Source organism: Talpa europaea (assembly GCF_964194135.1).
Source record: "Talpa europaea genome assembly, chromosome: 4".
Classification (NCBI taxonomy): Eukaryota; Metazoa; Chordata; class Mammalia; order Eulipotyphla; family Talpidae; genus Talpa; species Talpa europaea.
Window position 1 is genome coordinate 96,506,754 of NC_140070.1, and position 144,179 is coordinate 96,650,932.

Genomic DNA, 144,179 nt, shown 5'->3' on the forward strand with positions numbered 1-144,179 from the left:
GTACAGTAGCAATTGCAAAAAAGGGTCCATATTCCTTTCCATACTAAGATACAATGTGATAAGAAACATTTCTGTGCAGGGGATAGGGTTTCTTCGAATCTTATCACAACACTGTGGCGGGAAAATCAGGAAATGGGTTCACCTTTCAGCAGTCACCACAGTAAACTTCATTGAGTAAACACACGTCCAGACATCTGGTCTGTGCACATGTGTGTGTTAACAGCTAGCCATTCAGCCAACAGGTAACAGAAAGACAGCAGATAGCAAAATACGTCAATAAGGTGCTCAAAGAAAAAGTGGCGCCCACTCCTCGAGTGGATTGCCACATTAAGGTGCTTCAAAAAAGTGTTTTTTTTTTTTTCTTTTCAGTTTTTATTTCGAACGTTGAGAGAGTACTGATTTGCACATGGTAGTTCTGAGCCAGGCCAAGGGTTTTGAGATCTCTGACATCTTCCATTGAAAAGGGCTTTCACTGTAGTTGTGTTCATTTTGTTGTGGGTCACTTGAGTTTAAGAATTTGTGTTTAATAGCCAAAACGGAAATCAAATCAACATGACTAAAAGAAATAACAGATGAAATGGTATATAGAACATTACTGCATTCCCATTGGATCAAGATGGTTTCGCCCATTTTTCCTCTTTCACTAACACTGTTCCTTTTTTTCTCTGTTACAATCCATTCCTTGTGAACATACAGAAATGACCAAAGTCACTGCGAGCGGCTGTTTTTATTTTTTGTGATCTGTTGCAAGAGTCCAACCTTGTTTCCTCTGCTGCTGTTTGTGTAGCATCTGGATTTGTAATGAGCATCTGGATTTGTAATGAGCATCTGGATTTGTAATGAGATTCTGATTTTATGTGCATGTGTGTATATATGCACATATACACACCTATACATGTATAATATATACACTATATATGCATATATATGGGAAGTGTGTATACATTTATACATAATATAGTGTATATTGTTTCAACTGGAGATAAACTGAACTGGGTTCAGACACTAGCACATGTTTATCTTTCCCCTGCTCCCCCTGTACATTTTAAACAGTCTGGAGCTTTTATTTATTTTTTTAAAGTGCATTTTCAATGCAGAATAACTGTAATCCACTGATTTATTGGAAAACATTTTTGATGAGAAAAATCTGACGGTTCTCAGCCCCAGGCAAGAGAAAACTGGGTTTGGTCATGCCAAGGGCTGACGTGGCAGTGCCAGGCTTGTGCCTGAATGATTACTGGGCATTCTGGACTCCGGGCACCTTAGCAGCAGCAGCAGCAGCACCTTTACGAGAAGGCGGAGATAGAAGAGGAAAGGAAGGAAAGCTCAGATGAGAAAGAATGAGTTGGCGGTGTGTTGACAGGTCGGAATTGTGAACTTTGTATTGATTTGTGCAGTTCCTGCTTGGCTTCAGCTAAAGGATGGCATCTAGTCCCCTCCCCACCAACTGACACGACTTCCCCACAGCCCCCCTGGCGCTCAGGCATTTTCCATGCTCCCCACTCTGGAGGCTGACGTTGTGTCAGTTCCCTGTGGGTATGTGAGTGCCAGCATCTAGTAGGAATAAGGCACCAGAGAAATCAAAATGTTACAAAAAGATGCAAAACCCCATTTCAAAGAGCCTCTCCCATTGCTCCATTAAAATATTGCATGTGATACCATTCATTTGTGTTACTGAAAGTGTGTCGAATACAGTCTCTGAAAGAAACTCGAGGCCCTTCAGCACCAGAGATCTTTAGGAATGCACCTTTTGTCTAAACACACCCCCACCCCCCACCCCCCACGCCCACCCCACGCCACACGCAAAAGCACCAAATCAGGAGAACAAGGCTGCTTGCCATTGCTCACCTCATTTTTAAAATAAAATTCAAAGAGGTTTATGAAATAGAATTTTCAGGAATTGTTTTAAAATCAAATGGGTTTAGGCTGTCACATATCTAGTTATTTGATGCTCTAGATGTCCAAAGAGCATTATGGAGGGATCGAAAGGTTTGGGTTTAATGTTTAGGGGGAATGTGCTAAACAAAAATTACTTCTCAAATCATGCTCAAGTCCTCCATTAGCACTTCAACTTCCCACACCCTTGCCTTTTACAATTTTTAATATTGTGAAAAGGAAGAAGTCCACCTAACTATAAAAGGAAAAAATGAAGGCACATGATTTTCTTCGGTCCCATGATCCTTAAGAAAAATGGTATTTGCAACGTGTGTGTGTGTGTGTGTGTGTGTTCTCATGCAAGAGCACACACAGGAAATGGGAGTCCAAGGGCCTTTGGGGGCTGGAGTCCAAGGGAAGGTAGGAAAAGAGAAGAAGAGAGAATGTTGAGACAGAGAGAAGAAAGGAAAAAGGAAGAAATGGAGGCCTCTCTTCAGCTTTCTGTCATTGACAGTCTCAAGATTTGGCTGCTTTAGGGTCCAGAATGGAATTCATTTGTCGTGGTCTACAAAGTGCCCCAGTTAAATATCTCCAGTTAATCATGTTACAGCTTTTGGTGTTTCCCTTTTCCCTTCCCTCCAGCCAAATGATTTTTAAAAAAATATCACAGTTTTTAAAAATTATTTTTTCAATGTTGAAAAAATATGGAAAAGCTATTGAACAGCCGTCGGGGACTCTGCCTCTCCATCTTCACAGTGAGCGGATGGATGGACAATCCACAGAACCAAAGATGAGGCAGGCAGGATCCTCGTGCTCGATGTGCCTTGCCCCGGCTTCCCCGGGGCTGGGGGCCTCCATCACACCCACAGCCATTTCCTTCACCTGGATGCCTTCTGCTGCCCCTTCTGTCGACTGTGGGCTGCTGAGAAGGGCAAATGGTTCCAAGAGCATGGTACAGGACGGTCTTAGAAGCTGAGGGCCAGAGGTGCTGGATCAGAGGCTCTCTCCTCAGGCATCCTGGCCACGGGACGGGAAAGCGTGGTTGCCCATGGAGAGGCTGAAGTCCCACTCACATTTTACTTCATGAGACCTCGACTCTCAGGCTCACCACCTTTATGCCTCTCTCTGCGTTAGAGCTGGCCCCCAATCCTTAAGAAGGCACTGATCCAGACAGAGAGGCGGAACCGGCCGGCTGTGTCATACACATAAAAGGGCTACGAACAGTGGGGTTTCAGAAACAAATTTAACTTTGGTTTTCTGACTTTTTCAAACCATAAAAATTAAAGCAGGGCTTCAGTGGCTTCAATCATCTGACAGCTGTTAAATTTTTCTCATTTGGCAAGGCTAAGGCGGGGGGGAAGAGAAAAGGAGTTGCCCATAATTGGTCGAAGACACAGGGTGGTAAAATGCTTCCACACTTAAACTCACAGTCCAGTGTTTTTGACATTTCATAAATAGCTTTTTTTTCTCTAAAAAAAGAATAAAACAAGAACAATCCCTTTACTTACTCATCTGAAACAAAATAAACAGCAGTGGGTACAAACTTCTTCTTGTAACAATTACAAAAAACAACAATATAATCCCAACTTTTAACACGCATCTTGAATCAGTTATTTTTTTTTTTTTACCTCAAAACTGCAGCATATCCTTAAGGGCAAACTTTTCGATTAGTTTTTTTCTTTTTTTTTTTTTAAATAATGTCTTCACCAAAAAAACAGTCTTGTACCAATAAAATGCATTCAAAAATAGAAAATATTACACAACAAAAATATGTATCCTTCCTTTCCAAAAAAGATTCTTCACAAAAAAATGTAGAAAAAATTCCAACGATTTTCCCCCTCTCCTAAACATTAATTTTCAGTCTAGGGCACAATTATTTATTGATTTAAATGTCTATTTTTGCATAAAACATGGAAGATGCAAAACAATTAACTGTATTAGGATTGTGAAGTTACATCCACTCCCCACCCCTACTCTAAAACAAAACAAAACCAGAAAAACCCAGCAAACATTACATAAATGTTAGAGCCAGTTGGCTGGGAAAAATGTCTGTCCTTCCTTTCACTATGCATTTGTATGGGTTAACTGGCTCTGTTGGTATCTGGGAATGCTGAAGAAGGGCCATCAGGCTGGAGTCAAGAGGCTCTTTAGCAACAGCCAATGTTCTAGTGAGTCATTTACAGTCTCCCATGATGTGCACCATCTGCTGCGAATCCTCTTGGAGCAGAGAAGCCCATGAATGAGGCAGTCCCCTGGCAGAAGACTGACCTGCATCCACGTGTGCAAGATAACTACCCCTCTACACAAGCCACCTTCTCAGGCACAGCATGTTACTGTTTTTGTTTCTTTCTATTCTCAAAATGGAGCACAAACATAGGATAAAAGATATTGGGGAGCACTAGTGGTCTGAAGACAGCTGGGGTTGCTTCCGCCAGAGTCTCCTCTCCCACATTCAACCTGTTGGGGCAGTAACTGGATCTATGACAAGGTCTCAGTCTCAAATGAACGCCCAATTCTCCCCATTTCCATTGAACCCAGATTTCTTTTCTATTTTTAGCATGGTAGCTTCAACTATGTATTTTTCTTATTTGGTGGTATTTCTCTTTCATGTGGATGTTGTTTGTTCAGTAAAAGACTTCCCCCTCCCCCCCACTGCTTATTTGGTTGCTGGTTTTTTCTCTGTGGTTTTTGTTTTGTTTTGTTTCTGATTTTTTAAACAGTGAAATGTGTCCAATTTTATTTCCAGTGCATTAAACAAATTTTAAATTAAACGAAGAAATAAAACTCCCCCCATCCTTCTAAAGGAAATGACTGATAAAAGTACAAATAATAAAATCAGGCATTGCCCACAATAGCATGATGTGCAACCTCAATTACATCAAAGAAAAACAGACAGACAAACAAGAATTATAGAACATAAGCATGAAGGAGCCAAGATTATATACTCCCAACTATCCTAGGATCAGCAAGCACTGGTTAAAAAATAGGTAAGGCTACTCTTAGATATCTAACTCAACATAGTTAACCACTGCTCTTCTGTCTTTTCCTTCAACTTTTAATATTTTACTCACTAGTTCTTTATATCTTTAAAATGAACAAATTTGTTTTTATATTTTTGGTCTACAGTAGAATTACATATTAATAATAAAATAAAAAAGATATTTCATTAACAGGTTGGAACTGCATCCATGTGGGGAAAACAGAAAAAAAAAAGCACTCAGATAGACATAGCAAATGGACTCTATTCTTATAAAAATAACCACAAATATAATAGAAATTATAATGAGGGCAGCAGATTCAACTGAAAACAGGTGTAGAAATGTATTTTGGATAATACAAACTCCTGACAAGCTATGCCCTAGAATTGCAGTCTCCAAATCTTTCCCATTATTTCCACCTTTCCATAGGATCTCTTAAAATTCAAATGAAAATGGAAGCAGAATGAAAATAGAGTGACAGGTGGTTCAGTCAGCCAAAGTTTCCAAGTTATCTCAGTTGACCAGTCAAGACCAGGTGAGTCACTGATGATATCTGCTTTGAATTTTGGAGGCATTCCCAGCCCACTGATAAAGAGAGAAACCAAGGAACCAAATAATTCTTCTGGCAACATATATTAAGTGAGATGAAATACAATTCTGATAAGAGAGGACATGCTGGTGAGGAAGGAAAGGGATGAGAAACAGGCAAACTTTGGGCACCAAGTGTGTGTTTGTCTCTCTCTCTCTCTCTCCTGCCCCCCAACACACTGATTTCCCTACAGGCCTCAGTGTCTTTCAGGGACAAATGTGTATGTTCACTCTCTATGTGGTGCTTATTGGTGTTCCTAATGACTAGGTGACTCAGAGGATCCCAGCCCCTCCATGCCCCACCCATGCCCTTCATGAAAGAGAACAGCGGTGCAAAGTGGTAATGACAGAGGCCCTTTGCATTAACCACCCCACCTGTGGTTAATTCACTCTGATGGTTCATTGTGGAAAAAAAAATGAAGGAAAAGAATTGGTAAGAGTTGAGCTTGGTAACCAACACGTATGAAGTTTTTTCCCCAGACCAAAAAAAGAAGAAAAAAGAAATGGCATCAGTCAGAAAATACTGCTTTTGGTTTCTTTTAACTCCGAACCATCCTTGGTTTTTCTCTCATTCAGTTGCTCCAGTTTACTAAAGCAGAGTTTCTGAATTTAGTGCAAATATCATCAAATCACAGCATTCCAGGAGCAAGATCCTATCCTGTCATCCTAAGTGAATACCATCCCTTCAAACATTCTCAGAGACTGGGGGGCAATGGTCCAGAAAAACAATCAAACAAATTATTAATCTACTACTTGCTACACAAGAAAGGCACTATCACAACAGATCAGCCTCAAGCATTTTCCTTGCCATGGGCATGGATATTTGAATCACTCCAGCAACAATAACGAGTGGCTTTTTCAATACTTGAACTCATTGGCCAGTTATGTGACTCCTCCATGGGCCACTGCTGTTGACTCTGGTCATGCAAAGCACTGATCTACTCTGCTACCCCATGTTTCACCAGTGATCCTTGTTTGGTTCTCAATGATTTTGCTCACTCTCTTCCATGGAAGTTTCTTTCTCTCCATCAGTCTCCAGGTCAGGACTAGTATACAGTGTCAAGTACTACTTTTTTTTCACTCCTATTTTTTAAGCCTCAGACCAAATCCTCTCATAAAGACAGTTCAGTAACTGCTCTGATAACAATTTTCCTGTAAATATCAATGTGAACAGAATGAAAACCAAAGTGTCATCCCTTGACCACTAAAGCATATTCCTTAAGTGTGTTCTATTACTTCTGTCTGGAAAAAAGAGGTTGGGCTCTGGAGATTAAAATCTTTGGTGACAAAACTAAAGTGGGTATACAAGATACAAGGAAGAATTTTTTCCCAAAGCCTCAAGAGAAATATCCTAGGACAATTATGTGAATATATTTAAAAGGGTCAATTTATTTCTATAACTTTGGTTCAAGCAGTCAATATCCTTTTGGTATTTACCCAATACATATCTCTAAGTACCTGTTAAGACCTCTGAATTTAGAGATTCTTATTTAAAATGGAGATCATGCTTTGAGTGCTTAAGGGATTGTTTATGTTAGTTCTAAAAACTCTAAATGGAGTTTTTCTGACTAGCAAGGTAGCTAGCTAGCTTCCTTAACAATATTGTAAGTTGGAATTGTAGACCTGGATGGATGCTAAGGAGGAGAGAGGAAGAGATAGGTGTCAATGCTGTAATCTTAGGAAAGAGGACTCAGCTGAGCGCTTTCTGCATTGATGCCCATGTGATAGCTCAGAGAAATTCAACATTATCCATTTCTGTGGGTTGTGACCCTTCCTTCCTAAACCAGAATCTTTATAGCTGTCACCTTGGATTTTGAAAGAGTCCTTTAGCATCTTCACTCTTGTGTTATGTTATTATTCCCCACACAATCTATTGCTTTTTCTGTGGTACAAGATTCTTTTATTAAGTTACTAAAGAGCTGTCAAAGTCTAATTACTTCTAAGGTTAAAAATGGCAATAAAAATAAATCCAATAAAGAAAAATTGAAAAAACCTACAACTTCAAAACTAAACTTTTAGGCACTGTTAAGGTCTTCTGCTTAAAAAAGGATAGTCTATGATGGAGCAGCTAGTCAGTAGCTGATCTGATCAATCCAACTCTTCTTCCAGCTTCAAAGTTGGCCCAACTTGTTTCAAAATAAACCTTTCATGTCACTGGTTTTCAGTGTTTATTGCACTGTTCCCTTACTGTCATCTTAAAGGATTTTACCACATGCCTGGCCTGGCCTTCCTCTTTGGTTAGCCTGATCTAGGTTTCACGCTCAGGCTGAAAGTATACCTCCAATATGTACAAGGCTATGTTTTCTTGAAAGGAGGCCATGCCACCGCCCTCTGCCACACTTGGGATGTGCATCAGCATGAGGCTTTGTGGTCTAGGCCAAGGCCAAGACATCCATGCCATACGGGTTGGTTCTCTCACCATCATAACTCTTACTGAAAACTTATTTGGAGATAGCATTGGTCAAACTTCTCCTTGAATGTCTTCAATTTACTATACTAACCCAGCTTCTTTGTAATAAGAAAAGAGATTCTATCACCATGGCAGTTTCTAGGCCATATCAAGAGTTGGCAGATTCCACAAATTCTTGCCAACCCTGCTAAGACCAAGTACGATGGACATAACCCTCCATTGTTGTGATGCCACTAGTTTCATAGCTTTTCTTTTCCTCCTGTTTCTCCAACACTCTCTCCCGGCACAAGTAAATACATTTCAGTAGTGCAATGCAGTGCAGTCATATTTAGTGCAAAAAAAAAAAAAAAAAAAAAAAGCCCAAAAAAAAAAAAAAAAAAAAGCCCTAAAACAGACACAAGCTCAACCCTAAACAGCTCTGACTAAAGGTTACCAGTGCCACAAAAGCGGGAAATTCAGTCTTTACCTCACACTTCTGTGAGTCATCTCCTTTGTTGCCCCTGTTTGTTTCAGCTCAAAAGAGAGAAACAACTAGCATGCACCTATGTATTATTTTGTAAAACATTAAGCCAATAGGCAGAAAATAAAGGGAAGTAGTTGAGTTGAAACCAGGGGTGGTATTTAGAAGAGGAAAAATAGTAATTTAATGCAAAGGTCAGTAGTGGTTTTTATTTAATGGTTTTCATCATGTCAAATGGCTCCGATGCTAAAGGGTAAGGGTACAGAAAAAGATAAAGCTTTCCTGTGTCCCAAAACACGGTCCTAAATTTAACAGTGCTGGGCTCTTATTTTTGAATAGTGCAATCAACTATTCCTTGAGGGCTGTGGGTAGCAGCCATCTTACCTAAAATAAATAGGGACACTAGGAACACTCACTTTTTTACATTGAATCCTTCTCCCTCACTTCATTCCTCTCCTATCCCCTTTTTTTGTCCTGACTATACATAAATACAGATCTACATACACAGACATAGAAATTCTCAAGGCCCCTCTCAGAATAATAGATTGAAAATTGGTATAAATAGCTCAATGACACACACACAGAATGTACAATTATTAAATATAAAAGTAAATTATTATCCCAAAATTAATAGTCTGCATTGTACCTCTTTTGTGTTATTCTGTAAGGAAAAAAAAAACCTTTCATAGTAGGATATCTTATGGAGCTTAATTCTTGCTTATGATTAATCTAGAACTGGTTTGGGACATGACAGTATTAAGTGATTCTGGAGAAATGCTGTGCATTTGATAATCCTCAAGAATCTGTCTCTTCAGCTTGTAAGGTTTTCCACTCCCCAAATGTAAATCTACTTTTCTGCCCATATTCACACATGCATGCTAAAGTCTCGGAGAATTAGTATGCAGTTGACAAGAGATTACAGAAAGGCATTGGGTATATGGGTCAAAATACTTAATTACTTTCAAACATAAACTTATCACAGATTTTTCTGAACTATCACCCTCTGCTTGCCATGATAAGGATTACAGAGAGATTGCTTTCATTTGCAGTGAAAACCACAATCTTTTGAATGATACACAAGACAATTTTAATTAGATATAAGAAAATTGCTCTTAATTTATATATCTCAACAGCTTCCCTCAGGAAAAGTGAGGTTCAATTCAATGGGACTGAGGAAGGAGTTGGACTGCTGAAAATGCCTTCGAGAATTTTCTCCTACAAATCTATTGCTGGTTCCAAATCAAGTTTGATCTAGTAGAGCAGAAGAGTAGCAAGACTTGTTTTTTTCCAAGAACCCCCTGAGGGTGAACATACACAAAGCACTTTAGACTATGGCTAAACCTTGTATCAAATTTGAACCATTATTTGATTTTCAATTATCTCTATGCATATGCTCTGGGAACAGAATGGGTATAGGAACAGACAAGGGTTTCCACCATTTCCTTACCCATGTAACAGTGTTAAGAGAAGTCATAAACCACAAAGCAGTGAGATTATTTTACCAATTTTTAGGATTATAAGAGTGAGAGATGGGCAAGAATGGTCAAGGGCGAGGGGTGTTAACTTTCTCTGGTAACCCTGAGGACTGGCTTTAGGAATCCAGAACTGTATCAAATTCAGTCCCATCACATTGTCCTGTTCTCTCTCTTTGCTTTTCCTCTGTTCACTTAATTAAAATTGTAATTATTTTAAAGATTGAGCTACGAATGCAAATTATAGCACAAAAGATAGGTTATAAAAAAGGTTGTCAGGCTATCTGTAAATTGAGTTGGAAACAGTATGCTTTCAAATGAAGCACTACAATTTCCTTTTTTAAAAAGTTTCTAATTTGGATTTTCCTTCTTTTGTGGTGGTGGGGTTATGCATGGATGAAGTACTGACAAATACTGTGTCAATCTCTGTGACTGTCACCTCGGGTGCCAGGTGGGAGAGAAGAGAAGCAATGGAGAAGTAGGTATTTCTCTATTTAAGACCTCATGAACATATGCAGTTTTGAAATGAAGGATCGAAAAGAATTCTGAACAGTTATACGAATCTATAGATCAATTGACTCTGGCATTTTAGTAGCATCCTTTCTTTTTCCAGTCTGGATATTCTGCTAGATATGAATAAGAAACACCCAAAGATGATTTTAATTAAATTAACTCATTCCCAGCAGCCTTATTCTAAGAATTTGAAGAGGGAAGGATTTGTAGTGTAAAATGAGTAACTTTCAGCTACAATCAACTTCCTTTCTTTGTCCCAGACCTGTTAGATTAGGTAAATAGTTTCTTTCTTAAGTAATAGTTTGTATTTTAACTATTTTACCTTCAAGGTGCAGAGAAAATTTCTCTTCTCAAAGCTCTCATGTACTACTAGAAAAGGAAGATATGATTTCCCTGGCAAAAGAATTCCTTAAAGGTAGAATGGAAAGGCTTTTATCCAAAGAGGGAAATGACCATGGTAAAGGCAGGCAGTTATTTGTGGCTATGGCCACAGACAGTTTCAAACTGAAAAGTCAAAATCATTTACCATTTTGAGAAAAGAGATAAAAGGAAACGAACAAATCAACAAACATTACTAAAATACACATTCCTCCAGTTTCAGGTTTCTAAAAAGTAATAATTATGCATAAATCAAGGTTTACAGATAGCAAACAACTGTTTTAATGTGTAAAAGTATGATCCCCTTGCTTTACTATGTTAGTTTCACTTTCTTTGAAGGAATTGCAACTGTGCACACTTGTCCTAAAGTCCAGTGCAGAAAATAAACTGGTTTGCTACCAGCCTCAATCTCAGAACATTTCCTAAACTATACTTGCAAATCCTAAAACTACGTATTTGTAAAATGGGATGCAGATTTTCTGAAATGCATTGTAGTGGTAGTGGGGTAGGGGTGATGGTGGTGGTGGGGGTGGGGAGGAAGCAAGCTTTTTGTGAGGAAAAGAAGAAATTAAATCCCTTCGTATCCCCCCAAATATATTCTATAATCTTCCTGACCATTATTTTACTGCATTATATACTGTTAGGGCTATTGGTGCACCTGACAGATGTCAGTTTGGAAAAGCAGGAGCCTCATAAGCAATAAGAAATTCACACCCTAGAATCTAGAATATTAAACAGGATTTAGACATTAATCTAAACTAATTCAGCAGTTGTGGTAAGAAATCCTGGGTCTTGGCATTACAGCTCTTCCTGTAGAACTAGAAGGAACAATGTCAAGAAGGCATCTTGGAAAAGTCCTGTGATTAACTGGACCAAATGGGGCCTACCGGAGCCAGATCCTCACCTACTCCACATTACACATTAATAATAGCATTTAGGATTTAAAAGTCTTTTATTCTTTCAGAAGCCAATGTCCGAGAAGAGTACTTTAGATGAAAGTACTTAAAAAAAAAAAAAAAGATAAAGGGATTCAGAACATAAAGGAAGAGAAGTAGATGGGATAGACTAGCACTTGCCAGCTGAAGATCATAGTCCTAAGCAACATAAATACTAGTTTTCAGAAATGACAGTTTCCTACCAGATGCATGACTCAAGGAAGGCCTTTGCACCTTCTCTGTATTTCATTACACTCTATGGTGAGAGCTGATGTTGTCAACTGGTTTGATGAGATAAAAGCAACATGAAGACCCGAGGCAAATTAAGAATACATTTCTGATATTAAATGTTGAATCTGTTTGTCAATGAGTAAAACAAGAAATGAAAGCATACCTCTGTGCATCCCAAACCAGGCAGCAATCTAAATGTCACAGCACTAGCTTTCAAAAGGACCAAGAGGCAATGTGGTATCTTGGCAAAAGTGTTGGGACTGGAGTCAGAAATGACTGTGTTACAGAATTGTGAAGATCATTTAAAGGGACAGATAGTGAATTGCGTCAGTCCTTTGAACAATGCTCCAGGGACCAGACATTTATAACTCACTGGAATGAGATCTAACAGGTAACCAAATTATATGGTGAATATTTAGATACCTGGGAGGGTATCACATGGTTTTTCAAGTATCTATATAGCCCTATTATTATTTATTTAAACATATAGTATGTTGAGGTTGAAAAAATTATCTGGTTGCAAAATAGATACTTTAGAAACGTTATGAACCTTTTCCTCCCTTACTAAATCACTGCTTAAAGTTCTAAACCAGTCAACAATTACTGGTTTTTTGAAAAGGTAACACATGAAAAAAATCTTGCTAATTGTTTCCGATAATGTGTTTGAGTGGAAGTAGCTTTATTTGTTTTAGAAGATTTCACTAAGACTTTATAAGTTATCAAAATTATTTTGAAATGTTACCCTTTTCAGATTTCTATAAATCTACTATTTGGTAAACATGTCATTTGGCTGAACATTAACAGAAGTCTACATTGATGATTTTTTTCCTCCTTCAGAAAAAGTCTACTCATTATCAGGAATTTGAACACGTTGGTATTTAAAGGAAAAAAATAACAGAAAATATTTTTCTCTTTATCTTTGGCCAAATATGAAGATAAAAAGAATTAATGACCTCAGCTAGTATAGCTGACATTTAAAACTATGACTCAGGTCCTCCCACTCGCAAAAGAATATTGATAACTTTTAAAAACTGAAGGTACAGTAAAGACATACTTCATGCTGCCTACGAGTCTCAAGTCTCTGAACTCATTCACATCAATGCTCTTTACATAAAGCTTTAAGAAGGACATTCAGAATGGGGTAGGGGAAGAATGGAAACATATACTCAGCCACAATTGTTAGTCTGGGGGTGTTGATAAGAAAGAGGTACTTTAGTGTAAAAGGGAAATACGAAATAAAGAAAAAGTGTCAGGAAAAGGAAAGAGGAAAAAAATGAATTTGACACAATTTGGATATCATATGATCATTGGGAAAGGAAGAACCTCACTATCTCTTGATTTACAATTATGTTTTGTTGAGAATGTTGGAGTAACAGATTAATAATCTTGCTAGCAGACTCAACATTAGCCTCTTTAAAGTAGACTGGGGTAGGTAGCTCCTCAATGAGTACCAGGCTTCACAAGTTGTGGGCAGTGAGAGGAGCTTGGATTAGGGAAGAGGACCTACTGGAGGGGTACAGCAAAATGGGATGAAATTTGGGGGAGAAAACTATTAGGAAAGAAGGAAGGAAGGAATTGGTGCTATCCAAACTCAGAAGTCTTAATAATGGTCCGGTGTGGGAAGAGCTTTAACGCTGATATATTATAAACAGCTGTTTTCATTTTATCCTGAATGTTGAACTTAGGGAATGAGATTGGTTTTAGGCACCAGTCTTATCCAAGTGTGGGGTTTTCCAGGCATTGGATTGAATAAGTGAGGGGAGTTGAAGAAGCTCTTTGTCTGAAAATCATATTTAAAAATATTTCTGGTTAGGAAGACAGATGCCTGATTTCTGAAGTTTCCGTGATGGCCAGGTTGAAGAAGAAAGGCACCACATCGCCACCTCAACAGACAAACAGAGATATGGAGTGCCAGATATCCAAGAAATCGCCATGGGTTCTACAGACTGAAAAATGAGATATATACTACTGAGTTCTATTTCCATCAGCCTCTGTCATGAAAAAGTTCCTCAAGCTCTGATTTTATTAAAAAAAATTTTTCCTAGAGAAATGAACACTATATTGCCAAGTCACCTCCAGGGAAACATTGAAGACTAGTTAAAATAATTGTAAGCATATTGAAAACAGAAAGTAGTCAGTAAAGAAGCAGTATTAAAATAAATGTTTGAAAAGACAGTTGGGAAAATTAGGCATTTCATTTGTCTTAAAGCTTCCCAGATGAGCGGCCCTTTGAAACCAAGCCTATAATTGTTGGTCAGATCATGTGGAGGTTAAGCAGCCCCTTGGTCATATTTTTAAAATCAATACAGACAGTGACAGTCCAAGAGGGGAAATCACAGATACATTCATATGCACTTCTTTTGTTCTTCAGTTGTTAAGCGGGTCAGTTTAACAAGATCACTTTGAATATGAACCTCTTTGTATTGGCCACACCAAAAAAAAAATGTTTTCTTAAAACAAAGTTTTCACTTTCCTACATTTGCTAAGTCTGAGCTTAAAAACAAATTCTAAAATCCTGTAACGACAATACTGAAGCTGATAATATAAAAAGCAAACTAGAGCAGTAATGATTAATATGAAATGCACCAGATTAACTGCAGCAGGTTGGTGATGGGTGATAAATGCAAAGAAATAATATTTCAATCAACTCATGATAATAGGCAGATTCAAAAGTTAAAATGAATATAATGTAATATATATGTCAATATAGAGTTGTTATATATAATGTGTATGTTCTAGGTTTCAGAAATACTGCACTGTAGTGTATTGTACTTAAGTAAGCATACCTAAATTGTAACTCATATTCTTCCACAAAGTCACTAGAACTGTTAATTAAAAAAAAAAACAAACTCATTTTTTTTCCAGTAAAAAGAAATACCTACGGTTACAGTCACAGACTTCTTTTGGATATAGAAAGACAATATAAATTTTAAAAATAATAACAATGAAAAAAATTGCAACTATAAGTAGCTTTACTTAGTGGGGGAGGGGACAGGTCACCAAAATAGAAGAGGAAAGAAAATGTCCTCTGAGTTCTGTAAGTTAGCAGAAACAATCTACATGTCATAAAAAATAATAAACCATCTAGTAAAAGGAGGACATGAAAGTGAGAAAACTGAATCAGGCTGTTTCTAGGCCACCCTTCAGAGTCAGCTACAAGAGCAGGGTCCATTTGTTCAGATATTACAGTAGAGTGGCATTCTACTTTGATGCTTGAGATGGGCAAGAGCCATCGATTCTTAGAGATTATCAAAAACTATTCCCCCGAGAGTCTATTGGTTTGCTAGACATGGTAAACAACCCACTCCTGGAAAGACTTCGGCAAAGGCCACACTGGTTTCAGGAGATACAGTTTGTGAATTGTGATGATGTCCTACAGATGCAGGCAGAATTAGGAAGCTTTAGCTTGGGAGTAAAACTTAGATGAGTGGGTGAGTGTTTGTGTGCACACACTGGGTTGCATAGCAGAAAGGAACAGAGGGAGGCCTTTAAGCTATGGGATGGCTCATGCCTATGTGTGTCTGGGTCTTGCCTGTCCGGCCTCACTGCCTCCTCCTCCCCAGGAGACCTGATGAGGTGCCCCACACTGCTGCTCCCTCTTGTCTGCTTGCCAATCGAGTACTTCTGTTCTACCTTCTCCTGGAGGAAAACAGCCTGTCACTGTGGGTTTGCTGTGGATCCAACAAACTGCCTTTGTTTCTCCCAACTCCAAAACGCTAGAAAAAGCAACCGAGTGGGCAGGTGACTGCTTCCTGGGAAGGGAGCCACAAGTCTTGAGCACAATGGTGGGAAGAGGCAACAGTATCTATGCACCAGACCTATGCCTGTGTGGGCTTCCTTTGAGATACACACACTCCCCAGACCACAAGTAGACATGCAAATACACACGTGCACGCACGTGCGTGCACGCACACACACACGCACACACACACATCAGTAAATCCAATAGAAAAGTGCAGAGCTTGTTAAGTGCACTCTACTCCAAGAAAATTCAAGTTTCTCACGAAAGGGTATATACAAATGACTGATAGTTGGGCTCCTTCAGATGTCCCCAAAGTCTCATCATAGATAGTGGATGGCACTGATGCACCCGACTAAGGCAACAGAGCAGAAGCAGATATGAGACCTTTCACTAGGAATTCCAGAATCTTTTTGTCCCTGGGGAGTATGAATGTGGACACTTTTGTACAGAGAGCACCTCACTGCGTGTGTACATACATAATGTATACTCGTTTCCAGACATTTCGGATAGCAGCTGTGATATACTAGTTGGGTTAAGTCCCTTTCATTACTAGAATCTATATATAAATTGAAATGATTTTGCTGGGCAAGAACAAACTTCTGCTACAAGAGTAGTAGAAACAGGTGTCTCCTGTGGGGTTAATTTTTTTTTTTCTATCTTGGGTGTATCAGAATCTCATTGAGACATTTTGAACCAACGAAAACTCTGAATTGAGAGTTAATAGGGACTTTTCATACCCTACTTAGGTATCTCAAAAGTCAGGACTCCCATGATGGTGGCTAGATTTTCCCCTATCATCTGCAGATTATACTCTTTCACTGAGGACTTGAGAGTGGTGACTTTGTATTTAAGCCAAGAACCACCAGATAAAAACCAGATGCTCTCTAAAACTGAGGGAAAAAAGTTTAGAGATATACACTGCACAGGGCAAGATAGCTTTGCATTGAGATTGCTCTCCCTGTTAAAATGTTTAAGCAACTATGAGCATGTCTGATGGGTTTCAGTATTTGGCTAAATGATTATTTTACACCCAGCCCAGACCCATGCCTCTGAAGTAGGAAATAGAACTCCCTGAAAGCAGTCCTTCGGGCATTGAGCTGTCCCCCAAAGTGACTGTTCCCAAAGTCCTCTGTCATGAACAGGGCTCATTTTTGTGACAACACAGCCATCAAAAAAACAAGAAATGTTCACTTTTTCCACACTCTCCCAATGGCATGATCTTCTATCCTCTTTCCTGGGCTTTCTAATTTAAGGCAAGAATTCTTTATTATAAGTGGCTTCTTATGAAAATACCTTAACTGAGGTCACTTCACATTAGATATTTCAATCTGAAGGTTTTCAGTTTATGAAGCAACAGGTGGGTCTGACACCACAGGAATCCAGGTGTTTCAGTCAGTGGTGTGGAAATCCTGTGCTTGTTTCAATCCAAGGTATTTCCACACTTCACTCAGTGAAACATACAGTTCTGTGAAAGAACCCATGCTATGCGGCCCTCATCCTCTACGTCTTCACCCTAAAAGGAGCTGAAGAAAACCCTAGTGTTTATGCCATCTTCTGTGACTGCTGATGTACACCACCGACTGCACTGGATTCCGTGTTCAAGGAGAAAAAAAAAAAAAATTCAGAGACTAAGTCTTTGGGGTAGTTTAGTCAGGCTGGTCACTTTCAAACCTAGTGCTTTGGGTTAGTAATGTCCACATTCTGTGTTTACATGAACACTGAGTCACCAGTTTCTCTTCTTGTGGAGGTTTAAGCGATATTAGAAATGGCAACGCTACACTGAGAGCCCCTGGGAAAAGGAAAATATTGTCTCTCTACAGCCAGGGCTCTTCTGTGGCCCCTTTCTGCCTCTGTATGCAGCCTCAGCACCAGGGGAGAGATTGCTTTTGAAAATTTGCCCCATATAATTTATTTTGTGGGCATCTAAGAGAACAGCCCTTTCTTCACAAAAACACAGTAAAGAGAAAGAGGCTGCTGCAGTCCCAATTGGAAAGTTATGTCTAGCCTCAGAAAGCCCTGGTAGCTGGGTCAGCTCAAGTACTCTCTTCCCGTATGGCAGATGGAGAGGCATTGGGTTGCTTTGTTTTTTCTATGGAATTAGGGAGTCTATTGAAATTCTAGTGCATCCTTCCTTTTGTTTGTCACCAAGTCACATGGTTCTGTCTTTAATGTCCTATTTTTCTTTTTTTTTTTAAATTTCTTTTTCTGGGGGACAAAATTGGCCATTTCAATAAAGTTCTTTTTCAGTTGGTAAAGAGGTTTCTCAGAGCCAGAAATCACTCAAAAGCAGGTCTGTTGACCCTACTCATGGAAAAGCCCAGAGATTTCTCTAAGGACCTTTTGCCAAACTTTCTAATTCTGCGATTGGATTTTTTGGTTTCGAGTTGTTGGGTGCTGAATGTATTTTGCAATCCTTTTGCTTTCTTCCCCAGGGCTTCCATTACCCTGGTCTTCAACTCATTACTAAATTAAAGAATTCTTTCAGAAGATTTCTTTTAAGAGTCAGGTCACAACAGAAAGGGCAGCCTCCCATTCTCCTCAATCCCCAGGGCGTCTCAGGTTGTGTCTGCTCTTAGCTTCTTATCTTGGCTTTGCTTCCCTTTTGCTTTAGCAGTGCACAGGCTCAAGCAGAGCCTGCCCCTCATTGGTGACTTGATACCTTTCCTGTGGAATCACATAACCCCTGCTCCCAGCCCTGACTTGTGAATTGACATCTGTAACAATGGGGGAGGTTCCAGAATGGGCTATCTGGTGTGACTGTGCAGACCTTCCTCACTGTCCCTCTCCTAAGGATGAGTATGGGGAATGTTATGGAAGAGCCACAACTAGGAAGCAGTATGAACCTTTCTTGTATTCTTTTGGGGAGCTGAGGGACTTTATAAGGGGCACCTCATTTCTAAATTCTGTGTTGAGGGAAATCACTGATTTGGGGCATGAGCTGGGCGCACACTGATGGTATGTCTGCCCGATGCAAGTACACGTACGTGGAGGCAAACACTTCCGGAGGGAACTTCTCTTTTCCTACCAGAAAGCACTTCTAACTAACTGTTCCTGGGTTGGAAAGGATTTTCTGGACCCCTGTGAAATAATGAGATGATTCGAAAGGAAACGTTTAATCTTTTCAAGCAGAGCAAATCCAAGTCTTTCTTTCTTAGGCCAGGAGATACAGTGATCGCCACACTGCCTAGGAAGAAGGAAAGGCCTGCGGTCAGAGCATGGTAGGAAATCGCCTGCCACACGTACTCAGGGCACAGATTCAGAGCACTAGGAGTTTGGGGAGGGAGAAGTCTATAAACTGTTATTAGTAAGTCGTTAATGTTTATAACTCAAGTAAAACATACAGAAAAAAATTTTTGATTCAGGAACTTTCATTTTAGTCTGACTTGCTTCTCAATCTTTCCCTAAATGCAGCTTCTTAGTAGATCCTGTGGTCCAATTTCTTCCCTTTTTAGGGTGATATTTTACACATTTGGAGTTTCTGGGGTACAAATATTGGCAAGGAATTGTCCACTATGCTGAGACCGTACCAATGTTTTTAAGTTATAGGAAATTTTATTTTTCATAAACTGTATCTAAATATCTTGAGATAAATAGTCTGTTGGCTTTTTTCCTTTCCCTTGCTCAGCAAAACCACTTGCTCAATTGCTCAAAAAAGCTCCAATATGCTTTCCCCTACCAGTTCTTTCTCCCTGTACTCATTCTAAGTGGTCTTAAAGCTGAACATTTGCTTCCATTTTATCTATTTTTTCTCCTGATTTCTGTGTTTTACTAAATTTTTTTCAGCAGTCATAGCATTCTAGCATGAAGTTCGAATGTAAGAGAATTGTTGATTTTCAGATTAAAAAATAAAAGGATCCATGCTCATCCTCGACTCTTGAAGCAAAATGTTACTTCACTTCCTACAATGTTGGAGACTATTTAATTTGAAAGTAAGGATCTATGATTTAGAAGCATCTCTAGCCTTTTGAAATAGGTACAGGTCGGTTCATTTTCTAAAATATAAATCATTCTGGTAGGCAGATCTTTCAGAGGCCCCCAATGAGTAACTTCATTGCTCCCCAAATTGGATCTTTCACTCCAATCTAGCTTCCGCTCCCCAGAGCACAATCACTTTAGGTTATGAGATGTTTAAAATGAATAGACATACAGAAAGAAATAGTCTACTGCTATGCAAACCTGGATAGTCCATGTTGTCAAAATGATTATTATCACCCCACCAAGAATTCTTCGGGGATCCTCCAACATTTTACAAAAAAAAAAAAAGATACTTCCTCTAAAGGAACAGGATGTATTAGGATTTTAAGCCCAAATGGAACTGTGCCCCTAGATGTTTTATAACAAAAGGTGGATTTTAATCAAATTGCTTAGCTTTTTTTTTTAATGTGACAAATCAGCATTAAGGCAAATGGGTGTCCCACAGATCTGAGAAGCAGATAGCTAAATATGACCATAATGGCACCCAAGATAAACTTTTCTAAAGATATTGTAAGTTTTGTCTACTTTGCTAGGGTTTGAATAAAGACATTATTTTAAATCAGCTACTAACAAATGAGTTAAAATATTTCTAAGTAGGTTTTGGCCTTCTTCTGTTTGTAATATATGCCGAGTTATTTCATGTCATTTTCCTCTACATTAAAAAAGCTTTTTAAATGTCAATTTTTCATTTACAATTCTTGGGCTGGATGACTTGTTTTTCAAAGTATCAAAACAACTCCATGACATGGTTAATTAACTAATGCTCCCTCTATTGGTAGTCCGTGGATAGAATAGTCTTACAACATAACTATTTTAAAAGTTAAAATTAGCAAGAGAAAAATGTACTTTTTTCTTATTTACAAGGCTGTTTCCCACTAACTTTTAAAACAGGTCAATTTGGGGCAAGCAGTTCTTGGCAGGATTCATCTTAGAAATCATGATGGGTGATACTCAATTGTCAGTTAACCATCCAAGTCTACATTAAAATGTCTAGCAAAATATTTACTGAATTGAGGACTACAGGAGCAAATCAACCTTCCATATACTCCATTTACACTAACCCTACTAAACATCACCAAGAATTTATGGAAAAGATCCAAGTCAACCAAATGTCTAAAAATCTATGAGTAAAATCAATTCAGTCATTACAGAGTTACTTCCATTGGAAGATTTCTCTTCGTTTGCTGCACAGTATTTGTAAATAAGCTGTTGATAGGAAAATTAAATTAAAATGCAAAGCCATATGGAAACTAAAATGCTCTCTTCTCTTTAAAAAAAACTGTAGTTTGGTATTTCTGCTTTGTTTAAAGATTTACTGTTAAGAGTGTTCAAACATGCTCAGTAATGAAACCACCTTTGAGGTTTTCATTGGGTTTAAGAATTCCTGTATTTGAGTTGGAATCCGTTAAGGACACTGACTTCAATGGAAAGATCGCTATATCGATACTTTGAACAGGACCAAGGAGAGAAATCCCAACTAGGAAGAGAGAGTGGCATCTAGGATGATACATAGACTTGGTGACCTTTTGAGTGGTGGATGTCAGCATTTGGGGAATTTCTGTTACTTTCTTTATAACCTTTCCAAAAAATCAAGAGTTAGTAAGTCATCTAACAGACAATCATCTTATATTTAGCCTTTTCAACCATGGGGGGAAATAGTCAGAAGGAGATATTTGAAAGAAAGAAAGTAATTTTGGCATCAAGGAATCCTGATCTGCACTGGGCTTCTCACCGCATGCTCTCTGTAGTTGTGAAGGGTGAGGAGGCCTGGCAGGGTTTTGTGAATGCCTCCTCCCAGTGACCACAAAAGGAAAGAACCCATTTGTCAAGACCTCCAGAGACTAGTGTTTCATCAAAGAAAAAAAAAGTAAAGTCAAGAGAAATTCTAGAATCATAATATCTCAATGAACTTTTAGAGTAGTAACAAATCTGTTTCTGAAAGATAAAATCCCTCCCATGAAAAAGAATAGAATTCTAGATGGATCAGTTGGGGGGAAAAAATTCAGTGGAGCAACTTAAGCTGGCTAAAAAAGTCAAAGAAACTACACGTCAAAATACAAAGCAGCAGTTCAAATTACAGCAGGGATGGGCTGGCCACAGAGGCCCTCATCAACCCAGGCAATACTTAAAATTAAAATAATAAAAATTAAAAAAAATTAAAAAAAATATGAAGAAAATATCCTTCCTCTCTTTCAAATATAACTTTAATTGCCTTTTATTCTTTCTATCTGGAAGCAGTATCGCTAACCTTAACAGTCTTGACTTACCAAAAAATATATATATGTGTGTGAAATAAAATAAAAGAGAAGGGATTGGTGGCAGTGTATGCAAAACCAAAATGAAAAAAAAATTACTTTTAACAATCTCATTTTTTTTGTTTTTTTTTTACACAAATACTGTTGTAAATATATTAAAAAAATCAGCATTCTATCTGGTAAACGTCACTTTTGCCCCTCTATAAAATTTTGAATTAAAAAAGCCTCAAGAACTTTTTATTATTCCCCCCCCACCCTCCATTTCTTTCTTTTTCTCTTCCACAAGAATATATCCTGACACTTTTTTTTTGTTTTTTTTTTTGCAAAGATTGTTGGAAATAATCCTTCTCTTGTACCTAGAAACATAGGTGCAAACATCTGATATCTTTGTTTTATCTGCATTCCTGCCTTTCATGAAAGTCCCTCTTGATTGTGCTGAGGCTGTGGCTCAGCGAAGACACTGAATAAATACGATAGCCACTGTTGCTTGATGCTTGTCCAAGTCTTCCTGGCTTCTGCTGAAAGGGGGGATATGAAGGAGGTGGGCCGGGGTGTGTGGACCCAAGCAGAATCTGGGGGAGAAGCGTGCCATTCAACTTTCCCACACCACCGAACCCACTGCCCCTTCCCACGCCCACAGCCCTTTTTATGAAATCGGACAACGTGGTAGGTGGAAAACAGCAGGGCCTTTCCTCTGGGTTTTCAACCAGAAGTGATATTCCACAGTTTTAACTGGTTACTGTGAAGTCCAAGCGGCCAGAATTGTGAAAATGTCCACTGAAACACTGCAAGCGGTGTACTTAAAGACAGTAGGCCTTTTAGATTTTGTTATATATTTTTGTAGTGCTCTTCACAAGTGAAAAAAAATTTTTTTTTTTTTTACTTTTTTTAAAAGATTTTTTTGTAAAGAAGGGTTGTATTTAGAGGCCAGTAGCTAGAGATCCAACCAGTGGACCTCTTGAAGCACTACCAGGCCTTAAGGCCACCATCCGAGGGAGGCTGGGAAAACTACTATTCACCCAAGCCTCCGGAAATGTAATGTACCAGCAGGCAAAAAACAGTTCTTCATGTAGTACAAAATGAAACGAAACAAAAACAAAAACAAAGTAAAAACGAAACCAAAACAACTCTTAAATTCTAGTGCCATAGCTTTTTTGTTTGTTTCTTTTTTTGTTGTTGTTTTGCTTTGTTCATAAGAAAGAGAGAAAGATACTACTTATCCGTCAGACACATGCATCCTCATGTGGTCGTTGAACTGCTCGATTTGGTCAAACTTTGCTGGACAGACGGAGCAGACATAAGTGGTCCCCTCCGTGCAGGCCACCACACCTGGGGGGCCAGCTCGGGCACCTGGGGGTGTGCCCGAGGGAGGGGTCCCGTTGCTGGCACTGTGCAGGGCCACGTGTCGCTCCAGGAGGGTCTTGTGGGAGAACTTCTTTTTGCAGATGTAGCACTCATAGGACTTCTCCCCCCGGTGGAGGCGCATGTGCACGTTGAGAGAGCTCTTCTGGGTGAAGCGCTTGTTGCAGATACTACACTGGTATGCCCTCACTCCTGTGTGGGTCACCATGTGCTTGATAAGGTAATCCTTTAAGGAGAAGGAGCGCCAACAGATGCTGCATTGGTGGGGCTTCTCACCTGTCGATGTGGGAAGAGACAGCAAGCAGGACAGAGCGAGACACAGCGAGGGAGGGAGAATGAGAGACAGAAAAACAAGACAACAAAAAACAAAAACAAAAAAAATTAAAAAAAAATAAAATCTGATTTGTTAATGGGTCACCCTTGATTGGAAAGATCCAGTCCTTCCTTGCCTCTCATGTTCTGAGAAAACTTCCTTTAAGGTGAAACCAACGGTCTAGAGTTTTCCATTTCCCTATGCCAGAAAATGGCTCTCTTGGAAAGCTACACGATAATCCCCACAAAGTCTTCAAAGATTATTCTGTGGAGAAAAGGGGGTCATGTTTCAGTGTCATCTTTAGGGATTTAACTGTATGTTTTCCATTAATATTATCAAATGAATATGAGAAATAAGAGAGTGGAAAGCTGGCTGGAGACATGGGGTTCTCTAGATCTAGTCTCTGGAACTAAAAACATTGGTCTTAAAGCTTGGTTTTTTGGGCACAATTTCCATTTCCAGGATTCTGTTAGCAAATGCACTCACTTAATTACAGGTCTGGAAAATATTGGTCAACATTGGAATAACTCATTCTGAAGAACCCATCTATTTTCGATAAGAATCTTCCTAAAATGTAACTGAGAGTCACTTGGCTAGTCTGCCTTGTCTGCGCTGAGCTGGAGCCTTGGCAGGTGTGGAGGTTGCAGGTGGTGGACAACACAATCTCAGAGTCAAACGGTCCCGTTCAATCCAAGCACCAACACACAGCACACCACTCTGACAGCTCTCCAAATGCCTCTTAGGCACACACTCCAACTTACCTCATTGTACTGGTGTTGACATAAAATACATATGAAATCACTTTGCAGACCACCAAGAGTGGTATGGGAATGCTTGCATGGTATTATTACAAGACTATCCTCCCCTCCCCACCCCCCTCAACCATTAAATGGTTCCATATGCTTTTTTGAATGTTAAAATAGTTTTCTCTTTCTTTGCTCTCAGTCTGTTGGCTGAAATCCTTCTTTTTCCTCAGTTTACTGCTTTGCTTTGGTGTTGACTTAAGACACCAAATGAAAAAGCTTGTTAAAAACAGGTAAGTCAGAATAGTGTCACTGAATGACATTTTATTTACTCTTCTTTAAGAAGTGTCCATGCGTCTGGATATTTCTTTGGATAAGAGACTTGTTTTTGTTGGTGTTCTTTGTCCTCAGCTGTGCTACTGACAGGTGAGTTGAACTGCATTAAGGAGTTTCCATCTTTCCCAGCTCAGGGCCGTTACCCTACATAGGCACTGACCTCCCAAAAGTCCTTTAGTGGGTTCTCCCCTACCTTGGTCTATAGCCCAAACCCTTGAAACTCTCTAGGGTAACATTTCAACACTGGACTATGTGTCAGTGTAGGAAATCTGTTTTTTAAAATTTGAGTTTACTTCCATTTAAAACACGTGACTTGACCATGTTTCCAGTTTTTTCCATTTTTTCCATTATGATGTGTCATGGTAATAATGGCCGTATACTGAGTGTTTGCTAAATGCCAGGCTCAATGTTAATGCTTTATGTTCACGATCTGTTTTATCAAACTTTGCCTCATCAGATTTTGCACTGTGTTTGCAAACATGAAGGATATATTTTGAAGGATATAATCATAAGAAATGGCTGGTTCATTAAGGAATTACTCCATAAATTTCTGAGTCAATGTCATTGATCTTTGAACTTTATTTTTTTTTAGTTATTAAAAACATTTTGACTTAGCTCCCTCTTTACCACTAAATGAAGAGTTCAGTCTGTGTGTGGTGTTTACATATGTACATTTTCTGCAATGAGAGATTCCCTAAGAGAGACAGCCACGTATGTCATTTTTAGTTGGAACATTTCTGTCAGCTATAAATATGCTTGGAACTCAAGATGGTATTTGACATCCCAGTGCTTTCAGTACACTTTCCAGAGCCCATGAGCTGATGTCCCACCTTCACTTTAGTGGGTATTTGGTTGCTAGGAAGTTGTAACTTTGTCTATGTTAAAAGTGCTCTTGTTCGAAAGTTTAACCTTCTTATTTTTCCTCTAGGCAAGGTCACTGATGAAGGACTTCTACTTTCACATGCTTTTAATCTGACTAAAAATTGATTCTTCACAGTTGTCATCTTATCCTCCGAAGCATTATATATGTATGTTGTTTGTATGACCATAATATTAGTTGACTCATTAATTACGCATGTGACCCTGGGTTTTCTAAGTGTTTTCATTTCGCTGGGTTTATTTCCTCTTCTCTAAGTGAGGAGTGGGGCCAAGCACTCACCATGGTCATTTGCAGACCTAGTGGCCTTCTGCCCTCCTGGCCCACAACGCCCTCTCCCCCCAGGACTCTAGTCCAGGCCTCCTCAGTGCATGACCGGAGGGTAACCTGCTTAAATCACTCAAGGCATCAGCAGTCCCACATTTTAAATAGGACAAAGGATCCTGCTCCTTCTCTGCCACAGAAATATGGTATGAGAGTTAATGAGCAAAAATGTTTGCAAAGCACTTGGGAATGCCTCAAAGGAAAGTACTCTGTCTAATAATTAAGGGGCCATGTTGGTGGAGCACAGGCAGTTCAGGAATTGTCTTATGAAATCGGGTGCATTTTCAGATTAGTCAGGTGTCCACAATTTTCATTTCTATATGTATGGATTTGAAACAATATCATTCAGTAGAAAAGTTAGTATTTTTCCTCTTCATTATTTTCCTGCATATTACGTAGTGATTCCAAAATGACTTTCAAAATTATGCATGAAATGGATGTGGTCTGCTGATTGCTGTTATCAATGTGGAGAAATGAAAAGAGCAGATGAGTGGTAGGCTTTCCAGGAGAGTCTGGCCAGAAATGGCAAATCCTATTTATTAGAAAGAGATACAAAGTACATAGAAGGCTCTGGAATCAGAGCATGCGGGCAAGCCCCCTTCACTTTAAAAATGACCCATTATAGGGTCTTATGGAGATGCAGGAATCAGATGTAAATTCTATTGTCTTGGCTGAGCGACTTAGGCATGCCACTTAACCTCTCTAAAGCCTCAGTTTCCTTATCTGTAATTTGAGAATAACACAGTAAGTACTTGTCTTGAAAATTAAAGAGGTAAAACACGGACCACAAAACACAGGATCCCTTTAAGAAACATTAAACCGTTCCCGTCAGCATAAAGGAAGTGACAGTGAAACCAAATGAGAAAAGATTTGCAAGTCATGGATTAAGGATAAAACTGGTTCTGATAATCAATAAAGCAAAGACTGATACTGCAGCTATGTACTTCAGAGTTGAGTATAGTCTACCCTCAGTTACACGTGCTAATTTAAACTAATGATTTTGTGACTAGGATGCCTACAATTAGCTTAGACAGAGGAGTTCTTAGAAAAGCAGCAACTGAGCCCTGGAGGCCCAGAAACCAGACAGTGAGTGGAGAAATGGAGGGGAGGAAGGTCCTTTACAGTTCCAGTGGGAGGAGGAGTGGAACGTGCATATGCTCGTCTCTATTTTTTTGCTGCCTAATCTTAAAAAGTCGCTTTTCCACTCCTTTTCAAGAACCAGCAGTAATGTTCACTCTACGGTGACTGCTAAGTAAAAAATGGAGAGGAAGAAAGATACTGTTAGGTTATTAGCTACAGAGGGTTCTGCACACAGTGTGAGTGAAAGATACTTCAGTGCATCATGACACCCCAATGTGGTTAGTGATGTCTATATTGGGGGCTTAGCAATACCTTATTTATTCTGTGGATTCTTTCTCATTCTACCCAAGCTATTTCTGGGCTAAGAAAGGACAGTGAATGCTGTTCTCAGGGCATACTTGAGAAGCACTGTTCCTACTTAGCCCTCCTATATTCTCAGATTTTCCATATTCTGTTCCAGCACATCAGGAAAGTACAGTGAGGGGTCAGAAAGCTAACACCAGGTGCTTGGTGAGAAGGTAGGTAGCAGGCAGGAAGAAGGAGAGCAGGAAGTAAGCATAGGGCGGGGGGAGTGGCTACTGCCAGGAAAGCGGAAGTGGGTCTTAGAATTCAGGTTCTCTGAATGGAGAAACAGACTGAGACCGAAAAGGGAAAAGGTTCAGTAACAGCAATGCTCACAGGGGCTCATTAGAGCTTTACTGGCCTCAGAGCTTGCCGTCTTCCAGAGCAGTCTAGCTCAAAGAGGCCTACACACCTGACACCTGGTGAGTATGACTGCTCGCCAGCCCCCCTCTCCAGTTCCTGGGATGTGAGTGACCCTGCTGCCAGTTTGCTCTGTGAGGCTCTCTAGTGGATGCACAGCCTACTGGGGATGCAATGAATTCACAAAGTATCTGTAGCTTCAGTAAAATATTTTGGCGTGAAGATGAATCTGAGGATCATAGAGAACTTCCTTCATATTATTTGACTTTCTTACAACTTTATGTGTGTGGTAGAAACACCCCCAGAATAGGTGGAACAACGTACTGAAGGTCATCCAACAAGTCAGTAGTGACAGAGCATGTTGCCAGCCCACCAGATTATCTCCTTTTTTGCTTTATGATTATTCTGTGTAATGTATGATGCTTACACATTACACATGTTCATACATTACACATGTTCATACACATTACATACATGTTCCTGAAAGGCTCTGCTACTTTTATTATAATAAGATATTACAACACATTACATACATGTTCCTGAAAGGCTCTGCTACTTTTACAACATTTGTGTTTAAGGGCATTTAACATTCATTATATAATCTGATTTTTAGAGCAATCATGTAAGATCTGTATCTTATGTGACAAAATATCAAGAACCTGATTGATTTTAGTATTTCACCTAATCTCATTCAGAAAGTGCTACAGCCTGGCTTTCTTACTTCAAACCTAGTATTTGTTTGTTACTCCACAGCCAAAGCTTTACATGAGAATTATCACATTATCATGATCTCACTGTTATTACTCAACTTATGACAGTTATGTCACTATTCTTGCTGTATCTATTTATATCAAATCCATAGCTGAAAAATCTGGACTGCTCAAAGTAACAAACAAAATTAGCATATGTGCAGAGGATAAAGAGTCACCAACAAAGGGTTGTTGATAACCTGAAAAAGGACCAAACATCTACCACTTTTTGGTGAAGAAAACAGAAGCGGGAATGCAGATAAAGTCAATTCCCTGGCAAATATCAAAAGAAAAAGGAAAAAAGGAAAAGAAATTTGTCTTGCTGAGAAAATATTGCATTTACAGGTAAGTCCCTTGAATTAAATTCTCCTGGAAAGCATGTCCCCCATTTTGGAACATTCATTCCCTTACTCAACAAATATTTGTTAAGCAACTACATATACTAGTCTCTATTCCTCTATAAATTTTAAAACAAAAAGTCCAGAGTTAGGATCTAAAAAGCACTGCCTGGATAGCATGGCCAGATAAAAATACACACATCCAGATAAATCTAAATTTCAAATAAATAATAAATAATATTTTAGTATAAGTATGGCATAAATATTACATGGAACATACTTGGACTAAAAATATACTTGTTTATCCAAATTTCAAATATAACTGGGCATCCTGTATTTCTGTTTTCTAAATATGGCAACCCTAAATCTGGTAGTCTCTAAATAAGCCTAATGCCATCCTGCATCCTGGTCAATCTTACTATTAAGTGTGCTATTTTGTTATACAGAGCAAGGTAAGAACAAATAGAGCATGGTACCTGAAACAAGCCCATATTACTGCAGAAAGTATTTAATATATAAATATGCAAAGTATTTTGCATTAGCTCAGTGGAACTATACGTCACACAATAAATAGCTCTGGGGAAACAGACTATCTTTTTTAGAAGTGATTAGACATCCTTATGGCAGGACTGAATTCAATCTTTGGTCAAATATTTATTATATATAAGATATTACACTGGATATATTGAAGTACAAATCAACCTGTCTTGTCTGCCTATCTATCTACCTACCGACTTACCTACCTATCTGATTGTTTCTTCTTTTACAGAGTTCACATTTTAACACCCATATAATGATAATACAAGCCAAGTGCTGTCAAGTGCCAGAAAGAGTACATTCGTCATGGTACCTTTGCAGTCTAGGAGACTTAGTTTACTCTCAAGGGTGAGGGGTGAACTTCCCATGTCTTATATTGCCTCCAAAATAAAACTTACTCACTGTGAAGTCAACCCATTATCCTTAATTCTGATTTACTTTTCTCAGATACAAAGATTCTCACTGGGGAAATATTAGAGAGCAATTTTATGTAGAGAAGCAATCTGGTGTTGTCCTCCGAATCACTCAGTCCCTCTAGGGAAATGATTTCCAACTTAGTGTAAGTCAGGACCTGTTGAATCACCAGCTTTTGATTCAGGTCTGAGATAGGTCTGAAAGTTTGCATGTTGCTGGTACTGGGAATCACACTTTGACCACCACTGCTCTTAGCTTATTTTTGAATTTTCTCTATTGCTTGCCTTTCACATTCACATTGACACCAAAGCTTATCCTTCTTTGTTCCCTTTCTCCTTCATCCCATTTCCTTTTGTTTTTTCTCTTGAGAGTGGGCACAGAAGAGTCATACTTTGTTTCATGGCAGGATGGTATTATTTACATTTTTCTCTAATTTTCTTGTTTCCAAATACATCCTTAGCTTTTGGTTTCCTTTCTCATAACTTTTATGAAGCTTTAGTAAAGGAACATGAGAAACTCTAGACGAAATGAAGTTCTACTGTGGTTTATTTGGTAGTAGATAAAGTGTTTAGGTGTGAGATTTTCTTTTGCTTTTTAAAAAAATCATTAAGGAATAAAAAATGTTCATTTTATGAAGGAAGTTCAAGGGAAACCCAAAGAGTATTATATTGCTGCAGTATTTGAATTTCATAGATGAAGGAACCACATTTGCAGCTTATTATTCAGAGGTGGGAGACAGAGCAAGGAGACTCAATGTCTTGTTGGGTGGAGGGGGCTAAAGTGACGTAATGACAATTTTTTAAAAAAGTATTAAGTAGTACTTTGTCTTTTATGAAAAGCTCTTATACCTTTATAGCTACTCAAAAGGCAAGAAAATTATTTCCATTTTAAACTCAAAGAAATTGAGGGTTATAAAATTAAGTGACTTGCTTAAGGCCACACATCCAATTAGAGGAACCAAAACTAAATCCAAATAATATAATTCAGTACATTCATCTTTCATGTATGTACTCACCTAAGTTTTAGAGTTATAATCATTATGGAATATGCTTTATAACCACGGCTCCTTAGTTCTTGAAGGTAGAGCTTAGCCCCCAATGTGGACATGATATATCTCTTATTTGTCTCAAACACTTGCTTTCAATAAATTTGTGGATCATTAGTACAAAGCTACATAGGATTTTTTTTTTTTTTTGGAATCCAGATCTCAGAATTGATTCTCTGCAGTTGATGAAAGCAAGTATTATTTACATTAAACCTTGGAGTTATTGAAGTGCTTGCTAAGCCAGTGGTGATATAGAAAACCCAAATTTCTTTCCTTTTATCTCTGTCAACTTTTCTTGCTAGAATTTCTTTTCAATTAGATTATAGGTAAGATTAATGAAGCTGTCTCTACTCTTCTAAGTATGTTCAGTTTTTTCTAGAATCTATTTAAACCAACATTTGGCCTTTTTGCTTTGGATTTTTATGATTTCCCCTTGGCTGCTGTATAGTTGGGAAGTTCCCTTTTTTTTTTTTTTAATACTTTCCTTTCCCCAAGATATTGGATAGAACTTTGTTTTGAAATGTGGGCCACAGTGAACCCAGGTCTTGCATTACTTCCATATGTTCAGTCTCTCTTGCTTTTTGGAACTCTAGACTAATTGTTCTTTAAACTTTGTTTGGTTATGAACTCCCTTAGTTAGACAAAAGTTTTGATAAATGGCTCTCTTCTAAACTGCCATTGCTAAATAATTCTGTGGTGAAAGGGATGAGTTTTGCTTCTTTTAAATAGGTGCTTCAGTGATATGTATATATATACACACACACATTATCGATTATTCCCAGATGTGGCAGTGTTATAAACATCCATACAAAAAACATAACTCACTGAGAACCTGCATAATTTACTGGAGATCTGAAGGCTACACTTTGAGTATAATTCAGGCTTATAAATGACTTTACTTGAGCTTTCATATCTATGATGTCTACATGTGCAAACCCATTACTGGTTTTCTCATGGGTAAATCTAGTTATTTGGGTTAACCACAGAATCCTTTGGTGAATTCATTGGGTAAAAAAGACAAATTTTGGTAATGCACTCAAAATTTTATGGTGCAAATGTAAATTCTTATTTCAACACATGATCTAAAATAAATGCAAATTCTGTATCTGCTAGGTCTTGTGGAGGAAATGCATGAAAGGGGACAGTAGAAATGTTTATGGATTTTAAGACCAGCGAAGTCAACTTTGGCTAAGTAGATACTTGTGTAAATTGGTCTCTTTTTAGCCCTAATTCTTAATATGAAGGTTTATAGAACAGCTACTCAGTTGAAGAAAGAAAATAAACTATATGAGAGCATTCTGTAAGCCAATTGTCACATAAATAAAAATGTTACTATTTGTCAAATAATGATAATACCTGTACCACAGGAAAATTTACCGTGATTGATCTGATTACTAGTGCATTCACATTTACCCTAAGTAAACGATAACCTACCACTACCTGATTTTCTTCCTAAATTCAATAGTGAGTCATATGCTTATTTTAGAGTATGAAAACTATCATCTTTAAGAACAACTGATTCACATAACAGCGTGCACACAGATTTATACAGTGCCCTGACTTGTGCTGAACTGCAAAGAAGGCAGAGTTTATCCTAAGCAATGATTTCAGTTGGGTACTTCCAGGCTTGGTACCTTGTCTGAGTGTCTGGTGCTCTGCTTCCCTTCTACCCCCCAATTTAAATTCATGTGCTTTATGTCCTATTCCTTAGATTCCTGTTAGCTTGAGAAACAACGTTGCTTTGAGGAACTATTTTATTTTCATGTATTGTAACTCAAGTATGCACCTTTCCCCTGGAAATTTATTTATCATTTAATAGTGTAGTCTGATACCAGAGATTTATCACAGGAGTGACTCTGATGATAGGCATTGCAAACTCAGTGGCCATCGCTGGGATAGGTAGGCATTATTTGGTACAAGGAAATCTCTAAAATTATACTTACGGTGACTTAAATGGAAGCCTATCAATAGAGCTTCTAATTCTATGTCTGCTTTATTATGGGGCAATGGCTGGGAGGTCTGGAGATCTTAGCGCTAGAATCAGAGAATCCGGGAGGAAACACCATCTTGCCCAACTGCTCACCTGATAATTGAGTGCCTTCTATGAGATCCCCAGAAAATGATCATACATTCTCTCCTTGAACACCTCTAATTACACGAATTCATTTCCTGTGGAGGTAAGCTATCCCTTCTTATAGCAGCTCTGACAGCTAACAAAATTTTCCTTTTACTTAGTTGAAAGAATCCATAGTTTCCAGTTCTACCATTTATAGTCAAATAGAACAAACATAGTATCTCTTCCCTCTTAACCATTTAAATAATGTTAATAATGCTAGCAGCAGTGACCATCTATAGAATGCTTACTAGTACCAGGAATTTTTAAAAGAACTTCACATATATTATGTCATTCAAACCTCAAAACAGCACTATAAGAAAGTTTTATCACTATTATTCCCATTTTACAGACAAGGAAAACTGAAGTATAGAAAAATCAAGTAATTTTCCCAAGATGACAGTTCAGTAGTGGTTAAGTCTACATTTAAGCCCAGGCAGCTGGACCCAGAGTGCCAGTGTAACTACTACACTATGCTGCCCTTGAAGCATACATGACACGACTCACAAAACACCAAGAGTCTTCTCTTCTGCAGGCTGAACATCCCTAAGACCTTCAACTCACTCACACATCATAGTCTTGTGTCCCTTCACCAGCCTAATCATATTCCTCATAATCATGTCCCAGCTAGCCTGTCACTTTTCAAAAAGGTAGTACCCAGTGTAGACTGTGGTCTCTAGATGTGGAAAACAGATAAGCAAGAGAAAGTAGAGTGAGTCTAGCACTTCTCTTCCTTTCAGGGACCACAGATATGGCTTAAGCTTGCATCAGCCTTGTTTTAACCTTCTCAAGCTGAATTTACTGCAGATTAAAACTCTCTTCCCAGCTTTGCCTATATGACTCTGGGCTGTAATGAGGTGACTGGAATATATGGTCTCCAAGAAGTTCTCCAGTTTTAAACAACCTAGATCAAAGAAAGTATTACATAGTTCAATGGATTTAAGGGATATTGTGCCTGAAAATTCTTTATTATTAGACTTTCCCATTTGGCCCTTCTTGCTCCATAAAGGGTTTTTGTGACTTTGTCTTTTGGTGGCACGGTCCTGCCCTCAGAGGGCATAACTGGGCTTCTAGAAGATGGCTGACAGTGGGGTCTCCTTAACATCTGAAAGGTCAACAAACCTTCCCTCTACCTCTGTCCTGTCCTGTCCCTCCCTTCCCACACCTCCCTCACCCTTGCCCAGCTGCCAGGCCTCCAGGGACACCTGCACTCACCTGTGTGTACGAACATGTGCTTGACGTAGTTCTGTTTGGCGGTGAAAGTCTTGTTGCAGAGAGTGCACTCATAAGGCTTTTTTTCACCCTGCCCACTGGCTGTGCTGTGGCCGGCAGATGGGGCCAGGGGCTGTGGTGCTGGCAGCTGTGCAGTAAAGGTCGACAGGCCTGGCTGGGACACTGTCACAAACTGGGTCTGCTGGCCTGCCAGGGGCTGTGGCAGGCTGAAGAGGAAAGGCTTGGGGCCGCTGCCCGCGGGCTGGGTAGTGAAGAGGGCCGGCAGGTAGGTGTTGCCGGCTGTGCCAATGACCTGTGTGTTGCTGGTCAAGGTCAGAGGCATCCTCAGGTTGCTGGTGAGGGTTTCTGTCTGGCGTAAGTAGAGCTGGGTACTTGGCAATGGCTGCCCAATGGACGTGTTGATCGAAGGCTGCTGCAGGACACTCTTGTCGGAGCTGTTGCTGACAGTGATGACCGTGCTGTCCATCTCTACCTCGTTGCTTCTTTCCGGGGAGGAGGCACCTGTCTCTAGTTGGTGTGGCTGTTGACTGCCCTCAGCAGGGGCTTCCGCAGCCTGCTCAGGTTGGGTAGGTTCTGCTGCTTGGCCATCCCGTGCTGCTCCGGGCCCAAATTGCTGCTCCACCGAGTCGGGCTCGGTGCCTATGGAGGAGCTGACTCCCGAGTCAAAGCTTTCGCCCTTGGGCTCACTCTCAGTACCCTCAGCTTGGTCAGTGTCTTCCGTGCACTCCTCGGATTCATTGCGCTCCAGGATCTGCACCCTTTGCTGCCCATAGTAGTCATAATCGTCCTCCATCTCCTGCTTGATGTGGATGTTGCCCACCAGGGTCTGGATGCGCACAGGGCGGGGCTGCTTGCGGCAGTGTGTGGTCTCAGGGGTGGTGGACAGGTAGCGCTCCATCTGCTGTGAGCGCTCATGGATGCGTGTGATCCAACTGGGGTCTTCCATGTGGTGGTCCCGGGGCAGGCCAAGGGCAGTCTCATGGTGGCTGACCACCGCACCGCTGTAGAAGGAGCGCTCGCCACTACCGTTCTGCATGGAGCACGCATAGAGTGCTGAGTAGATCCTGTCCACGCTGTGCTGGGGGTGGCTCTGTAGGTAGCCCGACTCGGTGTCACTGCTCTGACCCGATGTGCCTGACTCGGGAGTGCCCCGTGGCGTGTCCTGGCCCGAGTCTTGGATCCCCGGAAAAACATCGCCCACATTCTGTGATACGATGCGCGTGCACTCATCAATGACTGTTTTGATCTGCAGGATGCTGGCGGCCGTAAGGATCTGCAGGGCTTCCGACTGGGAGACGCGCAGCACGCCGCTGTACATGAAGTCAATGAGCTTTTGCACCGACTGCACTGACACCACGGATGGGATCTCGATGTCACTGTAGCCCAGCAGCAGCTTGTCCTGGAAGAAGGGGCTGCCGGCTGCCAGCACGCAGCGGTGCGCGCGCAGCATGCTCCCGTGGATGCGAACCGTCACGTCACAGAAGTGGCCACGGTTGCGCTGCTCGTTGAGGGTCTCGAGCACGGAATTGCTGAAGTTGTGAAGGTTGATGCTGTGAATGCGCTCGGTCATCCCCTTGCAACTGATGTCACCTGCGTGGCAAGACAGACACAAAACAGGGCATGGGGTCATAGCGAACTGACTGCATTCCTAACATCTAGGACTTAGGTGGATAATGCTCACAGTTCTTAGAAGCAGCCCCCTGCAGACACAAGGCAGGAGGGGGTTGTGTAACTGTGGGGAGATGAACAGGCTGTTGCACAGGGGTCATGCTGTGGGTATAAATGCCAATGGGAAGAATACTTGAATTTTGCTCCAACAGTGCCCTGGCTATTTGGGGTATTGAATCGATATTAATCCCCTAGAGTTTCTAGCAGGGTTGTCAGTTGAAGTAGAGCCACCTGGTAAATAGATGGGTCATTTGCCTGCTATTCTTACAACTTCAGCAATTAAGAACTGAGAGGCCATGGGACTCCTGTTCTCTTGGAACTCTACCTACACTTTAGACAAACCTAAGCCTGGATCCTTCGGGAAAGTTTAGATTTCCCCTAATTTATCACCATTCCTTACTCTATGCATAGATTAACAACAATATTCATAGTTTAAAAGTACCCTTTCCTCCTATTATTTTATATGGCATATTCCCCAAATTCACACCATGAAGGCAAAAAACTCTCCAACCCAGACTAAGATGTCCACTAAACAGCAGTTGCCCTGTTTTCCAGTTGAGGGGCAGCTATAGAACGCAACCTGTTCGCCAAAGGAGCACTTATCCACTGCTTTCTGTATCTCTCCATTCTTCTTGTCATCTCTGACAACCTGTTTGAGTACTTTCTAGGGTGGCGGTATGTAATATGGTATTAATCTGAATTTTCTGAGGCTTAAGGAAGAAGGAATGTTAAAAAGGTCAGACGTGGAAGCACTGACCTGAGAGATTGGAGTAACCTACATGATCATATTTATCACTCAAAGTTGGCATTTTTGACAGTGGAAGGGAGCACTATTAACAGTTAGTCCAGGGCAGCAGGAATAATCAGGAGTGGGTGGTATGACCACCCTGGCAATAGGATAGTATATACACTTGCTAGAGAGGAATTATCAAATAGGTCCAAGTAGGAAAGCAATAGATTCACACAGAATGTGGATAAACTGACCTACTGCTACCTTACACCACAGGAGTGTGCAGACAAGGAATAATGTTGGTAACATTTGGATCACAGAATGCGAAAGAAAATAGGTGCTATAACATTAAGCCTCAGGGATTTCCTTTTTTTTTTTAACCTCTTGTCTCAAATGGCTCTAAACTTCCTTTCTCTAAATGAGTCTTTGATAGGATTCCCCTGATTTACTTCATTGAAGTAACACTGCCTTCTAACAGTAATAGGTTTCAGGTGTACAGCATTATAATTTGGCATCTGTATATACTACATTATGATCACCATGGAAAGTCCAGTTTCTTCTATTACCACGCAATTGACCCCTTTATACAATTTACTCATCCAATCGGCCATTTCCCTGTAACATCAGCTAACGGTTTTTGTTATCTTCCATAGAAGAGTGAAATCAACAGCAATTATAAAAAAGACAATAAACGACAAGTGTTGGCAAGGGTGTGGAGAAAGGGGAATGCTTGCACACTGTTAGTAAAAATGTAAACTGGTACAGCCATTATGAAAAACAATTTAAAGGTTCCTCAAAAAATCATGAATAAAAATACCATATGATCCAGCTCTTCTCCTTCTGGGTATTTATCCGAATATGAAAATACTGATTTAAAAAGATATATGTTCTCCTTTGTTCATTGCAGCATTATTTTAAACAGCCAAGATTTGAAAATAACCCTAGTGCCCATCAATGAATGAATAAATAAATAAGATGTGGCATATATACACAATGCAATATTCAGCTATTATAAAAAGATAAGATTTTATCTTTTGTAACAACAGGGATGGACCTAGAGGACCATCCTGTTGAAATAAGTCAGATGAAGAAAGGTTCCCCATTTTTTTAAAGATTTATTTATTTACACATACAAGATTTATTTATTTATGCATACAGGCCAGATGTATGGGGGGGAGGAGGGTTCACCAGAGACAGAGTGGGTAACAGAACAGGCAGACTGACTGAAATACACTGCTGAGGGGAGCAGCGGGAGAGACAGGAGAGGTCTGCTGCACCATGTGGGTAGTTCCCTGGATGGCCGGGATCGAACTTGTGCTACCGATGCCGCAGATAGCTACATAGTGTTGTGTTTAACCCTTTGAGCCAACAGGGAGGTCCAGCTTCCCCTATTCTTGCCTTCACAAATAAACAATCAGCTCAAGAGTGAAGTGGGTTTTCAAAATCAGATGACACAAATGCTGACTGTGGATTTGTGACCCAGATCCCTATTAGAAGTAACACCACAAGTAATGTCCTACAGACACAAGGAATGCCCACCTCCTCAGATACTTTCTCCTCTGCCTGAGGAGACAGGACCTGTTGGGAAGGGTGAGCTCAACTAGCTCTTCAACCTTATGTTGTTCAGTCTCTCCCCCTCGCCTTCACACAAACTCAGTCAATCCATCTCAGTGGGTGTGAATAGAACCTGTTATATATTCATTCATTTTCTTTGTTCTCATCTTCACATTTGGTTAGTCTCACATATATTCACAATAAATGTCTATTGGCTCTATGTTCATTTCAGGTGATACACTATGCAATAATTTTTATATAAGAGTTCCTTTTTCTGGCTTCCATCAGGCCTATTATTTGCCCAAAATATTGCATTCAGTTATGGTTTCTTCTTTTTTTCATTTATGGAAAACAGATCATCTTTATCAGATTGAAGAATTAAACGTGCTCTAACTGTGCTAATACAAAATAAGGCCTCAGAGGCAGGCCCCAATAATCCAGGAAGGAATGTTCAGGAAATCAGTCCATAGACTAAAGTCCAAATTCTTGCTGAGTCCCCCATGTATGTGTACACGATGATGACAAGAATAAAAAAGGGCAAACATTTTTTAAGTGCTTACGAGGCGTGAAACATAGTTCTAAATACTTTATGTGTGTAATTTCATTTATTCCTAAACAATAATCCTACGGTATAGGTCGTCTTACTATCCCTATTTTTCACATGACGAAACTGAGATCAGAGAAATTAAGAAATTTGCTCAACTCTACATAGGCAATTAGTGGCGGAGCTGGATTTCTAGGCAGTCTGGCTATAGATTTTTTTCTCTTATCTGCTTCACTGTGTTGAAAGCTTTGCTTCTGAATGAAGTCTGCCCCTTAGGTGTCCGGACTGTTGTGTTATAAATGTGTGTGAAAAGGTTTGTCCGGTATGTCCTCAGCTATTTCTAAACCTAGCCATGTATTTGAAAGGCATTTATGTTTCTAGGCATTTATGTTTCTTGACTGAGACCAACATAGTCTCATTCACTGACCTTTAAGAACATTGTTTTAATTGTATAAATGGGTACAAGAAACAAAACAAGGGGCCTCCCTGGTGGCACTAGGGGTTAAGTCTCAGCACTATGAAGCTATCAGCAGCCACTGCAGCACAAGTTTGATCCCCAGCCAGGCAACTAACCCACATGGCGCAGGAGACCTCTCCTGACTGGCCTGCTGCTTCCCTCAGCAGTGTATTTCGGTAGATCTGCCTGTTCTGCTCCCCACTCTGTCTCTGGTGAATCTTCTCACCCCTCCCCCCGCAACTCTGGCCTACACCCCAGCTCTTGTATGCATGAATAAATAAATCTTAAAAAAAAAAAAAAACAAAAAACAAAACAGCTTGTTCCTGGCACTAAAATATAGCTTTCTAGGTACAATTTTACTATCACCAATGTTTCTTTCATTTAAATAAAATAGTAAACACTAAAACTGATTGTGTCTCAATAAGATCACTATTTCTGAGTAAGATGAATTTATTAAAATAAATTTTCCTACACAAATGAAAACACTATTTATTTATTTATTTATTTATTTGTTTGTTTGTTTGTTTGTTTGTTTGTTTGTTTGTTTAGTGGGACCCTCACTGGTGGCTGGGGATCGAACTGGCACTGCAGAGGCTGGGGGCAGCCTCACAACCCAGCGCTCAACCACTGTGCTACAAGGGGAGGCCCTGAAAACACTCTTTAAACACATTAGCTCATAGCACCAGTCATGACGACATCACTAGAGATGTCATATGTGATGAAGAGTTGGCTTCTTATAATTTTTAGAAACTCTGTCACAATTATCATAATAATAATATTCACGTATCATTTTATAGTACACAAACTTTTTCATGTGTAACATTTCATTCGCTACTTCAACAACTCTATGTGTTTTCAGGACAGTTCTTATCACTATTTGATGTAAGAGGAAGTTGAGGCTCTCAATGGCCACATGACTTGTCCAAAATTTTACACAGCTAGTGACAGGGTGAATTAGAACCATGCCTTTTGGTGGTTTTTTCACTGCAGAGCAGTGAATCACTGAGGAATGAATCTTGGATTGCCAAATGATCTAAAGGACATCCCAATTCTCGGCCTTAGGGAAAAGAGACATTGAAGGTAATAATGGAAGTTGTTTAAGAGTTGGAAATGGCCAACAACAAAAGCTGTCATAAAATCACACACACAATCTCCTAAGAAAAATTCAGAATGCTTGTTTGACCCAATTTGTCAAGTCTACCTAAATAAACAGGTAACCTTATATAGATAATCACAAAAAATTTTCTGTTAAATAGTCTGAATTAATATTATTGCTGTAAATTGTTGCCAACTTCATTAAAAAGCACAGAGACAAACTTAAACCTGACTTGACAAACCTAGTTGGTATTTTATAGACACAATTGTCAGACATCTCCCTGAGTACACTGGCCGACACTGTAGGAGCAACCAGGGAAGGCTGAGTGGATTTCGCTGATAGGGGTACAGATGTGATGGGGGACCCTGCCTTTCCATTCAAGCGCGCCTCATTCCTCCAGCACACAATGCTAGAGCGATCCCTTTCCCAGGCTTTCTTTTATTTTTAACACTAATACAGTGGGAAAAAGTTTCTGCCACAGCAAAGCAATGTCCAGGCTTTTGTGAAACATGTCCTTTTCACCCAGTGGGCATTAATGTATAGATTCCAAGGAATAAATCTGAAATACTCTACTGTAGAAGATTTGTCCTCCATTGAAAACAAATCTTGATTAGATGGTTATTCAGGGACTGTATAGGAAGGAATGGTGTGAAAACGCTAACTCTATTCTTTCCTAGATTGGCACTGAATAGGCATTTGGGCTATTCAAAAAAAAAAAAAAAAAACCCTTTCAACTACAAAACCACAAAACTTTGCAAAGATTATGTGTATTGGGGGACACCACCCCCGCCCAAAAATCTCCCACAGTGGTGTGAACATAGGACTGATGACAAAATGAAAAAAGCGGTAAAGATGACTTGCTATGTGTTTTACAATGATAACCCACCCCTTTTCCACTAGACTAAAATTATGGAGTCAGCTTGTGATGGCATTCACCACACACAGTGGCACTGGTAGCAATCACACACTCACAGTGGTTGTGTTCTGAGCAAGCACAATATGGAGGGGGCCAGTGCAGGAGGGAGGGAGTAAGCACCAAAGGGAAAATCTGCTGGTGGTGAAATAGGTGATAGAGGGCCAAGCTTTCGGTTTTGTAGGGAGCCTGCAGCCTGCCTGTTCCTTAAGCTGTGGGCGTCCCAGGATAGGACTTAGCATGAGAATAAAAAGCTGCCTGTGCACAAGGGAAAATGAACAAGAAAGGAAACAGCAGGCAATACAATCTCTTTTAATTAGGTGTGAAATCCAGTCCTTCCTCAGTCCGGATATATAAAATGAGACTATGTAAGAGTGAGGCACTGTAGAGGGAGAGGAGAATCTGAAGTCCCTGTGACTTGGGAGAAAACACCAGTTCTTAAATTAAAACCACTATGAATTTCAGTCAAGTCAACAGGTCTGAGTCAAATGGCAGGGCCAAAAAGCCCTTGAGCTTTCAATCTGGGCCATGAGGCTCAGATGAAGTAAGTGGGTCAGCACAAGAAGTACGGCTAGGATGGCCAGGTTTCCACAAACAGTCTTTGTATTACACTCCACATCATACCTGGACACCTTGAGTAGGCAGAGGCCGCTTTTCATGTATCAGTTGCTTAGTGATTACACCATCACAAGTTGGGGCTACATACCAAGTTGGCTACACTAGGAAAGAGCCATTCCTCTCTGCAGAAAGCAGACGGACATGCTGTCACCCAGTCTTCTAATTTCTATCCGTGGTCCTGTCATGCACAAGAGCTCAGCAGTATCTGCTTTACTTGTATGCTGAGGGGGATTTGTTGAGCCTCTGTGCTGCAGGAGGGAGGTTGCTTGTTCTGTTTCTACCATCTAGAGCAGATGGCCCTGTATATCCTTACCTCTTTTTCTGCCTCACTGGCATCTTCACAATCTTTGGAGGGTGGCAGGGTTAGGGTGGGGGACACTGGGGAAATCACTTGTGCAGGTGGAAGGTGGTAGGCACAGCGAGACCTCTTTCTCCTGCCCTGGCTCCATATACCTCGGGCACCCCAGCTGTCACTGCCTATGGGAAGGAGAGCTGCATTCTTCACTTAGCCATTTTTAGGTGAAAGGGGGGAGACTTTGGGCTTTCTCTTTCATCTTCCAGATAATCTAAGCCCGGGTACCATTTGCGATTTCATGTTTTCACTGTAGGTAAGAAAGCCCTTTTCTCAAAACATAGATCAATTGTTCACCTTTCATAAATTTGACATTCAAACATGTTTTCAGGAATACACCAGCTGAAAGTTTGTACTTTTGTAGCCACGGCATATTATTATAAGTAGACAGATACTAAAATTACCTTCTTGGGGGCCTCCCTGGTGGCGCAAGGGTTAAGACGCAACCTATGAAGCTATACCGCAGCCACTGTAGCACACAGCCACTGTAGCACACATTCGATTCCCAGCCAGCCAGGGAGCAACCCACATGGCACAGCAGCTGGTCCCCTCAGCAGTGTACTTCAGTCAATCTGCCGGTTCTGTTCCCCACTCTGTCTCTGGTGAATCCTCTCACCCCCCCCCCCACACCTCTGGCCTGTACCCCAGCTCTTGTATGCATAAATAAATAAATCTTTTTTAAAAATTTACCATCTTGTTTTAAGTATTTACAGCATCATTCTATTTAGGATCACAGCACCGCAGTTGGTTAAGTTGTTCATATTACTTCAATTTTCATTCACACATTGTCACATTTCTGGAGCACATTTTAAGTATTTAAATGTCCTTAAGTACAAGGATGAGGTCAGTGACTTTCATTACAATCTGAAAAAGGTCTGTGTTTCCAGAAATTATAGACCCATTATAGATTCAGATATGTCTCTTTAAGCTGTGTTTAACTGCTTGAACTAATCAAAGTAACTGAAGCTCATGCAACCTTCATTACTACATCTGATGCATCAGGCCTGCTGACCTGGTATTTCCCATTTACTCTGATTGAGCTGATGTTGCTAAAATCAACTATCTTAGTCAAAGTGACAGAACTAACCTTTCTGAATAGAAAGATTTAAAAATAAAAGCTGGATTGAAAAGGATGAGAGAAAAAGAGAAACATAGATAATAAAGGCTCGAACTTTGGAGGAATATAGCCATATAGTCTTAAAGTTGTTGAAGTCAACTAATACTTAACATTTGGTGAGTCAGGTTTCTGTAGGAGTTCCCTTTTGGCATTAACAGACTAGGAAATACCCTCTAAACTTTTTTGACTAAAAGTTAGATGTTGTGGTATAAGTTGAATAAAAAGTAAATACAAACTCAATATGCACTTTTAATCTAGCACATCTCAGTTCACCTGTTTTTCTCTCCCTTACTTTCTCTCTCTTCTCCCTTCCCTCCCTCCCGCCTTCCTGTTTTCCTTTTGTTTCCTTCCTTTCTTTCTTTCTGTTACTTTATTATGTTGTACTAAACTTAAAATACAGAGAACAAAGGGACAAAATTGTGAACTAGGAGAATGCTTGCTCCACAATCTTCATGCTCCTCCCCAGACCTGGACTTATCCTGACCTTCCTTCCCTCTCTTCATTCTACCAAAAGATAAAAGCTGTAAACTCTGTCTGAAGAATGGGAACAGATTATTACCACTAGTGGAATTTTCAGGCCCAAAGGAAGACGCAATCTCATGGAAGTCTACCCATTTGACTCTACAGGCTCTCCTAGTTTTCCTCAGTTAGCCCAGATCTTTAGTTTGCTTGATTTCAGTTTAAGTGCACTGTTACTTTTAAGGGACTAAGTAAGACATGTCTGCTCTTATGTCCAAATTCACAAATATAACTGATTGATGGGTGAAGTTGCTTCTTGCAGTCATTCAAATTTTCACCAATTTATTTGTGAAAAGATTTACTGAGAATACTGTGGAACCAAGCTTAGCGGAGGTTTCGCCATTTTGTATATCCTCCACCTTGCTATGTTAGTCCTTGTCCAGCCGCATTCCGGAGATAGTTTCAGCAGTCACAACCCTCACTCCACTTGGTGACGAAAAAGCAGACCACCCCAGCCGCCAATGAGGGCAGTCCTATCCATAAATGGGACAGCATCTCTAACCATCCAATCAGTTTGAAACTGTAACCGCGCGCCAAAATGCCTTTGTAGTAGCCAATGAGTAATTGCCAGCTTCTTTCAAAGTTCGCGCCACTCGCGACCCTATAAGATACCCCTGCTTCCTCTGTTCGGGGCTCTCAACCTCTGCCGTTGCATCAGTGCGTGTCGAGGGCCCGGTCTCGAGCCCGTAATAAACTCCCTTTTGCATTTGCATCAGCTGTCTTTGGGTTCTTGGAGGCTATGCTCGCCAAGTCTGCTGATCTTGGGCACAACAAATACTCTAGTGTAAATAGAGTTAAAGACATAGATGATATGAAATCTAAAATAGTAGAAGAAATTCATCCACAAGGACCTTTGATATTTGAGATGCACAATAATCAACCAACTAGCCCCAGGCCTCAATGCTCTGGAAGAGCTGCAACTGCTTTTTACTTTTTTGGAGCCTTGAATATCATAACTAGAGTTGAGAATCAAAATTTAGGTCACATTTTAGCAACTCTATTGGACCCCTGGGCATATTTTTCTATGTAAATTTCTTTTGGAAAATCTATTGTCAATTCCTTATTTTACTTCTACTCTGATTTCTCTTTTTTAGTTAGATGCAGATAAATATTTTCTTACATGTTTATTAATGTATTGACTGGTTTTTTCAGTCAACTTAAATTCCTTTAGTTATGAGGTAAGGATATAATCAAACAACTAATCAACAAAGTAGTTAAAAAGGGGCCTCCTTGGTGGCACAAGGGGTTAAGCACTGCACTATGAAGCAATCCGAAGCCTCTGCAGCATGAGTTCGATCCCCAGCCCACCAGAAGCAACCCACATGGTGCAGCAGACCTCTCTTGTCTCGCCTGCTGCTCCCCTCAGCTGTGTATTTCAATTAGTCTGCCTGTTCTGTTCCCCACTCTGTCTCTGGTGAATCCTCTCACCCCCTGCATCTCTGGCCTGTGCCCAGCTCTTGTATGCATAAATAAATGAATCTTTAAAAAAACAAAACAAAACAAAAAAACAACAAAAAACAACAAAAAATGTAGTAAACAGCTACATTATGGAACCAATTCTAAACTTAAGTCAAACTTCAGTTCTGGTTATTATCAAGCTACATGAATCTCTATACCTTAGGCATCTGATTCCAATGGAATGAAACGTTGAAAGTGCAAATACCTTTCTTATTCTCTTACAGGACAGTTTGTGAAAGCTAAATTTTAACTCTGTGAACAAAGGTATCAGATAGCTATAATTCTAGACAACGTTCTGAGAGACACCTATACTCCTCATTCCAAAGCTGAAATGAAAAGGCTGCTTCTAGAGGAGGGAAAACCTGCTGGGACTAAGGAGAAAAGTCAATGAAATCTGATGTTGATGCCTTTAAATCCTCTTACATTGTAAACCTTTTGAGACACCTTTTAGGAGTTTTATTTTTTTTTTCCTAAAGCTCTTTCCTTACAAATTTAGCTGCTGCCCTATTGTAACCTTTTTCTTTGTTCACTAAATCTGGGGAACAAAAACACAAAGATGCTGCATCTGTGGGTGGGACACACACCAAAAAAAAAAACGAACAAAAGGATCTACTTAAATGCACAGTTAAAGTATGCAGTTTGAATTTGGCTTTGGATAGACTTGAAAGATCTAAATATTTAAATGTACAGTTAATAAGTTTGGTTCTTTAGTTTGCTTGAAAAAAGTTAAAAAAGTGTTTATATAAAAAACCAGCATCTTCTTACTGTTCTAACCTGTTCTTTTGATTACTACATCACCTGTTCTTTTGATTACTACATCGTCATATACTTTTTTTTTTAAGGAAAAATAAATTTTACCTTTAGTAGGTTTAAGGAGCCCAGCAACAGGTATTCCTTTAGAAAATATCATTAACGAGTGATGAAGTCTACTTAAGTAAGAAATTAATTTTTGACTTTGGGAAAACTTTCATCTGAACTTCAATGAGTGAGAAAACAGAACTCCACAGTGTAACTTAAAAAAGGCTTTTGACTAAAATAATCACAGAGCTTCCCAATTCACAGAACTTCCTTTAGTCCTCTTCTGTTGCTCAATGTTCTGTAACTGCTTTTGAAGCAGATCTTTAGATTCATGCTCAAATGTTCTCTTTGCTTGTGTTTTTCTAGAAAAAAAATAAGTTGCCTCGAATGTGCAACTGGTTTTCAAGTGTAGTTCTGTTTATTGGTAGGAGGGGATTACACTTTTTCTCTGTTGGAAGATGTGCACTTAAGCCATGATTAGATTGTTTTACTGAAGAATGAAGGCCTTCTGGTGCAAAGCATTAAGAAAAAGCCAAGGAAAAAGGTAAATTTATTTGCTGGATGACTGGTTAAGAAGGAAGCACAGAGGTGATTTGATGAGGGCCTGCTTAAGAAAGTAGCTGAAACTACATCTCAACAGCCCACCTGGGGTGATCCATTATAGAACCAGGCACAGGATTTCCTTAAGAAAGAATAAGATGTAAGTTCCTTTTTGGCACCTGCTGAGATGAAGAAGATCCTAAATAAGTGTTGTCAGAACTCAAAACCTTGGGAAGCACTGGTAAATAAGCAAAGTACTAGGCATACTTTGTAATTATTCTAATAGGGAGTAAGATATTTTGTTTATTTTTATTATATTCTTTACACGCGTGTTCTTCTATATGTTCAATATCTTATTTCTATATAATAGGAAAAAAGTAGGGCCTCCCTTGGTGGTGCAGTGGTTGAGCGCTGGGCTGCGAAGTTGCCTGCAGCCTCTGCAGCGCCGGCAAGGGTCCTACATGGTGCGCAGACCTCTCCTGCCGTGCGGGCTGCTCCCCTCAGCAGTGTATTTCGTTGGTCTGCCTGTTCTGTTCCCTGCTCTGGCTCTGGTGAATTCGCTCACCCTCCCGCACTTCTGACTGTACCCAGTGCTTGTATGTATGTATGTATGTATGTATGTATGTATAAAAAATAAATCTTTTTTTAAAAATAGGAAAAAAGTAATTAATCTGTAAGTCTTCTATAGCTATAGCTGACATTCTAATGACCTCATATTGATTTTATATTATTTTCTCAGGTTTCCCAAAGAAAATTTCTGTGCCAATCCAAGAACTTGGACATGTTGCCATCCTTTGCATGTCCTGCATTCCTTATTCACTTTCTCTCCTTTGCTGAATTTATTCTGAGTTCTGAAATTATTGTGCTTTCTCTACTTACCAAATCTTAGGTTCCACTGGTTTGCGAGGTAACATTAACGTCTGATTTTTTTCCCCACTGAATTAGAAAATTTTCATTGTAATATGGCAGTTAAGAAAGGCCCAGCCTTTGCCCCAGGACTCCCTTGCCCCAGGAGTTGTTCTGAGCTCAAATCAAAAGTTAAGCCCTGAAGACAAAGCTTAAGAAAAAGGGTTTTGTTTTAGAACTCTAGCTCTTCTTAGCGAATTAAGTTGCACCCTTTCTGGGATCAGGAGGGGAGGGTGGTACTTTGGAATTAGATTGAGGTGGTCTGACCAAGAAGAAAAACACATCCCCTCCAGTGGGCGAGGTGCCAAGGTTTGAGGTCTCCGCCTGCACACACCTATCTCTACTTGGGGTAATTGCTTGGGACTTCTGGAGGCTGTACCTTAAACTGAACCGTCACGATCTTGGGGCTCAGTCCCTGCTCCCGAGCAAGAACCCCGGTGAAAAGCATCTCTAAACTCACCTAATGCTAGTGCCTGGCAATCAGAATTAATAGGCTCAATGTTGACCTGGTGGGGTGAACAGGGAGCTTCAAGATGGAGACCACCGTGGATTAAGCCTCTGATCCACCCTATACTCCACAAGTCTTGTCCAAGGATAGGGAGGGGAAGAGAACCCAGACACTTGTCTGAATTTCTTGATAATTTAGCGAGAGGGACCTTGGGTTTAATTTCCTTTAGAAAATATCCAACACATATCACATACTTTATCTTTTAAAATTATGTTACCAGTTATTGTCTCTCTACTGTTTTGTACTTCATTGTGCCTGTCTCATCTCAATAAGAAGACTTCAAGCTTCTAGAAGGCTTGTACCTTACCTTGTTATAAAAACAAATTGCAAAATTATTTGATCTTTCACACTACTTTACATAGAGTAGGTCCTATCTGTGGTTTTGTGTGTGTGTTTGTTTTTGTAACTCTCCACTGCAATTCACAATCATTCTGACAGTAAGTGTAGATTGCAGGGTGTACCTGTTGTCATAAGCATGTGTATATTTAGTTACAGGAGGTCTTCCCAGTTCCTGAAGTTCTGTGCAATGCTCTTCCTCTGCCCTTTATTATTCTCCTCTCATCAGCAGATAGCCACGGTTCTATTTTCAGTATAAATTTAAGATTGAAGGCAATTGGTTTTTTTAATGCATTTAGGGAGTTTTCCACAAACTGTGCTCATTCATTTATGATTTCTGACACATGCCATACTGTTCCCATCTTCCTGATTTCATTTTCCCCAAGAGATAGCTCATTGGGTCCTCCTGTCAGCTGAGGATTCAGTGGAATTCAAAACTGAGTCATACTTTGCAATCCAAAGTGAGAAGAGACGACTGATCTGTGATGTGACATAAGAAACAATCAGGCCAAACTCCCACCACTCCAGACTAACTTGGGGAAGCTAAACCACTTGGTAACAGATGTTATAGGGATATCTGTCAATCAGCTTTGATAACGGGTATTTTTATTTGCATAAACAGTGTCTGGGATTGTTTAGAATATTTTCACTTGGTGGCCACTGGGTGTCCTCATTTACAAAGTAAATATTGAACATTTAGTGTAGGTCACCAGGGAAAATAAGACACTAGTTTTTTCTTTGGCCTTTTATATACCGGGTAGAAATTTACTGCTGAACTCACAACCAGGTCGGATATTAGTACCATTTAAAAGTCGGTCAGGTCAAACTGTTAACATTTATAACCAAAAGTAACTTCTGTAGGTCCCAGACACGAATTTGCAAGGCTGTTTCCTCAATGCAGGGGACTGTGATCCAGTTAGTAGAATGAGCCCTTATTCATTTAAAACTGGCATGAATATTTGACTGTCGGTCTAGGGAGCCAAGGAGAAAGGAACAGAGAAAGTCTTAATTTGCTCTTGAAAGAAAAGAGAACACCAAATATCTCCATGGGATATTTGTTAGATTCTGTTTTCATCTCTACTTTTTTTTTTCAAAACCAATAAAAAATAATTATGAGAAAGATAAAATATGCCTTTTGCCTAGCAAATCTGAAGTAATAAGAAAAATGGCACAATGAGCTGGGTCATATAATGATTACCAATCACTTCATATTTAGGGACAAAGGAATAAGTTTTTCCTTTGTGGACTAGTTATCCCACCTAGAAGTGAAGGGTAGAGGTCACATAGTCAACAGATATTTATAGATTCAACCATTCCAAGGTACTGAGGATGACACATTGCTGGACAATCACTTTATGCTCCCTGAGTGATTTTTGCATGTTTATGACTATCAATGCTGCAGACTGATGTCATAAATCCAGATACATACATCTATCTCTGATGAGATTCTTTCCTTGCAAAGCAAAAAGGATTTCCATCTCCCCACCATGCAAATTTCTCAAACTTGATATACAAAACTACTACTGACTATATAACAGTATTTACCTTCAAATGCACTTAGCCAGCTACCTAACCCTTCAAAAGCAAAGTTTACTGTAAAAATTTTTTCACTGATGTACACTGTTAGCTTGATAATTACACTCTGGCACACCATTTTCAGTACGCAACTGTTCAGTGTGATTCCTTGCCATGCCCAACAAATTATACAGATATTATCTGGGAAACTAGGAAAACCTGTGAGCTATTCATTGCCTGTTGGAGATGTTCTATAGTTTTACTGGCTTTACTTAATAGCCTTTACTGTTTTTCAAGTCTCTAGTATAGCTGTCTATTACTATTAATCAACTGTTTAAATCCATAACAATGCACAACAGCCAGGTCACTTTCACCCTGAGAGTCTACTAAGGGATCACAATGTATTCATTTCAGTCAAAGATGTGTACATTCCTGGGATTGGTCACATTTTCCAACTCTTTAATTAGTAGATTCATTTTTGAACTATTGTAACCCTGAAGGCACAGATCTGCAGAGCTCTCTTGACTGTGTTTTACCCTAAGCCTTTTCTCCTTTCAGTTCCTCAGTTTTCTCATTTAATTTCACTTTTACAACTTCTTGAGGCTCTGCGGCTGAACACCACACAGCGCAGGTCTTATCTGATGTGCCGGCGCCTGGTGTGGTGTAAGACACACTGGTGTTTTGTTCTTGAAGTACAGGACTGATGTTCTGAAACCTAGACTCTAACACAAAGGGGATCATTAGCTCGTTTTAAGTGTCTCTTTTCTTCCCTCCTGGCCTCCTCCTACCCACCCCAATACTTCCTTAGTCCTGTGCACTGGCAGCAGATGGTAACCATATTCCAAAGCTGACTATATACACAATCGTGCCACGGAGAACAGAGTGGCTTCAAAGTTAGTTTCTATTCAAGTGGGATGGCAGAGACTTCTGGAGGAGTGAACTCATCTCTCATTCATTTAATCCCCTATTCATTCAGCCAGAAATTTGTTTTCCTACACATCCTTCTACTGTCCAGCCAGTTGAGGGAGGATGGGCGTGAAGAACTCTCTCGAGGGTCCTTTCAGCAGGAGGGCACTAACGATTCTGTGCCAAGCTCTTGTTTCCCTGGGCCAGCTCAGCCTGCTGCTGATCAAATCATGCCATTCCCATGAGAGGAGCTTGTGAGCATTGTGTGGGGGTGGATTTCTCAAGAACTATCTACTTGCTAGAATGAGAGTCACATGCTATATGCCCTAGACAAAGATGAGACCTGAGGAAAGGGTAAAGCAAGGAGGAGGTTTTGGGGTTACAGAAAAAGGCACAGGATAGTACAATACTGGGGGTGGGAGTAGAAAAGCCTTTCCTTTTTGGTGTGTCAAGGTTTTCTGGAGCTTTCTCCTAATCATCTGTTTGAGCATCTTGAAAATAAGTATCTATTTTCATGATATCTATCAAAAACAGGCACCAGATTATCCCACAAAGTTGACCTTAACCCTGCCATATTGCTACTAGAATCAAAACATGTAGCAGTCAACATCCAACAGAAATGATTCTCTTTTCCCAGCATTGAAAACAAGAGGGTATTTGTGACGCACATTGTTTTGTAGGTCTGCTGAATTAAAAGAATCAGATAAAAAATCAGTACCTATACTCTTATAAATGGGTAGAACGCTCACAGGCGCACTCTGACTCTTATTTTTGCAAATTCTCCCCCATCACATTCATTCATTCCTTCACCAAGTATTTGCTGAGCACCTACTCTGTCCAAACACTGTACTAGGGTGCTAAGGATCCAGCAGTAAACAAGATAAACCAGATTTCTGCCTTCACAAATTCTCCTACCTGGCCAAAATAAGCATTTAATCATTTAGCCGCTAGAACGTTATTTGAAGAGCAGTAATAACTCATCTTACCTAGTATTTCTTCTGAGTCTTTCTCAAATATATTTCTTGACGAGTCAGAGTCCTTTAAGGAAGAAGTTTTGTCTTAAAGCTCTTTCTATTGTTATAGCCAGTCTTCTTGGCTACAATGTTGAGAGTTCAGATTGCAATTGCTACCTTTTGTGTGGGGGGTGGGGGAGACTACAACCCTGAGGATGGTTACTTTTCAAGCTACACATACATTTTCTCTGTAAATATTGTACCATCTAATTTGTGTCTTTGGATTCTGCTGATTAGCTACCAACATGTGATTTAAGGAATACTGCATATGCGATTTTGAAATCATGACTCAGTGAGTTATTATTTTAAAACTTTGACTTAGGATTTAAACAGACTTGCACACAGTCTAGTGTAGCATTTGATCACAAACTATCAGTGAGAGACTTGTAGCTCAAGTTCCATCCTCATGTGTTCTCTGGAATTCTATACACAGCAGCCAAAGTGCTCAGGAGAAGCAAATGTCAGAAATTATCTCCATGCATTACCAACAACTATGTGGGTGCGATGGAACAGGAAAGGCTTCAAGGCACAATGTGTTAACAAGTCTTACTGAATTTCTTAAGACTACATTTTTCTAACTACTGTGAACTGCTTCCGAATGGAAGAAGGTAACTGAGTGATTAAGAGCAATCCTCCACTGCAGTGAAGCACAGTTACTCTTCTACCTTTACCTCTACTTTGAATTAGTTCAAAATACTGTGAAGCCATCAGGTGGGCTGTCTTGCAAAAAGATAAACGATGCACCTCTTTTGTCGTGAGAATGTCTCTTTGGAAAGGGCTTTCTGATGGGCAGCGCAGCAGTTCTCCCTTCCAAGGACCCGACGCTTCACCTTTTCAAGTATTCGGGCTGGCGGGTGGCTACAGTGACACAATGCCTAAGGGGTGTGGTGGGGGCACGTACAAATCCTACAATGTACTCTAGGGGGAAGATAGCACACAAGACCATTCTCTGCAATTGGAACATCTCTCAGTGTTTGGGATGTACTGGAGGACAAGAAGGAACTTCATGGGTCAGTATTAAGAAGGAACTTCATGGGTCAGTACTACAATATAAGTAATACCACATATCTTACTTAGCCCAAGAGAAAAACATTCAAAGAGAATTTTTTTTAACTTCTCTAGGCCACAGTTTCCTTATCTGTAACATGCAGTGTTTCGTAAGAATAACAACTTCTCTATTTGACATAATACAGAAATACTAAGTAAATGAACGTTTAGGGAGTATTAGTAATTTTCAGATTTTAGTGAAAAAAAGACAATTGAGGGAATAAAGGAAGGGAAAAAGATAATGGAGAGGCCTCCCAGTCTACCCTTTTGGGAACCAGGAAAGGGGCACTGGCCTTCTCCTGAAGTGAGGACGGTAACTACAGACCTTTGGTCTCCGTTATTCACAGGGGGTAGGACAGGGCCCATGCTATGACCCTCATTTATGCTGCATCAATTTTAGTAGACATTTCCTTAATAATTTAAAGCACAAACCATAGCTAGTGCTCAAATCCACTGAGTGCTGTCTGTCTGCCTGGTGCTGTTTTAGGGTTTCACGTAGAACATTCCATCTAATTCTTATAATAATCCTATGAGGTAGGCACTATTTTCATTCTCATTACGCATATGAGAAAATGGAAACAGGGAGGTTAAGTAAACACAGGAAAATACATTCATTGGTTGAAGTTCATATTAAAAGTAACAAATTGCAAGCCGGGGATGGGAGGTGATTGAGAAAACACTTTCTGAGCAATAAAAGGTCTGTATTTTAGTGGATTATCAAGTCTTCAAGAAGTAGCTTTAGAGGTCTGTCATGGTGCCTGCCCCTACTCAGTGGGCATATTGAGAGGTCAAGTAAGAGCTCCAGGAGCCATTCTGTATTTGGGTGTTTGCACTGGACCTCTCCTTGCTTATTAGTTTACTCTTGGGGGACAGGTCTGAGCATGGAGACTGGGTATTCTGATTAAGATATGTCTCAGGGAAGTGGCTCTTTCCTTCTTTTAGTTCCCTGAACTTAATTTAATGAAAGTTAGGGCCTCCCTGGTGGTGCAAGGGGTTTAAGTGTCAGCACTATGAAGCTATCTGCAGCCACTGCAGTACAAGCTCAATCCCCAGCCAGGGAGCTATCCCACATGGCATAGCAGACCTCTCCTGTCTCGCCCACTGCTCCCCTCATTAATGTATTTCAGTTAATCTGCCTGTTCTGTTCTCTCTGTCTCTGGTGAATCCTCTCACCGCACCCCCACCCCGACCCAGCACCTCTGGCCTGTACCCCAGTTCTTGTATGCATAAAAAAAAAATCGTCAAAAAAAAAAGTTATACAGTCATGTCCCAGAACCATCCTCTCCCCTCCCCCCCCCCCCCCCAGGGCACATATACCTGCTTAGTAAGTTCACAGACTTTGAGAGGGTTCCAGTCATGGCACCAGGAAGTTGAAGACCTCCAAGTTAGGAATTCCTCCTCTCAGAGGGAAAGAAGTGACCTGTGTGTAAAGCCTCTGCCTGTATCACAGCCCACAGACAACAGGTTTTCTTGAGCGTGCTCTCAGCACTGACCCAGGCTTATGACACTACTTTAGAAGCATGGGATCCAACCAGCCCTCTGGAGCTTTCAGGTGAGGAGTGAAATGGATAGACTAGATTTCTGGTGGTTTCCTTAAAAATGGAGGAAAAATACTTATTCTTGCATCAGAAGCCTACAATATTTCCCTGAGGAAGGGATAGGTAATTTTCTCCTGGGGTTAACTTCTAATTGTTAAAGTTCGGAATTTGTATTTTCCCTGAGATATGGAACCACACTCTGTAGTCCACGTTTAGTTTATATTCGCCTTTCTTCCATTATCACCTTGGTATCCAAGTACCCAGTTGAGATATGAGATAAAGAGACAATAAGTGATTTTACAGGAAAGAAAATGATTATAGCAAAAAAAATGACAAAAGTATTATAGTTGCCACTTCTTGAAACTTCACATGGTATTCTATGTGCCACATGAATTTTTCTTAAAAATATGTATGCCTTGGTTTAATACTACATGAGATGGTAGCATAAAAATGACATGAACTTAGATAAAACCACTAAGGATAAATTGAATAGCAGGAAAAAAATTCTTTTTTGGAATTGAAAAGGAAAACCTCTTGAAGGTCTATTTTGATACCAACTATGAATTCAAACTTCCTCATGAAGTTATTAAGACTCATATTCAAAATTTTTCCATGTGGTTATTTATGGAAATTCTAGTAGTGATAAAGTGATTTTCTTAGTTTTATAGGTAGTTTAATAGCAGAGTGAAGTAACTCTTGACTTAGCAGGTTTCAGAGCACCGTCTTGAAGTGGAAGTAATTGTGGTTACTGTGCGTCCAGGTGACATTGGCCTTAGGGATGTCCTTAACCACCAAAGAGAGCCACAGAGTCTGAGCAAACATTTACAAAAAAACCCTCGAATAATGAACATGAGGGTATCTTGTGACAATTAAGTAGTATGTGTGAACAGAAAACAGGTTTGCTAGTAACCACAGAGCTACTTTAATTTGGCCTAGCGTAAAAGAAGTTCAAAATCTTTGGCATTAAAAGGAGGATTACATTTTGCTATAATTTCTTAAAATACTTAAAAAATATAAATGATAAAAGTTGTGTGATATCTGTCTTCTACCTAACACTCAGGTATTAGATACAGCATGACTGAGTATTTGTGAAGGCATCCAAAGAAGTCATGTAACAATTATTGCAAAATATTCCCTCTTATTTACTAAAAGGAAGAGAAATGCAATGCTGGGGGAAAAGTAGAGAAGGAATGGAAATTATTGATTTGTTGAGCAAGGGTAGTGACTTCAAATTTCTTTTACAAATATTTATCAATTTCCTTGTAAAATGGGAAATCTAGTTTTTCTCTCATCTTTCCTACTTAATAGCAGAGTCTTCCTTAACAGAAGGTTTTATTCTTTAGTCTCTAAATGAATGGGGGACTTTTGCATCATAAAAATATTTGTTACCCCACTTTTGTGTACCTGTTCATTAGTTTCTTTTAAAGCACAGTAATGTTGTTGCTAGGTTCTTGAAAACTACAGCTTTAAGCAAAATGGTATGTAATGAAACCAATTTACCATAAGCAAATTGAGATAAATGAGAAGTAAGTGCATATTTCTGATCACAAAAAATCACCAAACTTCTAAATAAAAACCCAAAACACTTCTAACATTAATAATTCGCATTCATTCATTCAACTATTTTCCAACCTGCTAATTCCAGCTCAGGGTCTCAAGTGGCTGAGTCTATCCCAGCAGCTTTGGGCACAGGATGGGAACCACTTTGGACAGGACCCACTCCATCACAGGCCACACTAACACCCACATTTCTACTAGAGCAATTCAAACACACCAGTGAACCTAACATGCACACCTCTGGGGAGGTGGGGAGGTTGTGCAAACTCCAAAGACAATTGCCTTGGCTAGGAAGTTTTATTTCTCATCAACACTGTCACAAAATGACACTGAACAAAATGTTATTTGAGGACTTGCTGTATTAGACTTTTTCACAAAATAGTTTTGCAGTTGCTCTTTTCCCATCCCAGGATCCCTTTTTATGGTGTTTTTATGATGCATCAGATTCTGCCTTCTCAACACCCACCAGGAAGCAACCAAGCCTGGGGGTGTGCTGTGCTCACCATTACTCCCCATCCCTCCCTGACATCTCACCCCACTATCCTGCTTTTCTTCCTTCGATGGCATTTCATTTTCTTTTTTAATCAAGCATTGTAAATCATCTCCGAGTTTCTATTTTCTTTTTTTTTCTCTCAACAAAGTCATCTTTGAATTGATTTCCACATTCATGACCATGTATGACCTCTTGCGCTGTCCTCCAGCACCGTGTGTGACTCAAAGTCACTTGTCTCCAAGTGGGTCCATCCCTGATATCGCATACTCAGCACCCCATAAAACTGAACTATATTCTGTTCCGCTAAACACTTCCTTTATACTTCTCTTTTTGATATCTTGGAGTTATCTTTTTTTAATAATAAATTTTATTTTTATATTCCCCATACAATTGCAACCCCCTTATTTTGACCCCAATCCATCCCCTCCCGCCCCCTACCCCCCAGAGAGTGTCTCTGGTTCATAGTTTTTTGTTGATTTTGATTTTCACTTTCTGGTCCCTTATTTAAGTTTTCTAGATTCCTGCTATTAGTGAGACCTCTTGGAGTTATCTTTGATGATTTTCTCTCTTACCTAATTCTCAGCTCCAGAGCTGTCTGCCCTCATCCACTAAATATGCTGAACCTGACTCATCCCTACCCTCCCTTCGAACAGTGCCCTTCGGGTTACCAATAGTCTGAACTGCTGAGAAAGCTTCCTGGGCTCTCTCCTCCCTCCAGGCACCCCTCCCACACCCAGCATGCGCCACATCCTTGCTGCTAAGTTAGATGATCCTATAGCCAAGTCATTGCAACCCCTTCTTAAAACCCTTTCACAGCTCTGTACCAGGATGAAAACTCCTTACACCTAACCATAATGCTTCCCCTCCAATGAAATGTTGTTCATTTCTAAGAGCTCAAATGGATCTTTTTTAAAATGACAAACTGAACTAGATGTTACTGTTAACTGGATTATAATGCATTTTATGAATTTTCTAATGTCCATCTAAAATAACAGTGACTTAAGACACTATTAAGTTTTAATCTCTTGGTGGCAGGATCTGTTTGTCTCCACCTTTGGAGCACTATTGAATTTGGTGAAGTTCCAGGCACATAGATGAACTCTACAAATGCTTGCCAAGTGAGTGAAATCAGTGTTCAGTGCATGCAGGGGAGTGTCTTTAACTACCCCACAAGGGAGTTGTTTGTGAATGTATCTGAGCTTCTCTATGAGACTCTAAGTCTCTGGGCATAGGACTCCAGTTTATAAAACCACCTCTTGCACAATACCTAGCTCACTTCTCCACACTGAAAGCATTCAGCAAGTCAATGAAGAGTCCTGGTTTTCTTTTTGTGCAGAATATTTAAGTTCTCTTAGAAGCAGCCTGAGTAACAGGCAGCAGGGCATGGTGGGGGAAGAAGAAAGGTTCCTTCTGGCTCTTTCACTCACTAAGCTAGGAACCTTTTGGTATATGTGGTATCTTTGGGCCTCCATTCCCTTATCTGGGTTTAGACCAGGTAACCTTTAGTCTCTTTCAGTGTTCATAAAAAATTCTAACTGATACACATTCCTGAGAGATAATAAAGGATGGAGAGGCAGAAGAAAAGCAAAATAGAGAGCAGAAAGTGTTAATTTTGCTGATGAAGTAATAAGAGGTTTATCTAGGGTGGGTCTTCCGGGTGAGTGCTGGGTTGCGAAGCTGCCTGCAGCCTCTGCAGCACCGGTTCGATCCCTGGCTGCTGGGCGAGGGTCCCACATGGGGCGCAGACCTCTCCTGCCACCCGCTGCTCCCCTCAGCAGTGTACTTCGTCAGTCTGCCTGCTCTGTTCCCCACTCTGGCTCTGGTGAATTCTCTCGCCCTCCCACGCTTCTGACTGTACCCACTGCTTGTATAAATAGATAGATAGATAGATAGATAGATAGATAGATAGATAGATAGATAGATCTTTAAAAAAAGAGGTTTATCTAGGGTACTTGGTGTGAGTTTATTGGTAGAAGAGTCTGACTTGAAATTTCCTTTAAACAAGGAAATTCCTAGAATCTTCATGCTCACACTGAATAGATACTAAATGACACATCTCTGAGGGCAGTAGTCTATGTGATGTTTCATTTTTTTAAATCAGGATGTGAGAAACCCTGACAAAAATGGAAGAACACTAATTTTATATAATGAATTTTGCCATGAGCGGAGGAAGCACATATGAAACTGTCACTAGCAGCTGCTGATAGGAATTAAAGATGTACTCCAGTAAGATATGAGATGGCAAGATGAAGAATATAGCCCTGAAAATCAGCAGTCTTAACAGTTATATGTGGACACTCACAAACACATGCATCAGTGTTTGGGAGAGCAATATGGCATGGTGTGACTTGAGGCAATGGGCAGATCAGATTTGCCAAGGGACTTGGGAGGATTTCACAAGAGGACAGATTGCTAGAATCTGGAGAGACCACGAGTCAATGACAGAGTTCCAGCATGACACTGTTAGGTGATTCTGGCTCCAGGAACAAACCTTTTTCAATAAGAAAAAGTATTCTAAAAGCCATGCATCAATAAATTATCTCTAGATCCTGCATAATACTTTTCGACACCTATTGATTATATGAAGAGGTCACTTGTGCCTATTAGAAAATAAGTGGATGTCTTGCTTTATTATTTATTTGGACATCAGGTGTCTGTAAAAGGGACCTACAATTCAGCCCTGCTGAATTTTAATGGCAGGCGATGTCACCCAATATAAACCATCCAAGGAGAAAAATGAGGCAAAATGTAAGGAGGACTGAGTATCATATACTGAACTTCTGTTTTTATAAAATACCATTTTGTGCCTTTATACTTTTGCTCTGTTCCTTCTTCCTGGAATGCCATTCCCTCCTCTTCTATTCCCTCCTTGGTGATCCAGGTTTAATGTCACCTTCCCTGTGAAGCTCTTACGACTGCTTCAGCTCCCTCCTCAGGAGCCTGGTAGTGTTTTGTGCCATTATCAAACACTTTATTACTGATTTGTATGTCCCTCCTTATAGGTTTAGGAAAGAGCTTAGGAACAATGCGAGTTTCTCAAGTGAACTAAAGTGTTTTCATCTTCACTCCTAGTCCCAGCTGTGGACTTGGCATAAAATGAGGGATTCAGTAGTGACTAGGAATGACTAACTGAAGTAATGCATGAATGAATGTGACGGTGACTACCAAAATTACTGAATTAAGTGACCATGAAAGACGGTCAATTAAATTAGCATTGTAGGGAGAGGGTAAGTTTTATAAAAAGGAGAATTTTATAAAAATGATGACATGAAGGGTGGTGTACTGTGGGTGTTTTGATGGTAGGTGTGATAACAACACCAGAGCTGAGAGAGCCTATACTGTTAATACACAAACCATGATGCAAATCAATGTTACCTCAATAGTAAGTAAAATAAAATAAATGTATCCCTAGAAATATTAAGCAGAACCTCTAGCAAACAAAAGCAAGACAAAAAATTAACTGGCCTTCTGCTATATAATGGCTGGACTAAGCACTGAAAGCTCTAAATAAGGGTATCAAAGGTAATAAAAATAATTCAAAGACATTATGTATCAATCAATTCAGAGGCAGAAAGGTGACTTTTTAAAAGGGGGGAGAGACTATCTTTAAAGGAATGAATCCATACTTAATAGATAAGAGGTTTACTTGGATAATGAAAGCAGAAAGAAAAAAACAATTTAAACTTAGCAATAAAAGGTAATTATGTAATTTTTAAAATAGGAAGCAGAATAAAGAATGCAGGACACTTTGGAGACAATGAGAGCTTTTAGTTATACCAATGATGCTCTACTTATTATTTAACTGATAGGAACTCTATTAGAAAATTAATAGCAAACCATACAGTAACTATCTGGTTGCTTATTTCATTGCATGCTTGCTATATTTCTTCTGCGAATTAGTATGACCCCAAAATGTTTTCGGGATTGTCCAACTTGTCCTAAATTCCATAAATAAACTCTTTCAGAGGATACTTCTTCTTCTTCTTCTTCTTCTTTTTTTTTGCCATGTCTCTATTACCGTTCCTCACAGATGGACCATTTTTGTCCTTCTAAAGTCTAAGAATAACTCTTTCAGTTATCAAGACATACCAAAATCCAGTTCAGCTGCTCCTGTGGGATTCCAGTCAGTTTAGACACATCTGCTGAGATACACGCATTTGAATCCAAATGAAGCTTTTGTTTGATTATACATTTTGAACATTTATGGAGGTTTTTTTGGGGCCAAAATGTTTTCCATTTTTTTGGCACTCCAAACAGAGATCTTTAGTTATAAACACTGCCTTCTGAGCACCTCCAGCAGAAATCCAATCTTTTCATGTGAACAGGTGCCTCAGGAAGTTTTTGGAAGGTTTTACACTGAATCAGCTTTCTGATTGGAAACTTTCTGAACACGCAGTCAAATTTGCCAAAGAGACCTTCAAACTTGCTGGAGCAGTTTTCACTCATACAGACATACATTCACACATAAAGACAGTCCAAGTAAAAGCAAACCAGAACCCCGTAAAACTGAAGTATTTTTCTCAAAGGTTAAATACCATACGCAACCAAAACTGAGCAAAAAAGAAGACACGACAGGAAAAATAACGAGCAAATCACAAGAACAGAGGTGCACATTTTTCATGAGTATGTCCCCTTTGAAGCTTTAGCTGAGGGTTTAAGGGACCCATCCTTTCTTATCAAATTTCTCACCCAGTTTCAAGTAAATGCTCAAGAACTTACGAAAATGCTACACCTTACAGTAGAGCTACCAATTCTATCTACTCACAAACTTGTTCAAACTATTATTTTGAAAGACTTCCTTCTCCAATACAAATAGGTCAACTAGATCCAAATCTAAAGGAAGGAAAAAAAATACTTCCATCTAAATTGGGGGTTCTTTGGCAAAGTCCCTGTTAGATGGTTCTCTACAACTTTTCTTTTCCAGTTTGAATGTAAACTGGAAAGTTGTTGCAGAGTAAAACAACTTTTTAAGCCTGAAGCCTGAAAAGTTATTACAGAGCAAAATCACTCCCCCATGGGCTGTCCGGAATTCAGGGGGAAATCTGCTTTCAAGTTGTTCTTATGGCCCTGGACCAGATGCTTTAAGGTGGCCAGAAACCTTTGTCTACACCCACTTAGCAGATTTCTGGCTCTTTATCAGGGACTAAGAGGTTTATTTGCAGAAATGAATCATTTCCTTCAAAATATCCTTTACCCTATTTACATGCTTGCATATTCCTTCCATTTTGTTTTCCCCCTACAGCTTTACTAAGGGAATTAATTATCCTGAAGAACAGGAACATACAGTAAGTACATCTGAGATACAGGATGAGACACAGTATGTCATCTATTAGGCCTGGCTAAGACCAGCAGCTGATGCTAAATGGGAAGGAACATGCACCAAATGTTTTTTAATCACAAAGTTAGTAATTAATTGCTCTTTAAAATACATTTTATGCTTCTTTCTGTCTGTGTACATGAAATGCACATTTATTACATGCCAAAAATTACAACATTATGGTTTAAATGTGACTGGCACGGAAGTCCGGAAATCAGAGTTAATGTTCCCACAGCAACTTTAATTCTGTCCGTGTGCACATGCAGAGCTATAACAATCTTCCATTTTAGGATAATACATATAGATGGTTTGGGTGGGGGGAAGCTAAAGACCAATATCCTCAACTGTAGTTACCGGAAAAAAACAAAGGCTAAAAAGCTGTGCTTTTTTCCATCAACGTGGCTAAAAAACAATGTCCTCATGCCCGGTGATGTGTAATCAGGGAATGAAAGACTCTGCTGTGATGCCTGCACTCAAGGGGACAGTTTCTGTTGCTGTGGGAACCTGAACTTTGCATTTCCTGACTTTGGGGTAATTAAAATGTCAGCCTTAATGTGGCATTAATGGAGTTTGCCATAAAAAATCCTCTTTGTTTTGTTCTCTAAAAAATTGCTCAAAAGTTCAAACGGAACCAAGTGTACTAAAATTTTTAATCCCGGGGACATAGATGGGTGAAGCAAAGGACTGGGAGGGGGAGGGGGATGGTGAGAGAGAGAGAGAAGGAAGAGCCCACCAGTCTCCTCAACAGTATTCAGTCCCAGAGGAGTCATGCTACCTACAGAGCTAAAGTTAAACCCACCCACACAACAGTTTGGTAATGTGTAAAGGTTAAATTAAAAATAAATAAAAACTGTTAATGCGTAAGTGCATCTTGGCAAGGGCACAAAAAATGAGACAGTCTGATGGGGCCATTGTAAAACACGGAAAGGTAAGTAACCACGGAGGGTGGCTTCCAACAAAAGGGAGACATCGGAACAGGCTGCTCAACAGGCAAAAGGAGAGAGCACTGACAACCGAGAGAATCACTTCTCCCTGCCAGGGGAGCCTTTCTCCGGGGGGGGGAGAAAATGGAAGGAACACGGAAGTAAAAGTTCTGGTCGCATATAGACAGACACATACAGATGTGTGTATGAGTATGATGTACTGCAGACTGGCTCAGCTCATCCTCAGCCTGTTCTGTGGGTAACTGTTCTGTCAAACTCCTAGGGGTTTGTTTTTTTGCCCTCTGCATTCCAAAACTCATCTAACACCTTCCATCATCACGATCATCATCATCATCATGATCATCATCATCATCATAATCTGAGTTTGTTTACCATTAGCGTTTTAGAAATGGTGAAGAAGTGACAAACTCGGAGGGAAGGGGGGAGTTTGTGAAAAGGAAATTTCCAGTTCACCGCAGAGCAACACACATTTCAGTAGCAATGTTAACCTTTGACCTCATCACCTCACAAAGGAAAGCATTTCCCAACCATATTCTTTCTTGTGTTCAGTATTACTGGGATCTTTTGCTAAACTTGAAGTAGCTCAGCACGTTACATAGCCTACTGGGAACCTAAAGGGTCAAGACTTGTCCTCTTTACTCTAAAATATGGGCCGTGTCCTTTAAACAACTCTGTGGTGCACCCACCCTTACCGGTTCATACGCAAAGCTGTCTTTTCTTTCGTGGGGATGCTTATCCATTCTGCCTTATAACCCAGTCACCAATATGAGTAGTTGCATGTTTTTGAGAGGCCTATTTAGAGCAAGGAATGCCATCTCTGGAATTGGAACAGGGAATTCAGGCTGCTCACAGTGAGAGAAAATCCATAAACATCTCTCATTTTCCAAATGAGTTAACTACCCAGCAAGTAGGTGTCAATTTTCTCAGTTTTCTCATCTGTAAATTGGGAAGAATTATAATGACTGACAAGATATGGGCATTAAGGCATGACTAAGAATAATTTTGCTAAACACATGACAAATAAAAAGGTGCTATAAAAATTCAGGCACTTGTGAAAGCTTGGAACACCACACACTGGTGGAACGTTTCTGAAGTTAAAGAGACTAACAAGTCAAGGGCACTATTTTTAAATGTCCCAAATCTGTTAGTTCTAAATAGGAGCTGAATCTTTTACCTTAAAGAAATTAGGCTTTTAAATTAATCTATGGTAGGAATGACATTTGAAAGTAAAAAAAAAAAAAAAAAAAAAAATTCCTCCTGAATGCAAGAAGAGCATCCAAAAATTTTAACAGCTTAAAATAAACCTCTTTCCTCTCTTCTCTCAAGCAATCTCCAAATGGACAGATTTCAGTGAATCTTTCCTAAAAACAATTTTCTCTTAAGTGTAAGCTCAAATCAGGACAAACTACAATCCAAATATATTTAGAGAAAAGTATAATCAATTGAAACAACGGGTTGGAGAAAAGAAGACTTAACACATCTTAATGGCAAAATCAAAATGACTTTGTAAATAGCTGGAGATTAGGTTTCTCTTTCCTCTTTGCTTTCCTTCCAGTTGTATTCAGACACCTTTCTGAGCTTGAATCCACTGGCTTTCCTTGGGGGTCACTGAGATGGTGCCTCGCTTATACTGCTCTTTGTACATATACCATGCAAATGCCTGGACCTGGCCTGAGGACACTTATGGTTAAAGCACAATAAATGAAGCCCAGGGTTTTCTCTATTCAGCAAAACATTCATTTTGTTGTAACAGGGGATTTCTGGGCTAAGGCCATACTACAATATGTAATCTTCCCCATAAGGTGTGGCAGAAAGCCAGGCGAGGAAGGTCTGCGTGCAAGAGCTCCAGGCCCTTCTCCACAGGAACGGGCTACCTTCCTGGTAGGTATGGACAGTGTGCACATGGCTATGGGCACCATGCCAGGCTATTTTCCAATTCTTCCTGTAATTACTATTAGGCTGGAGACGACTAGGCAAGAAGGTCTGAGGATGTTACTGTTACAACAGCCCACAGAACATAGGCAGGGCTCTGACCCCTTCCAAGGTTTCTCTATAGAAACAGCAACTTTGTACACATTGCACAGGCTGTAGAGATTCAGATCTTTTTTTCTCTTTTTATTTTCCAGGGACAAGTAGAACTGGTCTCAGCCCAGCCACAAACAGAACAAGCTCTCTTCTCCCCATCTTCAACTTCTAGTTCTTGTCCCCTTATCTAGAGACTATTATGATGAAGGAAGGAGGGAATGGAATCTCCCAGATTAATTCACCCTTTGCCCGCTTTGCAAAGTTTTACATTTGTTTTGTCAGGATGATAGGGAATTTAGAACCTCATTTACTAACTAATAATTTTTGTCTTTCAGATAGGATAAACGGAGTCTATTTGATTTTTTTAAATAAACTTTTCTTGGTCTTATCTTATTCTAGGGGAGCTACATAAATTGCAGACATCTGATATTGGGAATCTCAAGACTAAAAGGAATATTCTTCTGGATAGAACCCCTAAATCTGTTCCATTTCTCTTCAGTGTCAACTTAAATGTTTCTTTCTCTCTGAAGTATATGGTTACATATCAGAAAGAGAAGACAATCTCCTAAACGTGATTTATCAACTTTCTTAAAATAGAATTTGAAGAAGTGACTCCCAGATTAGTGAGAAGAAAGCAAAAATAAACAGCAATGGAGTGATTTCAATAGCGACAATCTCATTAAGCTGCCCATTTCCAAATTTAGCCCGTAGGCAGTTTTTTTAATTAAAAAATATTTTTAACCTGAATTCTGATTGGCTACGTGAAGTCTGGGTGGCTTCTGAATTCTTGGAAGTCATTCTCTTTTCTTCTGTAAATTTATGCTATCCTTTAACCACTTCAAAATAAATTAAAAACTGGAAAGACAGAAATTCAGCCAAGCTACATGAGACTCCAATAACTAATGCAAAGCTGACTTGTGTTATGTAATTTCAAAATGGATGTTTCCTTGTGTCTGACTGGCCTTTTGAGGTCCATATTTGGTTGTTCAGTTTAGTCATGGTGGAAATGTTGTGATTCAGAATACCAAGACAAAAGAATAATTAGAAAACACCAACACAACTTCTTCAGAGTTAATGTTATGAAAGAGAATGTGGTTCATGTAATTAATCAGTCTTTTGAGGACACACGGCCAGTCACCTGGTTTTAAAATATAATCTAGCTTTGAAAATAGAGATGTTGGCTGAGTCAAAATGGTGGCAAGTTACTTTTGGCTACTTCAGAAGACCAAATGGAAACAGCTTGCTCTGAATGCAAAAAAGCCAGAACCCGGGGGAAGCGAGCTCCAAGCACCGCGACGACACTGTCACCTCACTGGTGTACTCACAATCAGATGACCCGGTGTGAGCGTGAGAGTTTGTCAGTGAATGTGTTGAGTGGATGAGGGCTGGGTCTGGAGACAAAACAGCTTCAAAGTTCAGGCAGGGAAGGCCCGGCTTGGCGCTGGATCCACCCGGCTGAGTAATCTCATTCTCCTCAGATGCCTTCTGGTTTTCAGCTGTCTTGGGTTTCTTCCTGAAAATAAACAAAGGGCCCTTTGAAGGAACTGACTGCATATTTGGGAAAAGGCATTTTTAGAATCTGTTAAAGATAACTTGATTTTTTTTTTTCTGAAGGGGGATGGGAGGGAGTCCAGTATGTCCCTTGTTTTAAAACAAGCTGATTCTTGTTTTTTTTCCCTCCAGTAATGGCCTAACTGGGAACACATGAAAACATATGGGCCAAGCAAACAGCACCACATTTGGACTCTGTTGGCTGCATAAAAAGACCCTGTCCCAGAACTTTAGACAGCTTGAGCTACGTATGGCTGACATTATCCAAGAAAGCATCCTTTTCTTCCCCCCTTAAGAGTTTTAACATGGTCTGGAAAAATACTAGTGGAGGTTTACCGTTCTAGCATTTGTCAGGAAGCTTAGAGACAGGACCCGTGGAGTAATGGGAGGAGCACTGGACTGGGAGTCAGGAGACTTGAGCTATGGTACTAGCTGTGCCTCTAACTTGCTGTGTGGCCTTGGGCACCTCACTTCACCTCTCTGGGCTTCAGTTTCCTCATCTGTAAAATAAAGGGCTTAAATTAGAAGGCCCTAAAGGTTCCTTCCAGCTTTAAGTTTCTATTCATGGAACACATCATGGAACATACAACTTCCTTGCTGTTATTAGATTTTATTTTAGATCAACACACAATTTCAAATCACAATCTAAATTTGCAGGATGTACAGATGAGAGAGGCAGCAACGAGGTGTTTGTTAAGAGAGCAAATGAAATGTTGAAATAACTGAGATTCTAGCCGATATAGAGTGAAGGTATCATATAGAGATTATTCCAACTCTTTATTCATCCAAAGCTTAGGATTTCCTGGGGGTTTTTTTGGTTTTTTTTTTTTTTTTTTCAAATGCATGATCCTAGAGTATGGGAGTGTTGACTGAATAAAAGACTCGTGATAGTTACACAAACAGTTTATTAGATAATGAAAGTGAGGATTTGAACCCAGGAAATAGTTTGACAGATTTATTCTGTGACAACTGCTCCAACAATCACAAGCTTGATTGAGTCAGTTTATATACCTTGTTACAAAGTGGCATACCAGCAGAAGAGTAAAGGAACAAGGCGTCATTGACGTCAAAAGTGTAATTATTCTTGACAGGGGGCTTCTGGTTTTCATCTATAGGTTTAGAACTTTTGATTTCCTAAGTTATCTTGACCTAAAGAAATTTTGATGCTATCTATGCGCAGAGGAGGGCAAATGCCAGGGTTTAATCATTTTCCTGACTTCTAAAGAATGCACTGTGGAGACACAAAGGCTAGGTACCCATTGTTTAAATCTTTAGCTGACTCCTTGGTCATTACTCGAGGGGGAAAGGTTGGTTTTTCCGCAGGCACCAAATTCTTACATCACAGAACAAGATAAGACTGCTCTGACTTTATGCCTATGTAGATGGCTTTGTTTTCTTGCCTGGTAGACGAGGGGGGTAAGGTTCCAGAACATTCAAAACATGTTCACAGGAGTGTGATTCTATGTTTGGCATGTGAGAAAGAGATGGGCAAAAAATAATTAGAACATAATTGTTGTTAATTGCTGTTTGGGTTCAGGAATAGGAAGTAAATGAGCTCAGCTGTAGGTCAACTCAGGTCACCTCCCAGGACAATGCAACTGATGTAAATGAATAAATACTTAGCTTATACTGCATGTACCTAAGCCCCAGCCAAACTGGATTATGAGTCATACCCTGAACATTCCCTCTAGGTCTCTTGGCTTTGTGTCTTTTTCTATTGTGGATGATGACCAGAGAAATTACTTATTTTTTCGTAGAAGATCATGTGTGGTACAGGATTTGTTATAAGTAGAACTATTACCATGTTTTCCTCATCTCTACAAGCATGATAATGGACTTGTTATACAGACTATTTTGTACAGAAATTTGTTGTGCTGGGTAGCGGAATTTGCCCTTGCAGAATATGGTGTTTTGATTAGCATGCTGTGTTTCTGGTCCAACAGGTTGTGCAGTCAAATCTATATTTTCAGAGAAAAGAAGCAGAGAAAGCATGGTAAAGATGAAAATATAGAGGGAGCTTTGCGACACTCGAGATCTGTATCTGCTCTAGCTTAGCTCACATCCCCCAGGTATTGACGAAACTGGACTCCAGAACATTCCCAGAACATTCTTAAACACTCCCAGACCATCCTGGGAAATCTACATCCTTAACTCCACATCTTTGCCCAACTTATTCCCCTTGCTCTGAATATCCGTTCTTAAAATCTAACTCTTGAAATCATGTTTATCCTTTATGTTTATTAAACGTTGTCTCCATAATGTAACAGTTTTGATTATTTTCTATCACATAGTCTTTTTCTGTGCCTTTTTCTGGAATTCTTCCCAGGACACCTTTTCCTGAAGTCCCCAAATACTTTTTACTTACTAAATTTTGTTTCAATAATGATTATTTATGTGCTTCTCTCTTCTATGAGACTATAAACTCTCTGAAGGTAGAGAAATGTCTCAGTTATTTTTGAGTTTCCTGTGTTGACCCACATTTTCTTCTTTCTCCCCTCCCACCACTCAGTATTCATGTATTCATTTTACAAATACTTACTCCGTGCATGTGCTATACCAGAATTGGTTAGGGAGTAAGCCTGATTTCTGCCTTCTCAGAGTTTGCTGTCTAGTATATACTGTTAGAGTAGCTTAGACAAAACTGTTATTCAGTATCTGTTTGTTGATGGAATGAAATGGAGCTGTAATTAAAGTATATTTTGAGAGAAGTCATGGTCTGAATCCCAATGAAGTTTCCTATTTATGCAGCAGTGAAATCTACCTTGACTAGTTGCTTTTCTTTTGAATTCATCCAGGGTATTTGAAGAGGGTAGGACCATTTTGCTCACTAAAGCTAAGCGGGTCCTCATGAGTCATTTACATATCAGGATAAAACACTTATGACAGATACCACTTATCAGAAAAAAAAAAATGATTTCTGATGTCCATTCACAAGGCCTAGTTTAGTTTCAGAAGTAGGCGTCAGGAAGTTAAGGAAGCGTGCTTTCAAACAGGAGCACATGGTCAACCAACCAACATTACTTTTATTTTTAACATTGCAAAATGGTATTGTTCTTTATATAAAGGCCTTTGCTTCCTTCCCTAGAATTGATCCTGTTTCCTACCTGACATCTCCTACCACACCCTCCTGTTTGTTGTCTCAAATATCACCTCTGGAGAACATTCACTGCATAGAGGCATGGGAGCCACCTCTATAAACTCATTCTTTTGCTCCCTCCCTCATTTGCCTAATACCACTTCGCTTGCCCTTCTATCACTGGACCGTTCCCCAACTGCAAAGATAACAGAGAGTCACTCATTGTTCTTGGAGGCAATTCATTTCTCCTCTCTCCCTGTCTAATAGTTCTTTTGGAATCCTTTTTCTGAGCTGAGGAACACTCAAACACAGCAGCAGGCTATGTCTACACATGCATAGGAACCACTGTTTTGACCCAATCTTTCAGTTCATAGTTTATTAAGGAGGAACAATTTTCAATTAGTAATTAATTGAAAATATCTTCTTTGGTTGGGTAAAAAGAGTTATATAAACATGGCACATTAGAGGGCAAGTCTCCCCAACCTCTGTAGCTGTGCACTATCCCCTGGTGCCTTTAGAGGGCAGCAGCGCACCGGCTGAGTCCAAGCAGCTTTGCAGAGAGGCAAACTCCCGATCAGACCAGAACCTTCCTCCTGGTCACCATGCCAAAGGTTGGTTTGCCAAGCCCTGGTCGCTCTGCCTCTTTCTTCTTTTCACTTCTCTCTCTCTCTCTCTCTCCCTCTCTCCGTCTCTCTCTCTCTCTCTCTCTCAACCCCCTACTACCTCCTCTTCCCCCCTCTTCCTTTCTCCCTCCCTGCCCCCTCCCTCAATGCTCAATGTTAAAATTATACACTCTGATGAAGTCGCCCCTCAACCGGAAAATGAAAGCTCCAATGAGAAAGTTAGACAGGCCAACAACAACAAAGAAAAGAAACCGGGAGAAAGGGGGCTGGTGAGGGGGAAGGATCTAAGAACAAGAAAAGGGCAGATGTTTCGTAAATATATGCAAAGCAAAACTGGGTGTACCCTGAACACTTCCACAGAGAAACAGACCAATCATTGTGCACTTCCTCCCGCCACACTGGTGGAGCTCTGCATTCAAAAAAAAAAAAAAAAAAAAAGTGTGGCCACAGGCACCTGCCTTTCAACGGTCAGTTCTGACATTCTGACTGAGTATCTCCCGTTTGTCCAAAGAGAACAAAAACATTTTCACCTCCCCACTACAAACATTTCTGTTATGAGAAAAAGGCTGCTTCGAGAACTGAGAAAGCGTTTTAAGGTGACTAGCGGCTGAGTTAGCCAGCAAGACTTTCTGGTTTTTAACTCTCATTGTGCTGGCAACAAGTTTTAAGCTCAAATCGAACGAGATAGGCTGTGGATGATGGTGGCTCTTTCCTGACCAGACCATATTGTATGTAGTAAGAAATAGGTATTAAAACATACTGATGACAGGATAGATATTAAGCATGTTAAGTGCATGGAAATTAACCAGATCAGTGGCATTTGATGTATATATTTCACACTTCTTTGCACATATTGCACACATAGAGTGATGGAAATGCTTTCTGCGACATATGGAAAATAAATATTTTATCTGTGTGAGCTCTTATCAGTCTCCAGGGTCTGTTGAGAGGAGTGCTTGCTTCTATCTCCTTCTCCCAATTTTCTCTCTTCACTGGGCTTCCACCCTCCCCTGCACATTACCATGCCTTCCACTTATCAGCCTGACTGAATCGGAAAGAATGAGACAGAACCTCTTTTTGATAAATAATTACTTAATCATTGGATCATGATAATTTAGACCAATGATGCTTCCCCCTCAATCTTTTTGGATTGGTGACCTAACCACTTCCTCACTGTCCCCTCTCCCCCCCCCCCATACATAGAGAAAGCTAAGTAGAGTGTTTGGGAGGAGGGCAAAGGGCTGGCAACAAACCGCCTCTTTGGGGGTTGGTAGCTGGTAGTAGAACTGAGTCCCACCACCGAGTCACTGCACACCCTAGGCAGATTACCCTGTGCCCCAGCCTCCTTATCTGTAAAATGGAAATAATAATATCCACCCCCTTGGGCTGATGTGAGGATTAAGCGAGATCATTCACGTCAAGTGACTCGTTCAGTGCTACCCATGGTCTGGGAGCTCTTTTCACAGACAGCCTCAGTTCTGTGGTTTTTGTCACTTCAGCCAGAAGGAGACACTTCCTATCGCAGTAATTTTTTTGAATATCTACATTTGGGCAGGGGCAAATGGATTGTAATTGTTGCAAAGGCAGAAAGAGAGAGAGGCTAAGCATTCTCTTCTTCCACACTGTGATCTTACCGTGTGACCCTCCCGACACCCTCTTTCTGCTCACGTGTTTGTCGCTATCTCTGCTGCACCAAGAGCTCCTCTTGAAGTGGAGGGTCGAGCAAGCTACACTTGGCCTCTGGAAGCCCATCAAACCTGAGTACGAGGGTCTATTCACTGAAACCAACCTCCAGCCCTCTAGCTTATCATGTCTTCTTACAATTTATCCTTTCACTGCTAGGTCTAATGTTCTCAGATCAACTTAATGATGTTTTCATGATTAAAACATTTTATTCTCTCAATTTTTTTAACCTTCTTGGCAAGGCTGATTTCTAATGTTTTTCAGTGTGTTTTTCCCCTCCCTGTTATCAGTCAAGATCCTGGCATGAAACAGATGGCACACTCAGAGGTTTCAGCTGAAGAGGGTTTAATGAAAGGACTGTATACTGAGGTACAGATGAGGTTAAGGGACCCTCAAAGGATGATGAAGCATCAGGGACTAGTACTGGTGAAAAGCTGTTACTCTTGGCTTTAACTGTGTAACTGAGGAGGCCAGGGAAGGCTTGATGTTCTCTAAATCCAATCAGAATAAGAGTTGGGGGGTCTCCCTGGTGGTCTAGGGTTTAAGTCTCAGTACTATTACCACAACAGTTCGATCCCTGGCCAAGGAGGCTAATCCACCTCGTGTAGCAGACCCTTCCTGCTTCACCAGCTGCTCCCCTTAGCAGCAGATCTGCCTGATCTGCTCCCCACTCTTGTCTCTGGTGAATCCTCTCACCCCCTGCACCTCTGGCCTGCACCCTAGTTCTTCTATGCACAAAAAAATAAATAAAATCTTTAAAAAAAATAGGAGTTGGTAAGGGGGACTGGCTTAATAGATACCCTGACCTTGCTTTTCCCCCACTCTTCCACGTGATACTGATGTCTGCTTTTGGCTATATTCAAAAGGAAGCCAGAGGAGAAGGGAGTCTGGGTTATATGGTCCAGTAGTGTCAGTCTTAGGGTCACAGAGGGCACAAGGTTCTGGGGTTTTGCTGGGGGTGAGGGGCTAATCAGCATACCTATTCTCTTTCTACATTTCCTTCACACCTTTTCTCTCAATGTTACTTTCTGGAATGCAAGACACAGCAAAATAAAATGAAATCAGTTCTCCCTTAGTGTCCATGTGTCAATTTTGTGTGTTTGCCATTTATGTGGGAAGAAAACAGAATTTAAGCTCCATGAAAGTGGGGATTTTTGTTTTGTTTGCTGCCATATTCCTACCTGGACAACAGTGGCCAGCACAGAGTAGTACCCTGTAAATTTTATTATATTGAGCGAATATACTCACTTCTGCTGTGTCAACAGTTAGACATCATCTCATCTAGCAATGACCCCAAGCCAAGGAAGCAGGGAGAACACTGACTGTGGCTGTGTAGGTGGTGTGGGAGTGGGTAGGTTTTACAATCTGACACTATCTCCTCTACATCCATCCCAAACCTTGACACCTGGTTCAGGCAGTGCCCACTCCTGGAAGGGACACATTTTTATAATTAGTCCACATATTTATACTTTATTCATCTCATTGGTTTTTTTAGTAGTAAGCCTCTGTAAGCTCTATTTTTGTTTTTTCTTTATGTACGAGTTTCTGAAAAGGAAAGACGAAATGATTAGAACCTATCCTGTCCACTCTTGAGGGCCAGTGAGATGTGGGAAGGGCATGGGCACGCTGCACAGGTGAAACACTTCCTATGCTAGAGACAGAAGCTCACTTGTGGGCTTCATGTGGTTTTCAGGAAAACTTCAGTCATGATTTCTGGGTCTGGATCTGGGTCTCTGCAGCAGGAAGGTAGGAGTGGAAAAGACTCTTTATCCTGCCAGAGGATACAGAAACTTTGAAACCGTCTCCCTCTTTGTACAACGCAGTCATTCTGTGCTGAAGAAAACTCCAGCTGTGGGAACTTCTATGCCATTCTTTGTACTTGAATTTAAGGATGAATGAAGGTGTTTGTACAAGTAAGTTCCTTGCATGGGTATGGGATGAAGAACTCTATTTCTGACCTTGTCTTATCTTTAGTCCCTAATTCCTGGAATGCAACAGTACAGCTCCTCAATACTAGCGCATCCTACGGTCCTGCCCGTCCCCTTCATATCAGCAACCATGAAAGACAATTCAGGTGACTGAAAACAGGAAAGATAAAAAGCAAAGCAGAAACACAATACAAAACAAAAACTCTGGTTTCAAGCCTTTGGGTTTGATTTATGTCACAGACATAGAAAATACGAATGTGAAAATTCTACCTGAAGTCGAAGAGGGATGTTAGTCTCCCAGGTTTGGAGTTTTCCAGTAACAGAGATGTCTGTGTAACACCATCCCATTACCTGCCTCATGCCCTAATGGAAAACTTGTGAACATACCACCTGGAATGAGGTTTTGTTTTAAAATGTCTAAGTTATTTTGCATGGATAGTTTCCAAATAATTTAAATTTCTGGTTTTTCTAGTAAAAGCAGCACATATACATCTGTTACTTTAAGCAGTGAACACTTGATAACAATCTTTAGTCAGTACTTTCCTGTTGGGTGTCATATCTCCTAGCCATGTATTTTTGCACCTTGCTTGTAATGGCGGCTCTTCCTTGCCATAAATGCGTGACATGGTGTGAAGGACACAGAGTCGTGCACATAGAGGGGCAGAGCTGAGCTGGAAATGATGGCTTAGCGACACGGCTGAAGGAGCCCAGAGCCCCAACGGGAGGGCCTTGGCCCCCTGGCATAGCAAGAAGGCAAAAGCATAGGCCCTGAGATGTAGCTCAGACCACGGACCACAGGTAGTAGCCAGGGGAGAAGAAACCTGCTTACAGAGCTGACCGGGGTGGCACAAAACGGCAAACTGCAGTGAGATTCAACCGAGCAGCAGAAAGCTGATGACAGACAAACAGACCAGGCAAGAGCTGCCACCACTTCAGGTAGAGGCTCAGACGCCCAAGCAGGACGGCACCAGTCCCTGTGGGGTGTGCCCAGATCCAGCTCAGCACGGCCATGGGGAAGACTGTGTGATACGAACAGCCTGTACTGCAGGCTGGGAGCTGGCAGTCCCAAGGCACCTCGGGGACTGAGTCTGGCTACCTTGCTGCATCTGAGAGATGATGTCATCGAATATTTCATCTGCTTTTACAATTGCATGTTGTTGCCTTTTAAAAAACTAAACAAAGTGAACTAAGAAGTCTTTGATTAAAGGAATAATGTACTCACAGTAGTTTCCAAATAAATGGTGTCACTCTTCAGGCAAATCACTCCAAGGCTTGGGCCTAGTACAGATGTTCATTGGGGCAGGGAGCAGAAAGCGGCTGCATCTATAGCAGGGAAGAAATAAACAAAAGGAAGGCTGTTAGATGACAAGGTGTTGGTGAGCATTCATTCGAAGACAGAACTTTAGGTCCCCATCATTGCACCCGAGAGTGGCAAGTCAGGGAAGGGAGAATGGCCCCGTTCTCACTGAGTCTACCTGATCCTGTGAGGTCTGAGATCAACGGTGAACACCCACTCAGTGCAGATGGAGTTGATTTTGTTTCTGAGTTAGAAACTGAAATAAAGGATGGGGGTTGGGGAGACAGGGCAGTGCCCTTCAACCTTGCCACGGCTGGTTCTTCCAGTGTTCTTGATTCTACAGTAGTCTCTCCCTCAGTATTGCTCAGTTCTTACCCATCCTATGAACACCCATTGACCTAGCCACATTTGTGAGGTCCATTTTCTTTTCTGCCCTTTGCTACAAGTTTCTTATTTCTTCCCATATTGTCTAACCAGAAGGAGTTCAGCTTTCAGGATTACAGAATGGACTTCTGCTGTCTCAAGGTCCCAAACCCAGAGGGCTTTTCCAAAGTCTTGTCTCTTTGGTCACACTAGGCCCCAAGACCACTTGATTCCCAAACTATCTTCCCTTTTCATCACGACACTAAAATATCCTGACTTTCCTCCTACCTCTAAATTCTCTCATCTTCTCTCTCCTGTGGAGCTAAGTGGAGCTAAGTAGCTAAGTGGAACTACTCCTCAAGGTTCTCTCCTTAGGCCTTGCTTACGCCCACCCTCCATGACCTCAGGAGCGTTTCTCCACAGAGAACACCCACATTGCTGTATTTGGTTCTTGCTTGTCTACGAGCTCCAGACCCACGTTCTAAATAACTGCTGGATCCTTAATTCATTTGTTTCCTTGTTCATTAATTTAGAGTTTATATGAAGTACTTATTAAGCAATGGAAAAGAAGTGAAGATGGGGTCTTTAACTTTGAGAAACTAACATCTCCATAAAACTTGGCACAGACACTTCTAATTCAGAAAGTTTAAAACAGAATCCATTGCCTTTTCTTCAAATATGCTCACTCTCCAGCCTTCATATTTTCTGCCACTGGAACCATCTTTATCCAGTTCGTTGGGCCTACAATTGAGAAGCCATCTTTAATTCCTCCTTTTATTTTGCTTCCTCTATCCGATCAACTGGCAATTCTTGTGGATTTTACTTAGGCTGTGTGCTATTGACTTGTAAGATTTTTATTTTTTTGCATAGAAGAACTGGGTTGTAGGCCGGAGGTGCGAAGGTTGGGGTGGGGGAGAGGATTCACCAGAGACAGAGTGGGGAGTAGTATAGGCAAATCTATTGAAAGACACTGCTGAGGGGAGCAGTGGGCGGGATATAATGCTGAGACACGTGACCAAAATACCTTTCTCATATATATATTTGGTCGTTGTCTAGGATTCCTGGTTCAAGGTACAAAAAGCTGTTAAATTTCCTACCTGTTGAGAGTGATTAAGGTGTATTTTGTTATGTTAATGGTGTGACTTTTGGAAGCAGCTATGATGGGGGATTGGTTGTCAGGATAAACAAATATGTGAATAGAGTGTTGAAACTTTCAGGCTTACCCATCTCAGTGGGGGGCTGGGGAAAGTCTTATGAGGTTGAGCCTTTAACCTGTGGGATTTGACACTACTCCAGGTAGATAGTGCCAGAATCAAGTTGAATGATGCCTGGAGAATTGTTTGGTGGTTTGGGGGAACCACATTCCACACAAGTGGAAAATGTGTCCCTGAAAAGCCATTTAGGCTGTATTTCCTGAATCAATGTCTGCTTTCTGTTGCAACACTATTTCATCCTTTATCACCTGCTACTGGATTTCTATGAGAAGCCCCTGACTTTATTTCCTCTAAATACTCTTTACTCATAACCCATCCTCCACACAAACCTTACACTAATTTTTCTGAAGTACCATTTAAAATATATCATTCCTTTGTTCTTTGCTTACCAGGTTCAATTCAAACTTTTCAGCCTGGCATTCAAGGCTCCTGAAAAATATCCCCAATCTAATTTCCTACTCTTATCTCTATAGTGAGTGCATTCTATACTCAGCAAAGTCCTGGTCTTTCCCACCAAATTCATGGTGTTTCCTCCCTTTCCCCAAAGTCTGCATGTAGCTTCTTGAAGGGTCATCTAAATGTCACCTAATTTATGAAGCATTTTCAAAAGAAAAGCACACTTCTTGGAACCTTAAGCACTTTTTCCACTACTGTATTTCACATTCTATGGACTCTAATAATTACTCATATAATTTCTTTTCTTTCTCTGTACGTTTCTGGAAGGCAGAGAACTTTACTTTGTGTACCCTACAGTATGCAATACCTTACATACAAGTTTGCGCTCAGCTGATTTCTGCTGAACTGAATTTAAGAGGAATAAACATTTGTGCTTAGAGTCATGGAAATTGAAACTGAATTGAAAAAAAATCTTAAAGCTGTCCTACTTCAACCTGCTAATTTTTCAGATGAGGCAGTGAAGGAAACGGACTTGTTCAAAGTCACATATGTAATAGTGGTTGAGCCACAATAAATAAAAGGTCACAAATCTCTAAGTATCTATCAACAATTGCTTGGCACCAAAAGGCCCAGTAGACAATCAATAGTGACCAGAGAGAATGAGGGGCTGGGGTGCACAGCCTGCAAGGATATGCTGGATTCCGAAAAATAAAGAACTTTTTGTTCTACATATTTGCTTCAACAATCTGAACTAATATCTATTTATAGTAAATTTTTAAACATGAGGGTAGATTTAAAGAACAAGGACGCAAACCTTTCTACAGTACCAGCAGTAACAATTAGGACAATATTACAAATACCTCTGGGATGAAAAATTCAGGGTGAAAACCACAAAGAAGACAGTGGGTTCAGTTGAAGCTCCTGATGAGAATACACCGCAGTAATCCCATGGTTGAATTTGTGACTATAGAAAAATAGACTCGGTGGGCTTGCTTGCTAAGATGCCATCATCACCTTTTTACCTAGTTTTGCCCAGGATTGACTCTCTAAACTTGTTTAAATTTTTGCTTATTTTTCTTTCATAATATCACTAATTTATTTGCCAAAATGCTTAGATGACTGCTCCCAAGTCTTCTAGTTTTCTTTCCTTGTTTAATCCCCTTTCTATTCTCATCCTCAAACAGTGATTTTCTCTCACTCAGAGATGAAAAGCCCAACAACATAGCAGTGTCCCCTACGTGAGGGAAACAGACTTTCCCAGAGGATCTCAATATTGGCCAGAAAAGCTGGGTTCTTAAAGGGTAGCTTGCAAGGCTAAAGGATTTCATTGCCCTTTCCAGGTGGGCACTTACGTGTTGGTACTCAACAGAGGAAATTCTCGCTACTATGAATTATATATTTTTTGGTCAGTATGGTAGAACCACTCTATACATCAAGACATCTATTAAACAGCAACACACCAGCAGCCACATCAATAGCATCTGTGCTCAAGCGCTTTCCCTAGTCCTTGCTAAATCATCTTATGTCTGGACAGGCTATCAACACTTCCCCAGACAGAGCTTCCTTCTCCACCTCCTTCCCCCCACCAAACTACATTAAAATGATAAAGGAATCATTAATCAATATGTCTAGTACATTACAGTTAAAAGTCACCTGGACACATACAAATGCATTGTGTGATTAGGGAAGTGTACATTTAAAATGTGCTTAACATCACATTTAAATTGTGCATTTTATAATGAAATGGAGACATAATCTTTCTGTCCTTCCACCAAACTCTTCTTTCTAGCCCCACATCTTTTTTTTTTTTTTTTTTAAAGATTTATTTATTTATTTATTTATACAAGCACTGGGTACAGTCAGAAGCATGGGAGGGTGAGAGAATTCACCAGAGCCAGAGCAGGGAAGAGAACAGACAGATGGACGAAATACACTGCTGAGGGGAGCAGCAGGCGCTGCAGGAGAGGTCTGTGTGCCATGTGGGTCCCTCGCCTGGTGGCTGGGGATCGAACTGGTGCTGCAGAGGCTGCGGGCAGCTTCGCAGCCCAGCGCTCAACCGCTGCGCCACCGGGGGAGGCCCCTCTAGCCCCACATCTTGTTGCTAAGATCTTCTTTTCGATTTTTGGCTAATTGTCACTTTTGGCAAATTTTCCCTCTTGCCGTCTCTTATTTGAGGGTCTATAGAGCAAAATGTCAACAAGGTATGTCATGTTTCATTACTAAAAAGGTGGTTATGCTTCACAAAAGATTCAGTGAAAATAACTTCCTGAGGTTTCATATTTATTCTCTTTCAGTGCCTTCTGTATCCAACATACTTTGTTTTTAAGTCAAAGATAACTTTGAGAGGCTGACTGCTGGGGTCACACATTCCTCTCAGATTCTGGAAATCCAGCAGTTCTCTCTGTCTCTTACATCATCACTGTAATAAAGAACCTACTTTTGGAACCCAGCTGGCAAGATTTTTGGTGGCGTCAGAGGCTTTGGAGACGGTGGGTCATTTCCATTTCAGCATATTTTATTGTTGCCGTCTCTGCAGCTCTGTCTTGGAAGCCCTTAGAGAGCAGAGCTGTTATGTAACGCACTGCCACATATCCACTATACGGCACTTTCTGGGGAGGCCTCAGTTCAGTGTGGACCTTCCCATTCCTTGCAAATCATACCAGATCATTCTAAAACAACAGAGGAGATTCTTCGTGACTAAAGTTTAAAAAAATAATAGCTACCATTTATTAGATGTTGAAGTTTTGCCAAGAACTGCACCAGGCACTTTTATATATAATACACTCTCATTTAATCCTTACAGCAACACTGTGCTCTAAGTGTTAGCAGAACTATTTTACAGATGAGCAAAAGTGAGAGCCAGAGAACTCAAGTAACCACTCCAAGTTTAGGAAGCTGTGGACAGAGATGCAAGAATTCAAACTCAGATCTCTGACTTCAAATCTGTGCTTTTTTTCACTATAAAACAACTGTTCCAATACAGCATGGGCACATTTCTAGTTCACTATGTGTTCCATTCCAAGAAAGATACTGAGATCTAGGATGGTTCAGATCTGGAAGGACCTGAACACGGAACTTAGGTGAAGCAACTCTTTCAGAAAACTAGCGGTAAGTATAGTTCTACCTAGCTTCTTTCCATTAGAAATGAAAATGGTTCTCTATAGATGTCTTACACTAATGAAATGAATCACCCAGGATCTCTGATTCAGCATGTAGGAGAGGGAGTATGTGATTCTGCATGTCTAACAGCTCCCAGGTGGTGCTGATGCTACTGGTCTGGGGGCTATAGGTCCTATGTCTGACACTCGCCTCCCTACTGAGGCTTGGTTCTCAGCAAACAGCTCAATCTGAATAACCTGGGTAACAGCTCAGTGGCACCGCTGCCTTCAGTTTCTGGAGCAGTTTGTCAGGTCATCCGGTAATCTACAGAATTTAAGTTTCTGGCAGAGAGCACATTGTGAAAAAAGTTGTTTCTAGATCCCGCAGGGCTTTCCTGCCTATTGGAAATTAAAATAATAATGTCTTAACATGTAAAGTTCCTATTTTTTACATTATTGTTATTTTTAACAATAATTATCTGGTAATAATTCAAATAACACCTTTCCTCTGAGAAATTCAATGAGCTTTACTAACCTTAATTGTCTAACAGCAATTCCCAGGTGTAGATAAAGATGTCTCAAAGATCACAGTAAATTTAAAATTGTTCCACTTCCCTCCTTTCTTTGCCTCAATGCAGTGATGAATTAGTAGGGAGGGGTTATTAATTGGTAAAGGCCCACGATCATAATTTGAGGCACAGAAAATTTCATAAAGCAAGGGTAAAACCAAGAAATAATCAGCAGAAAGGTGGTTGTGGGGAAATGGAATGTTGACGAGAGAAAACAGGAGGGAGAGTAAAAAGCAGTAAGAGGGAGAAAAGAGAAAATAAAACCCTAGAACAAGCAGAACGCAATGACCTTGCATGACTCATTTAACCTCTCAGTGGCTCAGTCTTACCCTCTGTAATAAAAGCAGGTGATTTTATGCTTTTTAAGGTCCCTTAAACCTCTAGTCTTGCCCTGAGAAGAAAGATGTGGGAATTAAGTAGCTCATCAACCTGTTAAACCATTAAACTTGTTGAAGAACTCTATTTCACTTTTAACTTTTTAACTGATACTTTAAATGAATCCCCAAGCCTACATCACTAATCCTACCCTCCCTGGAAATAGGTATGAAAACCACCTAATGAACAAGGCACCAAAGGCCACATGACCAGCCAAAGTAATCAGGAATCCCAACTTCAGCTTTCGGAGGCTATGAGAAGTGTTTTACTTATACAATTTTTAGCTCCTTAATTAACCACTAGTTAATACCCATGTCCAGAAGAAATACCTCTGATGGCTTGAAGACCCCTGGGATGGTCCTCCCAACAGAAGGTCACACTATTTGTCACATTAAATCTATATTAATTTTCTCCATAGAGACCTCAAGTCCTCTTTGACAATTCACAAACTCTGCTTAAAACCCTTGTGCATCCCAGGAGCCTAGAGCTATACAGTTGATTCTTATTTTATTAAATAAGAGCTTTTTAGGATGATGGATACTAATTTTTTCTGGTTTTAATGAATACCTGCTGAGGAGAACCCTTCTTCTAAGTCATTTAACACTGATGTTCCTGTCCAGAAAGCCTGCCACAGGTTCTGTTTATAAGGTCGTTTATACTCTGTAATGAGACTTCCAACATTAGCACAATTTATGTTGCAGCATGTTATCTGTTGTGGTACCAGAGGTATCTAGACTTTGCCCCTTGCACTGAATATGCCTTCTGGACTAACCATTCCAGTTCGTGGCTAAATGAAAAAACAGATATGACGAGGCAAAATCCTGCTCTGTCACTGTCTCCAATGGGAATATCACTTCCCTTTCTCTGCTCCCAACACCTCCAGGTAATGTTGCTATAGTTAACCACTTTACTCTGTGGCAGGTATGGTGCATGGCACTTTTCATGCTTTATCTGACTTTAGTTCTTATAATCACTCTTCAGAGGCAGGTATTATATTTTGATTATAGAGATGAGGAAACTGATGTTTAGGAAAGATAAAATTATTTCCCAAAGATCATGAAGCCAGAGGGTAGCAATGGGGACTCTAAAGGCAGGGTTTCATCACAGTGCTTTAGGGTTTAGCCTGTACCTAGGTTGTGATAACTAAACCACCAAGCTCTTGCTTTCATTCCACTCCTGTTCATTTCAAGTCCTCATCACAGGCATATTCTAGGTTCTTCATCATTGTCCTATGATGCCCTTTTGGTGGCCAGGGATCGAACTGGTGCTGCAGAGGCTGCGGGCAGCTTCGCAACCCAGCGCTCCACAGCTGTGCCACTGGGGAGGCCCTATGATGCCCTTTTGAACTTTTAAAAAACTTTCCCCAAAACCCTATATACTTGATTTATGTTTCCCTCTCTACTTTGATACTTTAATCCAAAAACCCATTGCTATTTTTACCCTCCAAACCTTTATTACCCTCTTTTCTAGTTACTTCTTCATTCTTATCCTCATTCCCTTTGAGGCCTCACACTTGACCTTTAAGTCTACCCATCTGAGCTTGAGAACTCGGCTTAATTCCTAAGGAACCTGCTCTTTCCACCTGGTGCATTAAATAGTTCTTCTGACTTCAGTAAGTGTCTATCCAGTCTAACCTTACTCGACGGTCAACCATTTCAATTCTTTTTCAATAACCCCCTAGATTTCCCTGATCTTTTGGTTTGTGTGCAAGGCCTCCTCTCCTCTTACATTCTACAGCTACATATCTGTGTCACCATTCACCATTCCCTCCTACTCTTAGTACATAACCCTACTCATGCATGCCACGTAGACCCTCAGAAACCCCTGGACTCTTGCTCAGTGTTCATTTCCAAATACAAGCCTCGGGTACTTTTTCTTAATAAGCTATGCTTTAATCAAGGTCCATGGTCTGTTCTCCTTTTCAGTTGATGGCTTTGCCTCCTACATTAGTAAGAAGGTCTAGACCATCCATTGGGAGCTCATTTGCTTTCATCTCCTTCTCCCATATCTCCGAATTTTCATCACCTTGTTTCCTCAAGATATAGCTACACTGTTCCACACTTTGTTTTCCTATCTTGGATCTTATTCTCTTTACTTCTGCTCTTATGCTTCCCAGAGGTTCCATTAGTGGCATCTTCTCCATAGATGATGATATATCTATTCATAATGGTGCCAGGTTAGCCATCATAAAAGTGTTTTCCCATGCTTTCAACTCCTGCCCTTCAAAATCTTTCCAGGTGGAGTATGTCAAAATGAGTTGAATAGAACACTGGAACTGTGGGGTACATTTCAAAAAAAAGGTCTTTGGTCAATCAAATATAGGAAACACTACATGATATATGTCCCTTTTGCAAACTCACAATGCACATAAGGATGTTAAAGGTGCTGAAGAACTCGGCATTGTCCAAATGTATTGGATTACAGAATCCTCTTTGCCCTTTTTAATGAAGCACTTAATAACTTCAGAACAAGCTTAGAGAAAAGGTGCTTTAATGAGTTTCAGTTCTAAATTCTTCAGTCGAGGTATGGAAATTCACTGAATCTATAGCAAATAAGCTCTCTCAGATTTCCTTTCCATCAATATCTCATTTTGTCTAAGCCAGTAACACAGAGGAAGTGAGAAGGACTAAGCACATTCATATCTCTGAACCACTGAACCTACCATTTTGACTGTTTGAGATGCCTTACTCACCTTTTTTTTCTTTCGCCACCCTCAAGGCCATATTAAATCCTGGATCTGTTATGAAAGCTGCCTTGGGATTTCTGTAGCTATTGGGGCTGTTTATTATGCTGAAGGTCCAGGGGGAAGGTATCACCTTCCTTTTGGGAAGAAAATGCCACCCACAACCACTGTCGTCATCTCCACAAATGACAACATGTGTGCTTTGGGGGAAATAAAGGCTAGATCTAGAAAAGCAAAGGCAGTTCTGTTCTGAGGTGAACAAGAATTTGAATCAACTGGCAGAGGAGGCACACGCATCTAGGGGCATCAAAAGTCCTATGAAAGGAAGCACAGGAAAAATGTCTCTCTACCCATGTTGAAGTTACAAATTCATGATAATTAAATCATGGTATTTAAATAGAAAAAACAAAAAGCTATTTTCCTATACAAGGAAGTCAGGAATCACCTTGGGCACGGGTCCACTGCTTATCACTGTGGGTATACAGAGTACACCATTCTCAATGTAGCAAACGTTTGCAGAATACCAAAGGACTGGCTGTGCCGCCTCCAGTCCTATTTTAGTCTCTGCCTCTTTGGGTCAGTCTGGAGACACGCTGGAGAAATCAAGGCCGCTTGGCTGCTACTAGTCAAACAGGTAACCCCCAAACAGTGGGTTCCATCTTTCCCATAAAGCCCTTTCACTGGCACATCACATAAAAGTACAGAGCAGGTTGTCAATCTTAAGTGAGTGTGCAATAACCAGATAGGAAGGGGCTTTGAGTTTTTCGGATTAGATGTTAGGACTTAATGGATTCCCTAGTAGTGAGCTTGTAGTATGACGAAGACTAGAAATTTGGTTTCTTGATGCCTAGTCAGGGAGTTTTATTATGTGAGAGAAAACAGCATAACTTTCTCCCCTAAAACTGCAACAACAAATGATTTTTATGTTTAAGCAGAAAAGAAAATGCATTTCATTAAAATTCAGTCTGTGAAGTATTTGACTACTTTCCTGGATAAAAGGCAGTATATGAACAAAAGATTTAGTTATAAACTCTTTATAAGTGAGACTGTTTACTTTAAAATAGGTATAGACTAAATCATGCAGTGTGTGAAAATAGTAGGATAATGGTAAACATTCTATAATAGAAAATTCTGTGTTGGTCCTTAGTTAAAATTTAAAACAATGTATCAGACTACTTTCAGTAGTAATTACCAACAGTAGTTTTTAAAGTAGGATTTTTATCGTAGGAGACTACTGGGTAGGTGAAGCTAAATGGCCTAGATATTTCTCTAACAGTTGTCTTTGTGTACAATTTACATGTTAGGATGAAAATGAAGGGTGGCCTGTCCTTTGGATGCATCACAGGTCACTGGATCAAGACTGCCGTTTTCTGAGACCCAGAGGCTGTTTCTGCAGGAAAGACCCCTAGTTTCTTTTTGTAGTAAAAATAGAGAGGTTAATTTTATATTTTGGTGAAGCCTGAGATATCTGCATTTCTCTCCTAGATGTCACCTGTGATGGAGACAGGGGGACGCATTGGCAACGCTTTACATTGATTTAGACCCATTGAAGGCTATGTGGAACTTTCATGGACACTCGAAAATAAGTTTTCCCCAACATGAGTGTGATGAGGAGACTGAGGGAGATGGGGAGGGAGTAAAAAGTTCAAGGTGCTCAGCTATGAATAACAGAGCTGAATCTAAAACCAAGATTTACATTGGAAAATCCTCCCGGCCCTTAGGTCCCCCCCAGTGCCATGGTTGCCAACAAGTAGAAAATCTGTGAAACAGGAAGAGATGGAGATTTGGACGACCCCCGTTGTCTTCCTGGATGTGATAAGAACTGGCTGCGTGACCATGGTCAAGTCACTAACTATTCTGAGCCTTATGAAATTATAGACAAGGAATCAATGGAAGGCGTAATTATCTTCCAGCTGTAAAACCTCTCACCTGTAAAGCAGTATTGATTAATAACGTGTGCTTTGCCAATCTCATAAAGTTGTGTGGTTAAAATAAGCTGATGCATGTGGCAGAGCTCTGCATGCTGGGAAGCACTGAATCAATGTTGTCTCAAAGAGCAGCTAGTGGAGGAATTAGGAGTGGGTCCTTGGGGTGTGTGGGAGCTGACGGCACGTCCACTTCCATTCAGGTTTTAGGAAAAGCTGTGATACAGCACTGGCACCAGCTCAAACCCCACTCTTGCAGTGTGTGGTGGAACATCGCTTGGCCAAAGTTACTTGAGTGGGTGACTCAACACTCACGTTCCAACTTTCCTGGGTAGAAGCCACAGGGAGTACTGAGCCACCATGTGGGTGGCCGTCCCTGCTCCTCCAGGTATGTCTGATACACTGGGGAACCCTGGTGGGGTGTACAGGGAGCTGTGGAGGGAGGTCAGACCTCATCTCTCCTGAGGCCCGGTTTTCTCATGCATGCAACACCAGCCCACATGATTTCACCTGGTAGCCCCAGGAGACAGAAGAGACCCAGAATTAGCAGAAGCCTCCTCTCCTGATAACCTAAGTGCTCTGATTGAAAAGCAGAGGGTATCAGCAGATTGGCTGTACCGAGTCAGCATTGATTTCTCCAGCCTTTGTCTGCGTCTGGTTTCTGTCTCATTTGGAGGTGGTTACTGTTACTACAAGCAGCATGAATCATGTCTCTGTTAAAAAACAGAGCTTCAATTGTCTTACATAACCCCTGGTAACTGAAGGTCTAATAATAGCAAGCCATTTACAGGTAGGGAGTCTGTCTTCCTCCCAGACACACACACACACACACACACACACACACACACACACACACACGCTCACTCGTTCACTCACACTACTTCTCATGCCTCACAGTAAAGTGAGACAGACAATGAGGAGGCTGAGGGAGAATGGGGACAGTGAAATTGATTTTTCCTGTATTTTAAAATATATTGAATAATCATGCATCATAGGGCCTGATGCCCAATATGTTTAACTAAGACAGTAAACTGGAGGAAACAAGTACCTGAGGCAGCAGAGAACCCCAAACATGGCAGCGAGAACCCTTCTCTGACACTATACTATTGTGTAAAAACCTCAAACCCAAAGATGGGAGAGGAGGTAGGGGTAGGAATTGGGGTAGAGGTTTCCCTGGATTGGCTACTGGCTTGTACCAGCTAGGTTTAATTTTCAAAGGTCTTTTTCTCCAAATGACCAGAGAAAGAGAGATTCCAAAGGTTCTTGGCTACAATTATTGCATAAAATTCCAGTGAGTGAAAAACAACTAAAGACACAACTACAGTGTTGCACTCTGTGGCCCACACAGTGTCAGGCCGCTGTCTCGGTGAGAGAGAGCCCGCATCTGAAAGCTGTATTTTTTCCATGCACATAATTCTGGTGTAAGACTCGATGATGAGGTCCTTTTCATATGATTCCCACTTGGCCACCCATTAAGGCAATTTCAAAAAAAAAAAAAAAGGCAAAATAATAGTACAGACAAAAAAAAAAATAGGCTCTTAAAAAGTCACGAAGGTAAGTCTCCCTTTTGTTCACTGATTTGGTTGAGATAAAAAAAAAGGGGGGGTCTTGATACCAAGTTAAAAATTTTACAAAGAGGGGCCTCCCTGGTGGCACAAGGGGTTAAGATGCAACCTATGAAGATATCCACAGCCACTGCAGCATGAGTTCAATCCCTGGCCAGGGAGTTACCCACATGGTGCAGCAGACCTCTCCTGACTTGCCCGCTGCTCCCCGCTGACTGTATTTCAGTCAGTCTTTTCTGTTCCCCACTCTGTTTCTCACCCCCCACACCTCTGGCCTGTACCCCAGTTCTTGTATGCATAAATAAATGAATTGTTTTAAAAAATTTTATAAAGAAAACAAATATCAACTCCTAATAACAAACATGTCTCCATTTCCTTACTGCTTCATCAGGGCCATCCTAAGAAAAATAATTTTGGGCTATATTTTTTGAGCACATTTTTCCAGGAGTCCAGCACTTCTAAACTGGACCAGCGGAGGACCTCTATGGAAAACTACACATGCAGGCTATATCCTGCCACTCTTTGGGGCCAGGACCACAGAAGGAAAACTTTCTTTTCTGATTAAATGTCAATAACATGCAAGAGTGAACTAAGCTCATTGTAATCAAAAGATGTCCTTGGACACACCCACCGTGAAGACCAGCACCTGGACTATTCTGCATGCTCTTCAGTTGTTTGGGGATATAAAAAGGCATGTGGATATAGTTAGATGTCAAAACGGTTGCGTGTTTACTCAAAACAGGATTTACGCTGCATTTCGGAATACTCTCCAAATCTATAAGCAAAAGAGTTTTGAACAGAAAAAGGAATGAAGAGAAAAGAAAAGAATTTAAATAGAGAGGGAGGAAGAGGAAGGAAAAATGCCCCTCTTTCCCCTCCTGCAGACCTGGCTGGAGTTGATAACAAAACCTCTGTTGACAGTTCCCTGGTGGTCTCTGGTACCTGCCATATGCATGTGGTTTCTGAAGGAAATGAGTTCTAGGTTTTTCTCACAAATAGCCAAATGCACAACACTTGACCACTAAAACACCCCACATAAGAACAGGACAGCGAAAGAATGAGACTGATGGGGCCAGACTTTTTTGCTTATTCCATATGCTTCGTGAATTAAATCAATCTTAGAGTTGGTATGCCGGTGGACTAAGTGTTTTAATGGAAGCTGCCATGAGATACCAGTTTTCCTGACAAAAGGCGTTTTCCTTTAACTACTTTGAATATATCTGCTGAATGGTTCCTTAGGCAAATATGTTTCTGAAGAGTGGGAGGTTTTCCTTTTTTTTAATTTTTTTAAGATTTACTTATTTATTTATACAAGCACTGGGTACAGTCAGAAGCGCGGGAGGGTGAGAGAATTCACCAGAGCCAGAGCGGGGAGCAGAGCAGGCAGAAGGACCGAAGTACACTGTTGAGGGTAGCTGAGGGGAGCAGCGGGCGGCAGGAGGGGTCTGCGTGCCATGTGGGACCCTCCTCCGGTAGCCGGGGAGCAGCTGGGGATCGAACTGGCGCTGCAGAGGCTGTGGGCAGCTTTGCAACCCAGCGCTCAACCACTGAGCCACCGGGGAGGTCTGAGAGGTTTGCCTCTTAACCTCAAATCCAGGCTCATCATTACATCTGGGAGGCAATAACACCTGAAATTTGAGGGTACTGTATCAGCCAGTTCCTTCTCAGTGGGGCGCTTGGCACCCAAGCAAGGGCTTGGTGGGCCAGATACACTTAAAATGTAAAAATGGATGATTATATTATTTTGCATTGCCACAATGAGCATCTCTAGACAACTAGATCATACATAATTAGCATATGTCGTGCAACAAATCGCAAAATATTGTATCGGAAGCTTAGAGTTAGCGTCTTTCCAACGACCCAGAGATTTTTGAAAAAGAAATGGCGGATGCTTTTTCCCCATTCAGTAGGCATTTATCAGATGCCTATTGTGAATGACGGGCTCTCTATTCATAGAGGGGAGCCGGGCTATGCCAGACTCTTACTATGTTCTTTCTCCCCTAACACTGAACAAAATATCAGTAAAACACCCAGTACAGCTCTTTTTGAATCTAGTAAGGCACTCAGTATGTAGTAACTGACCATGCTGATGATAGTAGGAGCTGGTGTAACTGATGGCACTGGGAACCACTTCCTTACAAAAAGCACAGCAGTTGAAGAGTATCTCAGGGACAATTCAGCAGGGGTAAATGAGCAGATCTCATCTGACCTATTTATACATTTCAACAAATGACTGGAGTTCTAGAAACCCTAAAAAATCTAATGATATGATCATGTAGTAATAGAGAAATTATAGGATTCCTACGGAAAAAATGTGCATATATGTTATGCTAGCGAGCCTATGTTCTGTGTTTGTAGAATACCCATTTTAATTTTTTTAGAATCATTTATAAGAATCTGACAATTGATTGTGACCAAATAAACTTTAGACCAAAGCAATTGAGAAGCTAGTGGCATTTAAGATACACAAAACAACACTGGTGGGATAAGGCAAGGTCAGAGTTTTCTAAAATGATCACAGAGAAGGGCCTCCCCCGTGGCGCAGCGGTTGAGCGCTGGGTTGCGAAGCTGCCCATGGCCTCTGCAGCACCGGTTCGATCCCTGGCAGCTCCCCGGCCACCAGAGGAGGGTCCCACATGGCGCGCAGACCTCTCCTGCCGCCCGCTGCTCCCCTCAGCAGTGTACTTCGGTCCTTCTGCCTGCTCTGCTCCCCGCTCTGGCTCTGGTGAATTCTCTCACCCTCCCGCGCTTCTGACTGTACCCGGTGCTTGTATAAATAAATAAATTAATCTTTTTTTTAAAAAATCCATTCTGTTAAAAAAATAATAAAATAAAATGATCACAGAGAAGGAAGAAATGACAGAGGCGTCTGATGGGAAGGCTCCTGACAGCGTGTTGGAAGATCTGGGTCCCCAACCATGTCTGTCAACTGTTGCATGACCTTACAAGTCATCCAACTTTTGTGTCTCATTTTTTCTCATATAAAAAATGGGAGTGCTGGGCCTCCCTGGTGGCACAGCGGTTGAGCGCTGAGCTGAGAAGCTGCCCGCAGCCTCTGCAGCGCCGGTTTGATCGCCTGCCGCAGGGCGAGTGTCCCACAAGGTGTGCAGACCTCTCCCACTGTGCCCGCTGCTCCCCTCAGCAGTGTACCTCGTCAGTCTGCCTGTTCTGTTCCCCGCTCTGGCTCTGGTGAATTCTCTCACCCTCCTGCACCTCTGACTGTACCCAGTGCGTGTATAAATAAATAAATAAATCTTTAAAAAAAAAAGGGAGTGTTTGTTGTATTACATGGTTTTTAAGATTCATTCCAGTTAGAACATTTGATGATTTTTTTTGAGATAAGAAAAGGAGTATTCCCCCTTCATCTCCTTTTGGTAAACATGTTGCTTTTTCTCCTGATTTGTCTATGTGGTTTGCATTGGGTTTTAGGTTTCTGGATTCTAGAACTCACATAATTAATATTAAAGTCATTTTTGTTCTTGTATACATCAGAAAAAACTGGGGATAATGGTCTTTTTCTTCCTTTATCAATGTCTCCTCAAATTGGACTTATATGCCTGAGATTAAAAAACACTATGATTCTGACACCAGGGCAGATTCTTCCTCATCCTTGTCACAGACCTCATTCATACTCATGCAAGCTTATCTGATTGGGTTATTTCTATATTTACTTCCTGGTTATTTTTGCTCTTCCAACTTGTTTATGAAATCCCTGGTAGGCATAAAGCTGCAGAAACAAAACAAACAAATAAAACAAAACAGCTCTGTTTGAATAATTTACTTTAGTTAAAGCAAGATAAGAAAACATTCTAACACTCAGGGAAAAGAAAGGTTTTTTTTTTAAAAAAAAAATTTCATCTTAGAAAAGACTAAGTAAAATGTTATACTGATAATAGTTTCATATGATGCTACTGTTTTTCATTTTTAAAGAAAATGCTACATGTTGGGTTCATAATCTGGTGTACAGACGTGGATATTTCTCAGGCCAATGTATTCTGGAAGCCAAGAAGGCCCAGAGCTTGCTGAGCTAGCTTTCCATAGACAAAGGAGTCACACAGAAAACCCAATACCTGGAACTTATATCATATCCTGACTAGGAACTCCACTTACTCATGACTTGCTCTTTTCCATCTCTGTCCTTTTCCTTTGCTAGTTTAATTCCCTTCACCTAGAATGCCCTCTGTTTACCTCTCTTTACTGCTCATAATTCTCCCTATATTTCAAGACCCGCCTAGTTCAAGTCCTATTTCCAAGAAGCAACTGAGGTTGATCAGGACCCAGAATTTTCATGGCTAGCCAGGGATAATTAGCCCTGTGTTAACATTGAGAACGCATATCTAGGAAGTTCTCAGAGAACACCACAGAAGGAGATTATTAGGAGTTACAGGATCCTCATAAAAGGAAAAAAATGTCAGCTTTAAGAACGGGCCCAACACAGATGTTGTGGAACACAAGAGAAAAGTTGTAGCCGTGTAAAGAAATGTTGTAGTCTTGTACAGAGGGATTGTTTTAGAATGATCGGACTTTTTTTTTTTTTTCCCAAAGGAGAAGATATTTCTTTCTTAAAAGAAGGAGCTAAGACACTGACTATAGCAATATACAGTATCATGAAGTTTGATTGTATTAATATGAAGCTAAAATGTCAAGATTTTAGTAGGGAGAATATGAAGCACAGCTAAAATGGTAAAGACAGAAATCTCTGTATAGAATCTGAATTTCTTCTACCCCCAGGTCCCTCACCCTGATTGTCACACCATGTATTATGATACACTGACAGTGCCTAGCTGGGCGTAAGTGTTGGGCATGAAATATTCTGATAGTAAAAGATGGAATGAGGCTCAGAAATGCTGGATGCTGTTATATATGTATATGATTTTATTTATGTGTATATTTTTCTATCTATATATACAAACATATATATTTGTATGATGTTTGGCAACCTCGCTCATGGTATTCCTGTGAAGTAGGCATGTGGTAAACATAATTAGCCCATTAAACAGATGGTAGGTCTCTGGCATATCTCACCACATTCTAAAATGGTGGCGCTGTGAGCAGGGACTGAAGAGAGTGCAGTTTGATATACGGTTAACTGTAAATTTCTGTGAATTGCTACTTTCCTAAAGACAATCTGGGTAGGCTGTATTTGGCTGAGAACTAGAGATGGTTTGGGAAGCTTTAAAAATATAAGGGGACAACTTTTCACATTCATTCAGATATAGTATCTTCATTTTTACTTACTAGAGACGTTTCTGAAAAACAGTTTTTCATCATATCTGTGTCCCAATCAACCTTCCAAATTGCTGGGATTAAAAAAACAACAACAACAAAAATCTAACACCCCAAATAGAAACACTGGGTAAATGTTATTTTTTACAAAAATACTTTATTGCATTATTGGAAAGCATAAAGTTGAAAAGTGGTTTGGTACCATCAACATGTAGCTATCATTGTAATGTCGCCACCAGATAAGTGACTAAGTACCGTGATGAACGTTTACCTGGCTCAGTTATGAGGCTCTGGCTTCAGAGAGGTTTGTAATTAAGTAGCCTAGCCCAGTTCATTGTCAACTGAAGCAGGGGCCCTAGCAGAAGTGAAAGGGTTACTAAAGTTAAGGCTTGAATTTATAAATGTATTTGAACTGGTTTCAAGAAGACATGAAACATCAATACATCTGGAGAATAAAACTTGCAATTGACTGTTCTTTACCATCTGGTCTCAAGAACATTTTCTGCTTGGAAGTTGCATAAGCAATGAAAAAACACACAAACAACTTCCTGTACCATGTTTTTGGTCACTTATAATGACGCATTACAAAGTAAACCAGCTAAATATGAGCAACCGTGCCTTACTCCAGATGACAACATACATTATATAACTAAGATCAATGACAGAGAACATCTTTATTTTAAGAGATCAGGACTTGAAAAAATATTTAAGAATAAATATCCTTCCTTCTAAGGTGTTTGTTTTGAGCTGTTTTGGCTAGATTGGTTTTTAATGTCACTACAAAACCATCTCTAATTTTTTCCACATTAAAAAAAGAACAACAGAAAAAGCTATACTGGGGAATGAAATGTTCCATATATATACTTTTAATGACATACACTTGCCTTGTTAAACAGTAGAATATATTTTACTTTTTTTTAAGTAGAAAATTTTTACATGTTCCTATTTCCTTAGCTGGAGGATGCTGATATAATTTACATTTTTTCCATTATGATAAAGGGTCATTCATCCCTTTGCATATTATTTGTTCCTGTTTTTCAGTGCATATTTTTATTTCTCTTGAGAATCACCCTTGTCCCTCACTGCTCAATCTAACAGCTATGAGATGTAGCTGTAGCCCACTGGATCATGGTCCTGGTTTTTAAGAGCCATTTCCTTCCAACCTTCTATGCCAGACATATCTTCTAGTCTGCTCTGAATTTGGAGGTCAGAGAAATGAGTGCTATAAAGACAATAAAGTTAAAAGATAATATTGATCAAAAGCAAGGTTTGGTCAGAGACTCTTGGACATTCAAAGATTTTCATTTACTACTTTGTTCAGGGTTGTAATTCAGAAATCTGAACTGGCAGATATCAGACTTAGAGGTATTATTGTGTAATACAAAGTATGACATTTGTGCTCTTTTACTCCAAGGGTCCTCATTTCCAAAGGTGCTTCCCATAATTCCATTCTTGATTACTTTATTTGGTAGGTCTCTGTTCCACTCTATTTCAACCCCCTGATTTTTGGAGGTCCTATCTATCACTAAGGTAACAGTGAGAAGTCTTTTAGGAAAAGGTAAGAGTCTTGGTAACTGACTTCATCTTATGGAAGGAAGCAAAAGTACATAATCCAGTTAAAAATTTTCTCTGGCTTCCAGCCCCCACCCTCCGCCCAGCCCCCACCCAGATTCAGGCCTCACTGGATATCAGGAAAACATTAAAAACTATGAAACTATTTACATTAACTGAAGTATTCAGAAAAGTAGTACCTAATCATCTTTTCCCAAAAGGAGACATTAGTATAATTTACAACGTGTATTTGAAATTCACCTTTCCCCTGTTTTTGAAATTTTTTTTTTACTTTATTTATTTATTTTTAAGATTTATTTATTTATACAAGCACTGGGTACAGTCAGAAGCACGGGAGGGTGAGAGAATTCACCAGAGCCAGAGCGGGGAGCAGAGCAGGCAGAAGGACCGAAGTACACTGCTGAGGGGAGCAGCGGGCGGCAGGAGAGGTCTGCGCGCCATGTGGGACCCTCCTCCACCCGGTGGCGAGGGAGCAGCTGGGGATTGAACCGGTGCTGCAGAGGCTGCGGGCAGCTTAGCAACCCAGCGCTCAACCGCTGGGCCACCGGGGATGCCCTGAAATAGTATTTCTAAGAAAACTAATGGTTTAAGATTATTAGGGGGAGGGAAATGTTTAAGTCATATTTAACTCATAGGAGGAAGAAAACCCCTTTAAGGACTCTAAAATACAGACCTGATAAGCTATTGACAATTCTTATTTACTTGAGATCAGTGTTCAAGAAACATTACTTATTAACACTTTGAAATCTCAGTTCAAACTACACAAAAATATTCCATGACTCATACTTTCAGCTACTTCAGATTATGGGCACTTTCCCAGTTCATCTGAAATGGTGAAGTTTTACAGAACGAACATCTTTAGCTTTCTAGAATTACATTTCCACTTGTTTCATTTGTTAATTTTTGTAACATGCCTATATGATAACAAATGCTATGTAAATTATAGGTTTACTTGTTATAGATTGTTTTTGGATAAAGAGAGTTTGCAAGAAATTATCATTTTTATAGCAGTTAGGGCTACTGCAGTCTAAGGCAGTAGTTTAGGCATAAACTGGTCTACTACCAGTTTTTCATAGTAACATCTACGGACATGGTTAATGAATTCTAAAATTCATTCACAGCGTTGCTAATGTTTTAGGAATCTCATAACCTTGCCCGACCTTTTTATAATCAGGAGAGAAAAACCTTGATGAAATTAAAACCAGTTGTCATGTCCTCCCTTCCTTTCTTTTAGTTATTCACTTTTTATTTTTTTTGGTATTGGAACAATCGAAAGACTCCATGTTTTCAAATTCCATAGAAGACTAACGATTGAATAATTTTCTCACATCTCTGTTTGCATTTTCGCAGTCTGGTTGCATTGATTTGTGTCTCATAAGTAGACATTTCCTTTGTTGGTTACAAATCAATGCCATAGAACAAACCTTCCAGCACATTCCCACCTCCCCCAGCCCCCTTGCAGTTTGAAAAACAAAGCAGAATTTTCTTTTAAAAATTAATTTCATTGGGTGGTAATACGCTAAAAGAAGAGAAAGCCCCAGAGTTAAAAAAAAAATCCGTGGGAAAAGCAGATCCTCCCAAGCTGATCTCTGCTTCTTTGCACTGCCTAAAGCAGAGACCTGCCTAGTGGGAGGGCAGCGCTCGTCTGCCATCCGCTCCTGGTGTGCTCTGCTAACCCAATTAAGGTCTTCGCCTTCATACATCACAAGGCTGCCCAAAGCAACACACTGTGATGTCACAGTCAGATATGATTTCATGGTAGGAAAAAAACCAAAAAGCAAAAAAGGTTGCATGTATTCTGCTTTTATTCAAATCTTCTAAGAGGGGGGCAAAAAGGAAGAGAATTTTTTCCTAAGGAAAAAAAAAGCACACGCTTTCTCATGTGAATGTGAAAACTCGGTTGTGAAGACACCCTGGTATGGCACTCTTACCCCAAGTGGTCTGGCATGAATAAAGGAGCACAAAAAAGCGCTATCATCAATCCGAATGCCGTGGCTTACACTTAGCTACAGGTGGAAAGCAAGCAGGCACGATTTGATTTACCTAGATTAAAAGAGCAATTTTCTGCCCTCTTTTTTTTTTCCTTTTAAAAATAGCCAATCGATTTTGGCCTAGCTATTGCTGACTGCACCAGGTCCATTTTAATACACCACTGATTAAATGGCATGTTCATGGCTGAAGGCACTACGGCAGGAGCAAGCAGAAGCTGCTGAATGACCGGGGATAAGGACCCAAAGGCCACCGCTGCAGAAGGCCACGCCTACCTCACATTTTAACTCACACTAGCTGAAACATCATTCTGGGAGTTGGCCTATTCAAGAAGATTATGAAAAAGTTCAATTTTCTTAAGTTATAGAGTCAAGAGCTATCTAGTAAAGGGGACCGAGTTGTTTCAAGACTTTGGCAGGTGAAATTGCACCAGGAAGCACGCAAACACAGAGATTACAGGATTTCTATGGAGGGTGGCCCTGTGTTGGGATTCACCGGGCAGCCCTCAGGAAAATGAGGTCTCTGTTAGTTCTGGGAAAGAACCACATTGATTATTATGAGAAAATTTTAACCAAAGTCTGTGTGGCTAGAAAAATAAACTCTGGAGGGACTTTCTCAGGTCATTCTTAGATCCAACATCCACAGATGTTTCTTCAGAAAAGGGCAAATCCACTGACAGGTGAGGCTGTGGTTCAGTGGACACAGGAATTATCTGGGAATTAGTGAAATCCATTTTTAAAAAGCAACCCTCTTTCTCCCCTTCTTCCCTCTGTTGCTTCCTTTTCCTCTCCCTTTTCTCTCTCCCATTATTGTATATTTAATTTGAGTCCCGGCCTTAGTGGGAATGGTACTGTGTCCAGAGGTACTATTAAGATTAGAAATTTCAGGAAGGAAGATTTAATGAGGGGTTTAGGAGTTTTGGGAGAAGGAATAGAAACTTTTTTTAGATAGAAAGGAGGAAAAAACGAAGAAGTTAAATGTCAGAATCAGCACGATGGCCGTGGACTAGCTTCTGAGAGACACAGATGGTCTGCATTCTCCAGAACAAAAACAAACAGGAAGTAACAGGGCCAGAGCCCCCGCTCCCCTTCATTCCTCCCTCCAGTGTAAATTGGAGAAAAAACCAAAATGTGTTCAGATCAAAAAGTTTTCCTTCAAACACTGGAAAGTGACCAAAGTAAAAGAAATAAGAGCTGCTTTAGCAGGTAAAATGCCAAAGGGACATGACATTTTTTGCGGGGGGGGGGGGGGGGGAGGGAAGTAGGGAATAAACCCACACCACTTGGAGAGAAGTTAAAGTGAGGCTTTCTAACTAACTCATGGTGACTGCAGCAGGCAAGTGGCAAATTTGAAAGGTAGAGAGGGCTTCATTGTAGGCAGTCCATTTTGGGGGGGATGTTAATACTCTTGGGGTGCAGATGGAGATGAATGACTTAGGAGAGAGACAAGGACACGGGAGGGAGGGACCACTGGGGAGTCCTCTGAGGGGGGGCACAGAACTCCAGGGGTCCAGTTTGGATGCTAACAAGCTCTCAGGACACCAGCTTGCAGAAACACTGCTGCAATAGGCTACTGACAGGGTTAAAAACACGTGAAGAGCTTGTCCCTCCCCAAATCTGAATACTAAACTACTGCTTATAGCAACAAGCATTTTGTGTACATAAAAAACATCAAAAATCCACAAAATGGGGGTTCAGAGCCAGAGAGGGGGTACGTGAAATAATGCCAGTCACCTCCCGAACACCACGCTCCCGAAGAGCACAGAGCTCTGGCAGGGTAATCACCAGTAAAACCAGAGACTTACAAGCCACCCCACTGAGATAAACCACCCCTGGTCCCCTATGACTCCAGGCAACAATGAGGACAGTTTTCATGTTCTAAAACTAATTGGACAGTAAGGAGTGTCTGTAAGAATAAAAGGGGGTGGGAGTGGAGGATGGAAATAAAAGGGGAAAAAAAAGTGTCCTTGTTGAAAGTTTTAAATTACAGGCTCAGTAAAAAACTGGCATTCCACCACATCCGGTCTAGTTACCAAATGGAAAAATAGGGTCATTAACATGTTTATTTGAATTACATTAGTCCTTCTCTTTCATATTTAATTTATTCTGTTAGAAAAAAAACACAACGCTCTGCATGCTGGTGAAAGGCGGGAGTGTAATGGATGAGAGAGCTGAAATGCAATGATCTTTCCCCATTATCTACCCTGCTAGGCCTTCAGAACTTACTAGAATCATTCACGAATTCTGCCCCTCAGGAGGAAGTTAGGGTGGAGGAAGATGGAAGGTGCAGTTGCCACGGAGCTATCAAAAAATATTGAAGCACATCTGAATTAAAGAGTGGGAGTGGGATTTTAATAAGGAAAGGAAATTCAGGAACAGAAGAAACAATTGGGAGGTATGACTTCTCTCTGGATTGAATGTCCACATACAAAGTTGGTGCTAGGTTTAGTGAACATTCTCCACATGATATGGCCAATGTAGAATGCAGGGAAATCTTTGTTATTGACATTCTGAGTATTAAAATGCCACCGCTGCTGGATAATCTCATGAGCCTTGCTATTGTCCAAAATCAGTTCAGACCAACTTAAGTATGTGCAAGTATAGTGCAATATGTCTAGGGGAAAATGAGAGAAAATATAGTACAATGTCCAGAGAGGACCTGGTTTTTATTGTGGTGATGACATAGAAAGTACATAAAATCACAGTCATTGCTCTGCTGGCACATCTGATTTAATTGACTCTGTTTTCCTCGTCCATAAAATGGGAATAAGAAGTTACCATAAAGTTGTGAGGATTAGGGCTCCTCAGTGGCACAGCGGGTTGAGCTCAGTGCTGTGAAGCTGTCCACAGCCTCTGCAGCACCAGTTCGATTCCCAGCCGGCCAGGGAGATTCCCACATGGCGAGGCAGACCGCTCCTGTCTTGTCCACTGCTCCCCTCAGCAGTGCACTTCGGTCCTTCTGCCTATTCTGCTCCCTGCTCTGTCTCTGGTGAATTCTCTCACCCTTCCACGCCTCTGGCCTGTACCCCAGTGCTTGTATAAATAAGTCTGTAAAAAAAAAAAAGTTGTGAGGATCAAGTAAGATAATCTGGGGCCTCCCTGGTGGCACAAAGGGTTAAGCACAGCACTGTGAAGCTAGCCGCAGCCTCTGCTGCATGAGTTCGATCCCCGGTTAGCCAGGCAGCTATCCACATGGCACAGCAGACTGCTCCTGTCTCGCCTGCTGCTCCTTTCAGGAGTGTATTTCAGTCAGTCTGCCTGTTCTGCTCCTCACTCTGTTTCTGGTGAATCCTCTCACCACAATCCCCCCACCCCCGTACCTCTGGCCTGTACCCCCAGTTCTTGTATGCATAAATAAATAAATCTTTTTTAAAAAAATAAGACAGTTTATGTAAAAGTGTTTTCTAAACTACTGTATAAATGTAAGGCATTCTTATTTCCTGAAGATGAGGGAGCCAAGTACAGGTCACACGATGTAGCAAATACCTTCAGAAACAGCATTGGAAATAAAGCAGGAAACGCTCTGACAAAGCTGAGTGGGACCAGGATCTCCCATCTCAGTGCTGACTAGTTGCATCATTCGCTACCTGGAGGGATTTCTCACTGGGATGTTGACCTTGGGTTCACAGATTGCCTCCACAGTAGGTTGCCACCCACTCATAATGAGTCATATAAAGTTCAAATCTTACTTCGTGTTAGCAATGCTAATGCATTTAGACTTGTTAGTCATAGATTTCTGCTGGTACTGTCAAAATGGTAGCCTCAACCTCTTACTGCAACACAGACCTGCCAGCCCAGTCGCGACTTGGTTCTAAGGCCCATGGGACTCCATATCCAGTTTTAATGAAGCAAATTGGCTCATTTAGCATTTCCTTGTACTCCTTTCTTGAGGATCTCCAGAATGACTAAGATTTCAGTCTCTACCTTTCCTGAAGGCAAGTTTCTCACCTGCTACAGACAGAACCACATTTTCTGTTATGATTCTTCCTCTTTGGTCTTGTTTGTTGAACATTTTGCCAGCTGCCAGTAAGCTGAACCTTGGCTCAAATACAATTGCATTCACATTAAGATCATTCTGGTTTGAGCCCAGGGCATATTTAGAATGTAATTTTGACAGAGTAAGGGGAGAGCTAAATCACAACTCTGGTAGAAGATAATGACAGTCTGTGTGTGGGACACTTTCTGGAAGAAGTACTTTAAGGAATAATGAAATAAGACAGAAGAAAGCTGGGAATCAATTAAAACAATCATATAAGATAAAGATTTCTATTCTAACGATCAAATTCAGGAAGAAGTACAGTAAATGGCTATGAAGAACTGAAGACCTATATAAAGTGAACATAGATATTTATTTTTTTGCAAAACCTAGTATGCATGAGTTAGAAGTCATCTTATTATTCTTAAAATGAAACAATTTAAGACAAAGTAAAAATGCTTTATGCAGTAGACAGCAAACATAAAACTCATTAAAGGTCGATGACAGAAATAGTATCATAAAAGTTTAGCTAAATTCATGGATAATAATTCTATAGTGGGTTATTCAGGGAAACTGGGATGTCTGGTGGAAAATAACTTTAATTTTTGATGTTAGTAACAAGGACACTTGTGTCTTACATAATAATTTCTTGGTTCTCTGATCAGAGGTGAATGTTAAGCTGAAAGGCCCATGGGCCTGATCCAGCAGGCTTTGCTTATAACCATGCATGCATTTAGAATCTAGGGAACAATGATAATATGGGTAGTAGGCATACTGGGACCAGAAGTGCCATGAATCCTCAAACCCATGGTCACATATGTCAAACTGCCTATGTCATGTCATGCCCATCCTTCTCTGCAGCAATTACTATTATCTCCATGCTATAGATGAGAGACTGAAGGATCACAGAAGTTCAAAGATTAAAAATAAATAATAAAGGTCACACAGCTGGTAAGTGACAGGCCTGGGATCTGAACTCAGGATTTTCTGCTTCCAAAGATGTGCTATCATATCACACTGCTGCTGTTTTCTACCCAGTAGCCTGATCTGCTTAACATGACCAGTTTAACCTGTTAAAGCTATACAAAGTCTTCTTCATTTCCCTCTGTATCTAAACTCTGTGAAGTAGCTTCTTGCTAAGAAATAACATATACTCTACAGTTTTACTTTATGATGTCTCTAGCTCTCATGAAGAGAGAACAGAAGAAGCAAGCAGACAGATCGTGGGAAGCTAAAGGTGTGTGGCTAGTAACACACATAGCTATGGATTAGGTCTACAATGCATGTTAACAGCAGTTCTTCTTTATCAACTAGTCAGAAGATTTATTGTCACTTGCCTAACCTAAGCTCACAGATTTCAATAAAAGTAACATCAAAGAAGCGAGGGAATATCATAGATTCCAACAACCTCTTTGCCTTACTAATTCTAATATTGAATGGGTTAGATGGAAAATGCAAGGAAGGGAGATCTTACATCAAAAACACAATATCTGTAAACCAATGTTATTCCAATAAAACAAAGAAAAATGCAAAAAAAAAAACATGGGAGAGGAAAGAAACATGGTGGGAGGGAACTTAGAGAAAAATGTATTTTTACTCTAATGTGTTCTGCTTTATGAAAAAAATATAAAAAAAAGCAAACACGATATGCTATGTATACACGTAAATATATTAATTTTAAGGTTGACTGTGGTCATTTGTACTTGTCAATAAATGTTACCATGTAATAAAATTTCTTGGAAAATAATATGGAACTGAAAGATAAAACAGTTTAATGGTGGACTCCTGGTATTAAATAATAAGACCAAGTTTTACTGAAAAAAAGAAATTAGGGAAAAATGCACACTTTATTTTCCCAGACTGGGTGATATCATCCTCATGAACTTGGCTTCCTCCATATTTTGAAGAGTTTAAATTCTGCTGCAGGAGATTTTATGGTACAAGAATGTTGTTAACCTATCGGCTGTGCATATTTCAGGAGTTCTCTGTCCCTCATAACGAAAAAAAGACGACTTCCAAATTATTTGTGCTTTTGAATATTTTGGCAAATTTTATATCTTAACTTGTATCCTTGTCAAATGGGGCTGCTATTTTTCATACATTCAGAATTACACACTTAAAAATGGATAGGTGCTCTTTATGTGTATTATTAAAAATTCACAGGTAAGAGACATCTATAATCCTCTTTCCAGGATTGTTTTTCATTTCCTTCTTTACAGTTCTGGCCCCCTATATTTTTTCCCCAGATTTTAGGAATAGATGCAATGAGTTTCTATAACACTGACTGTTCTCACTGCTTTCATACCTAGTATCTTGGAGATGGACTACACAAATAGTGATTATCACCGGTCAGTGAAAAATTAGTGTGGCTTGATATTGTCTGGGTACAGGGCAACATTCTCTTCCCCCATCTGGGTTCTTCTAAGACTGGACAAACAAATTAGCATCAGATTAATGGAGAAAAAGGTCAAATTTAATAACATTAATAACAATAATTTACATGGTTGTAAATTCTAAAGAATAAAGGAGTGGACCAGGGATATTTATCCTGTAGTCTTAGGGATCTGGGGCTTCAAGGAGAGGGGTTTGGCTTCACATGACAAAATACAAGGTATCTCATCCTTACTCTGGGAGTAAGAGGAAATTCTCAGATACAACTGGATAAGCTCCCTAACACCCTACAACCACATTTTCCTAGATCACATAAATGGGAATAGTGATGGGGCCTCCCTGGTGGTGCAAGAGATAAAGTCTCAGCTCTATCAAGCTATCACAGAACCCCAGCCAGGGAGCTAACATGGCGCAGCAGACCTCTCCTAGGTCTCATCCACTGTTCCCCTCAGCAGTGTATTTCAGTAGATCTGCCTGTTCTGCTCCCCACTCTGTCTCTGGTGAATCCTCTCACCCCCTGCACCTCTGGCCTACACCCCAGTTCATGTATGCATAAATAAATAAAAACAAATCTTTTTAAAAAAGGGGGAAGGACAGTGATTGCTTCTCTGATTAGGAAAAGGGTAAGGAACTCTGGCATTAAGAAAAGCTTCTCCTCAGTCACCAGGACCCTCACCCTCTCAACTCAAAACCATCTGCAATCTTTTAATAGAGCAATAGACCTCCTGACACTCAGAGAGCCCCAACAGACCGCTAGTTCCCACATCAAGGTGACAGAAGGCCTATCTGGACACACTGAGAAAGCTGCCTGACCATTTTGGGGAGATAGACACTACTATTCCTTTAGAAAGGATTGAAATCAGCTGAAATTCTTTAATTATTTGAGAACACTTCCTACTTAAAAACTCACTTTTCCTCAATACCAATTTGACACTACAAATAAGGGCCAGGGTTGAGGTATTACTGAACCTGGGGTGCTGTGTCATCACATCACTGCTTAAATGAACTAAAGGAACTGTAAGTGTCCAAGAAGGAGAATAAGAGCAAAAATGTCAGAAATTATTGTATAGATCAAAAGAAAAAGTTCTCAACAAAGATACTATGTGTTCAAGACTCAATATTATGAATTGGCTGGACTCCCTTTTCCTTCATGCAGCAATCTGCACTATAGAGCTTGCATTTCACAGTGTCTTCTACTGATAAATTCTAGTGAAGACTGTTTAGCTCATCCCCTTGGATTTAATTCTAACAATGCTAAGTTGCTGGGGTTGATCTCTGCTTGGCTCATGCCTTTTGCCCCTGGGAAGAGGATCATATAATGGACAAAACCGTAGAGTGATGACCAGCAGCTCTGAGCTCTGGTTCTGGTTTGATACTAATTAGATGTGTTGAGTTTGGCAAAATGACTGCACCCTCTAGACCTAAATGTCTTCATCAGTAAAGTGAAGGGCTCCTTTCAAATCTAAAGTTCTGATGTTGTAAGTCTCATCTGGCTGGTTTTCTCGGTTAGGACATGGGTGTAATGAAGTTAACATCATAAAATTCAATTCTCATGATCAGATAGCCCAGTATACTGCTTCACACATAGTACTTGTTCAATAAATATTTATTCAAGGAATAAATGTCTTGATATAGAGGAAAAACACCATTTCTTACTCAAAGACTCTAAGTTCAAATGGGAAGCTGCCAAAGACAGATGATAGAGCTTAGTACCAATGCATCTCGGCCCCTGGGCAAAATAACTCAGAACAAGGGTCTCACTAATGTTGAGGTGGTACTATTGTTTATTGCTAGCTGTGGTACAGAAAGTAGGTTACCGTTTGTTACTTCTCAAATCTTCTGAGTGCTATTTGCAAAAATATTTCAATCCTAAGAGAATTCCCTGAATTTAAGATTACGTAAATAGCTCATCAAATCCTTACAACATTCAGCTGAGGTAAAAAATTACAGATATTGTTTCATTTTTCATGTGGGAAAAGAGAAACCCCCCTCCCATTGCAGGTCACCCCTCTCCCTACAGGGTGGGGAACAGTTAGTCATCTTAACGGTTGGGCCACTGCCTCTTTGTAAAATAACTGAGCATAGACACACGTAAGAGACTTGGTGATTTCAGTGATGATCACATGCCAGGAATTTGCCCCATAACAAGAGTCATGTGATTAAAAAAGAAAACAAGCAAAACTGTAAGTTGAGACAATATCAACCACCTGATCAGTGTAGTCAGCTCTACCGTATTTTCAATTCTTTAGCAATATTTTCAAAGCAGAAAAGAAGCCGGAGGATGAAGGATCCAATGTTAGAACAAGTAACCTCTGCTCAGAAAATGTTCTCTGACATCTCCAGTCTGCTCCCAACAACCAGGGTTCTGTTTTGTTTTGTTTTGCTTGGGGTTCCATTCGTGTATTGTGTTCCTCTCTCCTGCAGAATCTGGCCAAGCGCAGATGCAGAGGGTGAAACCCAATCGCCGAGTGCTGACAGGGCTCCTCTTACGGCTACAGAACACATCTCCTGGGCCCTCATCTCCTGGTCAGCAGTGACAAGTAAACACTGGCTTTATTTTAGTAGCTCCATTGTAGTTCCTTGGGCAGCTGTCCTCACTGTGCACAAGCAGTCCCTCTTTTCAGGGGGTTGTAACTCAACCATCAAAATACCAAAATATGCTCTGGTTTGAAACTTGGTGTACAGAGTCCCAAGCCCCAGAATGACTGTGGTTTATTTCCAAATTTAAGAAAATATTGAGTTTTGTAGGTTATTTATTTACTGTTTTCAAACATGTTTGAAGATTCTTTTAAACTTTCCATAGGAAAAAGGGCTAAAAAAGACACACCATTTTAGTACCTTTGGTGATTCATTCTGAATTTTAGCACACTCCTGAAAGAACCAATGGTGGGGAAGAAAGAGCTTATTTATTTTATTTTCTTACCAAATACAGATGTTTGACCACTTGGGTCCTCATCAGTGTTCAAAATATTGGTGTGTTGTAACATAATAGAATAAAGGCGCTACCTTCTTTGTTCCTTTCAGTGATGTGCAAAATGGATTAATGAGTTCTTGTTTTTGGCCCCTGTATAACTCAAAAACTCGTTTCAACTTAAATAAATTAAGTAAGTAATTAGTTCATAATATGGCCTAATCACCTCTGGTATTTTGAAACAAACAAAAACACAAAAATGGCTGTTGCACATTTGCACTTAATTACTTCCATATAAAATACCCGTGTGGATTTTATTACAGGTGACATCAATTTCAAATCTAAGCTTTGCTTGTCATAGAAAACCTGGGCTGTGGCATTGTGTACATCCTGTAACCTTCCGTACTATGTTCCTAAAGAAAGACAGTCTATGAAACCACATTCTTGCTCTCTTAATTGGCAAAGGAAAGCACTTTATTTCAAAAACTCTGGAGAATAGGTTACTTCCTACAGAGGCTCAAAGGATGTTAATAAAAAAATAGTATCATTTCTAGAATTTCTGCAGTGTTCCATTTTTCTCTTGGAGTCTGAATAGTCCTTGTTTGCATACATGTCTATCTGGGGATTGCTCTTGGTGATCAGGACAGCCTTATGGAAATCCTTCTAGATGAATACACCCAATAGAGCAAAAAATCTTGCTATGTGTCTAATGTAAAGGGGAAAAAAAGACTTTAACAACTGTGTAATTGTGAGCCCTTGCCTTAAAGGAACTTTCTTGGCTTGGATTTCTTTCACCCTCCCCCCAGATACTTAATAATCAAAGTATATGCCAAGAAACTAATGATGCAAACAAGAGTATCGCACATGAACTTGGACCTCTTTCCCATCGTTTAATGTGTGTAGTGTGACTAAGATCGAACCCAGGGAATCAATCTATGATCTATGGCACAGAGATTCACAGACCCATTTCTTATCATACATAAATGGGTATAAAAAGCTCCAGTACGAGTTCTACAGTTTTTAGGCTAATCTGACAAGCAGCTGCAAAAGGAAAAAGGAGCAACTCTTCATTAGTAAACATCCAGGTCATTTGCCTGGCATAAATCCACTGTCGTGTCAGCTGCACACCTCACAGTTTTCTAGGTGATATCTGATATCGCCAGGCACCTGTAATACCCTTTCAGTTCTAAAGCAGAAACTGAAGCACAAATAAAAATTTCCCCAAGCTATGACAGCTTTATGGATATCACTTGTTTTAGAATTTAGACCAAATTTTTTTTTTGGGGGGTATGACTTGGGAGAGCTTCTCCTTTAGCTGTCTGACTCATGCAAATCCAATGTTGTGCTGCACCCTTCAGCTGTGGCCATTCCTTCACTTAGCGATGGCTTACACACAGTAGGAGCTTGATCGACATTTGTTTTACAGAATGGCACTAGCTTTATTGTGAGAGAAAATGGAGTACATAATAGATTTCTAAATGAACTTGAAGGAGAACTTATAGATCTTGAGTATATTAAAACAAAAACCAAAAAACAAAAAAACCAAGCAGTGAAAACAGTTGGGTTTTGATACAGTTTCCCAAGGGATATAGTGGAAGTTTCATTACTCAGACAAAACACTAGTGGGGTATGTTGAAATAAAATATGCGTAGTCCGTCTGTGAATTAGTGTTTACTTTCAATATAATTATAAGTGAAGCAACACTGTAATGGGAATTTTTCATACACAGGAAAGCTATGGCTACTATGTTTCCACATTCACCATATGTTGCACATATTGGTTGGTGTGGATGTGTATCCCTACTGCCCTCTAGTGGATGAAATGTAAGTCCTACCTGATCAGACCAATCTAACAAGCTGCTATGGCTTGGGGGTATATCAATCCTTAATCATTTAGGGTAGAAAGAAAATAGCTGTGTTGATGCATTTTCCATCAAATTATAAAATTGAAGGGCATTAAAAACAACAGAGTCAAACTCTGTAATTAAGACTGCCATTTAATGTTTGTTCGCACACGGTATTCATTTCTGTGTATCCCTGCCAAAGATCCATTGTGTAATGTTGTCCTCACATGACATTAAAAACACCAGTTCCCTGGAAAATGTAAAAAAGAAACCGTGCTGTCTTGAAATACACGGAGTTTACTTTTGGAAACAGAAAATTAATACAGGCGCAGTAAGATAATTTGGAACACAAATGATGGCTAGAAGAAACTTGAAAATCAGGACTGATCCTTAATGCTGAGCAAGCATATTAGTAATCTGTGGGTGTGCTGGCTGACACTCTGAAGAGGGCAGGCAAAATGGGCTTCAGAACATGGAAACTGCTTGGGAAAGGACTAACTAAACATGCTCTTATCAATAGTGAAAGGGTAGTAAAATAAGTCTAAACACACATCTGGCCCTGTGGGCATATATTTAATGCTATCATATTTAGGCTGCTTTTCAGGTAAAGAATTCAGAGGCTCTCCTCCTAGCAATGAAAGTTATGGATCCCTATAGTTCTTTGACACTTTTTCATAAAGACATGAGCTAAATCTGAAGGCAATTCTTTTTGCATAACATTATTATCTTAAAAGATGTAGATTTTAGTCATTACATTTCAGTCTCAACTTATTATATAAAAGAATTCTCCTAAATATTGAGAGGAAACAATAGCACAATCTGAATTGCCAAAACAACCAATATGCCAGGTAGAATAAATTAAATGTGAATGAAGAGAAACTTCATCTATGCATGCTGACTAAAGCAGGCCAATGGCTGTTACTACAAATGTGGGGTGAAGAAATGGAGTAAATATAAATTATTAAAAATTGGTGATATGGGGGTAGATGTACATTTGAGGGGAGAGGGATCTGGATGGGCGGGGAGCCAGATTGCTCCCTCGAGTAACTGACAGTTTTCACAGTACATGATTTGGTCAAGGAGTAATGGTTTAGTAATGGAAGGTAGATTTCAGAGAACTTCTCATCAACCTAACAGACCTACCTAGAGAAAGGTAAAAAATGACACGGAATCTCTCATTGCCTGAGTCACTTAGAAGAAAATCTGACCCAACAAATATCTCAGATGTTTGGTTTTCACCTCAACCAGATTTCCTGTACGACAATTAACATCTCTACAGACAAAAGACTGGAAACCCCTGTAGAGCTGGGGGGTCAGCAGTATGGGCTACAGGGAAGAAATACAGCCAATTCTCACTTAGCACCACGGACAGAGCTGTCAGCAGCAACATCCTTGGAGTTAAAGAAACACAAAGAAATCAAGGATGCATTTAAAAGATGCTTCTTATTCCCAGTATGAGTGACTTGTGGAATTGTGTTGGAAATGTGTCTGCTGTTTCCCCATAGTGCAGTCACTGCAGCTAAACAGGACTAGCTTGGAATAAAAAGCTGTCTTGCCCACCTGTGCACATGGAGGAAGGAGAGGTTGATACAAAAGAATGATGTCCCCTTGACCTTTCTCTGTCACTACTCTGTTTTTTTTTTTTTCTTTTTCTTTTTAAGATTTATTTATTTATCCAAGCACTGGGTACACTCAGAAGTGCGGGAGGGTAAGAGAATTCACCAGAGCCAGAGCAGGGAGCAGAACAGACAGAAGGACCGAAGTACAGAGCTGAGGGGAGCAGCAGGCGGCAGGAGAGGTCTGCGCGCCATGTGATCCAACTGGCGCTGCAGAGGCTGCGGGCAGCTTCGTAACCCAGAGCTCAACCGCTGCGCCACCGGGGAGGCCCTGGTTTTTCAAAATAATTGTACTCTGAGAAATAATACCCAGCCTTTCCCATGACAAGATAAGCCCAAATCTATGTAAACTTAGGATCTCGAGGGCACAGAGTTTGTTAGAGGGCAAGGGTAAGGGAAACAAATAAGGAAAGACAATTTTAAAAGGAAGTCAAGAACCCCTACTCCATCTCCTCTCACAGCAGATCATAAATCAGACCCTTTTTTCTTCTCAGGTCTGATCTTTTCGGGGTGAAAGACACTGTTCACTTCTGTAACTAACAACAGATTCTGGAAAATTAGTGTTATCCCTTTCACCCTTGAGCGGTGAATGGGTCTCCTTTTCTGCCCTGCTGAAGCTTGATATAGAGTCCTAGTTTTATGAAAGAAAGCATGCTGGTACCCAGTATCTGGGCTTAAATCTTACTGTCACTTACTAAAAATTTGGAGTCAAAGCTTTTCCTATTTGATTATTAACAAGAAACTTATTCCTAAAAGAACTTGATTGCCAGGGAATTTCTGCGTAGCAGATTTAATCTTTTTTTTTTAGGGGTTTCCTTTTATAGCTTTTCTTCTCAGGCCTTTATGTCCACAGGGAGTTTAAGGAGGGCATAAGGGGATCTGGAACCTGGAATTTCTGTCAGCTCACTACACATGTTCACCAAATGGTAAAGTCCTCACTTCAAACCCCAACAAGACAAGATAAGCTCTGTCTGCCCAGCAGCCTTTCAGAGGCATTAAGGGTAAGAGAGAAGGTAAGTAATTCACTATGCGTCCCCATTTCTATAATGGGGAAGGACGTCTTGATACATTTACAATACTCCTCTGGGGATATTTCATCAGTTATACCTAAACTCTAATGGACAATAATTGATTTGAACTTTCCACTTAGCACAGAGCTGTAAACAGCTTCACTGCAGACGGCAGCAATGAGCCGACGTTTTGTAAAGTGGAGAGATTCAGAAAACTTTTGTACTGGGTCAGGCCGTAGCCTAACAGCTTTTGTATCCAGGGAAGAAACAGTTTGTCCTCCTGGTTTTAATAGCTGGGCTAATCGAGTTTCAAGCCTGCAGTAGGTATAGGTTATATCTTTTGAAGGTGTTCCATTTTAACCCCTCACTCCTGTGATGGGTTTATAACCCAGCCATAAAAATGCACTCCTGATTTAGACATGCATCAGGACACATTCAAAAACATAACTTTCTGAATGCTAATTTCCTCATGAAGGGAAGAAGACATTGAAGTCATTTTAGGACTATTGTTGCTGCCTTTTTTTTTTTTTTTACAGAATCTGTCACTGGTGAACCTCTCAGGGAAAACAGTCCTTCTGTCTCAGTGTCCCTTTTCTGGCTGACATCACTCCCTCTTTTCCTCCCTCTGCCCCCAAGAGCTCACTCCATTTCTGGCCATATCTTAGTGCAATCTGTCACCGAATGACCCTGAAGATGAATCTGCTCCAAGGCACAGGCTGAGCACAAGTGTGCCTCGTCCCACAGACTCTTCCTGTGGCTCCCTCTCTAGTCCTGTTGAACATAGAAGTAGGTGAAGTTTAGAGGAAATCTTCCTCTACTTAAATTTTTTTTCCTCTCCCTCAGGCACGACAACAGGGTAATAAATTAAGAGAAATGAAAGACTAACTGCATTGCACTTAGACCACTGCATCTTTCGCTGAAAACGTGGTTTTCCTACCTGGTCCCGGGGATTTCTTGCGAAGGGATTTGAGGCGCACCTGGCAGCCGCTCTAACACACAAAGGGCAGAGGCCCCTTTGGAGTTGTTGCTGCTGCTTCTTTGGTGTCAGAGATCTACAAACCTGCAGCAGTGAAGTAGGGCCTTATATAATCACCAGTTAGCGCTTTGTAAAAGCCATTTTAGTCTGACGTGTGAGGAACACACAGCAAGAAGGTACATTTTGTGAATATATCACTACCTGTCATTACTCACCTTATGTGAGTTTGACACAGAATATGAATTTTCGGGAAATTCAGCTGATGAGATTGTAAGAGCAAAAACATTTCATTGTCAGAAAATAGATTTACCCTCCACCCCTCATTGTAGCTCCCTTCCTAGAAATGTAGAGGAAAAGCAGGATACAATCAGATCTTTAGTAAAATGTTATTCAGATTTTGAAATGAATTAAAATCAAACTAACATACTCAACTTGGTCCTGAAAGCAACACTCTATAGATTCTGGACATCAAGCCTCGTTCATGCCTGCTTTGATTCTACCACCGATCAAACAGGCAAAGTACTGAACTCTCTAGAGCCTCAGCCTTCCCATTTCACATTTAGGGAGAAGGATATCTGTATATTCATATCTATTTACTAATGAGATATATGAAGTTACATGGTAAACTACAGGACAAAAGATGTTAAATATACATATATATATTTTTTTAAAGTCAAGCATGTTTAAAGTGAATGATCAATGGCTGGAAATAGCTGAAATTCACACATTTATTATCCTCTTGGCTAGAATACTACATGGAATGGTAGTATTTCTTATTTATTGGCTGAAGGACCCATATTCTTTTCCAGATATACCCTTTCTTTCATGGGCAAAGATTAACATTTTAATATTTGATCTTTAAATCAAATTTAGCAGCCTCACATTTGGTTTTACCAATGTTTGAAATTCACCCAGTTTTCAGTTGAGTCACTAAGATCCTCTTTAACATCATATTTCTATGGAACACTCTTTAATTACAAAATAGCACACAATAGTAGCCAGTGACTTCATATTAGTTTCTCAATAATCAACAGCTTAGAAATTATTAACCTGTGAGGTGGTTACACTGCAGACCATGTTTTTAACAAAGTTCATGGCTTAAGTTCACCCTGTGTTTTATATTAATATTGGGATTAAAAGATCCCTAATCAATGGAAATAGAAAAAATTTAGAGAAGGCTTAGAGTAAAGGTGAAAAAAACTATCCCTCCTTCCTTGCCTAAAATCTCTTGAGAGGTGATTTGATAATGGTTATCAAGTTAGAGGATGTGTTCATTGATACTCTTTATGTAGAACTCAGATTCATATTTTAAAAAGGGGTTCAAGAAGCAGCAGGGACTTAGGTTTGGTATATAATTCTGACATATTTCAGAAGGTGTTAAGTCTGTGATGCTATGGTGTGAAATATGGTGATGTCCCATTGTAAGTTTTATGAAACACATTTTGTCTCACTTGTCTGTGCCAATTTAGGTAAAGTGGGGCTAGATGGCCGGACAAATGAACAAAAGAAATTCTAGACTTTAACTTTTTATAAGTGCTAAAATTGAATTGTAGAATTATTTTAAAATACGCTTTCAGAAAAAATATATGTGTAATACAACTGAAATGCCCCCATGCTAAGTCGGCTATTGTCATAGGGAACCAATCTCACAAGACCTGTTTAATCCCATCATTGATCAGTCTTTAAAAAGATTTGGCAGAGGTCAAGAAAGCAAATCTAACACCGATGAAACAAGAAAGAGATTTCCTTGTTTGCTTTTTAAAATGACATTTACTGATTTTTTTCTTTATAGTATTTATCTCTATGCAGCCATATTATAATTGTCATATAATAACCTTAATTCAGGGACACATCTTTTAAAACAATGTATTATTCAGCAACCTTAAGCAAACATGCAATTTAGGAGTGGAAAAGATGCACACAGAGACAAGTAATCATAGATACAAAGCATGGTGAGTTTCTGTGCCATGCACTTCACACCCCAACTCATCTCGCAGGGAAACTAAAGAAGGGGCAGAACCATTTCTATTATGATAATTCACAAAGGGAGGCCATATAGATATGCATGCAAAGTCTCTCCCCACCTCTCCATTTACATGCCAGGATTTCAACTCTGCGACACTGAGTCCCTTCATTTAGCCAATTAGTCTTTCCAGCTTCATGTAATGCACGCCAAGAAGAAGGAGAAATAGAAGTGCTGACGTTCACTGCTTTGAAAGTTGCTATTCTAATGCCAAAGCTGCCTCTTGAGCAATTTCCAGAATGTATTAACATGGGAGCAAAGCTCTATTCCTAAAGACATGGATCACATTATGCAGGGGAGCCCCTTCAACATGTCACAATGCACAGTCTCCTCCATCCTCACAAGACCTTAGCAGTTGTAGTTAGCATGAGCTCAAGTTTATGGTCCTTACTTGGGCAAAACCTAGGAGGTCTTGAAGAAAAGGAGCCAATTTAAAAATATTTAGTAAGCAAAGCCGGGTGTGTTTTCTGGACCATATCATTGGCCAAGTCTTTGCAGCGCTGTGCTGAAGAAAGTCAATCAAGGTCCAAAGCAAACCAGCCTCTCATTTTAGGCTAGAGTGACAAATTCTTCAGTTTTGGCCTTTTTTTTAACCAACTAAGTATAGGTTCAACTTTATTTTAATTTGACATGTACCCCTTAGAACTTTTCCTCAATGTTTAGGACTAAGCTGAAAAGAGTTGATACTTAAACAAAATATAAATGTTTCTACTCTAGCAAAATTGTGTAGCTGTGCATCTCAAAGTGTCCTCAATACACATGATTCAGATACCTGCCAGCCAATAAAAAGTTGCTCTGAAATTCTCAAATTCATGCATTTCCCTTTTCCTGCTAACCATCTTGTCCATAGCTAAAACAGCAATAGAGATTTTAATATCACCCATTCCTTTTTTCATCATCAAGGAATTTAAACAATCCAATTAGCCCACTACAAAGTCAGTCTTTCTTAGCTTAACTAATGACATTTGCAAAAGGTGAATAGATGAGTTCTTCACTGAGGCAGCACAGCACAGGACAAAGGGCACTTGACCAGGACAGTACTCCATTGCCCAGGTCCTGGTCCTTCAACTAGTAAGCTCCACTTACTTGGACTGCTCCTCTCTTTCAGACCTCCATTTCCCCCGACACGGAATGTGGACAACTGGTTGAGAGGGTCCTTGGTCTTCCAAGGTTCCTCCAAGCTGCTGCTTTTTTTTTTTTTTTTTTTAAGATTTTATTTAGGCATACAAGAGCTGGAGTGTAGGCCAGAGGTGGGGGGAGGGGTGAGAGCATTCACCAGGGATGAAGTGGGAACTGAACACATGGATCTACTGAAATACACTGCTGAGGGGAGCAGTGGGCAAGACAGGAGAGGTCTGCTGTGCCATGTGGGTAGCTCCCTGGCTGGGGCTCCAACTTGCTTCAGTTGCTGCAGATAGCTTGATAGTGCTGAGATTTAACCCCTTGAGCCACCAGGGAGGCCCCTCCTTCAAGCTTCTTGTTTCCCTAAAAAGGTTGAAATGGCTTCTTTCTCCATCTTTGACCTCTGCAGCTTTAATTTTTTTAATAAATTTTTTAAAGATTTATTTATTTATGCATACAAGAGCTGGGGTACAGGCCAGCGATGAGGGGGTGAGAGGATCCACCAGAGACGGAGCGGGGAACAGAATAGGAAGACTGACTTAAATACACTGTTGAGGAGAGCAGCAGGCAAGAGAGGAGAGGTCTGCTGCCCCATGTGGGTTTCTCCCTGGCCAACCGGGGATTGAACTTGTGTTGCAGAGGCTGTGGATTGCTTCATAGTGTGGTGCTTAACCCCTTGTGCCACCAGGGAGGCTCCTCTGTAGTTTTAAATCTGGGCTTACTCATACCCCCAATTCAGTTGTTTCCTCAGTATTCCTTTACTATCACTTTATATGGCATCCCTTACAAGGTGTCATCTTAAGGTTCATAGTTTTTTTTTTTATGCATTTGAAGGGTTGATGTATATATTAATCTTGTCCCATAACCTATTTCTCATAGTTAGGGCTAATTAACTAGTTTAGTTAATACTTCCTTTTCAGAATAATTCAAATTACATGTCCTGCTAGCACTTCAAGTTCCACCTAGAGCACTCTCTTTTTTTCTTCTAAATCATTCTGCTGTTCAAATTCTATAACAATAGTTGATAACACCATTCAATGCCCCAACTTGCTAAACTTTCACATTTCAAAATATTTTGCTTCTCATTAGCCAATTATCAAATCTAGAAAATTTCTTAAAATGGTCTAAGCTCAAATGCATTCTTAAATTATTATTCTTTGCTAGTTCCTGATCACACAGTACCTAGGATATATATCACAATTGCCTCCTTACTCCAAACATATTCTCAGTGTTTGAGTTCACAATTCCTTCTTCAATCTCCAGTGGATTTCTATCCTACATTAGGCCAATTGTGAATTCCAAACTCCTAGCGCTGAAAGTCCTCTGTAGGTTTTGCTCCTCTAATCTGTCAGACACTAGTTTTACAAAGGCCTTTATCCAAATCTCTGTTACCTTCTGGTTTCTTCCCACTGACGGTCTTCCCATTATGTGGGAAATGTCCATCTCTGAACCATCCCCACATAAGCCTGCAACTGTGGAATAATCCCTCATGCATTAAAGAACATTTTTTTCTCCCTTCAAATATAACTGAAACCTTGCTTTTGTAGAGAAATTTTCAAGATTACTATCAGCTAATTGCCAAACCTCTAAAAGCAGGTTATAACCACTCCTTCTTGTTACCACACTTTAAAAAAATTCATTATATTTTGAATGTATATGCCATTGCTTATGAATTCTTCTGATGGCAGGAAAAATATAATGGGTACTCAACCAATACAGTTTGATTAATTGATTGCCTTGTAACTTTAGGCTTTGATTTTAAATATGTATAATGAGTATTATAGACACACATGTATATATATATGATATGCACATTTGTTATGTATTATATATGTGTGTGTGGTATATGTATACATACATACATGCATACATATATCACACAGACTCAGAGGAGAAAAGTCAAAATTTAATAACATATATAGAGAAATCTAGGTGACTATAAGGTCTAAAGAACAGTGGAGTGGGACTGGGGGTGTCTATTCTGTGTTCAGAAACCTGGAGCATCAAGGAGAGAGGAGGGGAGCCAAGGAGGGGGGTGACCTCATCTTATTCTCAGAGTAAAGATTAGCATCTTCACTGATAAGCCTATTCTTGGATGATTACCCCCCCCCAACTATATTCTTCTAGGTCATAAAAAGGGAGAGATCCATTTTTAATACTTGAGAATAGAAAAAGGTAGAGTAGTGATTGCTTCTTTTATTAGGAAAAGGGCAAAAGACTGGAACAAGGATAAAGCGTCTCTTAGTCCATAGAGACTTCACTGCTCTCACCTCATGACAATCTGCATTTTTATTTTTTTTAAAGATTTATTTATTTATTTTATGCATACAAGAACTGGGGTACAGGCCAGAGGTTTGTGGGGGGGAGGTAAGAGGATTCACCAGAGACAGAGTGGGGAGCAGAACATGCAGGTGTACTGAAATACACTGTTTAGGGGAGTAGTGGGTGAGACAGGAGAGGTCTGCTGCACCATGTGGGTAGCTCCCTGGCTGGGAATCAAACTCATGCTGCAGTAGCTGCAGGCTGCTTGAGTGTTGCTGTCTTAACCCCCTGCACCACAGGGAGGCCCCACAATCTGCATTTTTAAAGTAATGGCACTGGACCTCCTGAGACTCTCAGGGCCCATAATGACCTCCAGTTTCCCACATCAGGATGACAAGAGGCCTATTCTCGGCTGATTGAGGAAAGTCTATATATATGACCCTTGAGGAGACTGACCCCACTAACACATATAAAGCCATTTAAGTCACCTGATTTTTGAGAACTGTCAACTGCTATGTACATGGTAAAGATTAGTAAACACTAGTTGAATTAGACTGGGGAGGTATCATCTTAAACAGTTTACTCATGGAGGAGAGAATAATCAGAAGAATACTATTAACATAAATATTCCATAACAGGATCTAAGTGTAATAAAAAGTAATAATATCTAAATGAGTTTCTCAAATTTCTCTCATCTTCTTGATTATTTAATATTATATTGATAAAAATACACTTTCAAAAATAGCTTTGATTTTAAAACACTAAATTTACACACCAAGAATTAGACACTAGCAAAATCCCATAGTCTGATTTATTTCTCTGCAATATATCTGTCTTGAGAACATCAGCAAGAATACACCAAAGAAATATGTCCCTCATGGGATCAACTATATAAAAAGACAGAACACATCATCAGCACAAAAATCATTATCCATCTAATTTCTCCCATTCTAGATGGCTCCGGTGAGCCCCTCCATCATTACTGACTAGGGTTAAGATAGACCTTAATGGATTAATTAAACCAAAGCAGGACTGCATTGCAGACCAAAGGGGGGGAGATCCTGACACAGATGAGGCAACAACCCTGTTCTTTCATTCAAATGTGCAAGCCTAGTCTACCCCCAAGTGCAACACATTTATACTGTCGAGTAGTCTCCTAAAATAAGATTTGCTCTCTGTTGTCTGGGTCTTCCCATCAGCATGCATCAAAATCTAACCTTGGGTATTTATCAAAATTTATTATGTAAGAAATTAAGTGTTAAGACTTTCCTTTTCTTCTGGAGTGGGAGAGAGGTAAAGTAAAAGAGGCAGCATGGTCAGTAAGGAGCACCAGTTGAGGAAGAGGTTATTATTTGAATGTCAATGTGAGAGAGAGCCTGGACACAGAATATTCACAAAGAGCTGAAAGGAAAGGTGCTCACAGCCATAAAGTCACTGGGACACACCCGAAGGCAGCTATCCTAATGGAAACCTTGAGAATACTTTATTTAAAGAGGATTTTGAAATTTAAATGTAAAAGGAGAACAGGATAATTCAAAGGGCACAATTTAGGGTCTTTTTCTTCTTAGGAAAGAAAGAGGAAAAAAGGGAAAGAATTCCCCCCACCCCCCAGTTTTCTCTTTCTTTCATAAACCAAATCAGCATATTAATGACATGAAGACCTGTTGGGCTTCCTGATGGGGACAATCAGGTTCTATCAAACTCAGCATGAAATATGCAGGTATTAAAAGGGGAAAAAAAAAATCCCTACCAGAAACACCACACTCTGGAAATGGTGAAGCTGACAAAGGCAGACTGTGTCATTAATATCAAGCACATGCTTTCAATCTAGAAAAGATTCTATGAAGCTGAGCTGGAACTAGAAGACTCATTTCCATCAAAGAGGAAGTGCCCTTAAGGATTCTGGAAGAAGGGAGGGTCTGGGCAGCTTTTGGTCTTTCTTTGGAATGATATAAGGGCAGGATCCTTAGGGTCAGGGTAATCCCTATTTCAATGATTGTCCTGAGTTCTAAAAGCAAACATCATTTGTGATTCTTGTACTAGAGAAAAGACTTGTACCAAGTTTTTACATGTCAAAAACACATGCCATTTCTCACTAGAGTGAATGAATAAGATTATTGAGTTGGCAGAGTTTCCTACCCTAGTGCTTATTTTATATAGTCACTTTGTAAATTAAGAACCTGAGAACTTGTCAATGGTCAGAGAATTAAATATGACGCTGGAAATTTTTCGATAATGGATGGATTCAAGGCCATATTGAGCCAATGAAACTGAGCTCCTTATGCCTTTTTATTTAAACAATTAAACACAAAGAGGGAGAGATCTATAACATAGATAAAATATACTGCTGCCCATTTGGATTTATCTTAAAAATTAAAAATGGAAATTCCATACAACCTGGCAATCCTACTCTTGAGCATATATTCACAGACTATGAAACCATCAACAAGAATACCCCATATGTTACACAATTTCACACAGCAGCATTATTTACAACAATTAGGACATGGAAGCAGTCTAAATCTCCTTCAACAGAAGAATGGATTGAGAAGATTTGGTACATACACACCATGGAGTATTACACAGCCATAAGAAAGGATGAAATGCAGCCATATTTAACAAAATGGAGGGAATTTGAGATCATCACATGCAGCAGGTAAAACAGAATAAAAACAAATACTGGTCATTCACATAGCAGACAATTCAATAATGCTAAAATTGTTCAAAATCCAGTAGAGATCAGCAAATATCTTCAGGGCTCTGAGGTGAACAGGGAGTGGAGAGGGGACTATACAGGGACACAGCGAATACTGGGGGGTGGGGTTGAGGGGAATGTGTTTCTGCCTGTAAAAATAGGAGTCTTGTTGTTGTCATGATAAAGAAGCCATTGGCTGATTCATTTGTTTATCTGAAAAACATTTATTGAGCTCTAACTATAAAAGTAAAAGGGGGCCCTCCCTGGTGGCACAAGGGGTTAAGCGTCAGCACTATGATGCAATCTGCAGCTACTGCAGCAGGAGTTCAATCCCCAGCCAGGGAGGTGACCCACGTGGAGCAGCAGACCTCTCCTGTCTCACCCACTGCTCCCCTCAGCAGTGTATTTCAGTCAATTCACCTGTTCTGCTCCCCACTCTGTCTCCGGTGAATCCTCTTAACCCCCGACCTCTGGCCTGCACCCCAGTTCTTGTATGCATAAATAAATAAATCTTTTTTTAAAAAAGGAAAGTAGGACCTCCCTGCTGGCTCAAGGGGTTAAGACACAACCTATGAAGCTATCAGCAGCAGCCTCTGCAACATGAGTTCGATCCCCAGCTGGCCAGGGAGCAACCCACATGGCGTAGCAGAGCTCTCCTGACTTGCCCGCTGTTCCCCTCAGCAGTGTACTTCGGCCAATCTGCCTGTTCTGTTCCCCACACTGTCTCTGGTGAATCCTCTCAACCCTCACACCTCTGGCCTGTACCCCAGTTCTTGTATGCATAAATAAAATAAATAGTTTATTTTTTATTTTAAAAAATAAAAAAGAAGAAAAGAAAGTAAAACGTATATGATTGGACATGATTTGTGTTGTTTCAAAGAGTTTATAATACAGTTGTTTTAAATCTACAACACAACCACCTAAAATAATCATGTAGTCAAACTCATTCCCATTGGGTGAATATAAAACATAATCATTAATTTTCAATCATGAGAGAAGGCATAAACTCTGCATTATATTTTAATCAGAGACTGGAAATAATTTGGAATGTTTCTACTACCTTAAATCTAAAAGTTTAGTCATTGATTTCAGATGTTCTAAACATTTAGACATGTTTTTCCCTTTCGAATCTACCCCAAATTCACTGCCCTAAGTAGTTCAGAAATAGGACTATCCAGACCTTGCTGCTCTGCTTCTGCCCAGCCTCTGAGAGGATATTTAGGTCAAGGATGAGGGTGGAGTTGGGGATAAAACAAAGAATCTGGCTGAGCCATGCTTCTCCCAGTTCCAATAAACTACTTAATCTCCAAGTCATTTTGCTTACATGTATTTTAGTATATGACAGAGCAAAATAATTTCCTTTGAGATGAACAAAAATTGAGTGTTTAAACCCTAATATGACAGGCTCAAGGAATCTAGTTATGGAGAAAAATCACTAATAGTAAACATAGACCAAAGAAGGGATCATGTCATTCGGGCATTTCTCTTAAAAGAAGGGAGAAGAGAAATAACATTTGAAATGATTACCACATTTAGTTACTATGCTAAGGGGCTTATACATATCTCATTTTATCCTTATAAAATCCTTCTAGCATAGATTTTATCATTCCATTCTTTAGGTAAGAAACTAAGACACAGCCAAGATTTGTGATATGTTCAGACTCACAAGTTCCTATTTGTGATTCTGAACAAATATTATATATATATATATATATATATATATATATATGAATGAGTGGACCCAAGTATGTCCATATACAAAGTTCAAAGCCAGAGAAACTCAAGGACAAAACAACTAGGAATGCCACTGGCAACATTTTTACTTACTATCCATTACATGGTGCCAAGCTATGTGCAGAACATAACACAAATATAAACACATTTTTTTTGCCACCTTGACATTTAAACATACTAGTTTGAACAAACTGATATTGGACCCACCAAAAGAGTGCACTATAAAATGACTTGCGTATAAAAGGATGTTTTTTTCCAGTTACTGAAGACACAAAATCTACCTGACATTGCAAAGCTTTTGAGCTTTAAAACTTAAAAAACATAAGCAAAACAAACAAAACCTCCCAAACTTTTTCAATATCAGAAAAACATCATGTACAATCACAGAAATCTAGCACAATCAATTCTCCATAAATTGCCAGCAAAGAGGGATAGCCCCTCACAAATATTTAAAGGTGAGAATAAAGTTTGTGCAAAAGGCTTCAATTTCGATCTAGGGCTGATATTATCACTACCTCTGCTTACCTTGTCTTCTGTAAAATGCGGAAAGGGAAAAGATCTGAATTTTTCTTCCAAATACGAAGGCTGAGTTGTGGGGGAAAATTGTTTCAGTAAGGATGATGGAGGAAAAGAACAGAAAACTTGGAAAGGAGGCACCACCAGACCAGAAACCTGGCTCATACAATGCCGGGAACTGGAGGTGGGGGTAGAAGGGATTGACATAACCATTAACCCAGCTATAGGAACTAAAAGGGAAGGGATTAACATAACCATTAACCCAGCTATAGGAACTAAAAATCCTTAGGCGCCAAAGTCTAGATCACAAGGCACAGGACCCAGGCAAGTGTCAGACTGCTGTTAAGAGTGTCAAGGGGCGCAGACCGGAGGTGAGGATATGGAGATGGAGGGCTATTGTAGATTCAAAATCAACAAAACCAAACCATTCCACAAAGGGAGGAGGCCCTCCCGAAGAGAGGACGACTATCGCAGGCAGTCTCTGCACTGGCACGGGGCAGCAGTCCTCTGCCCACCTGTGACTGTGCAAGTGCTTCTTTTCACCAATCGTTTCCTTTTGTAGAGCAGGAACAGCGGCCCTTCCGCCCGCCAGTGCCTATGCACGAGCGCCTCGCGGCCAACAATCTCCCTCTGCAGGGCAGCAGCTTCCTGCCTGCCTGTGACCTGTGACCGTTCCGGGGCTTCTCTGCACTGACCTCCCTCAGCAGAGGCAGTTTCCTCCCAAGGCCGCCCGCCTGTGACTATGCAGGCCTCTCTCTTAGCAAACCTGTCCACTTCGGGGGCAGCCCTTTCTGCCCGCTTGTGTCTCTACAGATGTCCTTTTCCTTCTCTCCCTTTTCATAGAAACCTGCTCTTTTGGATAATTAACGTCTCTGTCTCGTGGAAAAACTCGCCTGGGAAACTCGCTGCGTGCCGCTGAAGGGGGAGCTCTGGTGAAACTTTTTCCAGAGTTAACCCAAGACCCCCCCCCCCACACACTCTCCAAACCCAACAGGAACACTGAGATTCTCTCCTAATGGTAGAGGAGGGCATCAGGATATGCCCCTTCTCCCTGCATTCCGCCCCGCCCCCCACAAACACATTCCAGTTCAGGCTTCCTCACCTAGTTAGTTTCAGGCAGGGTCGAGAAAAAGAAAGGAAAAATAGAAAGCAGGAAAGGGTGTCCAGGAGGAAGAAAGAGGAAAGGACAGGAGGAGCGTCTAGGGAAGTACAGTCCTCTCCAGAAGGCTCCAGAAAGTGAAAGTATGCAAAATGAGCTTAGAGAGCTCGGTACCTCCCCGTTCTCCAGGGATGGGTCTCTCCAACAACGCCTGAACTACAGCTCTCTGTGGCTAGACTGGTGCTGGAGGGAGGAAGACTTTGGGGCAGGGGCTGGAGAGTGATACTGCAGAGCTTTCCCACCCCTCCGACACCACATATAAAAGCAATTGTTCCAGAAATACCACAATTGTCCAGGATGTGTTCAAATGCAAGAAAGGGGGCATTCTAAGATGAAATGGGTTGTGAGAATTATTCATTATGTAATAATTATTTATTTATAATTATCATCTTTCTATGACACTGCAGTCTTTCATTGGTACTTGATAATCACAAGTTGACGAACTATCACTTTAATTACTCTGTGAAAGAAATAAAAATGAAGAGTTGAGGCAGCCAGGAATTGTATTACAATAAGAAGCACCTATTACCCATATCCTGAAATCAATGACAAACGTCCACAGCAAGGTTCTAACACTCAGTGTTGGTCCAATTTTTCCACAAGCAGAACCAAAGGTGAAATTTAGGTTGTAACAGGCCCCTCCATAAATAGTAGTGACAGCCACTGCAATTCAGTCTTTTTTGAATAAAATTCCTAGCTGGGATTCCAAAGATTCACCCAGGCTGGAAAGAACATTCACATTCGCCTTGCAGGTGACCCACCCCTGGGAGGGGAAGGGGAGGAAAGGAAACATTAGCACCAAAAACCTCTAGTCATCTTGCACCACCTTGACACGGGTTAGCTGAAGGCCATGGAGAATAACGGATGTGCAGCCGTCTCTTCCTTACACAGACAGCAGAGGAGGGGGGATCCACACACTTGTATTTTGCTAATGTAAAAGTCCCAGTGGAAACATTAGCACTCAAAGACATTAATGTGGATTTGGGACACTCCCTGAAGGATTTTGATTCCATTAGAAAAAAAAAAAAAGACGGTGACAGATATAATCCTGCTTTGATATGTTTAATGCCATTTAAAGAGAAACTGCACCCATTTACCTCAGGCCGGGACACCAGGAGTTCAAAAAGTGAAATATCATTTCTCAGTGTAAAGAAAAAGCTTGGAAAATATTATGAGAAAATTAATTTGGCATGCTTCTTTGAAATTTTACATTTCTGGGATGAGCAAATGGGTACAGTTTTCCTTTAACTGTTTTTGAACACCATGTGTTGAGAAGAAAACAACAGAATGGCAATTGCTCATCCAAAATGCTAACTTGTGGCATGGCGCAGTCAAGATGGCCTGCCACAGCCAAAAAGCAGGTGTGTGCTATGCCTCTCACTTCAGTAGCATGCGCACCACATGGCCCTGCATTCAGCAACCTCTCGCATTTGCTTTTGGAACCTTTCTGAGGGGGACAGTAAACATGACTCAACAGAATGTCTAGCCTAGGAGGGACTGGCTCCCCCAACTTTCTGTGAGACAGACTCTCCGAGAAGCATCAAGGAAAAGCTGGAATCATGTATCTATTTTGAAATTCTTTGCTATCTCATATCCTGTAACCCAGCACGAAAGTGATTGGCTTCAGATCATTCTGTGTGGCTGACACCTAGCATCTAATCAGGTTGCGAGCAGGGGTGGTCATTCTGTGTGGCTGGAGAGGCCTCACTTGGGCTGAGGTCTCAGTTAATGCAGCTGCCTCAGGTCATTTCACCTGCTGTGAGAGCTTTGAGAAATAACCCCTCCTTCCTCAAAATACAGAATGTACAAAATTAGTGGTGTGCAGGGATGTCAAAACTTCTTCACTCTGACATTACTGAATCTGCTACTATGCTTATTCTAGGAATTAAAAGATTTTTGTATAGACACAGGTCTTGTTCAATATACAACAGTCTTAAGAGAAAGAGGAGAGAGAAAAAAGTGATTTTTCCTTCTTGCCTGTAAGAGATCTGATAAAGAGGTCAAATTAAAACCCATGACTACTTCTAAGCCTAAATCAGGTAGCACTTGGAATGAAATCCCAGGGTATCTGGTTGCAGGGCTGACAAAGTCTGAAGATAAAGATGTAGATGGGAATGGAAGTAACTATTTTAACATAAGATGCTTTATTTTATGATTTTAATTAATGAGTCAATAGTCATTTATTAAAAGTCTGCTATGTGCAAATACTGCCAATCAAGAGTGGGATGGAATGAAACCTATATATACTAGCTCAGGAAAAAACATCCATAAGCTTTACAGATATAATTGAGTGATCTTTTCTGTAGGCTTGCTTCTGGGCAGGCATTTACTGGGTGCAGAAAAGATAATTTGTGCCGAATACTTACCTTCCACTGTTAATTGCAGCCATTTAAATTACAATATTACCTATGTACCCTTTATTACCTATGGTGCATTCTAGGTGCTGAAGGGACTGCATATAAACACAGTCTCTGTATTTATGAAGCACTCTGTGCAGTGGTAGGAGGAATGAGACATATACTCTAGGACAGGACAGTATGTAATCAGTGCCACATGAGACACATAAATAAGTGCTTTAACAGTTCTGAAGAAGCAAGACCTCTGGCTATGGAACAACCCTTCCTTAGACATATTAAAATGACTCAATGCCCAAAACAGGAGGGATGTGGACCAACCTAGCCATTCTTGTGCATAGGGACTTAGCTAGACTGTGAGGGGAAAGACGAGTACTCTGTATCCACAATGCTTCTCACTCTGATTTGTCTTGTAATTAACGTTTACCAAAAGCATGCATGGATGAAAGTCAACATGGGTGATAGGCCATGTCAGTGAATCTGCATCAGCCCTAGCTACTTAGATGATTATTAATACCCTGTTAGAAGTTGGTGTTATAATGACATCATCTTCCCATTCTAGTGTGAAAAGTTCAGTCTTTTGTTCACTTGAGAGTGATGGGAAGTACAATTCAGGGTTACATCTTCCCAAGTGAGGAAAACACTCTGCCCATGTAAAGTGACTTTGACACAGGTACACAATGTCCTTCAAGACAGCAACAAAAGAACTCCCCAATAATCCCTAAGGAAGATGAGCCAGAATGCATGCTCCCTAGAAATAATGACAGTGAAGTTGGGGAGCAGCAGATACGCTAGGATCCATGCCAGAAATAAGGCAGATTCCCTTCGAAGTAGGAAATAGGCTGTGAAGTTCCTGGCTTCTGTCTGTAGAATTACATACATTTTCGATTTTTATTCCTCTTGGACATTCTAGCCCATTACATCATGAATAGTGGCCTTCTGTAGTTGGTGTGTGTGTGTGTGTGTGTGTGTCTTTTTAAGAAGGAGGATGGTATTACTGATGTGCTTTTGTAAGATTCAAGGTTGTCTGGATTCTCAAAGAATGCAGTTGAAAAAAAATACTGTTTCTTTGATTCAACGGTGCTTACATTTGGGCAGAGTTTTCTTTTTCCATCCTCAAATATAGTATTTGAGACAATCTGCCCACAATGGAAAGCTTTTAGAGCTTCAAAAGTGTAGGCGAACCAAATCAGAATTAATCTCTGTGAAAATGGAGATTCAGGCACATGGAAAGAGTTTAGAAAAAAATCTGGCCAGAAGACAACCCCACAGAAGGATGTCTGACATCTCTCCTAATTCAGGATGACCTGGGATAGGACAGGTAAGGAAAGGGCATGGTGAGTTCTAGTCATCACGTGATCACCTATGCCCCTGTAACTTGGATACTTGTTACCCTGGGTTCCAGCTGATTGTGTTATAATGTGTCTGATGTTCTGACTGCACGAACCCAGAGAAGGCTAATACAGGGATCTATAGGCCAAGGGGGGCTAAGGGCAAGTGGCTAACAGCTATTCACTCAAGAAGGACTGACCAGGGCAGTCTGAGGAGCTTTCATAGCAGTGGTTCCTTTTATTATCCTATTTAAAGGTATACATTTTATTGAAAAACTTAATTTGAAAATGCCTTGCAATGCACAGAATTAAAAAAAAAAAGGTAGAAGATAACATAACCTTGGTCACTTTGAACACTTGGTCTATACAGGGCAGTTTTTCTTTATATGTGGATTTCTTTGTATATATTATCTTCCTTGATCCTTATAACAACTATGAAAGATGACTCTTAATACCCTGCTTGAAGCTGGTGTTATAATTTTGCCCATTTTCTATGTGAGGAGCCTCAGGTTCAGAGAGGTTAGATGAACATTCTCCAGATGCACAGCTATAGGGGCTCAGCTGGGATTCAAATCTGAGCAGTAGGACACAAAGCCTGTGCTCTCTGCCATGCCTTGTGCTTTCCATGGCACAGACTCAGTGTTGGGGGAACTCTGCCCGGCATCTCTGGTTAGCAGAGTGAATCACTTTTATCATTTGCCAACATGTCATAGAAAAAAATATCAAAACAAAACAAAAAAAAATTCAAACTCCTGGCTCTAGGAGATTTCCTATCAACCACCTGAAGTTTGGCTTGGTTACATTTTATTTGAATATCTGATAATCTTATGAAAAGTCTAACAAGAATAAAGAATTTTTCATTTATGCTAGCTCCTACTTTAGTTAAAAATCTCCTGTTCCTACATAACAATGTGCCTGGGGGACTCTCTCACTGCCAGAAACTCATCTGAAAATGCTGAAAAGTCAGAATTGGGGGCCTATATACTGACTAATGTTACCAGCTGTGAGTCAGTTTGAACATCAGTAATATGATATTTCCCGCTACAATTTGATTTGGTTAAAATGTGTTTGAAGTCCACCCTTTTATTAACTAGAATTACCACCTCCTGTAACGGGAGGCCCCCGAGAGCAGGCTGGTAGTGCAAGAGCAGGCTGGTAGTACAATCCAACCGCCCACCCGCTATCGGTGCATTTCCTGGCAACAAATACTATTAAAATTGATAACTACAGAAATAGGTCAAAATGTCTTTTCAATAGTTGATAATGCTCCCCTAATGCTCCGTTGCCTCCCTTTGATTTTCAGACTAACATTTTCTCTCCCATTGCAGGAGCAATAGCTAGTAAAAAGAAATGGCTAGAAGATGCAAAAGCTGGGTCTGGAGGTGTTCTTAGGAGTCTCAATTTACAGAATAGAAGAGTTCATCTTCCTAAGTAGCTGAGTGCCCCAAACTCAGTTCCACTGTGAGTCCAATGACCAGGCCAAAAAGCTGTATACCCTCTGAGCCCTGATGTAAAAATCTGAGCCCTCAACTGTAAAGAGGGGATTCCTTATACAAATTCACAAATTTGACAGGAGGAAGGAGCCTTGATTTGTCGAAAAGCAGTTGAGCTTTAAGCTTATTTACACACTACTTTCATAATCATACCCAGTAGGGCCTTGCTTATCCAAGATAGAAACTTATTTTTGTGGGGTTAATCTCCCCCAAAGAATCAGATAATTCATTCTCAGAATACCCAGAGCAGAGCCTGTCACCTTCATGTGGGAATGAGAGGTGAGTGGAGGCCCTGGGAGCCATTCCATAAAGAATGCAGATGGTTTTCAGCTGAGATGGTGAGAGCTTTGGAAGTTGAGGAGAATCTTTTCTCCTTGCTTCAGTCCCTTTTCCTAATCGAAGGAGATATCATTGCTTCCCCTCTAATGGTCTAGGAGTATAAAATTTGGGGGGTTTCAAAAAGTTGTAGCTTTATCAGTGAAATGTAAACCCGTTCCTAGTCTGTCCTATGAAGTCTCTCCCTCTCTCCCCTCGATGCCCCTGGTCCTGAAACCTGAAGGTCCCTAAATAAATATCCTTGGTCCACTCTGTTATTCCTTAGAATTTACAACTATGTGAATCCCCTATATGTATGCTATTAAATTGATTTTTCCCTTTGCTAACCTGATTTTTTTTTTTAAAAAAAAGATTTATTTTATTTATACAAGAACAGGATACAGGCCAGATGTGCGGGAGGGTGAGAGGATTCACCAAAGACAGAGCGGGGAACAGAACAGGCAGACTGATGCAATACACTGCTGAGGGGAGCAGCAGGCGAGACAGGAGAGGACTGCCACGCCATGTGGGTTGCTCCGAGGCTGGCTGGGATGGAACCGGCACTGCAGAGGCTGCGGACAGCTTCACAGCACTATGCTCAACCCGCCTGTGCCACCAGGGAGGCCCCCTGTCTGATGTTTTGATTCATTGTCCAGCTTGAGAAGAACCCAGAGGAGTGGGGGATTTAACCCTCCATTCTGACATTTTCATTAAAAAAAAATGATATTGTGGTATATTTTATAAGAGCGACCCCCTGCAGTCATCCTGGGGTTGATTATTCACTGTGTAGACCTACATTTTTTTTCCCTCTCCCTCTCTCCCTGGAAGACAGTTTGCTTTTCGGAGTTCACATCAGATATGTGACCAGAGATAAAGCAGGTGGGTGGGTAGGTACAGCTATCCCAGGACACAGCTGATTCAGAGCAGGCTCAGGAGGGACAGTCTCCTGGAGTGGGCAAGAGCACCCTTGTTAATGAGGTACATTTCAATTCCCAACACCTCTGGCATGCAAACAATCTGTAGCCATTTATGTCTTCATGCTCTGTAATCACTTCAAGAGGGCAACCTACCTCAGTGTAAAGTAGTTTTGCACTGGAATTGGGGGAAGGGACAAGAGTAATTTTGGAACAGGGCAGGTTGAAGGAAGGAATCAGATTAACGCCACGATCTTGGAGGCAGAGGAAGACGAAAGAGGTAGACATAACTGACAAGGATGCAAAAACTGCAAAGCAGTTTTGAACCGCTGGGGAATTTCTTGGGAAATGCCATCATCTCTGAGCAATGCTTTGCCCGTTCCCCTGTGATGTGGCTGCACTGTTGCTGGACAGGTGGGCAACACTTATTCAAAAACTTGAAAAATTCAGGGTCTCCCTGGTGGCGCAAGGGGTTAAGAGGCAACCTATGAAGCTGTGCGCAGCCACTGAAGCATGAGTTTGATTCCCCGGCCTGCCAGGGAGGTGACCCACATGGCGCAGCAGACCTCTCCTGACTTGCCTGCTGCTCCCCTCAGCAGTGTATTTCAGTTAGTCTGCCTGTTCTGTCCCCCACTCTGTCTCTGGTGAATCCTCTCACCACCCGCATCTCTGGCCTGTACCCCAGTTCTTGTATGCATAAATAAATCTTTAAAAAATAATAAAAACTTGCAAAATTCAGCTTTCCTGGTTCAGCAAGGGAAGGCTACTGTAATCTCCTAAAACTTAAACTCAAAGAAACGACACACACTAATCTCTCTCCATCAGATTCTCTTTCATTTCATAGAAAAAGGAGAATAGATGTGTGGAAGAACTAAAGGAAAACCTCGAGGGAGAGGCAGAAGATAAACCTTCCTGAGTTCAGCTATGGGTGAGGCTTTGTGTTAGGTAAATGTCTCTGGAGCCTCCCAACAAACCTGGAGACATTATTAGTGGTAGAAGTTTTTATGGGTTTAGAGAGGCCAACAAGCTTAGGATAACCCGTCAGGTTCCTTCTCACACATGACTTCCCTAGCTCCTACCTCCATTAGCATATTTCCTCCTCTTCCTGGTTATGACGCTTGAAAACTGGCCAGGCATCTAGAAAATATCACTTAGGAATGTTGAGGATGTCCTGAGTCATCAAAAGCATATCTGGCAGGGAGTCAGGAGGCCTGGATTCTTCTGGGTAAGTCTTTTGGTCCTAACCAACTGTCACTGTGGACAGCCCATGCACCTCTGAGGGGGTCTAATACAGACCTAATAATTCTGTTGTTTACATTCACCCAGGATGTGGCAGGTGACAGTGTATATGCATAAAACTTAGCAAGAATCATTCTCATCACTTGCCATATGTAGACTAAAAACTGGAACTCCCTATTCCTCGTGCCAGTTTTTTTTTTAAAGATTTATTTTATTCATTTATGCATACAGGAACTGGGGTGTAGGTCAGAGGTACAGGGGTTGAGAGGATTCACGAGAGACAGAGTAGGGAGCAGAACAGGCGGATCTACTGAAATATACTGCTGAGGGGAGCATCGGGCGAGACAGGAGAGGTCTGCTGCACCATGTGTATCAGCAACCTGGCTGGGGCTCGAACTTCATGCTACAATGGCTGGCAATAGCTTGATAGTGCTGAGACTTTAACCCCTGTGCCACCAGAGAGGCCCTCCTAGTGGCAATTTTGAATAAGAAGGATGAAAATGTTGTAATGAGTCAAAGACAAAAGGGAAAATGAAGAGAAGGTCACAGAATACATAGCAGGCATTAGCAAGGGTGGGAGTCTGCGAGGGGCAGAAGTCCACAGCCACTTCTAGGAAATCAACTGCTTGTTGAATACACTAATGTGTTAGATTAAATAATGGGTGGGAAGTCCTACTCTAAAAAAACCTGAATACTGACGGTCTTTTTAAAATCTCAATTTAATGGTTAAAACCTATTTTCATTATTTAACGAAGGGCAAAGACTTCATTACAATTCCAACTATATTTTCCTACCCTCAAACCCCCAATATTAACCTTTAGCAAAAAAAAAAAAAAAATTGAGACAACTGCAGAGTTTTTGATTACAAAACAGACCGTATCGATGATAATAATCTCAAGGTGTTTGTAGAAAGGAGATATGTGTTTTTCTGAATCACATTATATGGACCGAGTTCTTCTGAGTTTAATATAGGAATTAGCTGATACCTCCAGTTGCCATACCAGGGAAAGATAATTCCAGGCAGGACTAGTGACATGATTTGTGGGACTCAAGGCAAAATGAAAATGGGGTGGGGAATCCCTTATTAAATAATTATTAAGAATTTAAAAACAACAACAGAGCATTAAAAAAAGCAAGGGCCCTTCTAAGCACAGAGTCTTGTGTAACAGCTCAGGAGGTAAACCCAGGCAGGGGGTCCTGATGCAAGTCATTGTTTTTTACGGGGGCCTTCCAGTTCCATGCACAGCCACAATCAAACTCCCAGCTAACTGTCTTCCTTGGGCAAGGACACAACTGAATTCTGCAGCAAGGATCAGAAAAATCTAGGGTCTGCCAACATGTTTGATAGATTGCAATTGCACTGGCTTCTGCTACATTTGTCACAGCTACTAATTCCCACTTCTGTCACAACCTAAAGATGCCCAGGATATCAATGTCTGGGAATTGAAACATATTTTCTAAAAACACAAATTTCCCTGAAAAAAAAAGAAAACAAGCAGAAGTTGCTAAAAAGAAGCTGAATCTCCTGGATGTCAGGCCTGTCCCTGATTTCTTTCTGGCCTTACCTTGAGCAGGTCCTGGGCATGTGCACACAGGCTCTGAAGCACAGGTGAATTACCACAATAACTCTTTTCAGTTTGGGGAAAAAAAGAGAGGAAACAGGAGAACCTGGTCATAGCCCAGTAGAAACTCACTCGTTTCGCTAACAGTGTGTCTGCTTTCTCCCCTTATTATGCTAAGTGGGAGCTATGACTTCACTCTCCATGGAAGCTGGTTCTCTTTCCTAGACACTTGGAATGGACAAGAGAAAAGCTATTAGAGGGTAACGGTCATGTCTAAAAAATCATATTTATTTACTTCACCTGCCTTCCTCATGTCATTATCATTCCACTGAGGTCTGTATATAGAAAGCAGAGATTAAGCAGCAAAGATGATCATCAAAAGAATAACAGCAGTACAAAATAGATGAAGTGACCTCTTTTCCAATGATCTTAGCAGCTTTATATATACTGAGCCTGATTCTCGTTGGGACAGACTAGTGCAGCCTGGGCAGATGCCTAGGATGTTTGTATGGGCTGAGGCTTTTCCTATTCTTACTGTATATCTTTGTCCCATTAAAAAAAAAAAAAAAGAAGTGTGTAACATAAAGAATCAGTTCACTCCTATAGACAGAATTATATTGCGATACAATACCTGTCACTAACTTTGATTCAGGATTTTAAAAGATATTTAAAAAATAAAAAGCTAATCTTATATTTTACTTAATAGGTTTGTATTTCCTTGAGTAAGGCCACCAGGGTCCACAAATAGATGGAAATGTACTTGTTTAGATTTCAAAAGGCCTTCAATTTCACAGAGGTGATATAGGCTCAGCCATCATTTTCAAGTGTTTTAACAATTGGTCATTAGCAGAGACAGTCTTAAAATTTTTTAAAAAGTGATTGACCCTCACAACGGTTGCATATCTAAAATCCTGATTCATTTATTTTTAAATCATTCTCCCCTGCTGTAAATAGATAGCTATAATACATACATTTCTATATGTGTGCACAATTGGCCTTAAGAATACCGCTGTGAAGTAGATGAGGATGGATGGTTTTCTATTTATTTGACAAATGCACTATTACATTGATAGGTTAAGTGATTTGTCTTATAAGGAAGGTGGAGCTAGGAAAAAAACCTGCCACGTATGTTTTTCCTCTGGAATTGGGTAGCCATTATTATTTTGGAACGATCTGATCGAAAGTTAGCAAGGTAATTTTCTTGAAAAAAGATTTTATTCCCTCTCTCTCTTTTTGTACTTTGTCCCTCTTTCTTCTTCCTATCTTTGATTATTACAAACTATTGATCAATATGTCTGCTCGAAGTTTATGCCTGCTCCTCAATGAGATCTGAAGGGCTTTAGCTCTTAGAAGAGCATAAGAAAAAAAAAAATGTCCTCTGAAATGTAATAATGATAAATAATAGTGGGCCAGTTTGAGTTAATATCACTATAAAAGCTGATATTGGTACAAGTGAGGTCTTGGACTCCGTTTCCATAAGAGCTAATTCACTGGTTCAGAATTGATAAAATAGAAAGCAGAGATGTCTCTAAGAAGGAACCCACTCATCTGCTCTGCTGGGAGCCTGGGCAGGGACCGCAGCTCTCTCCTGAAACTTTCTATGAGCTACTCCAACTTGTAACTTAGGGCTGTTCTCTACTATATACTAGGCTGCATCCTCGAGGTTCCTAACATTGTCTTTCTCCATTTTGACATATATTTGCATGTCACTTATAATGATCTGTTTGATAAAATAGATCAGGCCTGACAGTTATTTGGTCAGCGAATGAATGTTTTGAGAGTATTTTAACTCCTTCGTATCAATTTTGTTGATTATTTGTGTTAATTAAAAAAAAACTAGAATTCTTGCCCCTTGTCACCCTTCTGGCTAGTGTTTCCCAACGTTATATGGTAAATGTTTAGGAAATACCACTTTAGTTTAATAAATCCTAAACAAAACAACTATGAAACAAAACCAATAGCTAAAAACATACAATGAATTCTGAAGCTAAGTCATTTATTCTGAAGTATCCATCACTTTTACTCCTTTCTATCAGAATGTAACGTTGCCCACAAATTAGTTATCCATCCTGAATTTTTTTCAAGCAAAGAGATAATAGTATATTTCTTTTCTTATGATAAGAACTGTAACCGCCATGGCATATTATCACCTGAGTATCGTCTGCTCTGTGAAGCTGATTTTTCACGAAGGAGATTGTTTTCTTGATTTCTTCAAGAAAGCTGCTTCTGTTTAGGGACAGGGATGTTAAGAATGTCCTGTTCCCATCAGACCTGCTGCTGGCTGTCATCCCATCAGCTACCCTGTCTATAGTTGCCACTCGCTGTAGAGCAAGTACTTGGGGATGACACACGGTGGAAAAGGAAAGAATGCAGAGCTCTGTCCTACCAGTACATTTATTGCAAGGAACTAGTTATGCTGCAACTGCTTTGCTCTTTTATATTCCAGGCAACACACTGGTGAATATAATTCATAATGAACATATTCAACATTTTTTCATCAGTTAAATACATTATTCATAAATATTAGGGATGGAAAAGACGTAGTAGATTACCGAATCCAGACCTCCTTTCTGCACCTCCCAATATTCCCTAACTGTTGATGTTAGCTCAAAGAAGAAAAAAAAAAACAGCCTGGTACAGGGGTTAAAGTCTCAGCACTATCAAGCTATTGCCAGCCAGAGCCGCATGAGTTTGATCCCGGGTCAGGGAGCTGACGCACATGGCGCAGCAGACCTCTCCTGCCTCGCCCGCTGCTCCCCTCAGTACTGTATTTCAGTAGATCTGCCTAGTCTGCTCCCCACTCTGTCTCTGGCGTATCCGCTCACCACCCCCACCCCACACCTCTGGCCTATACCCCAGTTCCTGTATGCAAAATAAATAAAAATAAATCTAAACAAAACAAAACAAAACACCCAAATCCAGACCAGTAACAAATCAACAAGGAAAGCAACAAATAGTCAAGTTTTACAAGTAAAAAAGGAAGCTCTGAAGAAGCCTGTATTCATGGAGGGGAAATAGAAGGAAGCCTCCCCTTCCTGCTGGTGGAGCTCACTGAAGACTAGGAGAATGGATAGCTCTTTGACATGAAGACAGGCCGAGGAGGGAAATGCCAATTTAGCCTCTGGACAATCATAATTCAAGGTAAAATCGAAGAGGCAATATCATGTCCTTGGACAAATGCTTACTGTGTGTATCTACAACCTGGTGTGGACTCAGGCACTCTTCTCTCCAGTTAGAACTTGGGATACTGATAATGATAACAAGAAAATGTATAAATGAATAGAGAGTTAAAACTACTAGAGAATGCTCTCTGGGATTATCTGTGCTATCAAGATAGGAAAACTTTGCAGATGCTACTGTCTCTCTAGAGGAATAAATGCTTGCATTTTAATATTCTCAGCAGCTGGTTCCTGTTGAATGCCATCAGGATGATTCAGCCACCCACCAGGAACACCAGTAACAGCAAGTGCACACACAGAAATCTGTAAAACTTTCTTCTGTTGATGCCAACGCCATCACTCTGGCAAAGTAAAACCCTTTATTGAATTACCAGTTCTACTAAATGTGACCTTGTTCCCCTCACAAATACCAGCTCATTCTCAAACAAATGGAACTTCTGGCCGATTAAGATGCAACATTCTTCCTGTGGTAAGCACACCCTGCTGTCAGCCTCTTCTGGGCCATGACCATGTGATCTGCCCCCCTTTTTTATTTTCTCACCATTCACTGTAACTTTGAAGGGCCAGAAAGAGCTGTACACACTTCGAATCCACCTTGCGTGCCGTCTGCCTACAGCTAAACCTGTGTATTTAGGGCTATATCTCTACCTTATTCTGTCATTTCTACTTTTAAGAAGTTTCCTGTTTCCACAGAATGGGGTTTCATCTCAAGAAAAACAGGAATGTGTAGTGGAATTGCACTGACCAAAGATCTCAAATAACCGTGCCACATTCAAGTTAGATAAGAATTCTATACACACCCCCTTGTTCAAACCGAACAAATTAGACACTAAAGGGAAGAAAATGCCAAAGATGACTACCAGCTATCAAAATGTCTCATTGCCTCATTTTCAGGTCTCCAATGTAAAATCTAAGGACATTCAACATATTCAGGTGCTCTCAAAAGCCATGAAAATATATGGCTGGAGAGAGAATCTATAAATGTAATGAATACACAATTGGCTTATAACAGATGCAACTAAAATTAAATTCGATATCTTGACCGGTTCTCCAAAGTAAAAGTTTCTGGTTCAGGCTACAGATAGAGGTATAACAAGCTCATTAATCACATGAACCGGAACTACAAGCTGACACATCTGGGGATGCTGTAAGGAGCAATCCTATGTGTTTGGGGAGACGGTGAGGAACCTAAAAGAGAATGTGGCACTGACAGTGTAGAGTAGTAATACTGACATCATTTATGGTATATATGGGTTAGCACTGGCCACAGCCATCTGCTATTCTTAACTTCTGGGAAAGAATGCAAAGATTTTTGTAAGGCAGTAATAAGTCTTATGGACTTGCATAAAAATGATATGTTTTTATCCAGTCCCTATTATCTAAAAGTCATTGTGTTGGCTGCTTGAGGAGAGACTGAATACAGTAAGATCAATCTACGGCCTCAAGAATAATATTTTTGGGAAAGAACTTCAGGCAAGAGGATATTAACGGCAGTAGTAGTAACAACAACCTTGATATTGAGTGATGAACATGTACTAGCCATGTGCTAAACCCTTTGTATGTTCCATTTCATGGAATTTTTATATATCCCAGCAAAGTAGTTTATCACTTATCCATTTACAGATGTGGAAAGTGAGACTCAGTGAAATCAAGTGCATTGTCCAACACACCTGGTTGCTACATTATACATAAATACACAAATGGCTAATCTATAAGATAGAACATGATAAGAACCACTAAAAGATAGAGTACCAAAGAAAAAGGAGACTGAATCTGCATCTACTGGGAATACCAGGGAAAAAGGAACAGGCTTGGAGTATGTGGGTCACACTTGGGTAAAAAGAAGTACCCCAGTTTGTAATGTGTTTGAGCTTGCTGAATCAGCCCCCTCCGATAAGAACTCATAATTTGATAAGGTACTAAGATAACTGAGCTGTACAGGAACATTTCTAGGAAGAATTTTTTTCCAAAAGTCCTTCTGACTGTAATGAATATGTTTTCCTTTTCTTCTTTTTAAAGGTTTTTTTGTTTGTTTGTTTGTTTGGTAGGGGTAGAGGGAAGAAGAAAAATGAGATACAAAGTTACCTTGGGAAGAGACCTGGGGGTTAGTGGAACAGTGTTAAAAGCAGAGGGTATCTAGGAAGTGCATAATTTTGGTGCATTTTCTTTCATTCCCCAGAAAACCTTACCCTAACCTCACATATTTCCCCTGTCCCATATAAAGTGGAGTTATTGGTATAGAAATAGGAACTCTTGATTGTTTGTTTCCTTTGCTTTTTCTTCAATTACTTTTGAAGTATCATCCAGTTTTTAGTTTTATACATTTGTTTTAGGGATCAGGCTTGTAGTGTAGTAGCTAGAAAACTCGAGTTCTAGTACAATTTGTCTTTCTCACCTTGAGAAAGTTTTGTCACTTCTCTGTTAAAATGTTCTTTTTATGCATACAAGAACTGGGGTACAGGCCAGAGGTGTGGGGTTGGCGTGTGTGTGAGAGGATTCACCAGAGTGGGAGTGGGGAACAGAATAGGCAGATTGACTGAAATGCACTTCTGACGGGAGCAGTGGGCAAGACAGGAGAGGTCTGCTGTGCCATGTGGGTCACCTCCCTTGCCGGGGATCGAACTCTTGCTGCGGTGGCTGCTGACAGCTTCATAGTGCTAAGACTTAACCCCTTGCGCCACCAGGGAGGCCCTCTGTTAAATGTTCTTACTGGCAAAATGAGTGGTTCAAACCCTAATAACATTTCTTTCTTAATCTGTTAACCCCCATGTCTCTTTTGATGAAAATAAAATCTCATGCTTTTCTGTAAAGTCTGCCAATCTTTCCTATTTACAACCCGTAGTTCACAAAATCCAATGTATATCACCACTAGTCAAGATGAATTTGTGGAGTTTTATCCTCTCTCTGTTTTAAAGTTTCTCTTTTAAAATGTGCTTTCCAACTATAACTCACAGCAATATATAAAACCCATAGTTTTTCAAATTCTACACGGTCCTGCGCAAGATATTCCCATATTCCTTTTTGGAGTTTGCTAACTCACACATCTATATGAGATATCGAAGGCCCCTTCAAGCTCTAAGAAGCAAGGATTATGATTCTACAATGCTGACATTTGTTTTTGTTGACACTTAAAACAGAGCTTTTCAACTTCAAACAATAGCATAACAAGTTGCTATCACAATTACACTTATATGAATCTTTAAGCAGATATGCATAAGAGCTCTTTATTACCACACTGGACAGTCAAAGCTTAGGAGGTTGTTAAAATTCTCTGCAAAAATGAATCCCAAGGTTGATTAGATCCTATAGGGAAAAGTATTGCCTTGCTATCTACTTTTAAAATCGATAGACGTTTCTTTCCAGTATCTGTTAATTTTTCACACAGCCACAGCTTTAAATATCTCTAATAACTTTAGCCATTAGCCTCGACTCTGTCATGGCTCCTGTGTCTCACTCACCCTTGTGACCTTGTCCACTGAGTTCACTCTTACTGATGTAATCACACATGCTTCTTTGTAGTTACATTCGTCACAGTGCTCATTAGAATTATCATCATTCCTACAGCACCTTAGGTCAAGGAAATTAGATGTGCTTATGCAATTTGTTGTCATTTTGATTTTTTCAGCTAGTATTTCTTCATCGAGAAGGACAATTTTATTTGATTTGATCAATAAATAACTAGCTAGTCAAATGATTTTCAAGAAGTGATAGAAAACCATTCACTGGGCAACATCTTAAGTCTAGAGATGTTTTGCAAATCTGGACAGTAGCATTTCACTGACCTTCCATAGGTTCAAAATTTATTACTGTCAACTTAGTCTTTCAATCTATTAAAGTAATAGGTACAAAACTATGCATGATTTATTTATATTTATGGTGTGTGTTGAACTAAATCAATTAGTCAAAAGTCAAGGCATTTTTAAAGGAATTTGCAGCTTGTTCCACATTGATTAATTCACTGACTTTCAGATATAGCCAAAAATAGTCTGTTTGCTGTAACTTAAACCTTTTTTTGTTTTCAAAGTAAAGAGAGAACACAGACTGTGAAATGGCAATAGAGTTCAGAGTTGACACTATATAGTCCTTAACTTTTGTTCTTTCTGTGGTCAGGGTATGTAGAAATAAGTAAATAAAGCCACAACAATTTAAGTCTAGGAATTTTTGTTTGGCTAAACTCTGAAAAAATAACTTAAATAGAGTTGAAAGCTTGGCATCTCATCATTGCTCTGTAATACAAGGTTTACAGTGCCACCTTATAAAAGATATATTCGTTTATTTTCAAGTTCAATCAAAAGTGTAGGGTTTCAGGTCTGGGAATGGATAACAGATCGTTCTCTCCTGGTTATTTTTGGCTTTAAGTATATTGATCATTTTATCATTTTCTTGTTTTAAACTGCTTTAAACACAGCACAAATGTTATTCTCATCATGCCAGAAATGGGTTTGGAATTGATTTTGAGTTTCCATCAATTTTACTCTTTGCTCTCTGTGAGTTTTTACTCTCTTAAATTCAAAAGGATAGTGTTGTTCAAAAGATGTCAGAGTACACATTTAGAGGTCCTTACTTAGCTGGACGTGAAAACTCACATTTTTTTACTTTACCAAAGAATAAAGACCATTGAGTTTATTCCCAGAGACTTGATTAAAATTTGTGAAAAATCATTCATATGAACGCATTTCAAGGACTTCCTCCCTCTTTCTCTTCATGTAAGTGTTCGACAAAAGCATGTCTCTTCTAAGAAGCTGGCCTGATTGGTCCAGGTTGGCACTATTTCACTGTTTGGCCTACGGCGGCTGCTTAGGAATAATTTTGTCTCATCCTCTCTATTTTCCTGGACCATATTGGACTCAGACACGTGGTATGGGAAGGAAATCCAAGTCTCTTAAAAATGCTATTTCTTTTGGTACTAAAGCCAAGCCCAGTTCTACTTTGGCCAAATGATCTTATCAAGACTTAACAAGAGATATTCAGTAATATCTCCAATCTGTGAGAAGACATTCCACTAAGGAAGATAATTTATTGCTTACAGTACACGGACACTCTCCCTCTTGGTATCAGGAAGGGACATGATCACACTTATTCTATTAGTCTCAAGAATACATATAATACCAGCACAAATTTTGTGGCAGTTTTTCATTGCCACACGAATTTAAAAAGAAATAAGCAAGAAGTTCTTTCCATATTAAAACAGGTACTGGAGATCTATTTTCAGTTATTGCCGAAAATATTTTGGCTTTCATAAAGGCACCTTACTAACACTGCTGCTTTGCCCTCCTCTGCACTGTCACAATTCAGAATTTGTAACATTTCAGCCAGGTTCTCCAGACTAATTGGATGAAACAATTGCATTATAGTATTAATATTCCTTTGCAGAATCAAATAAGAGGAGAGCTGCACAATTCAGATAGTCTGGAAGATTTGTGACAACTACAGCCCAAATCCTATATGTTCTGCATATTTTCCTACTTTTACAGAAATAATCACTTGTATAATAAATGCTGGGATTTAACTTCACACTTAAGAATATCAGCAAACAGAGAGAACAAATTAGATATGTAAACTTCATTTCTCACTCCATCCTTACTTCTCCCCTGCATTATGTTTTGTGTTTCAGGACAAATGCTTCCCTTTTTTTTTGAAAAGTGCTAGGAAATCTCTTCTTCATCTATCTAGACCCTTGATTTTTCATGTGTAGTATGACACACCTTGAAACAGAGAACCCCACAAACTAGAGTGGGATGTTAATTTAAATACAGACTTAGGGGGAAGAGCTCCATCTACTGAATCAGTCAGATCACAGTTTGCACCCTATAGTTATTCCATTCACTACTTTCAACCTCTTAGAGGCTCTGGAGAGAACAGAAAAGTTACAGACCAAAAACCTGCTCTGAGTTTGATGCCATTTTGAATATTCACTACATACCATGGGCCCCTTTCCTTTGCCCTTACCAATCTCCAAAGCTTCCCATTAAAAGAAAAAATAGGATGCTTTGCTATGTAAATCATCCCTGGAAAGATGTAAAACACCCTTGGTTATTGAAGAAAAAGCCCCAAGCAGCTGAAGGTAAAGCAACTGAAAGAAGGTGGATCTACCTGGCAGGTTAAGCAGGGCAGGTGAAAACAGCAAAGAGAAGAGTATAGCCTACTTACTCTTCCTGCCTCGCATCATCGCTGGGGAAGTCTGCAGCCACCCAGGATCAGCTTTTCTGGGCTCTCCTCAGCTGCACAGTGTTGTTGTGGCATTGGGAATTTGCTGTGGCTTCGAAAGATTATGGGGATATGCTTCAGCAAGCCAAAAAAGTCACAAACAAAATTCAGGAGAGAAAAAAAGTCCAAAAACAGCTGATCTTATTGGAGAAGCTCCTGGCATTTTCCTACATATGCCACAATTTTCTTTGGTATTTCCTGATTCTGTGATCAGAAAAATTATCATATTTATTATTTTTATTTTTCCAGGGTTGCTGGAGCTGAAGGGGTGTTATAGTGAGTGCAGACAGACAGACTGCGGTGTAGCAAGGTAAAAATTACTTCTACTTGTTCGCAAGATTTCCAAGAGATCATAGGGTTAAAAAGTTTCTTTTCTAGAATAGTAAAGACATTTGGAAATCACCTGTCGGAAAAAATGGCCATAGTCTTTCTAGATTAGGAAAATGAAAAACTTCTTAACACAATGACAGATATGGAACAAAGCAAATCGTATTTGAATAAATTTGAACATTAATATAGCTGCATGAAATTCAGAAGTTTGTAAGATTTATAAAATACTCTATAAATTATGATAAATTATTAGTATACATATAGTTAATAATATGTATATACATATATTAAATAAATCAGATGGAGGCAACAGCTAATTGGATTTTTAAATTACAGAAAAATAATGAAATATAATAAAGTTGCATTAATGGTAATACTTTTGTGCAAAAATAGAATTATCATAAATGTAGAGTTGTCTCTCTGCATGTGTATGTGTATGTGTATATTTATATAAATATCTGTACAAAGTATTATTGACTTCAAAAGTGACAGGTAACACAGAAATCAAAACTTTGCATTATTTTAAATTGCACATTCTAAATATCAGTATTAAGCTGGCAGGTTTTTTCCTACTTTTAAAATATATTTAATGCTCATGTTCTGTTTTAAATCATGAAAAGAAAAATAAATTAGAAAAGCATTGCATATCAATATGCATTTCGTAAAAAAATCATTTGCATTTATTAGAATATTTAGTTCCTAAAAACCGGCTAATTGGATTTTCTTTAAACCTTTGCTAACAAGTTCAGCTCTGAGTCAAGAATAACTATGAAAAATTTCACCTCATAATGAAATTTGTTTGGATAGTTATAAAGGCCTGAAAAACAAGATTATCTCTACCAAAACTATAACAAATAGATAATGAATAAATATATTCTGGCAAGAATCGATAAGAATTGCAAAGCCTGAGAGGGTCATAGCACACTTGAGAAAGGTAACCAAGTGAAGAGACATCACACAGAGTTAAAGGAGATAAAGCATTCTGAAAAATGGAAAGTGTTAATAATCACTGACAGGAAAGAATACACTTCAACAGCGATGGATGAGAACAACAAAACAAAACAACCCCAAACAACTGGAAATATGTATCTCCAGAAGCAAAGTATGACTTACTAAGCAAGAGAAGAACCCACTTCTTTGTCATCTCCTTTGGAAGCCTGTTTTTTTTTTTTTTTTTTTTTAAAGGTTGCACAAAAGATACATGTGTTCCTTTTCTGGTATTATTACAGGCCCACCTAGATTTAGCTTTCGATTCCAGATGAGATCAGACATGTTCAGACTAGCACATCTTTGCTCTGTAAGCACAGAGCTGCTATCATTTCACTGGCAAATTCTCGTATCCCCAAATTTATGCATAATAGACGCCCCGAAATCTGCAGATGTTCTACTTCAGTCAAATACTTCATTGAGAGAATTTTTTAAAAATTTACTCTACTAGCATTAAGCCAAAAAAGTTAAGGCAGACGACTCCTATAAGAAAGGAAAGTTGAATAGTACTTACCCTAAGTATAATGTGCAAGCTTTAATGGGGTAATCTACTTTTGCTCTATGATTTTTAGAAAGGAATCCAGGTCTAAACTCAGCTCTCGCCCCTTTCCCTTCTGGAAAACTGAGTAGACTCAGTGAAGGTGGCTCTGAGAAAGATCATACAAATCAACAGCCTTACCTGTGGCCATTCAGAAGACTGCACTTTGGTGTGTGTTTAAAACTATGAATAAAGTCAGATACAGCGCATGCTCAGCAGGCAATTTAAAAATATTTATAACATTGTTGTTTCAAAAACAAATTTCCTCAAACAAAGCAAAACTCACATTTCTTAGCCATGCCAAGTTTAACGTTCTGAGACAAAGCTGTTTTGGAGTTTTCCGCTGAGGGGAAAAAAGGCTTCTAAAATTTTTTGTAGAACGAAAAATTGTTCTCTTTTCCTTTCTGGGTACTCTTAAAGGGGTGGAATAAATTTTTCTCCAAGTTTCAACAAAATTCACCTCTGGCTAACATAATACATTTTGAGAAAGTAACAAGGAACTAAAAATTATGGGACTAAAAAATGTAATGGTCATCGGAACCTTCAAGACAGTCTTGTTTGTTACTGAACAACAAAAAAACCCCTGATGCAAACAGTATATGGTATGTATGCACAATGTCAGTTATGTACCCATAAGAATATGTCCAACAAATCATTTGCATACCCAGATAAGTTATGTTTTTCTTTTACTGACTAAAATCTGAACTCCTCCACATTGAAAAAAAAAAAAAAGCATCAAAAATTTAGAAGAAGAAACCCAGTAATAATGTCAGTATAATTCCACTATTTTACATAGCAAACATGGAGAGGAAGGCAATCAAGTATCAATTGGTTAAATTTCGAGTTTCACATACAAAAATTTGATTAAATACAGGCTTTAAAGTACTAATTGCAGCAGGCATGCCTGTGTTACCCCTGGTGGGAATTTCTTTCTCTTCTTTGAGTATCCCTAAATATTCCATTTTACCATCTATCACCAAACCCTGCACTGCCCACAGATCTCACAGATCTGATTTAAATCTCTCACTTATTTCTTAAGTCTCTAAATGACTTTTAGTCCCCTGCTCCACTTTCCAGGGGTGCTCAGCTGGCCTCACAAAAGCTCCACAGACACATCGTTCACTACCTCTGATGCTTTCAAGCTCAGCAGAGGGTGCCAAAAAAAAAAAAAAAATCAACGATTAAAAAAAGTTTATTAAAGTGAAACTAGGAGTGCAGATTTGAAGAAGTTGCTTCTACTTTTATTTCCCTTTCAACTCAGCACAGGTGTTTCCTAACTTATACTACTGTGCATGCTGATGAGGGGGAGGGTTAAATTAAGGTGAGGGAGTGGGCCAAGGGCCGACCAGCAAGCATTCCTAAATTCTCCAGCTTCATGTGTTAATGGATGTTTTAAAAATGGACCCCCCAAAAAGCCTAGAATGAGATTTCTTTTTGGCAACTGATTAAACCAGTACACTGAAATAATTAAAGCTTTGTCTTTAAATAAAGCATCAGATGAACAGAACAAAAACAAAGATAAAAATTGCACACACTTATGCATGTGCACACGCACACTCTCTCTCACACACACAGATACACAGAACTAGCGGGTGAGGGGAGAAGGAAATTAAATAAAAGAAAACAAACAAGAGTCCTAACAGGCCATTCTCCGAAAAGGAATCTAAATAAAAAGTCATATGATATCTGATAGTGCAGGACACGTCGCCAAGAACTGGAGCGGATTGCCTACAGGAAGAAAGGGCCAGTGTATTCCAGCTCAAAGAGCTTTTCTTTCCTCCTCCTCTATTTTTTTTCCCTTTTCTCCTCCACTGTGAATGTGTTACTCTCAGGTCAGATCCACGAAGAATCCCAGAATGACAGCTATCACCTTTCACTGTACTCCTGGCGGCACAAGTAGCTGATAGGAGCTGCCTG

The 144,179-nt window shown here is 40.2% G+C and overlaps 1 protein-coding gene across 1 annotated transcript; it reads right to left on the reverse strand.

The window, feature by feature from the left end:
* Positions 1-23,028: 23,028 nt before the first annotated feature.
* ZBTB20 (zinc finger and BTB domain containing 20) lies at positions 23,029-65,956 on the reverse strand (the record flags this gene model as incomplete). The annotated part of the gene is made up of 3 exons (XM_084231793.1): positions 65,773-65,956; positions 33,961-35,568; positions 23,029-23,450 (listed from the first exon to the last, which is right to left on the reverse strand). The coding sequence occupies exons 2-3, from the start codon at positions 35,546-35,548 to the stop codon at positions 23,029-23,031; spliced, it is 2,010 nt and encodes a 669-aa protein (XP_084087919.1). The 5' UTR covers positions 35,549-35,568; positions 65,773-65,956.
* Positions 65,957-144,179: the final 78,223 nt, after the last annotated feature.